The sequence below is a fragment of the Xenopus laevis genome, chromosome 2S, assembly GCF_017654675.1.
Source record: "Xenopus laevis strain J_2021 chromosome 2S, Xenopus_laevis_v10.1, whole genome shotgun sequence".
Taxonomy (NCBI): Eukaryota; Metazoa; Chordata; class Amphibia; order Anura; family Pipidae; genus Xenopus; species Xenopus laevis.
The window spans coordinates 21,185,830-21,330,008 of NC_054374.1; the positions used below are offsets into that span (position 1 = coordinate 21,185,830).

Consider the following 144,179-nt stretch of genomic DNA (forward strand, 5'->3'; position numbering starts at 1 on the left):
GGGTCACCATCTTGGAAAGTGTCTGTGACACTCACATGCTCAGTGGGCTCTGAGCAGCTGTTGAGAAGCTAAGCTTAGGGCTCGTCACTAATTATCCAGCAGAAAATGAGGTTGGTCTGTAATATAAACTGATGCTACAGGACTGATTATTAAATTCTAATGCTAATTGCACTGGTTTCTGTGCTGCCATGGAGTAATTATCTGTATTAATTACTAATCAGCCTTATATTGTGACATTTCTATTCTACATGTACTGTATATTGTGAGTGGGTCCCTAAGCTCAGTAAGTGACAGCAGCACAGAGCATGTGCAATGAATCAGCAGAAAAGAAGATGGGGAGCTACTGGGGCATCTTTGGAGACACAGATCTTTAGTGTAATCAGTACTCTACACTAGGAAAGTTAGTTCTTGGCTGGAGAAAGGGTTATATATACATTAAATGAGGGCATTTGGATGTTATATCTGTAAGCCTGGGGATGTCACATGGCACTAACAGCAGCTAGACAGGCACGCGGGATTTGTTTTATTAAAAACAGGAAGTGAGTTGTCTATAAAGGTTTGTGAGGCTCCACCCAGGATGGTAGTTTGGCTAATCTGAGCTTCTGTGAAGGTTTCTGAACATTACTCGAGAGGATGGCAGTGAATAAGAAAGGTGGGATTCGTCTGAGTGGGGTGAGTGGAAGGGGTTATGGAAGCCTAAAACAGGGAAGATCCAAACGAAAGGCTTTAAGGGGGATGTTACTTTAAGGAGGGATAAGAGCCAGAGCGCTCCTCGCATTTAATGAGAGTGGTGTCCCCCAATTTCTGCTTCTCCTATGGGTTCTATGGGTACTTGCACTGCTGTGGCACCAAACCTGTGTCTTAATAACTGCATGCATGGCAGGAAGTTCTGCAGCAGCTGTGCACAGGGCAAGGAAATGTGGTTACATCTCTAACTGCACTGCCAAATTTATCATTTACTTATGGTTTGTGGGGGTCGCAATTACCCTCTTTGTGCTCTCTCTCTCTGATATACAATATAATATACTGTACTTGATTGCTGAGTGAGTGTGTAGCCACTGCTGAACTACAGCTCCCAGCAGCTACTCTATCAGAATCAGAGGATGCTGGGAGTTGTAGTCAAATGAGTGACTAAATTATATTTACAATGGCTGATACAGGTCAAATACAGTTAATTGTGCTCCTGTGTCACTGGATAGAAAGTTCCCTGTCCCACAGTATTGTATAGCTACTGCTCCTCTTTCTAGTTTCATTTCAGCACTTTTGCGTGTGACTGATCATTGGTTCTGATTCACAGGAGAGGAGGGGCTGGCTCGTTAATTGGCGCCTCTCTTTGCTTTGTCTTCGAGGAAATGCTCAAACTGTCAGCTGCTGTGAGATGTGCTAAATACGGCAGCCGGATGCAACGCACAGTTTCTCTCTTTACGTTGTATAACTTTTTTTTTTATTATTCTTAACATATATGAACATTGCCCAGAACTACACTTTCCCAGGGGGAGAGAGATTATGTAAATAGAGAGAGAGAGAAAGAGATTTTAGATATAGAATAGAATGCCATTAAGAGTATATGTAGCATATGTAGAATGGCATTAAGAGTAGGAATCAGCGTGGCTTTTTCTCTACCTAACGGGGGTCTAGCGGGTTGGGTGGTGGGTCTAATTCTGCCAGGCCGTGCTGGCTGTTGTCCTTCATTAACTTTTGCTTTAACCACTACCTCTAGTGGTGTCAGACATTGGCGGGCTGGGTGTGTGAATATATAACATGTTGGCACAGTGAGTTGATCTAGGTTCAATTTTGACATGGCTGGATCTGGATTGGTGTGGGTTAACAAATTGTTGATCCGCACATCATTACTGTAGTATAATTGTTGGCCCAAATAATCAGATCAGCCTAAACTTGCCTAGTGCATGGGTAGCCAAATGTGCCAAAGATCAGCTTTTAATTATAAAATACACCCTACTTATGTGCTGAATGTTTTCCGGCAAGAAAATTGATCACATCTGTACTCCATTGTGTATCCCATTAACGTCAACAGGAACTGCAGGCGTCATGGGAGGAAAAGTGCTGTGTGTGCCATTGGCCTACGGATATGAGATGTCTCCCAGGAATTCTGTAATCCTATAGAGGCATAGGGCCAAATGCTGGAAATACATGGGTGTCAAAAAACACCTACAATTGCACCATTTGGCATTTCCCAAAAGCTTTCTGTACAGAACCACTTGTTTGCCAAGAGAACAAAACAAACAATAAACTCACAAAACTGAAGTAAAAGTTGTAACCCATGGGAAAGCTGCAACCCATTGGAATTTTGATTTCAATATTGGCTGCTGATTCTGCCTCTCTTCTTAATTGCCAGACCACTGACCTATAAAATTATGTCTGACCAGTGGCATTGAGATAATGATTGGGCAGGATGGTTGGTTAAGACCTCAGGCCATGTATATGGTCCACAGCTGCCTAAATTCAATGGCCATCCTGTATGATCTAGGTGACCCCAAGGTCAAAGCTTGGGATCAGTCTGTGGTGACATTGGTGGTTAAAGGGATACTGTCATGAAAGAAAAAATGTTTTTTTTCAAAACTATAACAGTACTGCTCCAGCAGATTTTTTATATTTAGTTTTGAAATCTGACATATTGTCAGTTTCCCAGGTGCCCCCAGTCATGTGCTCTGATAAACTTCAGTCACTCTTTACTGCTGTACTGCAAGTTGGAGTGATATCACCCCTCCCCCCCAGCAGCCTAACAACAGAACAATGGGAAGGTAACCAGATAACAGCTCCCTAACACAAGATAACAGCTGCCTGGTAGATCTAAGAACAGCACTCAATAGTAAAATCCAGGTCCCATTGAGACACATTCAGTTACTTTTCGTAGGAGAAACAACAGCCTGTCAGAAAACAGTTTAATCCTAAAGTGCGGACTCTCTCTGAAAGCACATGACCAGGCAAAATGACCTGAGATGCACCTACACACCAATATTACAACTAAAATAAATACACTTGCTGGTTCAGGAAAGACATTTTATATTGTAGAATGAATTATTTGCAGTGTAATTTAGAAATAAAAACTACATCGTAAAAATCATGACAGAATCTGTTTAAATTTGACAATGATACACTTGTTTGGCTTATGTGTGTGCACGGCTTGTTGCATTTGACCACTCAGAGCTAATTGCTGGTTTGTTGCTACAGGTTACTTTATTATTATGTATCCAGTTAAGTAAATTTGGCTGACATTTGGCTGACATCCTATGTGTTTCCTCTATGTGTGCTTTTTACTAAATACCAAATTATTCCGTGCTAATTACTCTGTATCTGACTGAATATCTGTTGATTGTGTCTTTCAGCTAAGCCCCAAATTCCTGCATACCAACTCCACAAGTCATACGTGGCCTTTCAGCGCATTCGCTGAACTTATTGGTAAGTGCAACTTCCTTCCTGTGCTAACATGGGCTGAATGTTATTTACTAGACCTGTGTATGTGCAGCACAACATACATATTGCATTAACAACACATTATAATGTATAAGCTGCTCTTTGTATGAATAAGGTATAAGGGAAAATCTTGGGAGCAATAGTTTTATTACAGGTATGGGTTATCTGGCTTGACAAAGGGGCGTGACCCCGAAATGTTGCTCACTACCGCAATAAACGTGCAAGGAGACCCTTGCTTACACTAAGCTGTGTGCCGTGGATACTTTGTACTTCAAACAGATTGTGAGGTTGCCGAACCTCTACCACAGAGCACCAGATATCTAATTGAATTGTGGTGTGCGAGAGCTGGATATATTTTATCTGGAAACCTGTTATCCAGAAAGTTCCAAATTATGGAAAGGATGTCTGCCATATACTCCATTTAATCCAAATAATCCAAATTTTTAAAAATGCGCTTTTTCTCGGTCATAATAAAACAATAGCTTGTACTTGATCCCAACTAAGATATAATTAATCTTTATTGGAAGCAAAATCATCCTATTGGATTTGTTTAATTTTTACATAATTTTCTATAGACATTAGGTATGAAGATTCAAATTACAGAAAGATCCTTTATCAATAACAACTCTAGTCCTGAAAATTCTGGATAACAGTTCCCATACCTGTATTATCATCTTTAATATAGCACTATATCAGTTTCTGCCCCAGTGGAGCTTACAATCTAATGTCCCTATCACATTCATACACAATATAGTTGGTTTTATCAGGAGCCATTTAACTTGCCTGTATGCTTTGGGGGTATGGGAGGAAATATTTCATGCAGAACACATGGAAACTCTTTGCAGGTAGTGCCCTGGCTGGAATCAAACCTCTAACACCAGTGCTACAAGGCAGCAATGTTAACTACTAAGCCAATGCAACAGGCATTACATTTGATTTTTCCTCCTATGATATTGTGATAATGTTACACTGTGCCATAATAAAGCTTTAATCCTAAATGTAAATTTTTTTTCCTTTGCTGCCTGTTTTTTCAGATAATGCTTCTGATCCCGATGTTAATGCCAAGCAAATATGGATTGACCAAACGGCCATTGAAAGCAATATGTGTCTGACATTTACAGATAATGGAAATGGCATGACTCAGGATAAGTTGTATAAGATGCTCAGGTTGGTTATTTTTTATTTAAAGGAGAAGGAAAGCTACCAAAGCAGTTTATTGCCAATAGATTGGCCAAAATAGAGCAAGCTATAACACTATATTTATTCTGCAGAGTGCTCTACCGTACCTGAGTAAACAGCTCTAGTAGCTGTCTCTGTTTGTTTAGGTTAGCAGCTGCCATATTAGCTTGGTGTGACATCACTTCCTGCCTGAGTCTTTCCGTGCTCACTCATAGCTCTGGGCTCAGATTACAGCAGGGAGGGGGAAAAGGGAGGGGGGGAGGAGCAAACTGAGCATGCTCAAGCCCTAGCCCTGGAGGTTTATGCTGAAAACAGGAAGTCTGATACAGAAGCCAATGTGTACACAATAGAATGAAAGAAATGCTGTGTTTCTTTTGATAGAGGACTCAGAGCAGCATTACTTTGAGGGTTTACTGGTGTATTTATATAGACCTTTCTTTTTTTTCCATTTGAATTTTTTTTTATTTTTTTTAATATGACAATATACTGCTGACATTTATCTTCATTATACAGCATTATTTACACCGCTTACTATATACCTTCTTATGCATACAATTACATTTATAACCCAATTTTTATTTTTTTTTTATATATAGACCTTTCTGATAAAGCTTACTTAATTTACACTTTCCTTCACCTTTAAGGGCAGAGTCTACAGCAGCCTCATGAGCAGTTCATGGCTCTAAGCCGCCCTCAGAGGCTCCGGTGCCACCGCTCTTACCTTAGTTTGCGTTTCAGTGGGCCCAGGGGAAACACATCGGTAGTGCGCTAATAGAGCCAGATTTCCTTTTAAAACATGGAAATTTGGCTCTTAAAGTTACCAGGAGCAGCTTTTTTCCTCTTATGGTAACTTGCAGGGCAATGCCATCTGAGGCCTCATGGCAGGAGCACCCTGGGCAGCCTGTATGATTACTATGGGCAGTGACCCCTATAGCAAAGAATTTGCGTAAGGACCTGGCTAATAAATACTAAATAAATATAATGACTTAGCTCTGCCAAACATTGGTTTTAATCATTACTGGCCTAACTTCTTTTCTGCATATAGTTTTATGCAGAGTAGCCCAGACAAGGAATGTAGGTTAATAGAGGGTTTGCTGTATCCATGTGTATGTGGCAGTAGGTGCAGATTCTATACAATAAACTGCAAAAATGACGCCCATTGACTCCAATGGTTTAAAAAAATTATCGCTCATAGAATTCAAGGCATTTTGGCATATTTTTGCTGTTTCGAGAATTTTTGGCAAAATGGGTCAGATTCACAAATCATACTGCCCTCACCTGCTGACAGCTACATTTTGTTTTCTATCACATTTAGTACCTGTCATGCTTTGCCCCATACAGAAGGGCAGTATTAGCGAACCCAATGTTCTCATAGCATTGTTTAGTACACGCATACCCCACATTTACTGACAGAAACTACTACTACTGTTAAGACACATGAGAGATTGAGAAAAGAAGAAGCGGCAATGATGTTAGATAATTAATCTGGCCATACACATATCAATGATATCATACAAAATCAAATTGTGTATTATTGGTATGTATATAATGTCTCACCACTTCCACCTATATCCGTGTATTATGAATATTGCTTTCATTGGAGAATTTCATCAGATATACCATGTTGACCAGTTTAAGGTGCATCTGCAGGTGCGGATGTGGGAGGGAAGGCAGACAAAATGATGGGGAGGAAGGCTTCAATAAAGTGTTCATATCTAATATATGATTTATGCAGGAGAACTTTGCTGAGACACTGAGATTATAAGTATTTTCTAATTCTCTTTGCAATCCTTTCCCTTCAGCTTTGGTTTCAGTGATAAAGTTGCAATAAAGGGCAATCTTCCCATCGGACTTTATGGAAATGGGTTTAAATCAGGATCCATGCGGCTGGGAAAAGACGCCATTGTGTTCACCAAAAATAAATTTGGCATGCATGTGGGCATGTTATCCCAGTCCTACTTGGAGAAAATCAACGCAGAGCATGTCCTGGTCCCGATCATATCATTCAATAACAAAAATATCCTTCCATGGCAATGTAAATTGATTTTCTAAGGTAAAACTTATCACATAAAGGGCCCAAATTTCATTCACTTAGAAAAAGTCACGGGTTATCATGTGAAAACTCATGGACAAGATTCAATCCAAGGAGAAAAAACTTTTCCTAATTTTTTTCTCATAGACTTCAATAGAGTTTTCACTTGATAAACGGTGAGATAAGTGTAATAGTAATGTGCGGGCCGGCCCGATACCCGAAGGACACGTGGGTCGGTTGGGTTCGGGCCGACCTCGCACCCCCATTTGCGGATGGACCCGCCTGCCACCTCACACTGCCGGCTTCCGACTTTCCATTTTATAGCCGCACACCTGCTTTTTTTTATAAGAAACCTGACTGTATGCAGTGAAATTCCCCCTACATTTACTGCTGTGGATAGGAATTATCATACGGTCCCTAACTGCTCTGCAGGGAAACAATCATACTTATGAACAGCAGGGAGAGCCCCTGCCTTACTTCCCAGCCAGGCAGAACTCAAGCAGCTTTGTTTGTTTCCCTGTAGAGCAGTCGGCGACTGTGTAGAGATTTGTATTGGATTTTATTTTTGCCTTTACATCCCCTTTACTGTTTCCAACCCCAGTTGCAGGGACAAAGAGCATGGAGCCAGATTTAAACAGATAAACCGGGGTTCTATTTGGAGGATTATTTTGCTGCAGCCACTGGTTCTGAAGAGTTGGAGAAAGTTTGTATTAAACAATACAAAAACTATAAAATCCAAATTAGATTACATGACAACACAGACCCAGTGCAGTCTTCATATTCTGATTATTAATCAGTCTTGCTGTATCGGCTTCTGGCAGATATTATTTGACTTGTGCTGTTTTGATAATTTATGACGACCCCTAAGCAGCCCAGACCACACTGAGCATGTGCACAGTCTTGGTCTTGCAAAGATATTTAACAAAGTTACAAGATGGTGACCCCTGTGGCCAACTTTAAAAACATAAATCATTTGTAGGGATGGGTGAATTTTTTGTGCCTTGTATCGTTGCGGAAATGACGTGCATCAAAAAAATTTTGACACCCATAGACTTTAATGGGTGTCGGTGACATTTTACCGGCGGTGAATTTTTGGTGAAACGAAACGGGTCAAATTCACCCAAACCTGTTAGGCTTGTGGTGCAGTAAGTTCATGTTTATGTTTAGTATACAAAATACAGCATTTCTATCATTATTCTATTTTAGACTTTACTTCCCCTTTAAATAACAATTCACTCAATCAAAGATTGAAGGGAGTTACTGCTAATTGCAGGCAGGCCACACCATAGTGCGAAAGAAATATTATGATTTTACGTTAGACAAGGGTGGGAGGCTCCTGCTTGTCACTCACAGTTATGACCCCTTCCTGAGGGAGAATGAAAGAACATGCTCAGCTCTCATATTAGCCTGGACACTGAGCAGAGATCTTTCTGTAGCGCTGATATAATGATATTTTTAAGATGTAAAATGCTAGAGGATAAGGTTGAAGTCTCCTTTAACTACAGTAAGAGGCAGTGGAATTAAAATCTCCCATGAGGAGCACAGGATCGGGCCCAAAGACCTGAGTTAGTTACCTACACACCATTATTATACAGGTATGCGACCTGTTATGCTCGGGACCTGGGGTTTTCTGGATAATAGATATTTCTGTAATTTGGATCTTCATAGCTTAAGTCTACAAGAAAACCATGTAAACATTTAATAAACCGAATAGGCTGGTTTTTCCTCTTATAAGGATTAATTATGGCTTAGTTGGGATCAAATACAAGCTACTGTTTTATTATTACAGAGAAAAAGGAAATCATTTTTACAAATTTGAATTATTTGGATAAAATGGACTCTATGGGACACAGTCTTTCCGTAATTCAAAGCTTTATGGTAACAGGTTTCCAGATAACGGGTCCCATACCAATAACTAAAGTAAAAAATACATTTTAAATGGTAAAATTAATTATTTGCTATGTACACAATATAATATAGTATTCAAAACGACATCACAAAATGTATTATTTCTGTAACCGTTCTGTAACTATCTTACAACATACATTCTATTTAATGTTACTGGTTTAGCATAGTTCCTCGCATCCCAGCAATGTTGAGCCATGTTTAGGCTAGTACTTCATCACACCACAGGGTTTATAAAACACAAAATTAATATTGAAACTGATAAACTAGAACATTTGTGCACCCAGGGTTTTGATCAAACACATTAAAATAATCAAGTGCACTTCGGTGTGCTTATGGTTTTGGTATCAGTTGCATTCTGCTGCTAGGGTTTCCACCTAGCCAGTAAAACACCTGCCAAGGCCAGGGCGTAGTTGCCGGTAAATTTGTAATACCCTTAAAGGAACAGTAACACCAAAAAATGAAAGTGTTTTAAAGTAATGAGAATATAATGTAGTGTTGCCCTGCACTGGTAAAACTGATCTGTTTGCTTCAAAAACACTACTATAGTTCATATAAACTAGCTGCTGAGTAGCAATGGTGGAAATTGAAAAAAGGCTACATGGCACAGGATAATTAGTGGATAACAGATAGCATTATGTTCTACAGAGCTTATCTGCTGTGTAACTTGAGCCTTTTCTCCTTTGAATGGCTGCCCCCATGGCTACACAGCAGCTTATTTATATAAACAATAGTAGTGTTTCTGAAGCAAACAAAGCAGTTTTACTAGTACAGGGCAACACTGCATTATTTTTTTTATTACTTTAAAACTTTTTCATTTTTTGATGTTACTGGTCCTTTAACAAAAGCCCTTGGCCCGCCCCTTAAAACCCGCCCCTTTTACATCACAGCTGTTCCTGCCCCCACCACCGGCCAGTAGAAATTTTATCAAAAGGTGGCAACCATATCTATTGCTATTAGATTTCCATTGCAATGTTTTGTGTTAGTCCTTAACTGATTTCTAACAGCAGCTTGTACAGACGCCGGACTCAGAGGCAAATTTAGGGGCAATAACCACTTACTCTCTGCTGAACAGTGTGACAGAGCTCTTAGCTGAACTGGATGCAATTATTGGCTCGAAGGGAACAAGGATCATTATCTGGAGCCTGAGATGGTGGGTATGGTTACTATATGCCGTCTTGCACTAATGGAAGAAGGAAACAGCTTGGTGATTTTACATTTTTTGAAGGCATCCCTGCAGTGCCTCTAATGAACTCATGCAGATATGTGGAAGCCTGCTTAGAAGTCCTACTAACTTATTGTATTTGATTCCCTATGGTAGAAACAGTATTCAGTGCTATAATGGCTAAACTCTTACTCACCTCTCTGTATTAACATCTGGCAGTGTGGCAGTGTTGGTCCATATGCAGTGCTGAGTTAAAATTTGGTGTGTCCCTAGGCTGCTCAAACTCCTGACTCGCAGACCCCAACCTGCTTAAACTCACCCCACTTGAACAAATCCCGACCAACTTTCACGTGTCCCGTATGCTTGCATAGCCCACACACTGTCACCACCCTACCTATTACCTGCTGCTGAGACTGTAGTTCCCCCAGGAAGGTTGTCCTAGGCCCAAGACTTTGTGGCTTGCTCATATGACAGATAGTTAGATATAGACAGAGAGATGAATAGATAGACAAAGAGAAAGGATAGATAGATAGATAGATAGATAGATAGATAGATAGATAGATAGATAGATAGATAGATAGATAGATAGATAGATAGATAGATGATAGACATGGAGAGATGATAGATAGATAGATAGATAGATAGATAGATAGATAGATAGATAGATAGATAGATAGATAGATAGATAGATAGATAGATAGATAGATGATAGACATGGAGAGATGATAGATAGATAGATAGATAGATAGATAGATAGATAGATAGATAGATAGATAGATAGATAGATAGATAGACAGACAGACAGACAGACAGACAGACAGACAGACAGATAGATAGACAGACAGATAGATGATAGACATGGAGAGATGATAGACGGGGAGTTCATGTGCAGAGACAGACAGACAGATAGATGATAGACATGGAGAGATGATAGATAGATAGATAGATAGACAGACAGACAGACAGACAGACAGACAGATAGATGATAGACATGGAGAGATGATAGACGGGGAGTTCATGTGCAGAGCTTCAAAGACCTGGCTGGATCATACTGTTATGGGGATGCTAAATCTTTAGCCTGGTGTAGTAATACTATTTATTTCTTTTCACCTTAGTGACAACAGTGGAAACCCTGAATTTGACTTTGATTATGATAAATATGACATCCGGATTCCTGCAGAGATTGATGGGAAAAAGACAGATTATAAACAGCAGGAAAGAGTAGACCAGGCTACCCCTGACTGCGACTATTCTTTGAGAGTACGTATGATTCAGACTGTCTTAAATGAAACTAATATAGAATAATATGGAAATGCAAGAAGAAAAGGGATACTAGAGCATGCAGCCATTCTATGCACACATCTGTGCATAGGATTCTGCAAAGAACAAGCAAAAGGTTAAACTTGGTGCATGTGCATGATGAAAACTATACAACACATGCTCTGAACCTAGCCGAGCTAAATGCACATACAACAATCTGCCTGTAGCCGTGAGGCAGAATTGTCTCCTGGACCTAGAGGAAGCAGCCAGGAAAAATGGATTGAAAAGCAACTCTAAAAAGACCAAGTACATGATTAACTGTTAAAACAAGAATGTGATAGGCTTGTATAACCTTGAACAGGTACAGCAGTTTTAATACAGAAAAGGCATTATTATTGAAGACAACAAAGTGCCTCACTGCTGGAAACCAGTGCTACGTCTGTTCCCAAAAGCTGCTGGGATGCTCCATTGTGACATGACAGCTGAAACGACATCTCCCGAACTGTAATTCAAGCTATGATGACAAACGGTGCTGAGTCATGGATGCTCACACACATTAGGCTATAGTCACACAGGATGAAGGGTCCGGCTGTTGTCAGCCTGGATATATTTTCAGGTTGAAGAGAAGAGAAGACTGACAGAGCAGATCTGCTTCTGTCAGTCTGCAAAACGATGCAGGCTAAGAATAGCTGGAACCTTCAGCCTGATTAAAAAGGTTGATCACCTTTAAATTAATATTCTGAGACAATTTGCAATTGGTTTTCTTTTTTTATTACTCGTGTTTTTTACGTTATTAACTTTTTATTCAGCAACTCTCCAGTTTGCAATTTCAACCATCTGGTTGCTAGGGGCCAAATTACCCTAGCAACCATGCACTGATTCCAATAAGAGACAGGAGAGGGCCTGAATAGAAAGATGAGTAATAAAACGTAGAAATAACAATACATTTGTAGCCTTACAGAGCATTTAGCATTTTTTAGGTGGGGTCTGTGACCCCCATTTGAAAGCTGGAAAGAGTCAGAAGAAGAAGGCAAATAATTCAACTATAAAGAAAAATTTATGGTCAATTGAAAAGTTGCTTAGAATTAGCCATTCTGTAACATACTTAAATTTAACATAATGGTGAACCACCCCTATAACACCTAGGGCAAATGTGCAGCTGGAGGTGCTCTACAAGGGGCCAATAATGATGCCCCAGGAAAAGGAGGCTGGATGATGTCTAGGAAGATGTGGAAGCTCAGAATATGGAACTAGAGCCACATGGTGGGTGTCTGTTGGACCTGGGTAGTGGACTAGGCCAAGGTCGCTAGTGCCAGGAGAAAGAGAGTATTGCTTATGTCCCAAGCCAGTAGTAGAGGGACACCACATCCCCAGAGTCAGACTGGGGGTCTTTCCTTTTATTTTCTGGGCTCCCCAAAAGGTTTACCCTTTCGACCTTCACTGCCCTCTATACCTGTTTAGTCAAAAAATCCAGTGCATATCCTCTGTCCTCAAATCTCTGTAGCATCTCCGTCATTCTTTTATAACACAAATGATCATCTGAAACAATTCTCCTCACCCTTAGAAATTGACTATAAGGAAGACCTTTCCTCACACTTCTAGGGTGAAAGCTTGAGTTTCACATTTTAGCATATTATATACCTTATTTACAGTTTTATCACAAAGGGATAACATGATTATATGGACTATGAGCACCAAGGGACTTTTTATAGTATTGAATAATCACCATGTTAAGGTACTATGGGGCAAATTCACTAAGAGCCGAAGCTCCGAACGCTAGCATTAATTCGCTAGCTTTTGGCATTTTCGTTACTGCGCAAATTCACTAACGAACGCTGGCGTAGTTTCACTAGTGTTACTTCGCACCCTTACGCCAGGCGAATTTTCGCTAGCGACGTAACTACGCAAATTCACTAACTTGCGCAGTGTACTGAACGCTACCTTTTACGCTAGACTTCCTTCGCCACCTCAGACCTGACGAAGCGCAATAGAGTAGATAGGGATTGCTTCAAAAAAAGTCGAAATTTTTTTTAAGTCCCAAAAAACGCTGGCGTGTTTTCTACATTATGGGTGATAGGCTGAAAAAGATCTAAATTTTTTTTGGGGCTCCCCTCCTTCCCCCCTACATTTCCTGACTCATGGCAACTTACCTATAGAGTGGGCACATGTGTAGGGCAAAATAAAAATGTTATTTGATGATTTGAAGGTTTTCTTGGCATTTGTAGTGCTGATACGTATTCCTCCATTGAAATTTGAATTTAGCGCCGTATGCAAATTAGCCTTCGCTAGCGTAACTTCGCTTTACATAGCGAATCAACGCTAGCGCAACTTCGCAACCTAACGCTACCCCTGAGCGCAACTTTGGATTTTAGTGAATTTGCGGAGCGCTGGCGAAACTACGCCTGGCGAAGTGCGGCGAAGCGCAGCGAAGTTGCGCCTGGCGAAACTACGAATGTTAGTGAATTTGCCCCTATGTATCCTTTGTTTCCTAGTTTTATGCTAATGTCAGCCAATTTGATGATGTCACTTTTTTAATTACGGAAGGTATGGCTTGTAATTGACCCTCCTTTAAATAATCTCCTTTTGCACATTTTGTAAGAAACGTTTGCTGGGATCTCACTAAAATAAAGAAGCACTTTTCAATTTTTGCAGAAGCATTGAGTGGAGTGTGCCTGTTTCATTTGAATTTGAGTACTACGTTACTATGTATTTTTATTCTGAAAACGCAAATAAATAAAGAATTTTTAAAAAAAAAACTTTTGACCAGTATCTTGGAAAAAATACTAGTGTTAAAGCAAGGAGGATACAAAAATTTGCATGTAGAATATCCTACATCGTGTAAATTTCCCCATTCATTTCAGATCAACTGTTTCACCTTGACATTTGCCTTTTACTAAATCCCGAGCTGGTTGGCTGGAGAGAACTAATGGTGTTTGTTTTCTTTCGCAGGCTTACTGTAGCATTTTGTATCTAAAACCAAGAATGCAGATTATTTTGAGAGGACAAAAGGTTCAGACACAACTGGTTGCTAAAAGCCTCGCACTCATAGAAAAAGATGTCTACAAGCCCCGGACTATCGCAGTATCCTTTTCTTACAGTAATTCTTTTTTTTTGGGGGGGGGGGTAGCCTGAATTTAGGACATTAAAGAACCCTAAAAAGCCTAAGGAAGAAAATACAATGGTCTTTATACAAAAGTCATTCCTATAATTTCATTCTCTGTGTTACATTTTTTTCTCTTTTTTGGGATAAGCGGCAGTGAGTTCAGGGCCACATTTCTAATTTGGTTGCTCCTAGGCCTGAGATCCTCTCTCCTGCCACCCCCCCCCCACACCCTGTGATCGCTCATGCATAGATTCTGACCAGAGCACTGGGCTTAGGTGTGCAGGAGATTTAAAGAGCGGTGCATGACGCCCCTAAAATCTTGGAGCCCTAGGCCCCTGGCCTTTTTGTCTTTCCCCCAAATCCGGCACTTTGTTCTCTACAGTTTCAGGGTTTTTTTATGTTATCCTTAATGCAATCAGTCTGGATCCATAAAATTTACATTTGGATATAACTGCGTGAACAAGGAGCATTATGGAATAATGATGTACCATAAAAACAGGCTCATCAAGGCTTACATAAAAGTTGCCTGCCAATTAAAGGTACATTTAAGAACAACAGGGTTTCTGTATAACCTCAAGGCAACCACAGCCCTTTAGCAGTAAAGATCTGTGTCTGCAAAGATGCCCCAGTAGCTCCCCATCTTCTTTTCTGCTGATTCACTGCACATGCTCTGTGCTGCTGTCACTTACTGAGCTTAGCGACCCACTCACAATATTAAATACATGTAATATACATTTTACAGTAAAGGTAAATTATCAGTTATTTCAGATTCTGCATTAGAATCAGCCCTGTAGCATCAGCCACTATGACAGATGTATCCTTTAATTCTATGAACGTTTAGATGATTTCTGATGAGCCCTTAGCTTAGCGTCTCAACAGCAGCCCAAAGCCCACTGAGCATGTGCAGTGCCACTGACGCTAAAAGGATCAGCTAGCTTTTTAAGATGGGAAGCTCCTGTTATAGGGCTGTTGGACTTCTGGGATGGTGCAGCAAAGTTTGGTATATAATATTAAGCATATTTATATTTTATTTTAATCTTTCCATTCATATTTCTGTAGAGACTTTTAATATATCCATTCAGTAATTTTTTTTCCTCACTTATTTCCTAGAATAAGGGAGTTGGGGTTGTTGGAGTGGTTGAGTGCAACTTTCTAAAGCCCACACACAATAAGCAGGATTTTGATTATACAGATGAGTATAGGTAAGTTATACGTTTGCTGTGACTATGATTGTTTCCCAAATGCACAAGCAGAGGGCAGCCAGGTTGGTACAAACAAACCGTTCAAATTGGGCAACCTTATCTGCCCATGTGTATCATCATGTTGGAACTGAAGACATAACAAAATGAGTTCAACATATAAATCAGTGGAAGTTGTGCATGTTCCTGAATGTGCTGAACTCGTTGGAGAGTGGTACTGCAAATGACAAAGCTATCAAAACAATGCGTCTCCCAGAAATGACTATGTCAATGAGCTATGTCTCATTGTTTCAACCTTTTTCACCAAAACATAAATCCAGTGAGATAATTCCTTTTGTGACCAAAAATTGTTTATGAATTTTGTTTTAAGAAACAATTTTGATAACTATTTTTAATTATAATGTATTCATGTGATTCATGGTGAGCCAAACAGCTCAGGAAATTATTGTAGGATCCAAGGAATCTCAGAGCTGAAGGAGAAATGTTATACATTATATATTGAATAAAGGACCCCCTCTTGTAAAATATAAGGATATTATAAGTTACCGAGGAGTTTCATGACCATATAAAAACACGAGGCCAAAGGCCGAGTGTTTTTATACAGGTCAGGAAACTCCGAGGTAACTTCTAATATCCTCATATTTTACAACTGGGGGTACTTTATTTATTATAATACACAAGTTTCAGTGAGTCATGTGACAGAAATGACATCAGAACTCACCGTTTATAACTGATGACATCAGAACTCACCGTTTATAAGGATATAATTTACAAGATATGTAATCATGGCTTTTGTGTATTATATATATATATATATATATATAGTTTAATATTCACCCATTTATGTGAATATATATATATATATATATATATATATATATATAGATACCAATATATATATATATATATATATATATATATATATATATATATATATATATGTAATCTCAAATGATATAAGGTCTGTGCAATCCAATGGGCCCTGCTTCCTCAAACATGTATTAAACATGTCAACAGTTAATGTACTTGAAAATGTTATTTTGTAGGCGTACCCTGAATGCATTAGACAATAAACTGAGTGAATACTGGAATGAAATGAAGCTAAAAAAGAATTCTCACTACTCAAGTGTTCCTGTAGAAGATATACAGTAAGTAAAAACTCTCTGTCTCTGCTTATGGATTTCTGAATTTGAATACCTGCTCTGTGTTTTTGCATCCTAACAGCAGAAGGCCAGGGTCTGTGTTGTAACTACAGAGGAAGCAGACTTCCGGGACCTAGGGAACAGAGGGGGCCAAACCTCAGGGTCTGCTTCATCTACAGTTACGTGGACGTCTCCTCCCCCCAGCCACTATCCTAATTGAGAGCTGGCAGTAAGCAACAAAAGCCTGCAGTTATCCTGAAAGACATATCCAGAAAGCCCCAAATTACGGAAAGGCCGTGTCCCATAGACTCCTTTATAATCCAATAATTCAATTTCAATTTCTCTGTAATAATAAAACAGTGCCTTGTACTTGATCTCAACTAAGATATAATTAATCCTTATTGGAAGCAGAACCAGCCTATTGGGTTTATTTAATATTTACATGATTTTCTAGTAAACTTAAGGTATGAAGGTCCAAATTATGGAAAGATCCATTATCCGGAAAACCCCAGGTCCTGAGCATTCTGAATAACAGGTCCCATACCTGTAGTATAATATCATAAAAACCCAGTTTATCTTTCTCTCAATGTAATTTCTAATATTTTAAGCAAATGCTGTTTTTAATAAGGCTTTCCTCTAAGTAGTTTTTCTTAGAGGAATGAAAATGGGTGAACTTCTTCCACCCTTTTATTAAAATGTTTTACAATTTTATTTGATATTATTTAAACAGCAATGCAGAATACAAGGTAAGGAGAAAAAAATTAGTGAGAAAAGGAAAGGCAGAGAAGACTGATGAGCTGAGTAATCTAGAAACATCTAGGGGGTTATTCATTCAAGTCATGGGCGCCATCTTCAGCCGCTTCGGTAATCTTCAGAATGAGACCGGCGCTTTGGCAATTCTCGTGAGTTTTGGCGCATCTGTAGTTGTAGCGAAACAGAAAATTGCTCCAACTGCGCATGCGCCACCACAACAGTCTCATTCCAAAGATTTCTGAAGAGAAGAAGTTGGCGCCTGTGAACTCTGATGCCTTAATCTGCACCGAAGGGTAAGTAAAATGTTAGAGGCATTTGCCCGGGGTAACACTTAGGCTGGGGGGAGGAGGGAGGATGGTCTATATAGGGTAGGGTTTTTAAACTTTAGGGTTGAATTCTCCTTTAAGCATTTCTTGACAAAAATAACTCATGCCATTCAAGGTTATCAAACTGTGAGATTAGTGTTTACCACTGAAAAATGCACCCACTTTCTATTCACTCCTATGGGATTTTTAGATGTGTATTTCTTAAATGGGGAACTCTAACTTTCACCCATTGATAAATACACTTTTAAAAATCCCTCAGGAATGAATAGAAAGTGGGTGCATTTTTCAGTGGTAAACTCTAATATAAACTGCCCCAAACTGTATAGAGAACCACATCTGAATATCTCCTCTTCTGCAAAACCCATTGTATTTCTAACCATCTTATGTGCTGTGCAAGTGTATAAATGATATTAGACTAATGGCACACAGTGATCAGACTACCTCTGCCATCCAGTGGAAAACAGCGTCAGTCAGAATGTCCACGTCCGTCTGTCTCTGCATCTAATGTCAAGTCTATGTTTGAATCACATGGAGCAGTGACAAATTGATCTACACTTGAGCTCAATGCACCCATACGCTCTTCCAAGCAGCTATTGCATACCTCCCAACTGTCCCATTTTCTGCAGGACAGTCCTGATTTTGACAGCCCAGCCTAGAGTCCCGCGTTTCTTACTGAATTGTCCCAAGCTTCTTTTTTTATCTCCTGCACTGACTCCAGACAAAGATACAAAGTTGCTGAAACTCTGAATATAAGAGGGTTTTTGGCAGAGAGCCCAGAACACTGAGCAGCTGCACTTCGATACATTTGTAACAACAGGCCCGGACTTGCGGCAAGGCCGCATAGGCCCGGGCCTAGGGCGGCAAAAAAATAGGGGCGGCATGTTACAAATGTATCGAAGTGCAGCTGCTCAGTGTTCTGGACCGCGCGGCCTAGGGGCGCCCGTCATTGAAATCCGGCACTGTGTAACAATTTAAGATACAAAGATACCATTGTAGCTATTAAAGATAAGCAGGTCTCTTGGGAGACTCGCAGCTAAAAGGGCAATTTCAGCTTCATTAACAAAACTGTTATAACACATTAATGGACCTAAAACTCCCAGAAATGTGTTCAAGTTTTAATGAATATGGTAATTAGGAGGTGTGACCATAAGTGGGTGTGTGGTCAAAATTCCCACACTGCGGGGTGGGGGGGTTGTCTCTCTTTCTGCTTTTCAAATTCTGGGAGGTATGTATTGTTTCATGAACATCGTTTTTCAGGTGATTTCCATTCATATTTATTGGGGACTGCTTAAGGCACTTAGCACCACCTATTCAGCCTCCTCAGGGGTGCTGCTACCATGAGACAAGGTGAGAATCTTGTCATAGGTGGCAACACCCTACAAGGTACTAGAAACAGCAAAAAGTCATCTTTGAGAGACAAAATTTCGGGATTTACTGTAAATAGGAATGTCGGCACTTCTACTGCAGTGACTCAGTTGTGACTAGCAACTCAAACTGTAAACATGGAAGGAGCATAATTGAAAAGATTAGAATCACCCCTGAGCCTAATTTAAAAAAATAAATGATGAAACTGCTATTGGGGAATATAAACAATACTTTTGCTTCTGTTACTCCTACTTTAAAGTAAAAGAGTTGCCTTGTGGATGCTAATTGTTGATTGGTTGCTATGGATTATTACTCAAAATTATAACCCATTTTACGATGAATTCATTTACCAAAGCTTTTTGTGTGGCCAGGAAAATTCCAGACCAGAATTGGGTTCAGTGTGATCTGTGTCTTAAATGGAGGAAAGTGGCGGATGCAATGGGGAAATTACCAAATAAGTGGAAATGCAGTATGAACACAGACCCACAATTCAGGTAAGTGCAATTTGAACTGTAACCATCACGCATCATTCTAAGGGGCACCCGTTGGGCAAAAATATCATCCCTAACCAAAGGTGCGGGCTAATAGAGCTCACACTCTGGCTGGGGGTAACAGTAGTAGTTTTTATTTAAAAAAAATTGCCAGGAGGGAGCTCTCGTTGTTGTTGAGCGACTATGTTGGGGCACACATATGTGCATAGTGAGTGAGTGCGCATGACGTCAGAAGCTCATTTGCTAATTTTACCCCCCAACTGGACTGTGGGCTCTGTTAGCGCACACCTTTGGTTGGGGATAATATTTTTGCCCAACAGGTGCCCTTAAAGAGGTGTCTTTAGGAGGTTTTTATTGTTTATGTAGGGGACTGAAAAATGTATTTCCATTTATAGTACATTCACCTAAAGTTTGGCCACTAAAGGGTCCCTTAGTTATACAGGAGCTAGACTCCATTTCCTGGGTCAAAGCATGTCCCCTAATTATCCCAGGTTTAGCCACTAAATGGCCCTGTGTTCTAATATAAAAGTTGAGCTGAGTTCAGAGCTATTTTAGCTGGAAAGCTGAGGCTCCATCGAGGAGAGTTGAGTGGGATTAGAACCCCGTGTACTCATTGTCCAGAAAGAGGGACTATGGGGCAGATTTACTAAAGGACGAATTTATTTACCTTGGAAGGCTTCGCCACACTTCGCACAAATGCATCAGGTGTTAATTTGCAGCACATACACTTATTTATCGAAATGCAAAGTTAAGTCTCTGCAGACGAACGCTGGTGAAAATCTTCAGCACGGGTGAAAGTGAACTTTCACTAGTGTTACTTTCGTCCTAGCGAAACTTCGTTAACACACGTACGCTTCAGGCACTTTAAATAGGGCGGGTACACACACACATATATATATATATATATATATATATATATATATATATATATATATATATATATATATATATATATATATATATATATATATATAGAAAATTATACAATGGGTGCCCCAGCACTCTTAGAAGTATACTTGCTGTGTTGGTCGGTGCTCGCTCCAATAGGAGACGCCGTCACATCCCCACATCAAATAGAGTATGTAAAGAAGAAGCAGCACTCGTCAATTGCAAAAAAGTGTATTAAAGATCAGAGCATCACTCAAGGCAACGTTTCGGACAACATATGTGCCCTTTGTCAAGCCCAAAAAGAGTTCTCTCAGCTTATCACAGGTATCACATTATATAGGCAAAAAACAGGAAATGACCTCAAAATTTGCATATACACAGGTACAGAGCATTATCATATACATGTATCTATAGAAACAAAAACAGGTCATAATCACGATTTAAACCCCGAGGATATAAAGATTTGAGCATATTAATCCACCATACCTCTCTTCTTTTAAGTTTCAATTCTCGATCCCCCCCTCTTTTCATGGGCGGTACTACTTCCAAAACCATAAATTTAAGCTGATCTGCCGTGTGTCCCAAATCAACAAAATGCTTTGAGACAGGTAATGTGGTATTGCCCAAATTAATGCTAGACCGATGTTGCGATATACGTGATTTGACCATCTGGGTGGTCTCACCCACATAGATGAGACCACACGGACATGTCAACACGTAAATCGCAAATTTTGAAATACACGTGAAGTGTCCTCTTAGCTGTATCCGTTGGCCAGTCTGGGGGTGAATAAACTCTCTACCTTTCAATACGAAGGGACATTGTACGCAGCTAAGGCAAGGATACATACCCTTAGATCTACCTCCCCAAAATGTATGAGTCTCCTTAGGTTTAGTTCTCACTAAAGTGGAAGTGACATGTGCCCCAATAGTTTTGCCTCTCCTATAGGAGATAAGCGGAGGTGCTCTAAATTCTGGTATGGTAGGATAGGCATTTCGTAAAATATACCAATGCTTGCGTAGTAATTTACCAATAGCTTCGCTATTGTTATGAAACTGGGTGACAAATGGCACACGTTGCGTCTGTTTAATTTTCCCCTTAGGATGTCTGACCCTTTGCTGGGCTTGTTGAATCACCTTTTCTGGGTATCCCCTCTCTCTAAACTTGTGGCACATAATTTGTTCCTGCTTCTCTTTTTCCTTCCCTTCACTCACTAACCTCTGTACCCTTGAGAGTTGGCTAATGGGGATTGATTTCTTCGTATGTGGGGGGTGCTGACTGGTAAAATGAAGAATTTGATTCCTATCAGTAGGCTTTGTGAATAAAGAAGTACATATAGAACCTTCTAAATCTTTGTATACTATAACATCAAGAAAGTGGATTTTTTGGAGATCATAGACCAGCGTAAATGAGATTGAGGGATGTACCCCATTAATCCTACCATGGAACCGCTGTAGGGAGTCAACGTCACCCCGCCATAACACAAATACATCATCGATGTATCTCCACCAGGCCAAACAATGTCTGGAGAAGTCTACATCAAGGTAAATGTGTAGCTGTTCAAGCCTTGCCATTATCCAGTGATCCCCTGTTGGGCATTATACGAAAGATTAAAACTTTACTGGATTATATGGTTGATAGGGGAGTGATCACTGACAAATTGAGGAATTATTTGATGGTCAGGAACCCAGTCACGCCGACCATATATGTTCTCCCTAAAATTCATAAGGACCCAGTGTGTCCACCAGGGAGACCTATAGTGGCCGGCATTGACTCGGTTTTTTGCCCATTAGCGATAATGCTCGATAAAGTACTAAGTCCCTTGATTCAAGAGGTACCTTCCTATATAAGGGATACTGGACATTTTCTTCATAAATTACAATCACTAGGAAATGTGGGGGAGGGTGTAATTCTGGCCACATTGGATGTGGCCAGTCTTTACACGTCTATACCACATAGTGATGGGTTAGAAGCAAGTCAGTGGATACTGAGGGAAGGAGCGCAGTACTCTGTACATCAGATTGATTTCTTCCTACAGGCTTTGGAGATCATATTATGTTGTAACTATTTCACTTTTCGGGAACAGTACTACCTCCAACTACGTGGAACCGCGATGGGATCCAACGTCGCCCCGTCATATGCCAATGCCTTCATGGCAAGGCTTGAACAGCTACACATTTACCTTGATGTAGACTTCTCCAGACATTGTTTGGCCTGGTGGAGATACATCGATGATGTATTTGTGTTATGGCGGGGTGACGTTGACTCCCTACAGCGGTTCCATGGTAGGATTAATGGGGTACATCCCTCAATCTCATTTACGCTGGTCTATGATCTCCAAAAAATCCACTTTCTTGATGTTATAGTATACAAAGATTTAGAAGGTTCTATATGTACTTCTTTATTCACAAAGCCTACTGATAGGAATCAAATTCTTCATTTTACCAGTCAGCACCCCCCACATACGAAGAAATCAATCCCCATTAGCCAACTCTCAAGGGTACAGAGGTTAGTGAGTGAAGGGAAGGAAAAAGAGAAGCAGGAACAAATTATGTGCCACAAGTTTAGAGAGAGGGGATACCCAGAAAAGGTGATTCAACAAGCCCAGCAAAGGGTCAGACATCCTAAGGGGAAAATTAAACAGACACAACGTGTGCCATTTGTCACCCAGTTTCATAACAATAGCGAAGCTATTGGTAAATTACTACGCAAGCATTGGTATATTTTACGAAATGCCTATCCTACCATACCAGAATTTAGAGCACCTCCGCTTATCTCCTATAGGAGAGGCAAAACTATTGGGGCACATGTCACTTCCACTTTAGTGAGAACTAAACCTAAGGAGACTCATACATTTTGGGGAGGTAGATCTAAGGGTATGTATCCTTGCCTTAGCTGCGTACAATGTCCCTTCGTATTGAAAGGTAGAGAGTTTATTCACCCCCAGACTGGCCAACGGATACAGCTAAGAGGACACTTCACGTGTATTTCAAAATTTGCGATTTACGTGTTGACATGTCCGTGTGGTCTCATCTATGTGGGTGAGACCACCCAGATGGTCAAATCACGTATATCGCAACATCGGTCTAGCATTAATTTGGGCAATACCACATTACCTGTCTCAAAGCATTTTGTTGATTTGGGACACACGGCAGATCAGCTTAAATTTATGGTTTTGGAAGTAGTACCGCCCATGAAAAGAGGGGGGGATCGAGAATTGAAACTTAAAAGAAGAGAGGTATGGTGGATTAATATGCTCAAATCTTTATATCCTCGGGGTTTAAATCGTTATTATGACCTGTTTTTGTTTCTATAGATACATGTATATGATAATGCTCTGTACCTGTGTATATGCAAATTTTGAGGTCATTTCCTGTTTTTTGCCTATATAATGTGATACCTGTGATAAGCTGAGAGAACTCTTTTTGGGCTTGACAAAGGGCACATATGTTGTCCGAAACGTTGCCTTGAGTGATGCTCTGATCTTTAATACACTTTTTTGCAATTGACGAGTGCTGCTTCTTCTTTACATACTCTATATATATATATATATATATATATATATATAATCTGTGTGAAACGACCACACTCTGTAGACCGGACTTAGTGTAATTCTTGTGGGTGCAGGGTCCAAAAATTCATATAGAGATTTGCTCATAAGGATCCGCACACCAAAATTATTTCATCAAAAATCTGTGCTTTATTCGGTACATAGATCCTATAGATCCCATAGATCTATGTACCGAATAAAGCACTGATTTTTGATGAAATAATTTTGGTGAGCAAATCTCTATATATATATATATATATATATATATATATATATATATATATATATATATATATATATATATATATATATATATATATATCTGTCTTTATTAGAGATGTTGGTGCAAATGCTTGAAGTTCCCACTTATTATTAAAAATGTCCAAGGAAGCAAAATAAAGACAAAAGACATAATCTAATGCCCTAGACATGAGCCCATCCTAAAACAAACGTGGCATGCCACTCAAATAGTTAAAAAAAAAAAACATTTATAACAGTTTACAACTTTTAAACATCATCCAACTTTAAAATATGAAAAATCTGACAGGATATGATGTCATAAGATTATTGAGGATGTAGCTTCAGCTTATCACTCTCTGGTGAAAAAGGGTAATGTAGTGCAAAGTTTATATTCTGATGAATTTACATAGTAACAATCATTCACCTAAACTAAAATTTTCCTGGTGAAAGGGCACGAAACTTTGTTAGCGACGTACTCTTTTGCTAGTGAATTTTCCTCTACTCCTGTTAGTAAATTGACGATGTTCCTGCGGATTGACGTTTTGGTGAATTTTCACTAGTGACAGCCACCCTTTTGTAATCTGCCCCTAAGTGCAGAGTTCTTTCCGCTTAGGGCAAAGGCTGTTTCTCTCTTTAAAGGAGAAGGAAAGGCTAAAAAACTAAGTTCAGAAAGTTCTATATAAATACACCAGTCAACCCTCAAAGTAATGCTGCTCTGAGTCCTCTGTCAAAAGAAAAACCACATTTCTTTTCTTCTATTGTGTACTCATGGGCTTCTGTATCAGACTTCCTGTTTAAAGCATAAACCTCCAGGGCTTGGGCTTGAGCATGCTCAGTTTGCTCCTCTCCCCCCCCTCCCTTTTCACCCTTCCTGCTGTGATCTGAGCCCAGAGCTATAAGTGAGCAGGGAGAGACTCAGGCAGGTAGTGATGCCACACCAAGCTAATATGGCAGCTGCTCAAGTATGGTAAAGCATTCTGCAGAATAAATATAGTGGTATAGCTTGCACTATTGTGGCTAATCTATTGGCAATAAACTGCTTTGGTAGCTTTCCTTCTCCTTGCGGGGTCCACACTGACCATTGGTGCTTGCGAGTATATGTCTATCCACTGCTGTTACATGTTCCTGCTTATCTCTATTGAACTCCTTTATGGATTGTCTTGTTCTTTAATAAATCACTTCTATGGTTAAGTGTTCGAGAACAGCTGGTGCCTATTCTTTGACTGTTACAATGATATAACACCCTGCCTTTACATCATGGCGAGGGCTCACCCCTGAGGATAAAAGGTGTCATCCGGAGCACATTTTGGGATCCGTTATCCAGAAAACCATTATCCAGAAAGAAAGCTCCGAATTATGGAAAGCCCATCTCTAATAGACTCCATTTTATCCAACTAATCTACATTTTTAAAAATGATTTCCTTTTTCTCTGTAGTAATATATATATATATATATATAATGTATATAATTAATCCTTACTGGAAGCAGAACCAGCCTATTGGGTTTATTTACATGATTTTCTAGTAGACTTAAGGTGTGAAGATCCAAATTATGTAAAGATCCCTTATCCAGAAAAGCCCAGGTCCAGAGCATTCTGGATAACCGGCCCCATACCTGTATAAGCTTACATTTTTTAACAAGTGTTCCTCTTCACTCATTTTCCTTTTTAAGATAGTGGTGTATTTCGTTAAACTCCATTCCATAGAAATATTTTGTAGGGAAAGGATTGCTGGTCAATAAATTTCTGATTAATCCCATGCTCAGCAAAAGCCCAAAGCATCCTGGAAGTACATTGTGCCGCGTCCAATTCCTTACACTGTATAAGGACACATCACATTGTGTGTATTACGGAGCATGGTACAAAATTCTCCCTCATTTAGAAACCATTCATTTTTTGCATTTATCATTTTCCGCATTTATCATTTTAATTTTCTTTAAACAGAGAATGTGTTGTGCCTGAGGAGCCTGAAGATGATGATGATACTACCCACTGCACATATGAGAAGACCCATAAGAAAAGGTAAGTCATACCTGTGCTGTTAAACACACATGGGAGAGTTTATATGCTATATGATTGTGTACTGAAGTTGTGCTGTACCTGGAAGCGCCATCAACATGAAGATATGTTCTTTACAGAATTGTTAAAGGGGTTGTTCACCTTTAAATGAACTTTGAGTATGAGGTAGAGAGTGATATTATGAGACAATTTGCAATTAGTTTTCATTTTTTATTATTTGTGGTTTTTTAGTTATTTAGCTTTTTATTCAGCAGCTCTCCAGATTGATCCTGTGTGATACAGAATGTTGCGGAAGCAACAAGCTACACTTAGCTCCTTCCCACTATGGGGCAAATTCACTAAGCAGCGAAAATGCGCTAGCGACGCCTTTGCCGCACTTCGCCAGGGCGCCGCTAATTCACTAAAATCCGAAGTTGCGCTCAGGGAGGTGAACGGTAGCGAATTTGCGCTAGCGTTAATTTGTCAAGCAAAGCGAAGTTACACTAGCGATGCCTAATTTGCATACGGCCCAAGTTAAAGTACAATGGACGTAGATGTAGCAGCAAATACATTACACTACACAAGCCCGGGAAACCTTCATAAAATAAAATAGAGTTGTTATTTTACCCAATACATGTGCCCACTGTATAGTTTAGGTGCCATATGTTAGGAAATGTAGGGGGGAAGGAGGGTACCCCCAAAAAAATGTACGATCTTTTTCAGCCTATCACCCTTAAAAAAGGAAAAGACGCCAGCGTTTTGTGGGACTTAGAAAAAATTTTAACTTTTTTTGAAGCAAGCCCTATCTACTCTACAGCACTTTGCCTGGTCTCAGTTGGCGAAGGCAAGTCTGGCGCAAGAGTTAACGATCATGAAAATCCGCAAGTTAGTGAATTAGCGTAGTTACGTCCCTTCGCCATAGTGCAACTTCGCCTGGCATAAGGGTGCTAGAGCTAGTAGCGCTAGAGTAGCGAATTTACGCCAGCGACCGTTAGTAAATCAGCGAAGTAACGAAATGACTTCACGCTGGCGAATTTGCGCTAGAGTTAGCCACTTCGCGCTTTAGTGAATTTGCCCCATGTCTCTTGCCACATAGCACTTAAGCTCTTTGTCCTATGATTCTGTATACATTTATTATGTGATTTGTCTCCCCCATGTATACTTATATATATATTGTACTTTTATGCACTGTACATCGCTGCGGCTCCTTAACAGCGCTTTACAAATAAAGTTATACATACATACATACATAGAACCTGCTGAGTAGATGACAGCACTGGTTTCAGAGGATTAGGGAAGGAGAATTTTGAAAAAGTGTGAGAATGTTTCACATGGCAAGTTTTTCAAAGCTTTAACCAATATTTTTTATATTGCAGGAAATCTGTACAGACCCTGCAGGTGAGTTAATTCTCAATACTGTACATAGGAATCAGCAGTGTTGCTGACGCAGTAGTTCCTCAGAGAGAATATATTATATATATATATATCTCTATCTATACACAGTCATATTAAAAAGTTTAGGAACCCCTTTTAATTCTTTGGAGTTTTGTTTATAATTGGCTGAGCTTTCAAAGTAGCAGCTTCCTTTTAATATATAACATGCCTTATGGGAACAGTAGTATTTCAGCACTGACATAAAGTTTATTGGCTTAACAGAAAATATGCAATATGCATCATAACAAAATTAGACAGGTGCATAAATGTGGGCACCCCAACAGAGATATTACATCAATACTTTTGCAAATGTAACAGCCTCTAGACACCTCCTAGAGCCTTTGATGAATGTCTGGATTCTGGATGTGGTTATTTTTGACCATTCGTCCATACAAAATCTCTCCAGTACAGTTAAATTTGATGGCTGCCGAGCATGGACAGTCTGCTTCAAATCATTCCATAGATTTTTGATGATATTCAGGTCGGGGGACTGTGATGCCCATTCCAGAATATTGTACTTCTCCCTCTGCAAAAATGTCTTTGTAGATTTCACAGTGTGTTTAGGGTCATTGTCTTGTTGGAATATCCAACCCCTGTGTAACTTCAACTTTGTGACTGATGTTTGAACATTATCCTAAAGAATTTGTTGATATTGGGTTGAATTCATCCGACCCTTGACTTTAACAAGGGCCCCAGTCCCTGAACTAGTCACACAGCCCCACAGCTTGATGGGACCTCCTCCAAATTTGACAATAGGTAGCAGGTGGTTTTCTTGGAATGCGGTGCTCTTCTTCTACAATGCAAATAACACATTTTTTTGTTTCATCAGTCCAATGCACTTTGTTCCAAAATGACTGTGGCTTGTCTAAATGAGCTTTTGCATACAAGTCACTCTGTTTGTGGTGTGAGTGCAGAAACGGTTTCTTTCTCATCACCCTGCCATACAGATGTTAGGGATGTCGCGGACTGTTCGCCCGCGAACTAATTCGCGCGAACATCGACTGTTCGCGTCCGCCGAATGTTCGCGAACGTCACGCGACGTTCGCCAATTTGGGTTCGCCTTAGCTGGCGCTTATTTTTGACCTCTCACCCCAGACCAGCAGATACATGGCAGCCAATCAGGAAGCTCTCCCTCCTGGACCACCCCCACACCCCCTGGACCACTCCCCTTCCATATATAAACTGAAGCCCTGCAGCGTTTTTTCATTCTGCCTGTGTGTGCTTGGAAGAGCTAGTGTAGGGAGAGAGCTGTTGAGTGATTTGAGGGACAGTTGATAGTAACTTTGCTGGCTAGTAATCTACTTGATACTGCTCTGTATTGTAGGGACAGAACTCTGCAGGGATTTGAGGGACATTTTATGTTAGGTAGCTTTGCTGGCTAGTAATCTACCTTCTACTGCAGTGCTCTGTATGTAGCTGCTGTGGGCAGCTGTCCTGCTGCTGATCTCTCATCTGCTGACTGCTGCCTGTAACCCAATAGTCCTTGTAAGGACTGCTTTTATTTTCTTTTTTGTTTTTTTTACTTTGCTACTGTAAGAGCCCAGTGCTATTAGTCTAGCTGTGTTGAGGAGTGGGACTGGTGTGCTGCTCCTCCTAGTAGTTCACCACTACCAGCACCAACCAGAGTCAAACTTGTTACAAAGTATCTTATTTGCACCTGTTAGCTGTTCTGAGGTCTCTGCCAAAAGCTAATTAAGTTAGAAACTGTTTTTTTTCTGGCTGTTCAGTTCAGAGAAAAGAGGGACTGGTGTGCTGCTCCTCCTAGTAGTTCACCACTACCAGCACCAACCAGAGTCAAAATTGTTACAAAGTATCTTATTTGCACCTGTTAGCTGTTCTGAGCTCTCTGCCAAAAGCTAATTAAGTTAGAAACTGTTTTTTTTCTGGCTGTTCAGTTCAGAGAAAAGAGGGACTTTCCAGTATAAAAGAGGGACAGGGGGTTGAGTGGTCAAAAGAGGGACAGTTGGGAGGTATGCAAGTGCCACCTAGCTGTGTGAGCTTTTTCACATTCTGTCTAAATAACAATAATAATTCCGTGTCCGTAAACATCACCTGAGTGATGTTTTTACAGCAGCAATAATATATTCCGTATCCATTACTGTATACGTTGCCCTTGCAGGCATTGTTTGCCCAGTCTTTAACCAAGTGCCACCTAGCTGTGTGAGCTTTTTCACATTCCGTGTCCAGAAACATCACCTGAGTGACGTAGTGTGATTTCTGCCCTTTACAGCACAAAACGCAGCGCTGTGTCAACAATGTATTTTTCAGATACATTTTTGCCCTTGATCCCCCTCTGGCATGCCACTGTCCAGGTCGTTGCACCCTTTAAACAACTTTAAAATAATTTTTCTGGCCAGAAATGTCTTTTCTAGCTTTTAAAATTCGCCTTCCCATTGAAGTCTATGGGGTTCGCGACGTTCGCGAACCGTTCGCATTTTTGACGCAAGTTCGCGAATATGTTCGCGAACATTTTTTCCGCCGTTCGCTACATCCCTAGTACAGATACACCATCTGCAGCAAGATGCTCTTGCAGGTCTATGGAGGTGATCTTTGGGTTGTCTGTAACCGTTCTCACAATCCTCCGCATATGCCGCTCCTGTATTTTTCTTGGCCTGCCAGACATGGGTATTACAGCAACTGTGCCTGTGGCCTTTCATTTCCTGATTACATTCCTTACAGTTGAAACTGACAGTTTAAACTTCTGAGATAGCTTTTTGTAGCCTTCCCCTAAACCATGATACTGAACAATCTTTGTTTTCACATCTTTTGAGAGTTGCTTTGAGGATCCCATGCTGTCACTCTTCAGAGAAGAGTCAAACAGAAGCACAACTTGCAATTGGCCACCTTAAATACCTTTTCTCATGATTGGACACACCTGCCTATGAAGTTCAAGGCTTAACAGGCTAATCCAACCAATTTGGGGTTGCCAGTAATCAGTATTGAGCAGTTACATGCATTCAAATTAGCAAAATTACAAGAGTACCCAAATTTTTTCACAGCCAGTTTTTCACATTTGATTTAATTTCATACAACTGAATACTGCTTCACTAGAAATCTTTGTTCATTAAACACCCCAGTACTCAGATGTTCCTGGCAAATGAAAGACATGCCACTGTTATCTTTTTTGTTGAAAGTGGAGTAAATTATTATGCAGGCTGAGAGGGTTCCCAAACTTTTTCATATGACTGTAAAAAAAATATAATGATATATATATATATATATATATATATATATATATATATATATATATATATATATATATATATATATATATATATATATATAATTAACCCATTAACCCAATTGACTATTCTGCAGATGACACCGGACAAAAAGTCAACTCCTGGCACACCACAGAATAAGACTTTGCAACTATCTCTGAGTTCAGGTCAGAGGGATTTGGAACAGAATCAGGAGACCGTGAGCAAATCCAGGTGCTTTTGTGGCTACAAATTTTAGGTTGAAACATCCTTAAAGCCACACATCCAGTAAAAGGAAACAAAAATGGCTTTATTCTTCAGTATTCTTTACATCCAGGTTATCACATACAAAACATTCACTGAAAGTCCAAGGTATCACAGTTTTTATGCAGACCAGTTATGCAACTACCCTTTTCCGGGCCTGGGTGCAGGATGTGCTCCTGGTAACCCCCCCATAACTCCAGAAGTGTGATTTCCTTACCACATTTGCTGCTGAGTGGTCTCCAGCAGGCCCAGGGAGAACAGGCGCAGGTGCAATCTACACCCCACTGCCCTACACCGGACAGGAATTTCCAAATGTGCCACCTCCCGGTCCTAGGAGTCCAGAGTGTGCTCTATGCTCCTCTGCCCTACTCCGGGTAGGAATTTCCTTGTATCTCTTTCAGGATGTACCCACTGGCCCTACAACTTTCACCTCCATCCTATCTCTAGACCACTACCTCCTCATTGGGGGCTGGGCTACCCATACCAGCTATTATGTCTAACTGAAGTACCTATTACTTCTTACTTAGGAGACACTCTCTCTACCTATACCTGCTGAGCAAGAAGAAGAACCCCTCTCTGTACCCTCCCCTAAAATACCCTTTGCACTCTATCCCTTTTAGTGGCTGGGGGCTAAACTACAATTGCACTTACTTTCACTCAGTTCAGTCTTACACATTACAACGTTCCATTATACGTTCCAATTATTCAACATTCAACAAAACATACATGAAATCAAAATTTCACTTTACACCATTTTCACACATCATTTCACAAGCACGTCTGCATCAATTCTTGGTCTACCCCCTTCCAAGGAGAGATCATCCCACATAGATGCTAATAGAGCAGATTATGTTTATTCCAATCAAGTGCAGTTCTGAAATAGTATAGTTGATTTTTATTTCTAATTAATTTGGCCAAACTAACCATCGATGATCAGATCATTCATAATGTGACCCATGCAGACACAGATTTCAATTTCAGATATCATGGGCCTGTCAGGAGCAGCTGATGGTGATCCCGTCTCCGTCGGCGCCCCTTCCAAGATGGCAGCTCCCAAGGCCGCCACGTGGGTAATCTCGTCGCGATGATGTCACTAGTCCAGCGCAAAAATTCTAAATAAAAAGATGCAGAGGTCACGGGTTCAGTGAATGAAAATACTGTCAGGGGGCCTATCAGCTCCCAGCGAAAGAAGTCCGGACCGAGGCGGAAGCTTCAAAGTTTGTGGTAAACGTATAGTAAACGTAGTCAATATCCAGGCAAAAGTTCAATAGGAAGGCAGAATAGAAGCAAAGTCACAGGTTCAGGCAAGGTCAAAAGGTTAATATAAATTTAGGAACACCCAGGAAAACTCTCAGTAAATCTCTCAGTAAATCCTATATTCGGGGCATTGAAACCGTGACCAATGCGTCTTTTTATTTAGAATTTTCACGCCGAATGGGTGACGTCATTGCGCCGGCAACAAAACGCCAATCTGATGAATCCACTGTAACTCAATAATGAACATCATTGGTCACCTGCAAAATCCTATTCCAGCCGCCCCCAAAAAGACATGGCATAACTTGATGATACTGGGCCCACAGCAAATTCAGTAAGGATGCACCAAATCCACTATTTTGGATTCAGCCGAACCCTGAATCCTTCGCGTAAGATTCGGCCGAATACCGAACCAAATCCTAATTTGCATATGCAAATTAGGGGTGGGAAGGGGAAAACATTGTTTACTTCCTTGTTTTGTAACAAAAAGTCACATGATTTCCCTCCCTGCCCCTAATTTTATTTTTTTGCATATGCAAATTAGGATTCCTATTTGGTTCAGCTGGGTAGAAGGATTTTGCCGAATCCAAACCCTGCTGAAAAAGGCAGAATCCTGGCTGAATCCCAAACCAAATCCTGGATTTGTGCATCCCTAAAATTCAGTTTATTAAGTTAATACTTACCTCAACAGTATTTGAAACATTACAGTAAACATTAAACTCTTCGCAAAGTCACAGACATACAGGAACACAGCTCAGCGTCCACCTGGGTTTCTCACAATACAGGTTGGTTTCCACATGTTTTAATTGTGGTTCTATGAGTCTCTCGGAAGTAATTCAAACACACCGGCTAGTATAAGCAAAGGTTTATTACATACATAGAATGAAGAAGATATACATTACCGAATGAGTAAAAGAGCGAAGCAAACAATCTACAACCAAGACTGGGAGATCCCGGAACAGTCAGCAGATTGAATCCCTTAAACGGAGCACGGAAGGTCCTGTGGTGGCACACGTCAACCCCACATGTGAGATCTCAACTGACCAAATGTAGACCCCCAGTTTATATAGGCTTAGCAAACAATGAGCTCATATAGTAGTTTAATCAGTAGCTCATATTACTCATATAATGGTTTGGTTAATAACAGATCTTGCTTCCCATGCGCTCATCAGGATCTGGCCAGACTCCCAACAAGCACATCCGAAGCAGAGATCTTATCTTAGCTAACTGGTAGCTGAATAGCATATTGTGCCCCTATCTATAATAAAAAAGAGTCTGATAAGGGCTTCAGAAATCATAAGACATAATACATATGAGAATAATGAACAAGTATTAGGTCATCGAGTTGATTCCTTCCCATGATTTCTCTTGCACAACGCTTCATTATACAGGATTATAAGGCCGCCTTGTATACTATAATACAAAGCTTTGTTATACACAATTATAAGTCATCAAGCTGTCTTTTTACACTATATTGGGCTCCACATACGACATTGGGTTCAACAGTAGAACAGTTCTTTGTGTTATATTTTATACAGTTCTTTATCAAAGTATTGCGATGAGCTATTGGGTTTAATCAGAGTATTACCATGAGCCATTATTGAAAAAACTCCTATTAATACACCACACTATGGAATTATATATAGGCTTCTCACTAAGCCCTGCCGACTCTCCCCTCCAGGGACACAAATTCACCAGCTTCAGGCCTGGCTCACCTTCTGACTCTCAGACTCAGATTCACTTTAGACTCTCAGACATTTGGTCACATCTCCTCTGCTCCTTGCAGTGACAGGCAGTACACCCAACCCCTCTGGGAGTCCTTAACACAGACAGGTAACCTCTCCTGTTATGTGCCCACTCTCACTACAATTAAATACCTTTCCACAGGACAGCCTTCCTTGCAACATACTAATTCCTTGCACATAGTAACCTGGTCGCAATTTATCCCAGCTCTGCAATCCTCCTAATCACTGTGCTATCTGCTGAGCAGATGATGGGTTGCCTGCTGACAGTGTTGGTCCTATGGGATCAGGAATTTATTTTTTACTTTTTTTCAAAGCTTTCTTTTAACCCTTTTTTTTTTAATTTCAGAAAATCTGAACAGCTTCAGCAGGTGAGTTACTTTAATTTGCAGTTGTTTGATACTGAGAAATTAACTGTGTTGCTGATACAGTAGTTCTAGGAGAGAAAGAGCTGCTTAGCCCAAAGTCTGGTATTAGCAGAATAAAGTGGTCATTAACTTACTGCACTGTAGTTGCCTGTAGCTGCAACCATTTGTGTCCTATTCTCATCAAGGTGCAAATGCAAGTTTAATGCATTGGCTGCAGTTTTCATCAGACGCATGTCCCCTGGCAACCACAATAATGCAGGAATCTGCAATTTGATGCAATGTATGCATTTGTGTCTCCCCATTGCTATTGCTACTATGCTGCAATTATGGGAAAAACTGCTGCAATGTGAGGAAAAAATTGCAATTGTATCTGCACGTGGCACACTGCTTTTGGGAAAGTAAATGACCCAATACCTAGAAGTATATATATATATATAGAGAGAGAGAGAGAGAGAGAGAGAGAGAGAGAGAGAGAGAGAGAGAGTCTGAAGGGCAGCACACTTGCCCCACCCCCCAAAAAAGCCCAGCCATTATTATCCAAAAAGCTCCAAATTATGGGAAGGCCATCTCCCTGTCAGGGGGCCTAATGGCTCAAGGAGGAAGCCCTGGAGTTAAAGTCCAAGTTTGCAGTACAATTGTGGATCAGGAGTGGTTATAGTCGATTTCCAGGCAATAGTTCAATAGCAGGCAGATTAGAAACAAAGTCAAGGTTCAGGCAGGGTCAAAAGTACAGTAATCAATATAGCATGAATTATAAAGCACCCAGGAATGTTCCAAACAAAATCTATAATTGGGCATTGAACCCTTGACCTGGAAGAGCTTTTATCTTTGAATTTTGCGTCAGGCACGTGACATCATCGCACCAGCGTCAGGACGCCGGCGTCGCCGTGCCGACGCTGCTGCCCACGTGTTGGCTGTGGGCCCTGCCATCTTGGATGCGATGCTGGAGAGACAGAATCCTGTTCCTGACACTCCCATAGACTCAAATAATTAAAATTTTTAGAAATGTTTTTTTTTCTTCAAAATTTGTACTTGACACCAACTAAGATATAATTAATACTTATTGGACCCAAAAAGAAACCTATTGGGTTTAAATTATGTTTAAATTATGTTTTTTTGAACACTTCAAATATAGAGAAATTATGGAAAGGTCCCTTATCCGGGAAACCCCCGAATCCCATACCGGTCCCATACCTCTATACACATTGTTAAGTGACATATTTCAGTTCCCACATAGAACCCAAAAGAATATAAAGTAATTATTAACCCACAGACATTAAAATTCTAAATTCTAATTTGCAGAAGACATCAGACAAGCCTACAATTCTATTAATACTTCAGAATAAGAGAATGAAGCCATCTGTGCGTTCAAATCAAAGGGATTTTGAGCCAAATCAGAGCCAGGGGATGGATATCAGTGAAAGGTATGTCTCTGGGGGTGGGATGGGAGGCTTGGGGTTGGCACATGGGGGTGCATCCAGGTGCTTTGGTGCTCATAATTTATAGTAGCTCAGGAGATGACGTAAAAACCACTCCCCAAATTATTATGGTCTAAAGGTGGCCATACATTCTACAATTACGATCTTTCCCATGACCATTAGTCGTACGAAAGATCTTTCGTCTACTCTACTAACGTTAAAGGAGAATTCAACCCTTTAGCAAAATAAACCCTACCCGCACCTCATGTAGACCCTCCTCCCCCAGCCTAACTGCTCCCCCGGAGAAATGCCCCTAACTTTTTACTTTCCTCTCAGCACAGATTCAGGCATCTGAGTTTACCGCAACCTTCTTTTGGGTCTTCCGGCGCTTCAGCAATTTATGTCCATTTCGGCGCATGTGCAGTTGTTGCAAACCGGTAAATTGCTCGCCGGTCTCCGTCTCTGTTTACTGAAGACCCGTAAGATGGCTGCGTGGAACTCTGATGCCTGTATCTGTGCCAAGTGGTAAGTAAAAAATTTAGGGGCAATTCCCTAGGGGGGCAGTTAGGCTGGGGGGAGGAGGGGGGGGGTCTATGTGGGGTGAGGGTAGGGGTTTTTTTGCTAAAAGGTTGAATTCTCCTTTAAGAGCTGAATCGTCAGATATGCAGGTAAAAACTAAAAAAATTCTTTAGCTCTATTTGATGATTCAGTATTAACGTTACAATGTTCGGGAACCTTCAAAGGTGTCCAATCAAAATTTTCAGTTCTGCCTTGTCGTTGAGATGACCAATATCCAAGCCTTTTTACCGATATCGGGCGCCTTGTCTCCCACTACACGCAACGATTTTCATACAAAATATATTTTGCATGGCCCTTAGAACACTATTTTTTGTTAATAAGGATGCTTTTATAGTGGTTCAGTAGGTTAAAGTCCAATGTAGCTCTTACAGGACACTGCACTGAACAAAAAAATGATATAACTCATTTTGTTGTAACCTATTATAGGATAGGTTGACTGGCTTTTTTGGTTCAAGTAGCACTGGAGGGCTTAAAGGAAAACTCAACAAAAGAAATTTACTTTAAATGTTATACAGTATCTATCATTTTCGGGTTCTGTACCAGCCCAAGGCAACCACAGGCCTTTGGCAGGGAAGATCTGTGTCTCCAAAGATGCCTCAGTAGCTCCCCATCTTCTTTTCTGCTGATTCACTGCATCAGTGCTTTCTGCACCAGGATTGATTATTAAAGGGTGCCTGTCAACTGTACATAAAAAGCTGTATAACAAAATTATTTTTCAAATTAAGTATGAAACATAAATTCTCTTCGATTAAAACATCAATGCCTGTTATAAAGGTATTTAAAAATCTCAGCTGTCAATCATATATTGCCTGCCCCGCCTCTATGCCTCAGGCATAGGGATGGGGCAGGCAATTACTTTCACTTTCCATTCTGCACTTCCTAGATTTAATTGCACTCCTCACATTACCCCTCCCTCCTTACCATCTAATTTTGTAGCAGGGCATGGGCAAGGACATCAGGTCCCCCACTCTGGCGCATAAAGAAGATTTTGGCATGATGCAAAGCTTCCCTTAATAACAGTGTTTACAAAATGGCACCTGCCTGCTTGCTGTGATTGTGAATTCCAAGACTGAAATAAACAAGATTTAACTAATTTATATAGTTTAAATAAAGTTTATTTTGCCAGACAAACCAAAAAGAAAACAATTTGGAGTTATTTTATATGGTGGCAGGTCCCCTTTAAAATGTCCCTGTAGTGTTGGCTTTTGTTATGAATTTAACCTCACTTTTTCCTAATGTTTTGAAAATTGCTGACAACTCCTTATTATATATATATATTATATATCTTAGCAGCAGGGGTGATCCTGGCCCCTCCACCGCCTGAGGCAGCTTGCTGCTGCTGCCATACTCACCTTTTTGCACCGGAGGGGGTCCACCCAAGGGCCCACCTCCCCAGTCGCAGGGCCCCCTCTGTCCCTCTTCCACCCCCGCCAGCGCATACCTGCTTTGCGACTTCTTTATGTGATTGGGCGGGGGTAGGGGAGGTCAGGACCAAGACCAGATAAATCTGTGGTACTAACCTCCAGAATATGGAATATATTATCCGATCCTTCCAAGAGAACATCACTTTCAAATTGCCACAGCCGGCAGATAAAGGAGGCAATGTTGTTATGTGGCCAAAAAACGATTTATTTAGCCGAATGACATATGTTACTATTTATCAGAAACGACATCATGATCCCACTAATATCTTTTTAAAACAATATCATTATTTACTGAAGGATGCTAAAGATTTAGGATTACTGTCTACCCAAGAATATAATGCATTACTCAATACCGATCCAAGAATACATTATGACATTTTGTAACCTGCCAAAGATCCATAAAAATAAGGATAAACCACTGACTGACCAATTATAGCTGGTAATGGCAACTTATGCGAGATTGCAGGACAATACATAGATATGACCCCTTTGTGGTCTCTTTGCCATCATATGTGAAAGATACAGGGGATGTTTTGCCAAAAATTACAAGATATCAAAGTTCAACAAGACACTCTATTGGGGGGGGGTTTCCCTTCGCCCCCACATATGCCAATTTATTTCTGGGATGGTGGGAACAATTCTTTGTATTTTCTGAAAAAAAAATAGATCAATGGACTTGTCATATTAACCGCCTGCTAATTATTTGGGAAGGTTCTGCTGAATCTTTACATCAATTTTTCAGTTTTCTGAATGATAATAATCTTAATTTGAAATGAACATGTGTTCAGTACACATTAAGTGTTTTTTTTTAGAGATTACGATAAGAGAGGATAGTGATGGCTCTTTACAAACAGATCTTTTCAGAAAAGAAACTGCCACCAATTCTATATTGCACTTTTCAAGTCATCATGTACCCAATGTTAAGAGTGCCGCCCCAGTGGGTGAATTTCTAAGAGTTTGGAGGACCTGTTCTAAAGATGAAACCTTTAGTCAAAGGGCACAAGAACGGTCTGAAAGATTGGAAAAATGTGGTTACAGTAATAAGAGCATTAGAACAGGGTGGAAAAGGGCACTCAAAACTCTAAGATCAGATACTTTGAAACCAAGAGTTATAAAAACTATGAACAGTGTTAGATTTATCACTACATATTGCCATTAATGGGATGCTATTAGAGATATCCTAAAAAAAACATTGGCATTTATTACAAACAGAGTCAGCACAGCAAAGCTCATGGGCGTCATCAAAGCCAGTGCTCTTCAGTATTCTTCGTGTCCTCTTCCTTCACTTCAGCAATTTCCGTCACTCCAGTTGCCATGAACTGGAAGACTGTTCCAACTGTGCATATGCCAATACGGCCAGGCCCAGATTTGTGGCGAGACCACATAGGCTCGGGCCTAGGGCGGCACATTTTTGGGGGCGGCATGCCGCCCAGCTGCTCTGTGGGGAGCCTGTGCTCCCCAGTGCTCCAGCGCTCACACGCTGGCGAGTGGTAGTGCAGGCGGGCGCTAGGACTGCGTGGAGCACGCGGCCTAGGGGCGCGCAGCCTAGGGGCACCCGCCCAGCGAATCCGGCGCTGAATACAGCGCTCACTTGCCGAAGAATACTGAAGAGCCGAAGATGGAGCCCATGAGCTCCGCTGAGCTGACTCTGCAATGAGAGGCAAGTAAACGATTAGGGCCACAGTTATCACCTGTGCGAGGGGAGCAGCGGGACTATGTAGGATAGGGGGTAAGGATTTTTTATTAGTGGGGGGATTGAATTCTCCTTTAAAGAAGTTGTCACGTTCGGCACCTTATATCCAGAACCCAATCTAAGCTCCCTGGTCATGGCTCTCACTTCTGCCTTTAACTGCCGCCTTTCACCTCGGGAGGAGCCATCGGCTAATCGGATGCCGCCAGGTCTTAATAGAGAGAGGAGCAAAGCTAAACAGTTCTGGACGAGCAAGGGGGCACGATCGTCTCATCAGGATACTGGAAGGAAGAAAACCACCAGGAACAGGCAGGCCGGGCCAGCACAAGCAGAGAATCGTCAGACAGGCCGGAATCAGGATTGGAGAATGTAGAATAGTCCGTGAACAGGCAAGGAATCAGGATTGGAGAGGTCAGAGTAGTTAATCAGGCAGACAAGGGTCAATACACTAAAGAGCAATAGGATTCACAAAGAATATAACACCCAGGAACAAGCTAACTGAACCTAACAACGGGCAATCATTTCCACACTGAAATCCCCTTTTATACTTTTGAATTTCGCGCCATAGCGCGTGACGTCATCACGCCATAGGGGAACCGGCATTCGAAGGATCTGCGCAGTGGGCGATCAACGCCGAAGGAGTGATGGTGGACCCCGCTGCCCACTAGACCACCAGGGCAAGTCCAGACAGAAGTACAGTAACTGATAGATTTGTTATCCTACATCGTATCAAACAACGCAATAATTGCAATACAGTTGGTGTAATCTATATGATCCGGTGTCCATGCACTTTGAGCTATATTGGTAAAACCAAAAGAATTTAGGAAACGGACTTCTGAACCCATATCAAGTATCAAATCCACGTATGTTATCATGAGCAACAGGCCTGGATTTCAGGCTGAGGCACCCCTAGGCCGCTGGGTCCTGGTGCCCTGATGCCGTACTCACGTACTCCCCCTCCCTCCATGCGTGCATGCGTTGGAGCGCTGGGGATTACAGAAATACGCATCCCCAGTAATCTGTAGGTTGCGGCATGGTGGCATGCTGCCACTAAAATCTTTATGCCCTAGGCCTGGGCCTTTGTGGTCTCGCCACAAATCCAGGCCTAAGTGGGAAATGGAATAAAAATACAAGTCAGCCCACTTGGGAAACACTTTTATTTGTATCGCAATGGCAATCCAGATGGATTAGCAATAGCCACATGTTCCCTTTCACAATATATTCCCCTTCCAAAGTGATTGAAATAATAAAGATGGTGGTCAGTCTGATGTATGATCTGTATGGGAGCTACATGGTCGATTAGTTGTTTGTAGTGAGAGGATCTAGTAAATTTGCATCGAATTTCCATGTTTTGCCGCCGGCGAATAAATTAGCGAAACTGCTGCAAAAATTCGCCAGCCTCAAAAAAAAAAAGTCAACGTGTGTCAGAAAAGTCACGCACATAAAAACTGTTGTGCATCAAAATTATTCAGACGTCCTTTGACTTTAATGCATTTGAACAATTGGGATCAAGTACAAGGTACTGTTTTATTATTAGAGAGAAAAAATAAATCATTTTTTAACATTTGGATTATGTGGATAAAATGGAGTCTGTGGGAGACGGCCTTTCTGTGAAAGTGAAAGTTACTGTTGTATAATGGCTACATGAGTCTCTTCTAATAAAGCACTGTTATACTCTACTCATCCTCGGACCTCGGCTACCCAAAACATAACACTTTCCATAATTCAGAGCTTTTTGGATAATGGGTTCCCCCCAATAACGGATCCCATACCTGTATTAAGACATTTTGTATGTTTAACTACCAAATAATGCCTTACCCTTTAAACAAAACAGGGATTGTTTGTCCATATATTGCAATATATTTAAGTTGACCAACTACGTCAAAGTCATCCCATATCTGGTCAGTCCTACACTAGACTTTCGTCTGATTCATTAAGAATTCTATTGCTTCATTATACATTTTGCTCAGTGACTTGTGGTGGGCGAGTTTATTCGCAAGGCGCGAATTCACTTGTTTCGCCGCAGCGTATAAATTCGCAAATTTGCTGCTAAATTCACTGGCGAAAATTCGCAGGCGTGGGGAAAAAGGTTTTTTCGACGCCAGCGACGATGCCGGCGCCAATTTTGACGACAGCAACGATTAATGGACGACCATTCACTTTAATGGGCATCAGCCTCAACTTTGACGCCGGCGCACATTTTGTTCGCCGGTGTAAAAATCGATGTTTCTCTATTTTTCCGCCATTTTCACGATTTTTTCGGGAAAATCTCGAAATTCGTGGCGAAACGGGACAAATTCACCCATCACTATCAGTGACTAAATATATGAATGTTTTATGTGATAGATTTCCCAAAGCTGTTTCTTTGACCAATATTTTTTTATTGCAGGAAATCTAAGCAAATTCAGCAGGTGAGTTACCTTACTGTGCAATTACTTTATACTGTGGAATTAGCTGTGTTATTGACACTGTATATCTGAGAGGGAAATAGCTGCTTAGTCCATAGCCTGGTATTAGCAGAATAAAATTTTAACTCAACATAGATAATACAGGTATGGGACCAGAATGCTCGAGACCTGGGGCTTTCTGGATAAGGGATCTTTCTGTAATTTGGATCTTCATAACTTAAATCTACTAGAAAATCATATAAACATTAAATAAACCCAATAGACTGGTTTTGCTTCCAATAAGGATTAATTATACCTTAGTTTGAATCAAGTACAAGCTACTGTTTAATTATTACAGCGAAAAAGAAAATAATTTAAAAAAAATTGGATTATTTGGATAAAATGGAGTCTATGGGAGATGGCCTTTCTGTAATTTGGATCTTTCTGGATAATGGGTTTTCGGATAACGGATCCCATACCCGTATATGTGAATTGCAAAACTGGTCAGAGTTGCACTCTAACTTTACATTCTCTCTTTGGATGTAGATCATCTTTAACAGTTAAAAAAATAACAAACGTATATACCAGTCACCGTTTCACTGAAATTAATTTACAGTGATTATATATATTTATATAGATTTTAGATTGATATATAAAACCCAAAAGTATATTGTCATTACTAATCCACAGACTGACATTTAGTGGATCATTTATTAAAGTTCGAATGCCGAAAACTCAAAAAATGCGTGTTTTTTTTTTTTGCTATAAAATCCAAATTTTTAGTGGAATAAAAACTAAAATTTTTGGAGATTTATTATACCCCAAGGATGGAAAAAGGATGGAAAAAGATACACAGAGAAGCACAAGAGAGCAGTTTAGCTTCTCTCCGACTGACTACAAAACGCAGGCTGAGAACAAGGCCTAACAGAGCAATAGTTTTTTGACTGCCAGTGTCAGAGACCCCCATTTGAAAACTGAAAAGAGACAGAAGAGGCAGGAAAATGATTCCAAAACTATATTAAAAAAAGGTGAAAACCAGTTAAACATTTGCTAAGAATAGGACCTATTATAACATACACAGGGGGTTATTTATTCAAGTCCGAATGCAAAATACTCAAAAAATTCAAAGTCTTTTTACTATAAAATCTGAATTTTTAGTGGGGAAAAAAAACGTTAATTTTTCGAGATTTGTTATACCCCAAGGAAAAAGTCTGAATCTGAAAATCCCGCATCTCAGACCTACTGAGGTTGTATATAAGTCAATGGGAGAGGTCCCTATCCTTTTTCAAAGTTTCTGTGGTGTGCGCCTTAATTAGCCCAAAAATCCAACTATTTCTGACTTTTTGGGCAAAAATCCGAAATTTTCGGGCTTTTCAGGAAAAAGCCCAAAAAAATCGAGAGATTCGGGTTTTCGCACAATCTTTTCATGTTTGAACCTTATTTATTAATAAAAATCATGATTTAATCGGATCAGGGACAATCATGGATTCTAGTTTGGTCTGACTTTTTTAATTAAAATTGTAAATAAATAAGGCCCTAAAATCCTATTCTGCAGATGACAGCAGACCAACCCACAGTTCAATCCACACAACAAACAGAGGATATGCAGCCATCTGTAAGTTCAGCTCAGAGGGATTTTGAGCCAAATCAGGGTCAGGGGACTGATATCAACAAACGGTAAGTCACAGGTTTGATATGTTTGATATGACAGATTTTCCAAAGCTTTTCCTTACAAAAATATTTTTATTATTGCAGGACATCTGAAGGCATTCAGCAGGTAAGTTACCTTACTGTGCAACTGCTTGATACAGAGGATTTAGCTGCCTTGTTAAGAAATATACAGTATTTGGGTTCTCTGATGAAATCTTTTGTATGTTCACCTTAAAGGATAAGTAAATCTTTCAAATAAGTAAATGTAAAACTGACTAAGCACTTTTGTAATTTACATTCATTATTTATTTGGTTTTTATTCCAAGATATTAAAGGATACATGTACTGTTAATATGAATACGTTTTATTCCAACAGCGCCACCTGCTGGTCAGTTTCCCACCAGTCTGACCACCAAGTAGTCAAGGAAGTTGTCAGGAGAAAGAAAGAGGCTGCTCTGATGTTCTTCTGCTTAGAAAAAACAATAGAAACCTCTCTCACATCTTTCCTAAGCAGAAGAACATCAGAGCAGCCTCTTTCTTTCTCCTGACAACTTCCTTGACTACTTGGTGGTCAGACTGGTGGGAAACTGACCAGCAGGTGGCGCTGAAAATTCATTCATGTTAACAGTACATGTATCCCTTAATATCTTGGAATTAAAGAAAAAAAAATAATGAACGTAATAACATTTCTTAGAATAGCACCCTCATCAATTTCACATTCACTTATTTTAAAGGTTTACTTATCCTTTTACAGTATCTATTGGTATGATCCAGACAGTGATATTCTGAGCCAATTTTCAATAGTTCATTTTTTATTTAATCATTTTATTTTGTTTTGCATTTTCAATTAACCCGGAAAGCAACAGGGCTAAGCAACAGTATTTTGACTGGCAGTTGCAGAGACCCCCATTTAAAAACTGAAAAGAGACAGAAGAGGCAGGGAAATCATTTCAAAACTATATTAAAAAAAAAGGTGAAAACCAGTTAAAAATTTTCTTAGAATAGGACCTGTTCTAACATACTAAAAGTTAACTTGAGGTTGAATTATCCTTTTAGTAATTACTAACTCACAGACTGACATTAAAATTATATTGTGCAGATGACAGCAGACCAAACTGCCGTCCAATTCACACCACAGAATGAAGAAATACAGCCATCTGTAAGTTCAGCTCCGATGGATTTGGAGCCAAATCAGAGACAGGGGACCAATATCAACAAAAGGTATGTCCCTTTGGGGCCGGGGTTATGGCACATAGGTGTAAATGATTTGGTTCCTGTTATTTTTAGTAGCTCAGAAGAAGGCATCAGATAACCCACCAAATTATAATAGTCCAAGACAATAATAAAAGCAGGCAGCCTCAGGCTCTTGATAAAGGCTCAATAGGTTAAAGGTGAACTAAACCCTTACAATTAATGTGGCTAAAAATTCCATATTTTATATGCTGAACTTATTGCACCAGCCTAAAGTTTCAGCTTGTCAATAGCAGAAATGATCCAGGACTTGAAACTTGTCACAGGGGGTCACCATCTTGGAAAGTGTCTGTGACACTCACATGCTCAGTGGGCTCTGAGCAGCTGTTGAGAAGCTAAGGTTAGGGGTCGTCACTAATTATCCAGTAGAAAATGAAGTTTGTCTGTAATAAAAGATGATGCTACAGGGCTGATTATTAAATTCTGATGCTAATTGCACTGGTTTCTGTGCTGCCATGTAGTAATTATCTGTATTAATCAATAAATCAGCCTTATATTGTGACATTTCTATTCTATGTGTACTGTATATTGTGAGTGGGTCCCTAAGCTCAGTAAGTGACAGCAGCACAGAGCATGTGCAGTGAATCAGCAGAAAAGAAGATGGGGAGCTACTGGGGCATCTTTGGAGACACAGATCTTTACTGCTAAAGGGTTGTGGTTGCCTTGGGCTGGTACAAAAGCACAAAACATAATATACAACATTTCTAACTTGTTTTTTTTAGTTGGATTTAGTTCTCTTTTAAGGTCCAAACAGATGCAACAAAATCTTCTTGGAAATCTTGTAAGTCTGACAATGGAATCCAAGATTCTGATCAGCTTTTACAGGACACACTGTCTGCACAGAATTTATTTAAGTGATAATTCAGGGCTCAAAGGGAAGTAAACACCTTTGTTAAAAAATTAGCACAAAATTAGACTTGTGTTGAAATGCATTTTGCCTATTCTTTAAAATCCAAATTTTCCTATTTTTGTTGCCATATTAACTCTCTAATTTGAAATAAGTTTGACTGAGCTCCACCCCCTTTATAAATAGGACAATTTGTTCAGAGATCCCTGTCTACCTTTTGGCAGAAACTTGTAGAACACACAGAGCCAGGGGCGCTTCACCAATGAGCCGACTTGAGACTGTCGCCACAGGCAGCAGTGCCCCACTAGGTACCAGGGGCGTCAAAAATGCCACTCCTGGTACTTTAAGAGCCGCTCCTAGTACTTTAAGAGCCGAATGGGGCATTTCCCCAGGGGCGCAGTTAGGCTGGGGGAAGGAGGGCGGGGGGTCTATGTGTGGTGGGGGTACGGTTTATTACAAAAGGGTTGAATTCTCCTTTAATAGTGGGGTGTAGAGACTGCTGTTTCCATAAAGTCTGATGTTTTCCTTTAAAGGGGAAGGAAACCTAGGTGGCGACACACGGGAGGGGGGGAGGGTTTTTGCGCCACCTAGGTTTCCTTCCCCTTTAAGTAGTTTGTTTTAGAGCAGGGCTGTCCAAATGATGGCCCGTGGGTGCCATTCTCTGCTTGCCCAGTGCTGCTTGTGTGTGCCATTCTCAGCTTGCCCTATGCTACCTGTGGGATGTAAGCCTGTTAGGGGTTTGATCTTGAGGTTTGTTAGCATTTGGAAATTGTTGTTACAGGCCCCTAAGGTGTTTAATCATGTGTTCAGGGGGGAGGGGTTGTTGTATTATCCACATGGGAGGATGAGGCATATGGATTTAAGGGTGTGTTTTTAACATGACTTCAATTTTTCACATATGAGTGATGAGGGATTTCCCTGCAGTGAGCACCAACCATTTGGTTTTTTGGTGTGTTACCACCGTTAATGTGGAAATTATCTTAAAAGTTATTGTTGTAATATGGGTGTAGTTTACAGTGGGTTTGGTTTAAAAGGGGCGTGGCCAACACTGACTTCCATTATCGGCCCTTCACCACATAGGCCAGTAAAATGTTGGCCCTCGGTACTACAGAAATTGGACAGCACTTTTTTTAGAGGAAAGATAATGGGGGAATTTCCCAGGCAATGAATTAAAAATGATTTTCTTTAACAATCAGAGAATCAGCACGTGCACATAAAGACTTTCCTGGCAGCAAAAATTATGAAAAAGGAATTCATCCTATAGGTGTGAAGAGAACCACAAATGCCTCCTGACCCTGTATATCTCCTGCTTTGTGCTGAAACCATTTTATTTCTAACTTGCTTATCTGCTGTGAAAGTGTAGAATGCTGACACTTGAATGTCATCCCACTGCTTCCAAACACCTCTATATTTATATGAATGATATTAGACTATTGACACACAGGGTGTTGAACAACTCTGCCATTTAGTGGAAAATAGGGGCAGTCAAAATGGTCTTGTCTGTCAGTCTCTGCATTTAATTTTTTAAAGGAGAAGTAAAGCCTGTATTTACTTGGGGTTGCCAAAAGTTAGGCACCCCCAAGCGATTGTATTTACTTACCTCACACCCCAGGCCAGTGCTCCTATCAGGAGAAAACTGCACCGGCCCGGGGTTATTCCAGCACCGCAGAGCAATGGCTTCCGGCTTCTTCTTTCTTCACGTGGGTGCACATGCACAATAGCGTGAAAAGCCGAACTTAACTATTCAGCTATTTCGTTCTACTGCGCATGCATCTGCCCTAATTTGAAGAAAGAAGAAGGAAGACAATCGCTCCGTGGTGCTCGCTGGAAGAACTCCCAGACCAGTGCAGATTTCTCCTGATAGGAGCACCGGCCCGGCATCAGCATGTCAATAAAAGTGACACCAGTCTTGCTCCTCCAGTCCCCAGAATCCTGCAATTTACACCTATCTTTTGCTCTGCTAATCCTCCATACACAGATTTAAATTTTAGATATCATGTGTGGTGCCTGAATTTAAGGAGAACTAAATTTGAATATGATTAGATATGCTGAATTTCAAATACTATATTTAGTGTAACAGCCCAGAGGTTCAGCCGCACTATAACAGAAATGGTCAAGGCCTTCCAAGTTGTCCCCAGCAGCTCCCCATCATAAATTTTCTTAGGAATCTTGTGAGTGTGTTAATGGCACTGCACATGCTAATATTGTTTTAAATTGTCTCCCCTCTAGTTGTAAACATCTGCTATCTTATGGGAATACATCTGCCAAGAAGCAAAAGCTCATTGGAACAGAAACAGCCAATCTCCTTCAAGAGAGCAATGATGATGTTATTATAATAGAAGATAGTGGTACCAGTTCAGATCCTGTTGCCTCAGAAAACATGAATTATGAGTTATATGTCAAAAAAGAAGGTGAAAGCAATGATTGCAGCAGTCAAGAAAACCAGCAGATGCCTGGTTCCAAGCTTTACTATAATGGAATAACCCAACATGATATGGGCACCACACACCAAGCTGATCATCCGGAAAGTTCCAAGGACACAACGGACCAAGAAAAAGAAAGACTGAAAAAGTACTGCGGAGAGCTGTTTGTCAAGGTGAAAGAATTGGAAGATCAGATCTCAGGTCTGAGTAACAAGTATGAAAAGTCTCTTAAAGAAATAAAAAATCTCAAAGCAGAGTGCGAGGTACTGCGGAACCTTAAGACTGAGCCAGACACAGGGCCTCAGGAACCAGCTGAGGACAGCAGTGAACTGGATCATATGGCTTTGCAGATGGACAGCTTATTCAGACAGCTGGATGCGTGTTCCACTGAACGAGATCAGTATAAAATTGAGGTATGCCTGAACCTTTCACCTTTCACAATAACAATTTATATTGCAGTGTCTGTGGAACACAGGGGCATTGGGGGCGCAGCATACACCACCAGGAGGCAGGATACTAGGGAATTTGAAGAAGATTTTCTGCCGTCCTATCACTCTGTAGAGGGTTTCAGTTTTTTGTTCCCTGACTTGCTCCTGCAATGGGAGCTGCTGGGGTGGATTCTCCTGTTCTTGACACAGTACCACCAGTACTCTTCTACCTGGTCATGTACAATCTACCATTATCCCTGGCCATTCCTCTTGCTCTTTGCCCCCTCCCTTCCCATTCTGTAGTGGTTACATTGCTCTTACTAGAATGTGAGCAATAGATTTTTATTTTTTTGTTATCAATTCAGCACTGACTGCTTCTGTTCAAGGTGGGACTTCTGGTTGTGTGCAATTTCTGGTTCCTTCATTCAGTGCAACACCACTCTCCATCCTTTGTGGCATTCCTCTCTGCTAGCCAACTTAAGCGCACCTTCCAAAAGGCTCTACATTCTGACTCTGTAGAGCCTTTTGACTCTGTGACACCAGGGTTTCTCCACAACTTATCCAACTGTCAAATACCTTGCATACAGAAGTACCACAAGGCCCCATCATGTTCCACATCATGTCCCACTCTTTTTTGTTCCCTGATATGCTCCTGCTATGGGAGCTGCTGGGAATGGAATCTGCTGTTCATGACCTGTTCTTGTACCATTATGCCTGGCCACCCCCTCTTGCTGTTTGCCAATCTATTTCTCACCACTGAAGGGGATTCTTCACTGGTTACATTGCGCTTACTAGTATGTGAGAAATACATTGTTTCTTTTTTATCAATTCAGCACTGACTGCTTCTATTCAAGGTGGGACTTCGAGTTGTGTGCAGTTTCCAGTTCCTTCATCCAGTGCAACGCCACTCTCCATCCTGCTAGCCGACATGAACACACCTTCCGCAAGGTTCTACATCCTGATTCTGTGACACCAGTGTTTCTCCACAACTTGCCATCTAACGGTCGAATACCTTGCATACACAAATACTACATGGGCCCGTCATATTCATCATGTTTTACATCATGTCCCACTCTTACAGAGGCAGTGTCGGACTGGGACACCAGGTGCCCACCAAAAAACCTTATACCAGGGACCTCTCCTCATTCAACTTCTATTCCCCTAGTCTCTTTTCTTTACATACTATAATCTATTATTCCATCTATTTAGCCTCATAGAAATAGGGAATGGCCATGAAATAGGCCAAAAGTTTAGCATCATGAGGGCCCACTGACACCTGGGTCCACCTGGAGTTTTCCTGGTGTCCAGGTGGGCCAGTCCGACACTGTACAGAGGTATCTTCCGCAGCTCAGAATCTCTTGGTGACCCTACCTACAGACAATCAAGGGGATAACCTTTCTTTTCCAGCTCCTCAGGTTCCTGTGCCACAGCCATCCTCCTCTTCCCAGGAACCTCTAGGCTGGGCCCAACAGCAGGCATCCCTAAATTAGCAACATGTCTGGACAAGCTGTTTGATAAACTTGACCAAGGGTCCACTGAAAATTGGATAAAGGTCTACAAGCACCCCCACTGACGAGAGACATGGCATTGATTCCCCAAAAGCATCTCAGCTATGGGACAATAAACCATCAGAGAGCATGATTTCTCCTCTGAGGTTACAACCTAGCATGGTCTTCTTCTGATGAAGATGACACTGTCATTTCATCTGTGCTCAAATGCCTGGAATCCCTTGGGCATGGTTTTCATCACACAGACTTAACGTAACACATCTTTCTTTCTCCCAATAGGATTAAGAAGATTCAGACTTTGGTGCTACAAGTACTACAAACCCCATGGTCCTCTGCCAGGTTTTCCATAAGAATCCTTGGGTCCATGGATTTGCATAGAGGCAAATTTTACCTTTGGAATAGAGAGGAAACAAGATTACTCATGGCCCTCCCCCGCTGGAAAAAATGTGGATGGGCTCAGTGTACATTACCTCTGCTCTGCTGGATTTTAATACTATAGAGAAAGGTAACCAGGCCCACCTGTTCCCTGCCCCCCAGCAACCATGGAGTCTGCTTCCTCTATAGTCACGCCACTGCTTTTGGATATCCAGTGGAACATCCAAGACCAATGGAACCCAATAACTAAATAATGAGCAATATTAATATATCTTGGTAGAATGGATCAATTTAGGAAAATGTTTTGGGGGCCCTAAATTGAATTGCTGTGGAGCCCAGTAAAAGCTAGCTGACTGCACCAATCTTTGATGGATCCCACTGGCTGGTTCTCTTGACTGACGTCAGCCTTTAGGAACCAGGTAGCATAAGGAACATGGACTATGACGGCATTTCGGTTTCCAATCAATGTTCTGGAGCTCGGGGCACTTCTAGCGCTTTTGTATTGTGAGGATTAACTCAGCACCCAGGCAATCAAGGTGCATATCTTAGCCTTCAAGTGGGCACCAAAACTCACCAGGCCCTAGGCGGAACACAGCTAAATTCTTCCACTTTAAGGAATATTCAGTTTCCTCATTACTTTTTACAGGCAGGTCTTATTACAGGTCTTTCTCTCAGTTCTCTTGAAAGATTAGGGGGCCGATTCACTAAATTCGAGTGAAGGATTCGAAGTAAAAAAACTTCCAATTTCGAAGTATTTTTTGGGCTACTTCGACCATCGAATGGGCTACTTCGACCTTCGACTACGACTTCGAATCGAAGGATTCGAAGTAAAAATCGTTCGATTATTCGACCATTCGATAGTCGAAGTACTGTCTCTTTAAAATAAACTTCGACCCCCTAGTTCGGCAGATAAAAGCTACCGAAGTCAATGTTAGCCTATGGGGAAGGTCCCCATAGGCTTGCCTAATATTTTTTGATCGAAGGATATTCCTTCGATCGTTGGATTTAAATCCTTCGAATCGTTCGATTCAAAGGATTTAATCGTTCGATCGAAGGAATAATCCTTCGATCGTACGATCGCAGAATTTGCGCTAAATCCTTCGACTTCGATATTCGAAGTCGAAGGATTTAAATTCCTAGTCGGATATCGAGGGTTAATTAACCCTCGATATTCGACCCATAGTGAATCAGCCCCTAGGTCTTGGCTCAGAGATTTTTAATTAACAACATTTTACATAAAACAGTCATTAAAAAAATGTGAAAATGCCATGGCTAACGAAGATTGTCTCCATTGCAACAGTACGCCAGGTGTCTGAATTAGATACCCTGTCCTGCCAACCACTGGTCTGATTTTTCACTCAGACCAGGTGGTGTTCCCCCCCCCCCCCCCCGAAAGTTGTGACTGATTTTTGTATAAATCAGGATATCCCAAAATCTTAACTCTTAGTTCTACGTGGACAACACCAAGGAGTTTTGCTTTTCCACAACTCTGTTTGTCCTACTGTACCTTCTGGTACGCTCTACTTCATAAATTTGAGGTTTTCGCTTTTTAAATTTTTTTGTTTTGTTTGTGTGGTGATGGATGCTATACCTCCACTGTCCCTTTGTCCATCATATGCCTGAAAATAAAAGGAATTAATGACACGTTGAAAAAAATCCCCTTTTTATCCATATTTTTGTACAAAATACAGACCACAGTTATTTGTATATACAGTATATATATTATAGGTAAAACTGGAAATGACACGTAGCCCATCTGTGGGTGTGTTATATAGTATGATAGTAATGGTGAGATACAGGCGTATGCTGCTGCAGTGTGCCCAGGCACTCTTGGACTATTGGCAACTCCCAATGAGGTGTAATATTACCTTGAGTACTTCTTGCTCTGATTAATCATTGGTTGTTTTCTAATCACAGTTCAATCAGGTTGTAAATAAACTGAAATCTGAGGGATTCTCCAACATCTTTAACTTCTTTATTGAAACACAGGCAGTCTGTTAGTATCACAGACAGACAGTGACGGCTCTATACACATTCCCTTTAATCAATGGAAAGCCTCCACACTTTGAGATAATTCACATAGGTCCCTCTCAGTGGGTAGTACAACCTGTCATGTGATCCTTTCCCCAGCACTTGAAATCCTAAGGGCTATCTTGGTGAATTACCCTGCTCCTTAGCTCACCCACTCATGTCCCTAGCTGACGGCTTTATCACAGCAAGGGTGCTAACCCCAACTAACCTCCACATTGAAGTTTATAGCTGCTCACTAAATAATCTGTCACTGCCACTTGCTCCTAGAGCTACTGTAACAAGAAACTACCACCACCAACTATCCCTCATTAGGCCTGACACCTTCTCAGACCCAATCCTGTACCTACCTCCCGGCTAGGTGGGATCCAGGAAAAGATCCCTGAGCACACATGTTCTCTCCCTTTTATATTATTAAACCTGACACCTACATCAAACTTTACCTAGGAAAAGGAAATAATTACTAAGGGCACACTGAGGACCACCTAAACTAAAGGGGAAACATGCATATTAAATGGTTAGTTCACCTTTAGATAAGTTAGTTCACTTTAAGATAACTTTTTTTTTTATTTAACAAATAACTGTTTTTCCAGGTAAAACAATTAAAAGAGTTGGTCTGTAAACTGAGAAGTAGTCAGGTTAAGAAAGTCTCTCACCAGGAGACACAGAGAGATTTCAACTCACCAAACACTGCTGAACATCCTTTGGGACAGTTGGCAGTCCAGCATGAAGGGACCCTTAAAGAAATCAACAGTTTGAAAGCAGAATGTGAGGTGCTGCAGAGCCTAGAGTCTGAACCAGGCACCGGGACCCAGAAACCAGCAGAGGAGAACAGCAAAGTGGATGATTTGGTTTTGCAGCTGGATGTGGGTTCCACGGAACAGGAGGAGTATAAAAGAAAGGTATACAGCATGCTCTGTTGTTTTATACAAAGTGAAAGTATCTCACAATATCAATTTTTCCCCGAATTTAGTAAAAAATGTTGGCCTTAACTATATGGCTTACTTGTGTATCTTTGCTTCCACAGGGGTAACAGATGACTATATGATATGCAATATTTGTGCAGTTGCCAAATTTAAGATACATTTTAGTATCTTATAGAATGTCCTTTGGTTTTTATCCATAGTTTTTTAATTTTGTGCCTTCTCCTGTGGGCTTTCAAATGGGGGTTGCTGACCCTGGCAGCCAATAGACTATCAAAGTTTCTTGGTATAGGAACAATGCAGAGACTGTGCTGCAGTTTTTTATTCAACACGACATGTTTCGAGCTGTGGGCTCTTTCTCAAGTGTTACAATTAACACATGGGTAAGACACAGGTCTAGATTGGCAGCATTGTTTTCTGTTGTAATATATGTATTGTATTGATATCTGTGGTTTTGCATCATGGGCCAAACAACCCCACTAATAATATTATTCGTCATGCTTTGTTCATGACTTTATTGTGTATATGTATGGACTATGGACTCTAGTAGGCAGAATTGCAATACTGGGGACAAGTGTAATCGTTAAAAGCACTTTATGGACACAAAATTGGAATGAACTTCTGCACAACTACAAGAGGCAAGGCTGAACAAATTTTCCCCACAGCAGTTGCCTCCCACAACACTGGACTGCACCTATGCACCTATGGAATTAAGGGGGTGGGGTTAACACACCTTTAATAGATCTGTGTAATTGATTTGTAATTGTAACACTTGAGAAAGAGCCCACAGCTCGAAACATGTCGTGTTGAATAAAAAACTGCAGCACAGTCTCTGCATTGGAGTATCTGTTCCTATACCAAGAAACTTTGAGACTATACAATTTAAGAAGGACATAAAGTTGGGGACAAGATACTAAAAAATTTCTCTGGCGCAAGCTGAGCCCTCATACTAAGAAAACATTGAAGCCAATAGACTATTGCCTAGTTGGTAGGGTACAATCATTATGGTTCCTCTGTACGTGGTCTCCAAATGCAGAAGTAGACATTGAGGTCTATCTATAGTATATATAGTATATATATATATACTGTATATACTGACTATATAATATATATATATATATATATATATATATATTGAATGCATCAATCCTCTTAGGGTTACCGCTTTACCAGTGGATAATCATCAAATAGAGAATGAGAATGAGGAGAGCACTCAGAAGAGCAGGTGCTGCTGTGATCAAAGTTTTAATGCCAGACTACATGATTTATACACAATATGTTTCGGGCCTTGCGTGCCCTTTCTCAAATGTCTTGAGAAAGGGCACGCAAGGCCCAAAACATATTGTGTGTAAATCATGTACTCTGGCATTAAAACTTTGATCACAGCAGCACCTGCTCTTCTCAAGTGAAGTCAAGAGTGAGTTTATTGTCATTTCATCCATATACGTTTGTACAGTACACAGTGAAATGAAACAACTTTCCTCTAGGACCATGGTGCTACACAACACAACATAGATGTACCAGACAATAGACAAAAAGTGCAAAAATATGCAACTCCTGCAAAACAGGACAGTATAGTGCAGGGACAGGACAAGACACACTCAGCAGATGTAATTTGTTAAGTAAATAATGCTAAACAACAGATATGATGGGTGTATCATTGTGATATGATAGTAGCAAGAACATGATAAAGAACATGATAAAGTGCAGATGTGCTCATAGAGAACAATTGTATCCAATTGAGAGCACTGAGTGCTCTCCTCATTCTCCATTTGATGGAAATTGGCACTTCACATGGTCCCCCACATCAATGTGTTTGGTTCTCTATGAACTTTCATCAGGGCATATTCTCAGAATGAGAGGAAACCATTTTAGTCTACCTGACTATTTTCCCTTTAAATTTCTAATAGTGGTCTTTAAAGATGAACTAAACCTCTAAAAATGCCATAAAGTTTCAGCTTGTCAATAGCAGCAATGATCCAGGACTTCAAACTTGTCACAGGGGGTCACCATCTTGGAAAGTGTCTGTGACACTCACATGCTCAGTGGGCTCTGAGCAGCTGTTGAGAAGCTAAACTTAGGGGTCGTCACTAATTATCCAGCAGAAAATGAGGTTTGTCTGGTATATAAGCTGATGCTACAGGGCTGATTATTTAATTCTGATGCTAATTGCACTGGTTTCTGTGCTGCCATGTAGTAATTATCTGTATTAATTACTAATCAGCCTTATATTGTGACATTTCTATTCTATGTGTACTGTATATTGTGAGTGCGTCCCTAAGCTCAGTAAGTGACAGCAGCACAGAGCATGTGCAGTGAATCAGCAGAAAAGAAGATGGGGAGCTACTGGGGCATCTTTGGAGACACAGATCTTTACTGCTAAAGGGCTGTGGTTGTCTTGGGCTGGTACAGAAGCCAAAAACATAATATACAAGATTTCTAGCCTACTTCTATAGCTAAGCTTAAGCAGCGCGGATTCTGGGGCTGCTGCTGCCCCCCTCCTCTCCCGCATTAGCATCGGAGTGGGTCTAAGGGGGCAGTATCGTTAGTGCATTAAGCGCAATGTCGCTCTTTGCACTAGCGGAGCCGAATTTCTGGGTTAAAACCCGGAAGTTTGGCTCTTAAAGTTACAAGAGGCAGCTTTTTGCCGCCCCTTGTAACTGGCCGCTCGCTGCCGTCTGAAGCAAGGGTCTCACCTTGCCTCATGGCAGAAGCGGCCCTGAGCTTTAGTTCTCCTTTAATTCTACTTAACTACTGTAAATGCAAATGTCAGTATAGATTGGGCATCCATATTTATTAGAGATGCAGTTAATTCTGGATTTGGTTCAGGATTCTGCGGAATCTGAATCCTTTTCAGCAGAATTCGAATTACTGTAGGTTGATTCCAAACACCTGACCAAACCAAATCAGAAACCTTAACATTAGTGATGTGTGTGGGTCAACCTGATACCGCCTGACGCCGCCCCCTCACCCCCTCTGCGCTTAAAGGTTTAGCTCCAGAGCGGGTCAAAAGAGGCTGTATTGCTAGAGCATTGAGCGTTACAGTGCTCTCTGCACTAGTAGAGCTGAATTTCCAGTTTAAAAACTAAAGCTTTTTTCCGCCCCTTGTAACTGGCCACTCACTGCCGCCTGAGGCAAGGTTCTCACCATCGCATCCGACGTGACACCTACGTTTTTGCGCAGCGCGTCGGATTGCGGCTTTTGTGATCCTACCTCGCCAGTTTGTAGTGTTAACCAGGCTGGGGGTTCTATAGAATCATTTATTATAACATCACTATTTTCATTAATAATTTCAGATTTAATTGTAGCCATTTTTCCTTTGCAGCCTTAGGTTACAATCTGCAAAAACGTGGCACAGCTGCTGACAACATCGGTGCATGACCTTCCATTGTGATTGCCTAAATAATCAGCAAAGATTTAACTTCATACAAGATTTCAAAAAACGGGGGAAAAAGTGTTGTTTTTTTAAAATGTTAATTGAATTTATTATGGTATTGGTTTATTTGTTTTATTTCTTCATTAAAAAAGGAACATGCCAAAAAAAGAAAAGAAAATGTTTTGGAGAAAATTAACAGTTTTCTAAAGAGGATCTGAAGAAATAGCAAGTTTGTTTGAGAGATGCTTCATCCAGCGCTAACATGAAAGTTAGAAGCAAGGATAGGACTAGCTGAGCGTTTTCTGTGCAATCCGCTGCTCAAAAACACAGGCGTCAAGCCATCCGACATTTTTATATCTTACCTTACTTCCATGGCATCTGACTTGACGCCTGCGTTTTTGCACAGAAAATGCTCATTTAGTCCTACCCTAAGACAGGTGTAGGAGATAGATGCACTGACGGGTACATTTTTTGTTGACTAGGCTGTACTTGTTGATGTTTTTATTTTCTTTTATGGGATAAATGGGATGAAGTCAGAAGTACTGTATAGGCACTCAGTTGTCAGTTTTTTAATACATTAGCCATGTTCAGTGTCGGAAAGGGGTCTCCTTAGGCCACCTGAGTACCTGATTAAATGTAGCCATTGCTAAATGTATTGGGGCCACAGTTGCCCCAACTTCGCCAGGCGAAAATTCACTACCAACAAGCTAATTCACTAAAAAGTGAAATTGCGTCTCGGCACCCGAACGCTGGCGACATTTTGCTAGCGTTAATTCATTAGCGCGAGCATTTCATAGCAAACTATCGCTAACGTTCATTTCTGCCTATCGCAAACTTCATTAGTACATATACATCCCTCTCTTGTTACATGGTATGATGTCAGTAAAAAAGACATTGCATGCTATGCAGTCAACACACATATTGCTCTCTGTTCCATTCCAGTGTCCATCTAGCAACCCCACCTTGCACTCCAACCAAAGCCCCTACCATGCTGTAAGTATTTTGTTGTTTAATTATGTTGTTGTTTAATCATTTCCATGATCCCCAGGAATTGTGATTCCACTGAAATGGACGCATTACAAGGGCTAAACCTGTATATATAATAACAAGCTATCACATTATTATTAGAAAGACCCATAGGCGGAGGGTGATTTTTTTGTTTTGGTAGGCTAAGTCTAATCAACAGTTTGTTCACCAGAGATTTTCCACTGGCAGATAAACAGATGATTTCATAAATACTATATCATAAGCATTAGCAAAAGTTGTAATTCACTTGTCTGAGCACACAGGGTGGATTTGTGTCTATAAATGCACTACAGTCTGACATCTGTGGACTGACCTAAGAGCAACTAACTGATGGGCCAACAGACTACCTTTTTAAATACTAAGGGGCCGATTCACTAACTTCGAGTGAAGGATTCGAAGGTAAAAAACTTCGAATTTCGAAGGTTTTTTTGGGCTACTTCGACCATCGAATGGGCTACTTCGACCTTCGACTACGACTTTGAATCGAAGTAAAAATCGTTCGACTATTCGACCATAGTCGAAGTACTGTCTTTTTAAAAAAAACTTTGACCCCCTAGTTCGCCATCTAAAAGCTACCGAAGTCAATGTTAGCCTATGGGGAAGGTCCCCATAGGCTTGCCTAAGTTTTTTTGATCGAAGGATATTCCTTCGATCGTTGGATTTAAATCCTTCGAATCGTTCGATTCGAAGGATTTAATCGTTCGATCGAAGGAATTATCCTTCGATCGTTCGATCGAACTATCTGCGCTAAATCCTTCGACTTCGGTATTCAAAGTCGAAGGATTTTAATTCCTAGTCGAATATCGAGGGTTAATTAACCCTCGATATTTGACCCTTACTGAATCGGCCCATTAGTATTTTTCCACTTGCCATGGATGAAGCCCAGACTATTTTGAAAATAATATTCATAGCACTCTTTTATTATCAAAATTATAGAAAAAGTTCAGTTCATCCGCATCACTGGAAATCAGGGCTAATGATTGGGTTGTTTAACATTAAATTATGTTTATTGGTCTACTTGCACATAAAACACAAGTGATATGCTATCTGTGACATCTGACATGCAGAAAGTATATTGCAGATATATTTTGTTCCCCTTGCAAAAAACAGTAGCTGTTTTTTTACTGCAGTTTCAAAGTAATACAGTATAATAGTATATGAGATTGAAAAAAATAAATCAAGTAGTTTAACTGACCTGCTAGTTGACCCAGATGAAGGGGGAAATACAGTAAAGGCATGTATGCTGCAGTCTAAACGCCAAACGAGCGGATCTCTCCCCGATATGCCCACCTTGAGGTGGGCAATATTCGGGCTGATCCGATCGTGGGCCCTAGGGCCCACGATCGGATCCTAACGAATGGGAATGGGGGTCGGATCGCGGGACCGCATCAACGAACAGATGCGGCCTCAATCCGACGGGATTTTTTGTCCCATCCGATCGAGATCTGGCCGACTTTCCGCCAGATCTCGATCGGGGAAGCCCGTCGGGGGCCCCCATACATGGGCCAATAAGATGCCGACTCGGTCTGTCAGCAGCTTTTATCGGCCCTTGTATGGCCACCTTAAAATGTAATACAAATGAAGGCAGCACTCCAGTAAGAAGGAATGGCATATTTATTTTGTAGGCAGTTAAGGCCTTTAACCCCTTAACTGTCACCAATATCCAATCACAATAGTTCCATTGAAGCATTCAGGTAGGTGATGGCTGAAACTCACAGATGTGTGAAAGAGTTATCTGGTCACAATGGCACCATAACGCCTGTATCACATCTTCACAGTTTCAGCTAACACCTACCTGAATTGTTCAATGGAACTACATTTGTTCATTATGTTTTGTGCCAATAACCCCTTGCAATAACTCCCTCTAAAACCACTTATCTAGGATGAGTTCAGATGTAATGTAAATTGCACATACCAAACAAGCAGGTGGGGGATTAGCTGGATCCCCATCACAAACAGCCATCCTGGGTAAAGCTCAGTCTCTCCTATTCCCTAACCATGTTCAAAACGTTCCCATCCAAAATCTCACAAGAATTTCAATGCAAGATCTCATGAAGACATCACTGGAGTCACCAAGTAGGGATTTTTTTCTAGACGATTATCATTAAGGCATTATTGACCTTACCTAATTACCATGCCCATTTTACACAATTTTGCAGGTTATGAAAGTTTAAACACATTTCTGTTGTTTTTTTACAGTATGTGTTAGTTATTACAGTTTTGAGGGTGAATTGCCCTTTAAAATGTGAGTCTAAGTTCTCCCAATAGACCTGCTTATCTTAAATTGTTACAATGATTTCTTATCTTAAATTGTGACAAAAGTATCTACGTATCTATTCTGGGCTATCTGCCTAAAGCCAATTAAGTTAGAAACTTTGTATCTTTTTCTGGCTGTTCAGAGCAGGAGATCAAAGAGAAAGTTGGGACATTTCAGTAACAAGTTCAGTGTCAAAATCGGGACTGTGTGCGAAAAATGGGACAGTTGGGAGGTATGCATATGTGATGTTTGTGATAGCAGGAATGAAAATGGCTGGTGTACAGAATAAAGTCCACTGCGCCAATTTGTACTGGTTTTTATTAAATGCGATAAAAAGTTATCAGTGCAGTTCATTGCATGATAGAAAAGAATATCACTTACCTACCTCTCACTTCTGTTTATTGCTGATAGATTTGAGTCTCTGGCCAAATAAACACCATGTCCAACTATGAGGCTCGCCAAATAAAAGACCATGTGGGCATTGGGCCAATCATGGCTGCTCTAACACATCACTCCACCTCCAATTATGCCCCCCCCCAATGAACCATACATATCTCTTCTGCCTACCTCTAGTTCCTACCTTGGGAAGATGAATTTAAAATAATTCAAGTTTCAAAATATTAATTTCCTGGTATTTATATAGCATTTGCACAGAAATTATACACCTTTCATATAGTGCAGATAATGCCAAATACAAAAGGGGGGTTGTGGGGGCACTCACATTGCTAAGTAGAAATGTATATAAGTATAAGGGAAGTGCTACTGACATAACCAAATGGGATAGTGCACATTCCCTGGGCCCCTGTCTAAGGGCTCTTACAGGCAACGTTTTTACCTGCGCTCCCCTGCGTTCCGTTTTTCTGCGTTCAGCCGCAGGGGAGCGCAGGGATAGACGCATTACTTTTTTCCAATGGGGCTGTACTCACACAGGTGCATGTAGGCGCCAAACGCAGGAAAAATGTAGCATGTTGCGTAGAGCCCCATTGGAAAAAATGTAATGCAAAATCCAAATATAGTTCGATTCCGAGGAAACTTAGATCACTCCCAAAGTCCAGCGTCAACTCAGGTTCTCCTCCACCTGTTAGAAAATTCTTCCAAATGAAAAGTCGCTGTATTCCTCCAAATAAATTTGGGGAGGGAGAATAACAGAAATAAATTTTATATAGTGTAGTATTTTTGAACACTTTCTCACTGACCCCCTTAGTGTCTTTAAAACAACCGTGCTTCGCAATTCACACTATATTGTGTCATCAAATATCACGTGCCAAACTTAAATTCAAACAAAAGTAAGAAATAAAAATAGAAAAAAAGAAAAAAAAATTTTGTGAAATATTGCGTTAAAGGGTAACTTGTGACCACGTGATAAGTACGTGCAGCCCCTACTGCTAATTTGTCACCCTGTGCACATACAATGTGCATAAGGGGTGATATCACTCTAACTTGCAGTACAGCAGTAAAGAGTGATTGAAGTTTATCAGAGCACAAGTCACATGACTCGGGGCAGCTGGGAAATTGACAAAATGTCTAGCCCCATGTCAGATTTCAAAATTGAATATAAAAAAAGTCTGTTTGCTCTTTTGATTAATGGATTTCAGTGCAGAATTAACTGATTCATTTTGAACGATTTTTTTCCCCATGACAGTATCCCTTTAAGAGAGTCAGACGAAGAAGGCAAATAATTAAAACAAAAAAAAAAATGAAGACCAGTTGAAAAGTTGCTTAGAATTGCCCATTTTATAACCTACTAAAAGTTAACTAAATGGTAAAACAATTTAAAGAAACTAGAAGAGAATGTTGGACGTCATAGAAAAACTGGGAAGCAAATGCTGTTCCATTATCTTTGTACACAACTTGGATTGGATGCAGCATTACTTATTGCTGTGCCAGATATTAGTGAACTTAGTTGTAAGATAGCTGCAGAATGTAACTACTGGCCTTTAAAATCTTGCATCACTAGTGATGGGCGAATTTATTCGCCTGGTGCGAATTTGCGGCGAATTTGCGCGATAAATTCGCAAAACGCCCGTGAAAATTCGCCCGAAAAAATTCGCCGGCTTCAAAAACGAGACGCCGGCGCAAATTCGCCCATCACTATGCATCACCCAAAACAGTGGAAAAGTGTTTTAGATCTGGTGCGATCAGGAGATGTCAGTGCCCCTGAGGATTCCTTATCCGTTAAACGTAACAAAGAAATCCCTCTCTGAATTCTTCTGTCTTTCAAACATGAATGCAAGCAAATGAAATGTAATATGTGTATACATTTATATTTCCAAGTTGCATGTAAGATTTCCCTTCTGCAGTAACATGTTTTCAGATGAAGCAGATCCTGCTCCCTCCACCACCTCGGGGTCTGCTTCCTCTATAGTTCCTCAACTCTGCTGCAGAGCAATAAATGTTCATTGCACATTGTATTGCTGCTTCAACTCATCATTTCCTTCATAAAGCCACTCGGGTGGCCTGTTTCTGTTAATCTACTTCCAAAAGTTAAGATCTGAAAACTTAGTGCAGACACACAACACATCCACGCCAGGCCCAGTTATGATGAGACACACAGCTGTAATCTACTCACTACATATGAAAGCTGTCTGAACAACTATTTCAAACTGGGTTAAAGGAACAGTAACAACACAAACTGAAAGTGGAGTGACAATATAATGTAGTGTTGCCTTTTAATAGTAAAACTGGTGTGTTTGCTACTATAGTTTATATAAACAAGCTGCTGCGTAGCCATGGGGCAGCCATTCAAGCACAGGATACACAGTAGATAATAGATAAGTACTACTATAGTTTATATAAACAAGCTGCTGTGTAGCCATGGGGGCAGCCATTCAAGCATAGGATATAAAGTAGATAATAGATAAGTACTACTATAGTTTATATGAACAAGCTGCTGTGTAGCCATGGGAGCAGCCATTCAAGCACAGCACACACAGTAAATAACAGATAAGTACTACTATAGTTTATATAAACAAGCTGATGTGTAGCCATGGGGGCAGCCATTCAAGCACAGGATACACAGTAGATAATAGATAAGTACTACTATAGTTTATATGAACAAGCTGCTGTGTAGCCATGGGAGCAGCCATTCAAGCACAGCACACACAGTAAATAACAGATAAGTACTACTATAGTTTATATAAACAAGCTGATGTGTAGCCATGGGGGCAGCCATTCAAGCACAGGATACACAGTAGATAATAGATAAGTACTACTATAGTTTATATAAACAAGCTGATGTGTAGCCATGGGGGCAGCCATTCAAGCACAGGATACACAGTAGATAACAGATAAGTACTACTATAGTTTATATGAACAAGCTGCTGTGTAGCCATGGGAGCAGCCATTCAAGCACAGCATACACAGTAAATAACAGATAAGTACTACTATAGTTTATATAAACAAGCTGATGTGTAGCCATGGGGGCAGCCATTCAAGCACATGATACACAGTAGATAATAGATAAGTACTACTATAGTTTATATAAACTATATAAACCATAGTAGTTTATATAAACTAGCTGATGTGTAGCCATGGGGGCAGTCATTCAAGCACAGGATACACAGTAGATAACAGATAAGTACTACTATAGTTTATATAAACAAGCTGCTGTGTAGCCATGGGGGCAGCCATTCAAGCATAGGATATAAAGTAGATAATAGATAAGTACTACTATAGTTTATATGAACAAGCTGCTGTGTAGCCATGGGAGCAGCCATTCAAGCACAGCACACACAGTAAATAACAGATAAGTACTACTATAGTTTATATAAACAAGCTGATGTGTAGCCATGGGGGCAGCCATTCAAGCACAGGATACACAGTAGATAATAGATAAGTACTACTATAGTTTATATAAACAAGCTGATGTGTAGCCATGGGGGCAGCCATTCAAGCACAGGATACACAGTAGATAATAGATAAGTACTACTATAGTTTATATAAACAAGCTGATGTGTAGCCATGGGGGCAGCCATTCAAGCACAGGATACACAGTAGATAACAGATAAGTACTACTATAGTTTATATGAACAAGCTGCTGTGTAGCCATGGGAGCAGCCATTCAAGCACAGCATACACAGTAAATAACAGATAAGTACTACTATAGTTTATATAAACAAGCTGATGTGTAGCCATGGGGGCAGCCATTCAAGCACATGATACACAGTAGATAATAGATAAGTACTACTATAGTTTATATAAACTATATAAACCATAGTAGTTTATATAAACTAGCTGATGTGTAGCCATGGGGGCAGTCATTCAAGCACAGGATACACAGTAGATAACAGATAAGTACTACTATAGTTTATATAAACAAGCTGCTGTGTAGCCATGGGGGCAGTCATTCAAGCACAGGATACACAGTAGATAACAGATAAGTACTACTATAGTTTATATAAACAAGCTGCTGTGTAGCCATGGGGGCAGCCATTCAAGCACAGGATACACAGTAGATAACAGATAAGTACTACTAGTTTATATAAACAAGCTGCAGTGTAGCCATGGGGGCAGCCATTCAAGCACAGGATACACAGTAGATAACAGATAAGTACTACTATAGTTTATATAAACAAGCTGCTGTGTAGCCATGGGGGCAGCCATTCAAGCACAGGATACACAGTAGATAATAGATAAGTACTACTAGTTTATATAAACAAGCTGCAGTGTAGCCATGGGGGCAGCCATTCAAAGCTGAAAAACTGAGAAAAGACACAGGATACACAGCAGATAACAGATAAGCTCTGTAGTATGCAGTGGGATTCTTCAGAACTTATCTTTTATCTACTACTCAGGATCCTGTTTTTTAAAATGGCTGCTCCCATGGCTACACAGCAGCTTGTTTGTAGCCATGGGAGCACTGTGTGATACAATAAAGCCAGATTGATATTACCCAGCGTCTTCCTTACAGAACGGTCAGCGCTGCAAACTGATGTGAATCAGTCTAAATATATCCACAATAAGAATAATAAACCATGGCCCCTCAAGCTGGAATAAATCAACTTTGGCTCCCGCACACCCTCTGGTAAATACCTGGTGCACAAAGGTAGCGGATCGGCCGTCTCACAAGCAGTATAGCAGAAAGAATCCCAAGGCACGCAGGGTCAATGTAAGCAAGCTGCCTTGCGTGTTTATTGCAACTTTTCGGGGTCAGGAAGGGGCGTAAGGCAGCTTGCTTGCATTGACCCTGTGTGCCTTGGGATTCTTTCTGCTATACTCCCTCAAGCTGGAATGCATACCTCCCAACTGTCTTGTTTTCGGAGGGACAGTCCCTCTTTTAACAGCTCAACCCGCAGTCCCTCGGTTGTATTGGAAAGTCCCAAATTTCTCTGCACTGAACAGCCAGAAAAAGAAACAAAGTTTCTCACTTAATTGGCTTTTGGCAGAGAGCCCAGAACAGCCACAGGCAGGAGATAAGATACTCTTGTAACAATTTAAAGATAAGCAAATAAGTAATTGTAACAATATAAGATAACAGGTCCCTTGGGAAAAGTTAGACTCGCAGCTTAAAGGGCAATTCACCCTCATTAGCAAAACTGTAATTTGAAAAAAAACCCACAGAAATATGTTGAAACTTTCATAACCTGCCAAATTTTGTGAAATGAACATGGTAATTAGGGGGTGTGGTCAAAACAACTTCGCTGCGCAACTTGCGTCAACTTTTTTGACCCTTTTTTTATTTCCAAAATGTTGGGAGGTATGGGAATGACAGGATTTTTGAGTCAGAGAACATTTATCCCCCAAGCACCGCCTCTAAACAGAAGACAGTCAGGGCTAGTCACATGGCGCTAACAACATTAATGAAGGAGGGGTTGTTCTGTCACGTGGGTAAACAATGAGCGGAAATACAGGAAGTAGTGGCGATTCGGGATTGGTTTTTAGAGGAGACGAGGCTCCGCCCCGGAAAGGGGGAGACGAGGGCGGGGTTAGCTCAGCTGTTGTGGGATTTGTAGGTTCCTGGGTGTTTTAAGGAAGATGGCGGTGCAGGCGACAGACGGGATTCGTTTGAGCGCGGTGAGTGAGAACTTGCGGCTGCCTAGAATAAGGGAACGGAGAAGAGTTACACCAAATGGGCTTTTACTGAGTGTCAGCCGGAGCGCTCCTCACAGCTAATGAGAGTGACATTCCCCAGTGTCTGCTTTCCCTGTGGCTCCTATTTACTGCTGCTAAACCTCATGAGGCGACAGTAGCACCCAGTCTGGCTAATTAATGTGCTCAGGCGGTTTAGCAAGAAACGTGGATGCAAGAAGTTCTGCAGGAGCTGCTGTGCACAATCCATTGAGTCAACCATTAACTATGAGTTTATTTAACCTGCTTCTTTAAGGCAATCCCTCCCTTTTGCAGTATATATTTATATATAAACCCTGGGAAATGGGGTCACGACTCCAGATTTATCAATGGATGATGGGGGGGGGGGTGTACAACTTGCCCATTTGATCTCAAATATATGCCATTTACTGTACTAGTTACACTAGAGTGAGTGTAATCTCTACTGAACTGCAACTCTCTGCTTTCCACTGACTCAGAGTTTGCTGCCTGGTTCATTGATGATAACAATCACTGCAATGTTTATATAATAAATTCTAATCTCTTTTTATCCAGACTTGTAGTTGTGGAGAATTTTCATTCATTTCATGTTACACTGTGGGGTTATGGTTTAGCCCATGGCGGCAGGGGCATCATTACAATACACATTAGTAGGGGAAGGCATTCCAAGATAGTAATATGTTCAGTGGCGCTGCTGCAGGCACACCTATCATTGAGGATGCTGGGAGTTATAGTTATACTGGGCTGAAGGTGCTTGTGCCTGATCTAAGGGATAAACAATAAAGTGTTAAAGGGATGGCTCACCTTTCAGTTAACATTTAGTATATTATAGAATGGCTAGTTCTAAGCAACTTTTCATTTGGTCTTCATTATTTATATTTTATAGTTATTCAATGATTTACCTTTCCAACTATCAAATGGGGGTCACTGACCCTATCTATGTACAAATGCTGTTTAAGGCTTCAAATGTATTGTTATTGCTACTTTGTATTAATCATCTTTCTATTCAGGCCTCTCCTATTCATAGTCTAGTCTCTTAATTCAAATCAATTCATGGTTGCTAGGGTAAGTTGGATCCTAGCGACCAGACTGCTGAAACTGCAAGCTAGAGAGCTGCTGAATAAAAAGCTAAAGAACTCAAAAAACGCTAAGGGCTCTTACTGACGAGCGCTTTTACCTGCGCTCCCCAGCGCTCCGTTTTTCTGCGTTCAGCCACAGGGGAGTGCAGGAATAGACGCATTACATTTTTTCCAATGGGGCTGTACTCACACAGGCGCGTGTAGGCGCAGGAAAAATGCAGCATGTTGCATTCTCAACCTGCGTTCCGTGCCTACACACGCCTGTGTGAGTACAGCTCCATTGGAAAAAATGTAATGCGTCTATTCCTGCGCTCCCCTGCGGCTGAACGCAGAAAAACGGAGCGCAGGTAAAAACGCTCGTCCGTAAGAGCCCTAATAAAAATTGAAAACCAATTGCAAATTGTCTCAGAATATCACTCTCTACATCATACTAAAAGTTAACTCAAAGGTGAACAACCCCTTTAACATTTAGTATGTTATAGAATGGCTAATTCTAAGCAACTTTTCAATTGGCTTTTCATTTATTCTTGGTTTTTTAATCATGTGCCTTCTTCTTCTGACTCTTTCCAGCTTTCAGCTGGGGGTCACTGACCCCATCTAAGAACAAATGCTCTGTAAAGTTACAAATGTATTGTTATTGCTACTTTTTATTACTCATCTTTCTATTCAGGCCTCTCCTATTCATATTCCAGTCTCTTATGCAAAGCAATGCATGGTTGCTAGGGTAATTTGGACCCTAGCAACCAGCTCAAATTGCAATCTGGAGAGCTGCTGAATAAAAAGCTAAATAACTCTAAAACCACAAATAAAAAAAAAAAATGAAAGCCAATTTAAAGATGTCTCAGAATATCCCTCTCTACATCATACTAAAAGTTAATTTAAAGGTGAACGACCCCCTTTTACCTGACTGTGGCTCTGTGTCACTGGTTAGAAAGTTCCCTGTCAGGCAGTATTATATCGCAGCTGATCTTTCAGTTTAATTTCCGTGTTTGTGAGTTCACTTGAGTGTTAGTCCTTGACGGGCAGGGGCTGCTCATCTTTACCCCTCACTTTACACTGGTTTCTTGTATTTACCTTCTGGGCACTGCTTGAAACTGGCAGCTGCTGGAACGTTATTGTGCTGGTGATGCCAGTCTGATGTGACTCACAGTCTTGTGTTCGTTTTTCAGCAATTTCCTTATTTTGCTCAAAACTTTTTTCTTTAATAGATATTTTTGACATTAACTATACACTTAATTTAAACCAGTTATGTGCAATGGTCATGCCCCTGATATTTATATTTATTGATATCTTATTGTTAAATTATTTGAATAGGTTTGATGTAGTAGGTAGGTTATGTAGTGTCTGGCCGCTGCAGAGTCTGTGGTATAATGTGAACATGGCATATTGGCAGTGCTCCATAAAGGCTTTTTTCACTGATTAGCGTTAATTCAAAACAATTCTTGTGGTGATTCCTTGGGTGCTCCGCCTCTGGCACCCCTTATACATTCGATTTATAGTAGCAGTTGGAAACACTCACAAACGCAGCATAACTGCAATTAGGCTTTTTATTCCATTACCACACAACATGTTTCGGGCACCTGGCCCTTTCTCAAGTGTGAGATGCTGCGTTTGTGAGTGTTTCCAACTGCTACTATAAATCGAATATTGGCAGTGCTGCTTTTGGGGTTCACAAAACCAGTCCCCTCAATACATTGCCCCCCATTCAGTTGCTTTTTGTATTGCTGTGTGTTGCCCAGTACCCATGATTTGTGTTTGAACCTAACTCCTGGCATACACATTGTGTGTATGTTTTATAGACCTAAATCTTTGCAACTGTTATTGGCTTGATTAGGTCTCTTAAAGGAACAGTTAACACCAAAAAATGAAAGTGTATAATGTACTGTTGCCTGCACTGGTAAAACTGGTGTTTTTGCTTCAGAAACTCTACTATAGTTTATATAAACACGCTGCTGTGTAGCCATGGGGGCAGTCATTCAAGCACAGGATACACAGTAGATAACAGATAAGTACTACTATAGTTTATATAAACAAGCTGCTGTGTAGCCATGGGGGCAGCCATTCAAGCACAGGATACACAGTAGATAACAGATAAGTACTACTATAGTTTATATAAACAAGCTGCTGTGTAGCCATGGGGGCAGCCATTCAAGCACAGGATACACAGTAGATAACAGATAAGCACTACTATAGTTTATATAAACAAGCTGCTGTGTAGCCATGGGGGCAGCCATTCAAGCAAAGGATACACAGTAGATAACAGATAAGTACTACTATAGTTTATATAAACAAGCTGCTGTGTAGCCATGGGGGCAGCCATTCAAGCACAGGATACACAGTAGATAACAGATAAGTACTACTATAGTTTATATAAACAAGCTGCTGTGTAGCCATGGGGGCAGCCATTCAAGCACAGGATACACAGTAGATAACAGATAAGTACTACTATAGTTTATATAAACAAGCTGCTGTGTAGCCATGGGGGCAGCCATTCAAGCACAGGATACACAGTAGATAACAGATAAGCACTACTATAGTTTATATAAACAAGCTGCTGTGTAGCCATGGGGGCAGCCATTCAAGCAAAGGATGCACAGTAGATAGTACTTTTCTGTTATCTACTGTGTATCCTGTGCTTGATTGGCGTTAGCCTGCAGGGGAGCGCAGGAGTAGACGAATGTAAGCACCGAACGCAGGTAAGATGCAACATACTGTGTCCCAACCTGCGTTTGGCGCTTACATGCGTCTGTGTGAGTACAGTCACATTGAAAAGAATTCAGTGCGTCTAATCATGCTACTGAATGCATGAAACCTGAATGCAGGGGAGCGCAGGTAAAAACGCTCGTCTGTAAAGGTGACCATAGACGTAACAATTACAAACTTTCTTGGCAAGAAAGATCATTCGTTTCAATACACACGAGTAGAACTGAATCATCAGATATACAGATAGAAACAATAGAATTCTACCTGTATCTGACGATTCAGCACTAACAATGGGCGATGTTTGGTGGCTTCAAAGGCACCTGATCAAAATTTTCCGTCCAGCCCAATCGACGAGCTGACAGATATCCAAGTCTTCCGTCGGCTCTTTTTCCACCATACACGCACCGAATATCGTGCAAAAATTCGTTTTGTATGATATCTGTGCGTCTATGGCCACCTTTATCCTGAAAAAGATAAAGTTAAAGACAAATTCAGAAAAAAAATGACAAAGTCTGAAAAACTGTCTGTTCTCATGTTTTATCTCCACCTTTATTTTGTCTCAATATCACCACTTTTGGGAACTTCCCCCTGGTGTTTTCTTGTGTTTCCCAGTGAAACCAGTGAGAGTCCTGGGGGCATATAAATCAGCCACCTGAGAAGCTCCCCTTTTGACATCAAACTTATTTTTTGATATAAATTTAAATATTTATGCATAGAAAACTGCAGAATGAGTATCAATAAAATTATAATAAAAGCTGCTTCTACTCGTTACTAAATGTTCTCTGTACTGGCGTGTAGATAGAGATATATCTATATCTATATATATATCTCTATCTCAGGTGGTACTGAAACGTTGGACAATGCTGTGTTACAAATAAAAACATTTTAATTCACCTTTACTAGTGTGCTGATCCCTGCATCGATTTTATATATATCTATATATATATTCAGCCGACCACAATGATTTACACTGGAAATATTTTAGTACAAACAATAATACTAATTGGCCTAGACACCTGTGCAGTTATCCGTTTGGGGATTATTTGTAATTGAAAAGATAATTTCACTTGGGCAATTAGTTCCTTCCATAGCTCTGCATCAGCTGTAACTAATTGCCCCCTATGGAGGACACCTATTAAAGCTGTAACAAGTATTGTGGGGAAATTTAGAAACCTTGTTTATGAAGCTTGTTAGTCTATAATTGCAGTAATAACCAGTCATATATTACATCCACACTCTGCATTACTAGTAATTGGGTTGGATACATGTTGCAGACTGCACTGGTGTGTCAAATCAAGGTACAAGTATAGATCACTGCCACAGGCTATGGAAAAAAACAAATAGAACCTAGTGCAATATTGTTAATATTCAGTGCAGTCACCAAAGTGTTACAACACTAATCTGTGTGTGTCTTGAACCATAGAAAGTCTATGCACAGATTTTTCCTGTGTGTTCTAAAGTGCTATAGTGCTATCTCCAAAATAAAATGATAATTAAGTCAAACAAGGTGCTTGTAGTGCTTGCTTCAAAGGGTAAAATGAATTAAAATTAGGTGCAATGGTGTTTTCTGCAATGAGTAAAACTCAGCTTGTGGCTTCTCCGCTCTCTGGTGGGATTGGCAATTTACAAGATTCCTGATTTCAAAACAACATATCAATAACAACTCCAGGGTATTCGTTTTTCTGTAAAGACATTAAAAAGCAGAGACAGCGCCCATAGTGTAATTTGCCTTTATTTTTTAAAAAAGGTTTTAAAACTTATTGCACTTACATAAGTCACACTTCTGAGCGCATATCAAACAATCCAGTTTTATAGTGCAGATTATGGAGGTGAACCTTTGCAATAACAAGAGATGGGTTCTGCCAGCATCTCCCTCTCCCAAAAAAGAGCGACAAAGGGAAAAAAAAAAAATCTGAGGGTTTACTTTTCCTTTAAATCTTGCAAATTTTGTTTGTTTTTGCAATTTTAACTAAGGGCTCTTACACACGGCCGTTCCGACCTGCGCTCCCCTGCGTTCCGTTTTTTGGCGTTCAGCCGCAGGGGAGCGCAGGAATAGACGCAAGTCATTATTTGAAATGGGGCTGTACTCACTCAGGCGCGTGTAGGCGCCGAACGCAGGAAAAATGCAGCATGTTGCGTCTGAACCTGCGTTCGGCGCCTACACGCGCCTGAGTGAGTACAGCCCCATTTCAAATAATGACTTGCGTCTATTCCTGCGCTCCCCTGTGGCTGAACGCCAAAAAACGGAACGCAGGGGAGCGCAGGTCGGAACGGCCGTGTGTAAGAGCCCTTATATGCACTGGTGTGTGTTTGTAACCATGCAATATGAATCTAGAATAATTTTTCTGAAAAGCTCTGCTTTACTGAGCCAGATATCATTACATGTTTGTAAGGTTTTGTTTGACAGGCTATTAATAATCTATAATATCTTTAGAAATTACAGTTTGATAAATTATCCCCTAGTAACTCCAAATTCACTGTATAATTCAGCCTGCTGCCTTGTTCCTTATAATACATGAGTGATATTCAGAGTTCCCTGTATAACTCAGCCTTGTGCCTTTATATGGTCACAGAACCCCTCAGTGACTTCTAATATCCTTATCATTTACAGTAGGGGGTACATTATCCCTTATAATACATGAGTGATACTCCGAGTTCCCTGTATAACTCAGCCTGCAGCCTTGTGCCTTTATATGGTCACGGATACCCTCAGTGACTTCTAATATCCTTATTTACAGTAGGGGGTACATTATCCCTTATAATACATGAGTGATACTCGGAGTTCCCTGTATAATTCAGCCTGCAGCCTTATGCCTTTATATGGTCACATGACTTCCATTACATCTAATATCCTTAAAGTATAATGTAACCCCAACTGGAAATAATAATTGTACAGAAATGGATTTCCTGGTTGTTTTATTTAAAAAAAAAAAAAAAAAAGGAATTAGTACTGGAAACACACACTTGAAAATAATGTTTTATGATTTCATTTTCTCTGTAATAATAACACAATACTTTGTACTTGATGGTAACGAAGCTGCATAAATCCATATTGGTGGCAAACCAATCCTATTGGTGTTATTTAATGTTTAAATGTTTTTAGTAGCCTTAAGGTATGGAGATCCAAATTATGCAAAAACGAGAAAAAAAACCTTATCTGGAAAACCCCAGGTCCCAAGCATTATGGGTAATAGACCCCATATCTGAGAATAGAAAAATAATTATTTAGCTGTAGAAAGTTTGCTCTTCTCTTAGATAGAGTTAGATTTGTTGCTTTGATTTATTTCCATAGAGGCCGGACTGTAGAGCTGGGCTGGCAAAAGAGGTGGTGTAATGGAAATCATGGGGGTGGTAAAACACTCATCATTGACCTGTGTGCCATTGTTCTAATGCTAAAGACTTCAGTATACAGGTGTGGGATCCGTTATCCGGAAACCTCTTCTCCAGAAAGTTACGGAAAGTCCGTCTCCCATAGACTCCAATATAATCAAATAATCCAAAAATTTTAAAATTATTTCCCTTTTCTCTGTAATAATAAAACAGTAGCTTGTACTTGATCCCAACTAAGATATAATGAATCCTTATTGGAAGCAAAACCAGCCTATTGGGTTTATTTAATGTTTACATGATTTTCTAGTAGACTTAAGGAATGAAGATCCCATACCTGTACCTTACCATACCTTACTATCCCAATATAATTTTTCACAATAAATCAGTATTTTGTTTATCTATATCTGCCTGAATTACTCTTGATTTTCTGCATTGTGTCTTTCAGCTAAGCCCCAAATTCCTGCATACCAACTCCACAAGTCATACGTGGCCTTTCAGTGCAGTGGCTGAACTTATTGGTAAGTGCAACTTCCTTCCTGTGGTAACATGGCCTCTGTGTTATTTACTTGAAAAGAGAGAAGGAAAGAAAAGAACCTTGTTTTGTAAGGGTATCAATTACTACACCTCTATAATTCGAACACTTCCCTCAAAATAATAATTTAGTTTCAATTCGTTGTGTGGTTTAGAAAAGGATACCCTTATCTTATTGCAGTAGTCCGAATTGAAACTATGTTTGCAGTCTTTAAGATAAGATTATAACACCAGGTTAGCATATTACAATGTTGCTTATTATTGTAGTTTGTTAGATTTAACTCCGCTCTACTGGATATAACAAGCCATGTGCAGCATTCACCTTCAAAGACCTCACAATAAATATTTCTAATAGAGAAAAACGTATCAATTGGTATCGTTTGTTATTTTATTCCGGTTTAACCCACAAAGTCGATAACCACTAGAATTAAAATTCGGAGTTAATTACTCCCTATTCAATCACTTTAATTTAAGGTGCCAGTGTTTTTTAAGGATTCCAATTCATTCATAAATTAATTAAATTCGCTCTCAACGTTCTAATCAATTAAACCAATAAGAGGTTTACTATTGCAATTCATTAAAATATACAATATAAAGTGACCTGTGCAATCGATTCGATTTTGGATAATTCTGATGTGCTCTGATTAATAAAGTGCCATGTGCAGGCAATTAATTCACCAATTCATTTAGTGGCTTATGCATAAATTAATTAAGATCTAAAAGTTAATTACTATGGTCACAATTAAAAAAAAAAACCCTGGTTATCAACCTCTTGATTAAAAGTTGAGGAAAAGTGAAAATTGTATAGAGGGTGGAGTTGCTCCCAAGAATATAACTAATAGTTTTTTCTAAGTCCCTAGGAGCACCACAAAGATGTAGAACGACAGGACCTGTAGGGCTGCGGTCTCAATTGTACCTTCCTATCTGTTTGGAAGAGGCTAGCTTAACCTACAAAACCGCAAACCTCACAGTCCTTAGAATAGAAAATAGATAAGTAAAAAGAGTCTAAGAATGTTATTAAAAAGGTTTTCCAATAGTTTCAATCCCGCCCCACCATCCGGTGATTTAAAGCTAAAATCAAGGAGACCGTCAGTTGGCAGTGGGGTTTGCGGTTTTGTAGGTGAATTAATTGACTGCACATGGCACTTTATTAATCAGAGCACATCAGAATTATCCAAAATCGAATCGATTGCACAGGTCACTTTATATTGTATATTTTAATGAAGTGCAATAGTAAACCTCTTATTGGTTTAATTGATTAGAACGTTGAGAGCGAATTTAATTAATTTATGAATGAATTGGAATCCTTATAAAACACTGGCACCTTAAATTAAAGTGATTGAATAGGGAGTAATTAACTCCGAATTTTAATTCTAGTGGTTATCGACTTTGTGGGTTAAACCGGAATAAAATAACAAATGATACCAATTGATAAGTTTTTCTCTATTAGAAATATTTATTGTGAGGTCTTTGAAGGTGAATGCTGCACATGGCTTGTTATATCCAGTAGAGAGGAGTTATATCTACCAAACTACAATAATAAGCAACATTGTAATTTGCTAACCCGGTGTTATCAGCTTATCTTAAAGACTGCAAACATAGTTTCAATTCAGACTACTGCAATAAGATAAGGTATCCTTTTCTAAACCACACAATGAATTGAAACTAAATTATTATTTTGAGGGAAGTGTTCGAATTATAGAGGTGTAGTAATTGATACAGTTACAAAACAAGGTTCTTTTCTTTCCTTCTCTCTTTTCATTATAATTGACTTATACCTTGTGTGGCTGTAGAGTCTGAGCATTTATTTACTCATTGTAAGAGTTAACCTTTTCCTTCTAATAAAATCTGTGTTATTTACTGTCAGCTTTTATCTTAAAACTAACATTCTCTTCTTTTTTTATTTCCATTTTCAGATAATGCCTATGATCCCGATGTTAATGCCAAGCAAATATGGATTGATAAAACTGTAATTAAGAGCAATATATGTCTGACATGTACAGACAGTGGGAACGGTATGACTCTGGACAAGCTGCACAAGATGCTCAGGTAGGTTATTCTGTACTTTGCCTGAGTAGTCTGCCGCAACGTGACTGGTTGCTAGGGTCTCCAAGCCACATAGAAAGCAATTACATAGATTCCTGGCTGCCAAATTCAGGGCTTGGTTTTGGACAATACTGTCAGCTGTGCAGCCAACTAGGCAATGGGTTAGCAGTATAGGGAGAGTAGAAGGGATTAAATAAAATAAAGAGAATAAAAACATTAGAACATAAAAGAAATGGGGAGAGAGCGGAGATGGGAGAGTTCGAGGGATTAAAGGAGAAGGAAAGCTACGGAGGCATTTTATTGCCAATAGATTAGCTGCAATAGTGCAAGCTAGAATGCTATATTTATTCTATAGAATGTTTTAGCATACCTGAGTAAAAAGCTCTAGAAACTCTCTGTTTGTTTAGAATAGGAGCTGCAGTATTAATGTGGTGTGACATCACTTCCTGTCTTAGTCTCTCCCTGCTCTGGGCTCAGATTACAGCAGAGAAGGGAGGGGTGGGGGAAGAGGAGCAAACTGAGCATGCTCTTGCCCAGGGCAATGAGGTTTAAGCTGAAAACAGGAAGTCTGATACAGAAGCCCATGAGTACACAATAGAAGGAAGAAATGTGGTGTTTCTTTTGACTGGGGACTCAGAGCAGCATTACTTTGAGGGTTTACTGGTATATTTAGGTGGACCTTTCTGATAAGGCTTACTTACTTTTAACCTTTCCTTCTCCTTTAAAGGAATAGTTCAGTGTGAAAATAAAAATTGGGTAAACAGGCTGTGCAAAATAAAAACATTTCTAATATAATATGTTATTTAGCAAAACATGTAATGTATAAAGGCTGGAGTGACTTCCTGTCCAGTCACTCCAGCCTTTATATATTAAATTTTTTGCTAAATAAATATGTCAGAAACATTTTTTATTTTGTACATGCTTTCTATGTACCCAGTTTTTAGGAGAAGGTGGAAGGAAAGGTCAGAGCGGAAGGAAGCAGTTGAGGGGTGAAGCTTGCTAAGGAAATGGGTAGGTAAGATTTGGAGGGGACAGAAGTAGACACAGAAGATCGGAGTACAGAGAAAGAGAAATGAAAGTCTTTACCTTTACAGTGTCCATAACTAATATATGCATTATTACAGTAACGGTTAGAATAGATTTTTTCTCTTATTTCCCTCAGCTTTGGCTTCAGTGATAAAGTTGCTGTGCATGGCCATGTTCCTGTCGGACTTTATGGAAATGGGTTTAAATCAGGATCCATGCGGCTGGGAAAAGACGCCATCGTGTTCACCAAAAATGAATCTGGCATGCATGTAGGCATGTTATCCCAGTCCTACTTGGAGAAAATCAACGCAGAGCATGTCCTGGTCCCAATCATATCATTCAACAAGCACAATATCCTTACATGCCAATGTAAAGACTGACTGTCTGGAAGTGTTATTAATACTGTTTAGGGTTGATAAAAATAAAAAACCTATGTTAATCCACGATAAGAGGGGAACAAGTCCAGGTTTATTGTGTATAATAAGTATCACTGGGCAGGCCTAACAAATTGGCATTTCCCCCTTCCTGAGTAATTTGGATTTAATTGTCCTTAAAGTGATTCTGTCATGATTTTATGGTGTAGTTTTTATTTCTAAAATTAAGTTTACACTGAAAATCATTGTCTACAATATAAAATTGTATTTTTTTGTAGTTGTAATTAAGGATGCACCGAATCCACTTTTTTGGATTCGGCTGAGCCCCCGAATCCTTCACGAAAGATTCGGCCGAATACCGAACCGAATCCGAACCCTAATTTGCATTTTGTTTTCTGACAAAAAGTCACGCAATTTCCATCCCCGCCCTAATTTACATATGCAAATTAGTATTCAGATTCGGTTCGGCCGGGCAGAAGGGTTCGGCCGAATCCGAATCCTGCTGAAAATGGCCGAATCCCGAACCGAATCCTGGATTCGGTGCATCCCTAGTTGTAATATTGGTGTGTAGGTGCATCTCAGGTTATTTTGCCTGGCCATGTGCTTTCAAAAAGAGCCAGCACTTTAGGATGGAACTGTTTTCTGACAGGCTGTTGTTTCTCCTACTCAATGTAACTGAATGTGTCTCAGTGGGACCTGGATTTTACTATTGAGTGCTGTTCTTAGATCTACCAGGCAGCTGTTATCTTGTGTAAAGGAGCTGCTATCTGTTTACCTTCCCATTGTTCTGTTGTTAGGCTGCTGGGGGGTAAAGGGAAGGGGTGATATCACTCCAACTTGCAGTAAAGAGTGACTCAAGTTTATCAGAGTGCAAGTCACATGACTGGGGGCAGCTGGGAAACTGTCAATCTGTCCAGCCCCATGTCATGTCAGATTTAAAAAACATCTGTTTTCTCTTTTGAGAAATGGATTTTACTGCAGAATTCTGCTGGAGCAGCACTGTTAACTGATGTGTTTGGGGAAAAAAACACCTTTTCTCATGACCGTATCCCTTTAAAGTAAAAGTGTGCTGTGTTTAGCCATCATTTATCTGTCGTCTAAAATATTCACCCAACTTTGTAATAGCTCAGCCTAAGCTGCCAACAACAGTTTTAATCACACACATGTAAATAATTCTATTACTTCAGTTTGTATTTGTTTTAGTTGAATTCTTCTGCCGCTAGATTTTCAGTGCACTATAATGTCAGAGTCCTTAACTGATATCTAACAGCAGCTTGAACAGACGCCTGACTCGGAGGCAAATTTAAGGGCAATAACCACTTACTCTCTGCTGAACAATATGAAAGAGCTCTTAGCTGAACTGGATGCAATTACCGGCCGGAAGGGAACACGGATCATTATCTGGAACCTGCGGAGGTACATATTTTAAATTATGGGGCAGATTTATCAAGGGTCGAGTTGAAAATTGGAGTTTTTTTTTTTTTGGAGAAAAAACTCAAATCAAGTTTTTAAAATTCAAATCGAATCTTATTCAAATTCAATTCGAGTTTTCGGTTAATGCCATTCATCCGAGTTTAAAAAAAAAAAAAAAACAATTTTTTTAAATACATTTCGATTGGTCAAACTTCGAGTCTAGGAAGTTTTTAAAAGCTCACATGAATTTGAAAATCGACCTTTGATAAATGTGCGTATGTGTGCTAATGGCAGAATGAGGCAGTCTTGCAGTGCCACCCACTCTTACATTTTATGCAGGCACTTTATATAATATTCTTTTTGTGGGTGTACCCATTTAAACTTTATTCACTTTACTTAAAAAGAAGCAGAATATGTATGTATATTGAGTTCTGTACACAGAATAAACCGTGCATGTTTTAGCCTTGGTACAAATGAAATAGATCTACTTATTCAGAAAAAACTTCGATACATTGTGCAGTAAAAATGTCAGTGGGAGTAGATAAGGCCTCTACTAGTGATGTGCAGGTTGGGATTTCCCCGACCCTAACCCATCCTCCCTTAGCCCGCGCCTGATTGCATCCACGCTTCCGGGTTGCTTTTATAGACCCGCGCAGGCGCAGCGTCTATTAAAGACTAAGTCGGAAGCCGGCACTTGACGGTGGCGGGCGAATAAGCGTGCAAGGTCGATCCAAACCCAGCCCAAATTGCAGGTCCCGCGGGTACACATGTCCCTTCCTCAGTGATAGTAAAATTGTGCTGCAATGTAGAGTCCTGCAGCATGTCAGGTACCTGCGGGTTACCCGCAAAAACCTGCGGTACCCTGCGGGTTGCAGGAAGAAGTTCCGGGTGCGGGTATAGACGTGGTTTTGTGGGTCAGGCTGCGGGGTTTACGACAGCACTTCCTGTTTTACTCCTTATGGATAAGGTACTTGCGGGTCGGGCAGTGGGTCTAAGTGGGTAAGAATGCGGGTTGCGCATACGTGTCAGGTACGGGTTCCAAAAAATTGATCGGCGCAGGACTTTACTGCAATGCAGCCTTTATAGGAAGTAAAATAGTGACACCTACTGGTGATAAAGTGTACATGTACAAAATAAATAGATAATACCAAACAGCTATGTAGCTATGTAGTCTTAATGTCCTGAGTGAGTGTCCATATGTAAAGTCCTTGATTAATTCATTTGTTTGTCTACCATAATCCAGAAGAAATCCCAAGGCACACGGTGTACAGTTGGCACACGTTTTGTTGTTAAAAAATAATTATTACAAAAAATGAGTGTACTACACTTTCAGCCAGCTGTGGAAAGTGGGTTTATATGCACTCTCATCCGTTTCCATATGGATACTATATTTTAAATAAAGAGACAAAAAGGTCAATGTTTTCAATTCATATATGCTTTCACCTTTTTTTTTTATACATTTATAAAATCTCCCCGTATCCATTGTGTTCTCTGTACCCCACATTGATTTACCCTTTGTATGAATGGTATAATGGAAAATCTTTACAGGCACTATTAGTCTTTAACCCCTTTTTTTTTTGTGTTTTTTTTTAGTGTTATTAATTAAACGCATTTCCTTTTAGGGACAAACGTGGGTTCCCGGAATTTGACTTTGATTATGATAAATATGACATTCTGATACCTGCAGAGATAGACGGTACAAAGAGAGGCTATAAAAAGCAGGAACGAGTGGACCAGGTTGCCCCCGACAGCGACTATTCTTTGAGAGTATGTATGATTCACTGTCTGTTATTAAAGAAATAGTAACACAAAAAATAGAAGTGGTTAGAAGGAATGATAATATAATGTACGGTTGCCCTGTAGTGGCAAAACGTGTGGGTTTGCTTTAGGAATGCAACTCATAAACAAGCTGCTGTGTAGCCATGGGGGCAGCCATTCAAGCACAGGATACACAGTAGATAACAGATAAGTACTACTATAGTTTATATAAACAAGCTGCTGTCTAGCCATGGGGGCAGCCATTCAAGCACATGATACACAGTAGATAACAGATAAGTACTACTATAGTTTATATAAACAAGCTGCTGTGTAGCCATGGGGGCAACCATTCAAGCACATGATACACAGTAGATAACAGATAACTTCTGAAGAATCATTTTGTATGCTATAGAGCTTGTCTGCCATCTGCTGTGTATCCTGTGCCTTTTCTCCTTTTCAGCTGTGAATGGCTGCCCCCACGGCTACACGGCAGTTTGTTTATATAAGCTATAGTAGTACTTATCTGTTATCTACTGTGTATCCTGTGCTTGAACTATAGTAGTACTTGTCTGTTATCTACTGTGTATCCTGTGCTTGAATGGCTGCCCCCATGACTACACAGCAGCTTGTTTATATAAACTATAGTAGTACTTATCTGTTATCTACTGTGTATCCTGTGCTTGAATGGCTGCCCCCATGGCTACACAGCAGCTTGTTTATATAAACTATAGTAGTACTTGTCTGTTATCTACTGTGTATCCTGTGCTGACCCTAGTGGGGTAAAAAAGGGTTCTCTGAATATAGAATTAGAAAACCGAACCTGGTTAGGTAGAGATGGGCTAAATGCAGACAAAAAGGCCTTCACAAGCAATTGCGTGTAAAGTGAAGCCTTCTGAAAAAATAAGTATTTACTTGTCTCATGCCATACACATAGCACTGCTGAAATACCAAAAATGCTTTTTTTTTTTTTCCCCCCGCAGGCTTACTGTAGCATTTTGTATCTAAAGCCAAGAATGCAGATTATTTTGAGAGGACAAAAGGTTCAAACACAGCTGGTCTCTAAAAGCCTTGCACTCATAGAAAAAGATGTCTACAGGCCGCAGTTTTTGCAAGTATCCTTCTATTGCATTCAACTTTATTTATGGAAATATTAAAAGACAAAAAACACCATTTTAGGGTAATTCTTAGTTTTAATATTACTGATATTTTAATTCTGTGTTAACTGTCCCTTAAAGGAGAACTAAACCTTAAAATGAGCATGTCTAGAAATACCCTATTTAATGTACTGAACTTTCTGCACTATAAAGGTTCACCATCTCTATAACGGTAATAATCCAAGTCTTGAAAGTTCTCAAAGGAGCTCCCCATTTTGAAACTTGTTAGGAGAGTCAGTGGCACTGCACATGCTCAATGGGCTCTTGGAAACTGTTGAGAAGCTAAGCTTAGAAATCATCACAAATCATCAAGCAGAAAATGAGGGTTGTCTGTCATAGAAGGCTTAATATTCAGTTCTGATGCTAATTGCACTAGCTGTGGAACTGCCATGTCAAATTAACCTAATTGTATTTCTATTGCATTATATTCTGTAAATAAAGTATATTGTGAGTCAGACTTCTCAGCTCAGTGACAGAAGCCCAGAGCAAGGTCAGTGGATCATCAGAACAGAAGATCAGGAGCTACTGGGGCATCTTCCCTGCTAAAGGGCAGTAAGTCGTCTTGGGCTGGTATAGGACTTGATAAAATTTGCATTATTTGTACTCTACTTCTTTAAGATTTAGTTCTCTTTTAAGAAAGGTGTATCAGGATAAGCAATTTGACTTTCAGCCTCTCTCTCCCAGGTAATTTCCAGTCTGGTTGCCAGTTAGTCTACAGTCATATGAAAAAGTTTGGGAACCCCTCTCAGCCTGCATAATAATTTACTCCACTTTCAACAAAAAAGATAACAGTGGTATGTCTTTCATTTCCCAGGAACATCTGAGTACCGGGGTGCTTTCTGAAGATTTTTAACGAAGCAGTGTCCAGTTGTATGAAATGAAATCACATGTGAAAAATAGGATGTGCATATTTCCGTAATGTGCAAATTAATTTTGCTAATTTGAATGCATGCAACTGCTCAATACTGATTACTGGCAACACCAAATTGGTTTGATTAGCTTGTTAAGCCTTGAACTTCATAGGCAGGTGTGTCCAATCATAAGAAAAGGTATTTAAGGTGGCCAATTGCAAGTTGTGCTTCTGTTTGACTCTCCTGACAGCATGGGATCCTCAAAGCAACTTTTAGCAAAGATTGTTCAGTATCATGGTTTAGGGGAAAGCTACAAAAAGCTATCTCAGAGGTTTAAACTGTAAGGAATGTAATCTGAAAAAGGAAGGCCACAGGCACAGTTGCTGTAAAACCCAGGTCTGACAGGCAAAGAAAAATACAGGAGCAGCATATGCGGAGGATTGTGAGAATGGTTACAGACAACCCAAAGATCACCTCCAAAGAGCTGCAAGAACATGATCTTACTTCAGATGGTGTATCTGTACATCGTTCTACAATTCAGCGCAATTTGCACAAAGAATATCTGTATGGCAGGGGGATGAGAGAGAAGCCCTTTGTGCACTCACTTCACAAACAGAGTCTCTTGTTGTAGCTCATTTAGACAAGCCAAAGTCATTTGGTTACACTATTTGGTTATAACAAAAAGTACTTTGCATAGTGGAAGAAGAGCGCCGCATTCCAAGAAAAACACCTGCTACCTACTGTCAAATTTGGAGGAGGTCCCATCATGCTGTGGGGCTGTGTGGCTAGTTCAGGGACTGGGACCCTTGTTAAAGTTGAGGGTCAGATAAATTCAACCCAATATCAACAAATTCTTCAGGATAATGTTCAAGCATCAGTCACAAAGTTGAAGTTACACAGGGGTTGGATATTCCAACAAGACAAGGACCCTAAACACACTTCGAAAATCACTTTGAAAATCTATGGGATGATTTGAAGCAGACTTGAGGCAGCCATCAAATTTAACTGAAGTGGAGAGATTTTGTATGGACGAATGGTCAAAAATACCCGCATCCAGAATCCAGTCAAAGTCTATAGGAGGCGTCTAGAGGCTGTTACATTTTTGAAAGGAGGCTCAACTAAGTATTGATGTAATATCTCTGTTGGGGTGCCCACATTTATGCACCTGATGAATTTTGTTATGATGCATATTGCATATTTTCTGTTAATCCCATAAACTGTCACTGCTGAAATACTATTGTTAGTATTGGCATGTTGGGTATTAAAATGAAGTTGCTACTTTCAAAGCTCATCCAATGATAAACAAATTAAGTGGGGTTCCCAAACTTTTTCATATGACTGTATTTGCAGCCTGGGTACCTGTGTATATGCATAACTTGTATTTCAGCTGCCTGATAACTTCCATCCTGCTTATGATAATTTTAAGGATTATACAATGGAAAAATTAAGTACAACAATTTTAGCAGTTCAGTTTGGGATGGTATATAATTTATCCTGATAGTTCTTTAATTTACATGAAATACATTTTTTCTCTTTTGAGAAGGTGTTATTAATTTGAATAAAGCCTCCATTATTCTCAGGCTTGCTCCCCACAACCTCCATTATCTATTCCCAGGGTCCATCTCTTTATAAGGAGCAAAAAGAGGTTGGGCATTGGTGTACTTCAGGCATCCAAGAGAAATAACTTCTACTTCCATAACAAATAAGGAGTGATACCATGTAAATGTTGACATAAAACGTATCCCATTGTTATGAACATGATTTTTCAGGAAAAAATTTGTTATAGTGACCCAAGTACTTTTCACAGATCTGTTGCATAATAGTGGTCAAAAGGGTTAACTCTTCCCCTTGTACAGGTATGGGATCCGTTATCTGGAAACCTGTTATCCAGAAAGCTCAGAATTATGGAAAGGCTTTTTCACATAGACTCCATTTTATCCAAATAATCAAAATTTTTCAAATTGATTGCCTTTTTTTCTCTGTAATAATAAAACAGTACATTGTACATGATCCAAGCTAAGATATAATTAATCCTTATTGGTGGCAAAACCAGCTTATTGGGATTTTCTAGTAGACCTAAGCTATGAAGATCCAAAGTGTGGAAAGATCTGTTATTCAGAAAGCCCCAGGTCCCGAGCATTCTGGATTACAGGTACCATACAAGTAGGGATGCACCGAATCTAGGATTCGGTTCGTTCGGGATTCGGCCTTTTTCAGCAGGATTTGGGTTCAGCCGAATCCTTCTGCCTGGTTGAACTGAATCCTAATTTGCATATGCAAATTAGGGGTGGGGAGGGAAATTGCGTGACGTTTTCTCACAAAACAAAAAAAAGTAAAAAATGTTTTCCCCTTCCCACCCTTAATTTCCCACCCTTAAATTAGGGTTCGGTATTCGACTGAATCTTTCGTTAAGGATTCGGCCAGATACAAAATAGTGGATTCGATGCATCCCTACATACAATTCCAACTTAATCCACTTTGCTTTTAATTCTTCCAGTGTTTCTAGTCTCAACTTTCCCTTTAATGTAATATTTACAGAAAACACCCTGAAAAAGTTCTGATATTCTGAATAAAAATTCTGGTTCATAGTCTTCAATACAGGTATGGGATTCATTATCCGGAAACCCATTATCCAGAATGCTACGAATTACGGAAAGACCGTCTCTCATAGACTCCATTATAATAAAATAATCTTTTTTTTTTTTTAAATTATTTCTTTTTTTTTTCTGTAATAATAAAACAGTAGCTTGTACTTGATCCCAACTAAGATATAATTAATCCTTATTGGAATGAGACCCAGCAAATTGGGTCTATTTAATGATTTTCTAGTAGATTTAAGTTATGAACATCCAAGTTATGAAAAGATCCGTTATCCGGAAAACCCAAGGTCCTAAGAATTCTGGATAATAGGTCCCATACCTCTACTAATGTTTACTATTGATGAATGGGGCCATAGCAGTGCATAATGTATACTTGTGGTCAATTACTTTGTGTGCTTTCCTTAATAAAATCAGCCTAAAACCATAAAAATCATATTTGGATATAACTGCCGGAACAAGGAGCATTATGGAGTGATGATGTACCATAAAAACAGGCTCATTAAGGCGTATGTAAAAGTTGGCTGCCAATTAAAGGTAAGTTAATGCTCAATTGAGAATATTTTTAATGTTCTTTTGTCTACATGGGTCTCAAAGGAGAAGGAAACCCCCTGGGCGCAAAAATCTGTCCCCCCGGGCAAATGCCCCTAACTTGTTACTCACCCCTCTGCGCAGGTCCTGTCCACGGAGCTCATAGACGCCATCTTCTCCCAAGCGGTCTTCTTCCTGGATTGATCGACATCTTCTGGCGCATGCGCAGTAGGAGCATTTACCGGTACTTATCTACCGCACATGCGGCGAATGTAACGAAAATTCGGAAAAATTAGTGACTTTCGGCGCATGCGCAGTAGATCCGTACCGGTATATGCTCCTACTGCGCATGCGCCAAAAACGATCAAAGCAGGAAGAAGACTGCTTGGGAGAAGATGACGCCTGTGAGCTCCGTGGACAGGACCTTCGCAGAGGGGTGAGTAACAAGTTAGGGGCATTTGGCCGGCGGGACAGGTAGGCAAGGGGGGAGGGTTTTTGCGCCCAGGGAATTTCCTTCTCCTTTAAGGCAGGGGGCCCAACCTTTTTTGGCCCAGGGACCAAAAAAGAGCCATTTTTTTCCATGGACCGGGGGGGCTGTCGGAGGGGTCGGTGTCCAATTCGGGTGCGCTGATGTCAAAGTCGGTGCACCCCGTTCATTGTTCGGCGGCCCAGTGCTGGACTGTCCGCGGCCTGGTGGTTGGGGACCCCTGTCTTAATGGATACATCATTGAAAATATGTAAGAATGGGACCGGTTATCCAAAATGCTCAGGACCTGGGGTTTTCTGGATAACGGATCTATCCATAATTTAGACTACAGCACATTGAGCATGTGCAGTGCCACTGACTAAATAAACCTAAACCGTATTTCTAGTCATATGTTTCCTGGGCTTTTATTCTCTTATTAAGGCAGTTCAGTTTAGGTGAAGACTGAACAAGCGTTATATGTAGTGATCTGTCATTTTATTTATTTTTTTGTCTTTTTTTTTTTTTAACTTTTTTTTTTTTTTAATCTTTTTTTTTTTTTTTACTAATTTTCTAGGCTAATAACATGGGAGTTGGGGTTGTCGGAGTCGTTGAGTGTAACTTTCTAAAGCCAACACACAATAAGCAGGATTTTGATTATACAAATGAGTATAGGTAAGTTATGATTGTGCTATGAGTAAAGAATTTTTGTTGTTTAAAAATATAGTTGGCTTCAATTAAAGGGGATATTTACCCTATTTGTAAGCAAGACTTATGTTCTGTATATTTTCCAAGAGAGTAGCGTAGTAGATTGTCACTGGGGGTCACCATCTTTGAAAGTGTCTGTGACACTCACATGCTCAGTGGGCTCTGAGCAGCTGTTGAGAAGCTAAGCTTAGGGCTCGTCACTAATTATCCAGCAGAAAATGAGCTTCCCCTGTAATATAAGCTGATGCTACAGGGCTGATTATTAAATTCTGATGCTAATTACACTGGTTTCTGTGCTGCCATGTAGTAATTATCTGTATTAATTACTAATCAGCCTTATATTGTGACATTTCTATTCTATGTGTACTGTATATTGTGAGTGGGTCCCTAAGCTCAGTAAGTGACAGCAGCACAGAGCATGTGCAGTGAATCAGCAGAAAAGAAGATGGGGAGCTACTGGGGCATCTTTGGAGACACAGATCTTTACTGCTAAAGGGCTGTGGTTGCCTTGGGCTGGTACAGAAGCACAAAACATAATGTACAACATTTCTAGCTACTTCTTTAGTTTGGCTTTTTCTATGGAGAATGTCTTGTCATGAAATATGGCAGTTTCCCCTTAGTAGACCTAAAAGCAAAAATATGTGCACATAGCAAGCTATTTTTTAAGAGAATAAAAGCATTGATTATAACTATTCTACTATATCTGACCATGCACAGGGTCAGACTGGGGGCCCCCCGAATGCCAGGAGAGTGGTCTGGCCCGGAGGGGGACCATGAGGGTCGGGGTCCACGGGGTTTTTTCACAGTGTCCCGGTGGGCCAGTCCGACCCTGACCATGCATATTCAGCTGAAGTGTCTGTAGATGAATAAAAGTCTATGTATGCAAAATGCTTTAAAATTGTGATTTTTGCAGGCTTACCTTGTCTGCGTTGGGCTTTAAGCTGAATGATTACTGGAATGAAATGAAAGTAAAAAAGAATTCTCACCCTCTAAGTCTTCCTGTAGAAGATATACAGTAAGTAAAAAGGGGAAGAACGTAGAAAGTGATATGTCTTCTTTTTATTTGTGTGTGTCTTATGGGTGAGTAAAGTCGTGACAGAAAATACCAGCATGTTTTAAGGAAATGTAAACCAAATGCGAATTCATTTTACATTAATTCTCTGCTGAGCATTTTTGTAATGTACATTTTTTTTTTTCTGGTTTGTACCTTACTAATATGCTTGGGGCGCCCCAGGGTCTGATTTTAATGCTGAATCCAGCATGAGGAGCAGAGCACAAGTCAGGAGGCATTGCCAAACCCTATCCTTATGGTCTAACTTGGTGTGGGGTCGGTGGTGGAGTCTGCACCTCCTGTTGCTCCTTAACGTGTGCATCTAAATTAGGTGCAAGTTAGGGAACAAGTTGTGGGATGACTATGTGCCTTACTTCTCCCACCTCTCACAAATATATCGCTGACTAATGCAGTCAATGCTGTATTCTAGGGGCAAGCGCAGGCCAATGGAAACAACAGTGCCGACAGCTGTTCATTTCGGCTGACTGCCCTCAGTTGGCAGGAGATGAAATTAGTGAGTAGAGAAAAGTCCTGTGATGCTCAGAAAAGTTATGAGCAGATGACTCATCTGATGTTTCACTGGTCTGTATAAACAGAGCAACACCAAGGGGCAGATTTATTAGGGGGCCCATTTACTTAACTCGAGTGAAGTAATAGAGGAAATAAAACTTCGAATTTCGAATGTTTTTTTTGGCTACTTCGACCATCGAATGGGCTACTTCGACCTCCGACTACGACTTCGAACCGAACTATTCGAACTAAAAATCGTTCGACTATTCAACCATTCGATAGTCTAAGTACTGTCTCTTTAAGAAAAAACTTCGACCCCCTAGTTTGCCACCTAAAATCTACCGAAGTCAATGTTAGCCTCTGGGGAAGGTCCCCATAGGCTTTCTAAAGTTTTTTTTGGTCGAACAAAAATAGTTCGATCGATGGATTAAAATCCCTCGAATCGAAGGATTTAATCGTTCGATCAAACGATTTTTCGATTCGAACGAATAGTGCTAAATCCTTCGACTTCGATATTCAAAGTCAAAGGATTTAACTTCGACAGTTGAATATCGAGGGTTAATTAACCCTCGATATTCGACCTTGAGTAAATTTGCCCCTAAGTGTCGAATAGTAAATTTGAATCCGAATTTTTGGGGTTTTTTTGTGTGTCAAAATTCACACATTCGAATTTTAATCCCCCAATTCGAATGTGATATTTATCACAACGCGACCATGGAAACTGTTCTAATTAGGACATTCACCACCTAAAACCTGCTGAATTCATTTACAAGTCAATGGCAGACGTCAGTTGATTTGCATGCAAGAATAAAGGACTGTTTAGTCGCCATTTGGGCTGCATAATTTAGTTGTATGGTTGCTATTGATTTATATTGAATACTAAACCAATTGTAGGGTGGATCATTTTACCAAATCTTTTTTGTGCGTGCAGGAAAAAGCCCGACCAGTTGTGGGTTCAGTGTGATTCATGTCTTAAATGGAGGAAAGTGCCAGATGCAATGGGAAAGTTAGCTGATAAATGGTACTGCAGTATGAACACAGACCCACAATTCAGGTAAAGTGGCAAGCTAATGCCAAGAAAATAACTTACTTTAGCAGATTCTTGTACTGTATATATTATGTAATACAGGTATGGGATCTGTTATCCAGAATGCTCGGGCCTGTGGTTTTCTAGATAACACATGTTTCCGTAATTTGGATCTTCATACCTTGTCTACTAGAAAATCATGTAAACATGAAATAAACCCAATAGACTTGGTTTGCTGCCAATAAGGATTAATTATATCTTCGCTTGGATCAAGTACAAGCTACTGTTTTATCGAGAAAAAGCAAATCATTTTTAAAAATTTGGATTATTTGATTATAATGGAGGATATGGGAGACGGCCCTTCTGTAATTTGAATAACGGGTTTCCGGATAATGGGTCCCATACCCGTACATGTGCCCACATTTTTTTTTTACCATTTGTTAATACTGCATATACATTTATTATAAAGACTAAATTTATAAGCACAACATTATATCTATTGAAGTATCCTCAATGATCACTGTGCAGTCCCCATTATTCTGCTGTTTACTTGCCATCACTAGCTCCCCTAATCCTATGAAGGGATTTCAGGGATCTGCAGTGTTCTGGGTCAGGCTTCAAATGTGATTATTGTGTACCAGTGCCTGTTTCCCAATGTTGGTTTATAATAGGACTTCTCCTTTTGTCTACCCCTCATAGATCAGAAGATGTTAGCTCTTGACCGAGTGATAGCCTACGGAACCTCAGGTCACCTACTCTTTCACTTAGAAATTTTCTGAATTTGTCATAACTTCAATTTTCTTAACAGAGATTGTACGGTGGCTGAAGAGCCTGAAGATGATGATGACATTACTCACTCCACGTATGAAAAGACCTATAAGAGAAGGTAAGTCATACAAGTACTGGTAAACAGACATGCGAGTTCTTATTATGTTGTTTTGCTGTCAATTCAAGGTGTGTTTAAATAAGGGATGCATGGAATTCGGGATTCGGCCAGGATTCGGATTTTGCCAAATCCTTCTGCCAGGCCAATCCGAATACTAATTTGCATATGCAAATTAGGGGCAGGTCGAAATTGCATGACTTTTTGTCACAAAACAAGTAAAAAATGTTTCCCCCTTCCCAATTCGGTATTTGGCCAAATCTTTCGTGAAAGTTCGGCTGAATCCAAAATAGTGGATTCGGTGCATCCCTAGTTTAAGTGCACCTTGAACATTTACCCAAGCAACATCTATTCTTTACAGAGGGGCATGCATGGCAAATATACTTAGCCACACTGTGATATAGTGCATAAGGTACAACCTTAGTAAAGGCAAGGGGTTTAAAGTAAAGTATAAACCACCTATGTGTAACTCACTTTAAAGGAGAAGGAAAGGTCTTCTGAAAATATATGATTAAAATTTTTAATTTTGGAATCCTCAGTGCACTTATTAAATTACATGGAAAATTCCAAAGTGGAAACTAGGAAATTCATTAACATTTAGAGGAGAAGGAAAGGTCCTCTAACTTGAGCCAAAAGTTAGGCACCACAAGTGATTATATATTCTTACCTGAAGCCCCAGGACAGTGCTCCCATCAGCAGAAAACTCTACCAGCCGGGGATTCTTCTAGCAAGCAACACAGAGCAATCGTCTTCCGGCTTCTTCTATCTTCAAATTTCCCGGGACAGACACGTGCTGTAGAACAAAATAGTTGAGTTCGGATTTTCGCATTACTGAGCATGCACAACCGCAAGAAAAAGAAGAAGGCGGCAGACAATCATTGTGGTGCTCGCTAGAAGAATCCTGGGCTGTTACAGTTTTCTGCTGATGGGAGCACCGGCCCAGGGCTTCAGGTAAGTAAAAACAATCACTTGGGGGCCTAACTTTTGGCACCCCCAAGTTAGAAGACATTTCCTTCTCCTCGAAATGTTAATGCATTTCCAAGTTTCCACTATGGAATTTGGATAATTTCTTTAAGTGCTCTGAGGATTCCAAAATTAAATTGTAATCCTATATTTTTAAAGGGATCCTGTCATCGGAAAACATGTTTTTTTTCAAAACGCAACAGTTAATAGTGCTACTCCAGCAGAATTCTTCACTGAAATCCATTTCTCAAAAGAACAAACAGATTTTTTTATATTCAATTTTGAAATCCGACATGGGGCTAGACATTTTGTCAATTTCCCAGCTGCCCCTGGTCATGTGACTTGTGCCTGCACTTTAGGAGAGAAATGCTTTCTGGCAGGCTGCTGTTTTTCCTTCTCAATGTAACTGAATGTGTCTCAGTGGGACATGGGTTTTTACTATTGAGTGTTGTTCTTAGATCTACCAGGCAGCTGTTATCTTGTGTTAGGGAGCTGTTATCTGGTTACTGTCCCATTGTTCTTTTGTTTGGCTGCTGGGGGGGAAAAGGGAGGGGTGATATCACTCCAACTTGCAGTACAGCAGTAAAGAGTGATTGAAGTTTATCGGAGCATAAGTCACATGACTTGGGACAGCTGAAAATTGACAATATGTCTAGCCCCATGTCAGATTTCAAAATTGAATATAAAAAAATCTGTTTACTCTTTTGAGAAATGGATTTCAGTGCAGAATTCTGCTGGAGCAGCACTATTAACGGATTCATTTTGAAAAAAATCTTTTTCCCATGACTGTATCCCTTTAACACCTCATCATTTTACACTGCTTGCATAAGATATGGCAGTTTGCTTAGGTTATAAAAAACCAACTCTCTGATCCCTTGGGGACTGCTGTATTATAGAAGCAGTATACATTTTTAGTGCACTTTCAGAAAAATATATTACTTTACAGATTGTCTAAATATATGGGCCATTCAGACATTAATCGCATGATGTAGGATCCTGAAAGCAACAAGCTGCACGTGTAAACCGCTAGGCAGATGATAGATTGGTAGTTGACAGTGCTGGTTGTAGGGCTTTAAGATTATATTTGTTTATAGCTGTCATTTACCCAAAGCCTCTTGTCCAGTTAGAATGGACCAATGCCATATTTCTGTAGGCATTATTAAAGAAATCAAACAGCTGGCAGTGTGGGAATCTTTCATGTGACCAATGTTGCAAAGCTTTTCCTTTGACTGACATTTTTTATCTTTATTGCAGGAAATCTGAACAACTTCAACAGGTGAGTTATCTTGCTGTGCAGTTTGAAACATTCCACAGGAGAACCCTTACATTTGCATTCATTCTGTATTAGGGTTTAGCCTTTAACAAGACTCATATTCCAATGTGTTCCTGAAAGGGACTTCTAGCAACTGGAAATATTTGAGCATATTTATCAAATTTTTGCACTTTAAAGTGCACTTTACTAAGGGGACATTCTTAAGGTTCCCTTAAAATACAGCTATGGGATCTGTTATGCAGAAAGCTCAGAATTACAGAAAGGCTGTCTACCATATACTCCATTTTATCCAAATAATCCAATTTTTTTTTTAAATATTTTTTTTCTATAATAATAAAACAGTATTTGTACATGATCCAAACTAAGATATAATTAATCCTTATTGGAAGCAAAACCAGCCTATTGAGTTTATTTATTGTTTAAATTGTTTTCTGATATACTTTTTTTTTTTTTTTCTTTAACTCTTTTTTCCGTTATTTTATTATTTTTCACAAATAATTTTCAGAACAGAATAGAAAACGAAAGCAAAACAAAATGAGAAACAAAAACAAGCAAAATTGTGAAAATAGTTATCCAGGTGAAGTAAAATTTCACAGTATTACAAAGTTTCACAAGGTGCATTCAAACTTCATTTCACATCGTGGAATGGGGATAAAAGGTGACTTTACCCGTTATTTATTGTCAATTTAGTGTGTTTATGGCTTAGGTGGCTTAGAGTAGGTAAAATAGGGCCCTGGCCAGGGAGCATCTTGTGTATTCTTCCATTCTTTTTCCCTCAAAAACTACGTATTAAGAACAAATTTTAATGACATGAAGACTTTGCATCATTCACGTGGATGTGTGAGTGTTAGGTAAATGGTACATCCAATTCACCCATATCTTATCATAAGCCAGCATGCTGTTATTATGTATAGCTGACATGTATTCCATTCTCCTTATTTCTTCCACTTTATCTTGGACTTCGTTCATCGTAGGGGCCATTCTCTGTTTCCACTTTAAGCATATAAGTCTCCTAGCTGCTGTAAGTATGTGGTTCATTAACCTTTGCTCTGCTTTGGTATTACCAGTGAGGGGTTTTGCCCAGAACATACACCCAGGGATCCAGTGGTATGTCCCGAAAGAGTACTCCACTCAGGAGTGCGGACATGTTCTCCCAGTAAGGGACGATTTTTGGGCAGTACCACATCAGGTGTGGCTAGCTGTTTATAGCCTCTCCAACATCTGTCTGTTGTGTTTGGGAATATGGCATGAGGTTTATCTGGGGTGTAGTACCAGTTAAAGGAACAGTTCAGTGTGAAAATAAAAACTGGGTAAATAAATAGGCTTTGCAAAATAAAAAATGTTTCTAATATAGTTAGTTAGCCAAAAATGTAATGTATAAAGGCTGGAGTGACTAGTTGTGTAACATAATAGCCAGAACACTACTTCCTGCTTTTCAGCTCTATAACTGCAATTGATCCTCAGCATTCAGATTCAAAAGCAACAGATATGACCCATGTGCCCCCCCCTCAAGTCTCTGATTGGTTACTGCCTGGTAACCAATCAGTGTAAACCAAGAGAGCTGAAAAGCAGGAAGTAGTGTTCTGGCTATTATGTCAGACATCCAGTCACTCCAGCCTTTATACATTACATTTTTGCCTAACTAACTATATTAGAAACATTTTTTATTTTGCACAGCCTATTTATTTACCCTGTTTTTATTTGTACACTGAACAATTCCTTTAAGTAGGATTTTATACATGTTTTCACTGTATCGAACACATGTGGAAGAATTTTTGGCGTTCTCCCATATTTCTTCCCATTCTTCATATAGTTAGTAATGCATATATGGGTATTTCGGGAAGGGGTCTGTGGGTAAAGTGACCAATATATGGTAGATGTTATTGATCAGTTTTATTTGTGTGGTCTCCTCTTTGGCAATTTTTCAAAGGGTTGAAGTGCTAAGTTAGCTTGTCCTTTAATTTGAGATTTGTATATACTGGTAGTATGGTATCGTTTTAGTATCCATCTTCTCCTGTATTTGCGACAGTGGTTTACTTTTGCCTGTTACAGCGCTTATAATGTCCCAAATGTGAAAACCTTTTGGATTATGCCATATACGTTGGAGAGACATGGATTTTCCTGGTGGAAATTGTGGGTTGCCAGTGATGGACTGTAGCAGGCTTGATCCGGTGCGGTAGCTCTTTTCCAAAGCGATAGGGTAAACTTAATTGAATGTAAGGGGCATTTGCTAGGTATTGATGGGTATCTCTGGGTGTGCCACTAACGTTTCAAGCATTGCCCATTTGCTGTATGGATTACAGGTCGTCCAATAAGTGATGTGTCTTAGGTGGGCTGCTAGTAGTGATGTGCGGGCCGACTCGATAACCGCTGGTTCGGGTTGACCTCGCACTGCTCCTCGCGGGTGCGGGTTGAGTACTCCCTGCCCGCCACCTTCAAATGCCGGCATCCGACTTCTGGGTTCCTGTTTTATTGTCTCGCATCTGCTCGCCCCGCCCCTTTTGTGACATCATCGGTGGGGCGGAAGCGCGGGCTGCAGCACGGCGGGTTAGGGTCGGGTGCAGGTCAGGAAAACCCTTACCCACACATCACTAGCTGCTATGTATTATTTTTTGATGTCTGGTATGGATAAACCCCCTTGCATCAGTTTTCTCATAAGTATCCCTTTTGCTACACGTGTTTTTTTGTTTTCTAATATACTTAAAGGAGAACTTAACCCCCCAAGATATACGAGCAGATTTATTAATTTAGTGATAGTTTTTTTTTTTTCTTTTACCTCAAATGAACTCGAAATTCGAATGGTATCTTATTTAAGAAAAAAACTTGAACGTCTAAAATATATCACCGACCCAAAAGCTCAAATCGAATTCAAATGCAATTCGAACACAATTTGAAACGAGTTTTTTTCTGAGAAAAAAAAAAACTCGTGCTAGAAAGGCTTATTAACATCATCATTCAATCTGCCATTGACTTCTACATGAACTCGGCAGGTTTTAGGCGGCAATCTATTGAATTCGAGTTACTTCCAGGGTCGAGGTATGATGAATCTTAAATTTGAGTTTAGATTTTTCCCAACTCCAATTTGTGAGTTTTGACCAAAAAGCCTCAACTGCGCAGGTTTCTGCAGACTCCATGTTGGTGAACAGACCTGAAGATGATATGAATGGACAGAAAATGGAGTCAAGTTAAAGGGTGCAGATTGAGGGCAGTTGAGGAGGCTATTATATCTCAAGGGGGCTAATTCTTCTTTAAGGTGTGAAAATCCAAATTACAGAAAGATCCGTTATCCAGAAAACCCCAGGTCCCAAGCATTCTGGATAACCAGTCCTGTACCTATATATTGGCAAAATTATTACCACCACAGACTGACATTAAAATTTTGTTCTGCAGATGGCAGCAGAAAAACCTACATTTCTATTCACACCACAGAATAAGGAAATGCTGCCAAGTTCTGGTCAGAGGTTTTTAACACCAAATCAAAGCCAGGGGACAGATCTCAACAAAAGGTATGTCACCATGGCATGTACCATGACAACTATTCAGTACAGGTATCTGATTAGAACCGTAAGCATTATTGCTCATTAAAAAGGAACGAGGTTTGGAGCTTTACTATTCGGATCAGCGGTTTCAGTCTGGCAACTCCGTAATCCAGGTGCAGATTCTGAACGGTTACAATTTGCTATATTTAATTGATACGTTTAACAGCAACATCTGTAGAATATTGGCAGCTATTCAATTAAAGAGGTTGTTCACCTTTAAATTAACTTTTAGTATGATGTAGAGAGGGGTATACGAGACAATTTGCAATTGGTTTTCATTTTTTATTATTTGTGGTTTTTGAGTTATTAAGCTTTTATTCAGCAGCTCTCCAGTTTGCATTTTCAGCAATGTGGTTACTAGGGTCCACATAACCTTAACAACCATGCATTACTTTATATAAGAGACTAAAATTTGAATAGGAGAGGCCTGAACAGAAAATGGAGAATTAAAAAGTAGCGATAACAATACATGTGTAGCCTTACAGAGCATTTGTTTTTTAGATGGGGTCAGTGACCCCCATTTGAAAGCTGGAAAGAGTCAGAAGAAGAAGGCAAATCATTCAAAAACTATAAAAGAGAAATAACGAAAACAAATCAAAAAGTTACTTAAGGTGGCCATAGACGTAACAATTACGATCTTTCTTGGAAAAGATCTTTCCAAGAAAGATTGTTTGTTTCAATTCACACGTGTAGAGCTGAATCGTCACAGATAGAAACAATAGAATTCTACCTGTATCTGACGATTCAGCACTAACAATGGTCAATGTTTGGGTTCCTTCAAAGGCACCTGATCAAAATTTTCCGTCCAGCCGACCAATATCCAAGTCTTCTGCCGATATCGGTCGGCTCTTTTCCCACCATACACGTACCGAATATCGTACGAAAATTAGTTTTGTACGATATTATCTGTGCGTCTATGGCCACCTTTAGATTTAGCCATTCTACAACATACTAAAAGTTAACTTAAAGGTGAACCACCCCTTTAAATCAATTATACCAGCTGCCTTTATTGAAACTTGGAGATTGTGCAAAGATAACAAATGTATCAACTAATGTATCAACTAATGTATCACTTTAGAACAGTTTGCAGAGTCTGGGACCGCCCCCCCTTGAAAAACTTAAAACCAATATTAGAAAAATTATCACAAATAGAAAGTAATTGAAAAGTATATATATATTAAACTAAACTGAAAAAGGTGTTAATATTTTAAATTGTGCTGTATGTTGCCAGTTATACATGGATCAGCATGCTATTTTGATGGTGCCCTTTAAAGGAATTGTTCAGTGTAAAAATGAATACTGGGTAAATAGTTAGGCTGTGCAAAATAAATAATGTTTCCAATATAGTTAATTAGCAAAAAATGTAATGTATAAAGGCTGTAGTGACTGGATTTTTTAACATAATAGCCAGAACACTACTTTCTGGTTCTCAGCTCTATTGGTTTCCACTGATTGGTTACCAGGCAGTAACCAATAAGAGACTTGAGGGGGGCCACATGGGTCATAACTGTTGCTTTTGAATCTGAGCTGAATGCTGAGGATCGATTGCAAACTCACTGAACAGTTATGTCCCATGTGGGCACCCTTGGTGACTAACTCAGACCTAGAGAGCTCTCTCTCCAGTTTTTATTTTTACAATGAACTGTTCCTTTAAAGCAAATAAGTATGGTTCTGTACATTCCAAATGTTCCAACTAATCTCCCTCCATTTATTTAGACAAACTAACCAGCCAAAATAACCATCTATAATCAGGTTGGATGACACTAAAAATTTTACATTGAGAGAAATTTGAGTAAAACTATCTTCGTAAATGTTCTAATCCGTTGCACTCTTTACTGATATTTTCTCTTGCATACATTTTAGGGATGCACTGAATCCAGGATTCAGTTCGGGATTCAGCCAGGATTCGGCCTTTTTCAGAAGGATTCAGATGTGGCGTAATCCTTCTGCCTGGCCGAACCAAATCCTAATTTGCATATGCAAATTAGGGGCGGGAGGGAAATCACATAACTTTTTGTCACAAAACAAGGAAGTAAAAAATGTTTTCCCCTTCCCACACCTAATTTGCATATGCAAATTAGGGTTCGGGTTCGGTATTGATTAGGGGGTTTGGCAGAATCCAAAATAGTGGATTCGGTGCATCCCTTATACATTGCCTTACTCATCAGCATTTAGATCAGAGTAAACTTTGCTAGCTGTAAGGCAATTCACTTAATGACATTTTACACCATCTGAAATGCTGTTTTTTTTTCCTTTTCTAGTTGTAAACGTCCACTATCTAATGAGAATGCATCTGCTAAGAAGCAAAAGCTCAACGGCTCAGATACTATTGATCTACTTCAATGGAGTGATGAAGATGAAGGCGATGTTATTATAATAGAAGATAACAGCACCGCAAAGCCAAAAAATGATAATTTGAAATCCAATTCACATCCGATCGCCACTGAAAAGCTAAATCATAGGTCACATGGTGCTGAGAACTTGAAAGGAAATGATCCCATCCTAACTTCTGAATCCATTCCTAGAGGTGAGACTTCAGCAGTGGCAACCCAGACGGAAAGGAAAACTTTGGACTTTAAAAAAGAAGAAGGAAGCAATGATTACAGCTGTCAAGAAAACCAACCGATGCCAGACTCCAACCTTTACATCAACTGTAATGGAATTGCCCAATATGAAATGGACCAAACCCATCATCAGGACAATTCTGTGGATGCAACAGACTGTGAAAAAGAAAGTCTGAATAGGTACTGTGAAGAGCTGCTTCTCAGGGTGAAGGGATTAGAAGGAGAGGTCACAGAACTGAGACGCAATCAGTTTAAGAAAGAAGGTTCTCATCAGGTGACACAGACTGATGTCAGCCCACCGAACCCTACTGATGTTCCTTCCAAACAGTTGGTAGCGCAGTATGAAGAGGCCCTTAAAGAAATAAACAGGCTGAAAGTGCAGTGTGAAATGCTGCAGAACATGAAGGCTGCGCCAGGCACAAAGCCTACAAAACCAACAGAGGACAGCAGTGACATGGATGATATGGCTTTGCAGATGGACAGTTTATTCAGACAGCTGGATACGTGTTCCACTGAAAGGGATCAGTATAAAAGTGAGGTATGCAGCATGCTCTGGTTTTCATACAGAGTGGAAGTATATCCTATTTATATGTTGGGCTAAATAACAATTTTGTCCGTAATAGTCCTTGGTTATTCAGCTCAAGTGTGTAAATTTACTTCTACAGAGGTAACAGAGGACAATATGCTGGAAACAGTGCAGTTGCCTAATACAGTAGAACCCCATTTTATGTATTTCCGTGGACCAGAAAAAAAATGATGTAAAATCAGGGAAATGTATTATGCATAATATATAGGTTTGAACAAAAAACAGCAGCGAGAACACAGAAGAAGCAGGAAGAGGATCGCTCCATGGTGCTTGCTGGTATAACCTCAGGCTCGTACAGTTTTCTGCTGATAGCAGCCCTGACCTAACATTTGACACCCCCAAGCGGGATACGATTTTCCTTCTCCTTTAAGCCAGCATGGTCTTGGCTTCTGATACACATGCTTCAGCTCAGTGGGTACTAGCTTGATTCCTAGGACCAGATGTGATCTGGCCAAACATGGATGCCATAACCTCCCTCTCTCCATTTCTGTTTTTGAAGAGAAGGTACGGTGGACCTTTACTTTTGGCTCCTCAGGTTGATGTGCTTTGAATGAGAGGGGCTTGTGGTTAAGTGGGAAGGAGCTGGCCTAGAGGTTGTAATCAGCTTTTGATGTGGGATCTCGTGCTAGAGACCCTGGTTCGATTCCCAGTGGCAACTCCTTGTGATCCTGGACCAAGTTCTAGTGTCCCGGCTACATAGCGCACCTATAATTGCTGCCTTGCTTGCTGTAAAAAGTGCTTTGAGTCCCATGGGAGAAAATCACTATATAAAAAGTATTCCCTTAATGGGATACTGTCATGGGAAATCCAATTCTCAAAAGAGAAAACAGATTGAAATCTGACATGGGGCTGGACATATTGTCAGTTTCCCAGCTGCCCCATTCATGTGACTTGTGCCTGCACTTTAGGATGGAACTACTTTCTGACAGGCTATTTCTCCTACTTTATGTAACTGAATCAGTCTCAGTGGGACTTGGCTTTTCACATGACTGGGGACAGCTGGGAAACTCACAATATGTCTAGCCCCATGCCATATTTCAAAATTGAATATAGTATTCCTTTAAATATCCATGAAGGGTTAGTTTTGAATCCATGTATCTACTGGCAAAGACAACATTAAGATATTTGGACTGCGAAATTGGAGTAATGATCTTCTCATTTGGGGCAGCTTGTGAATAGTCTAGTCAGATCGCTTGGTTAAGGAGTATTGGCCAAATACTTATTTTTGACATGAATTTCTTGTGTGTGCAAACAGGCTGAACAGTTAAAGCATCAGTCCGCGCAGATAGAATGTCAAACCCAGCAGCTCGAAACCCAAATTGAACAGCTGAAGCATATGGTCCAAGACATGGCGAAGAAAGAAAGTGCTTCAACCAGTGCAGCAAAGGTGGACGAGCCTAGGTATGATACTAATCCCAAAATATGCATCGTGTTTTGTGACATCCACGTAATAATTTGGTTATTAAGTCGCCAGGCCATTTATCCAATTTATCCTATTTTCTTTTCCTTTACAGCCTTAAGTTACGATCTCTGCGGATAAACGTGGCTCAGCTGCTGACCACCTTGATGCCCGACCTGCAGTTACAAGCTCTAAACTATGACGTCGACGTGATTGACGAGATTTTGACCCAAGTGTTAGAGCAAACCGAGAATCAAGTGAATGAACATGAATAAAACCGGATGCAACACAGGGCGCACCCCCCCCCCCCCCCAATTTGCTGCTAAATGTGACTGGAACTTCTCAGGCCCCTTGGTACAAAAGTGCAAAAAATAGAAGAAAAAAAAAATAGAACTTTTTAAAACAAAATTTTTATGCACAGTTATTACCTCATTTTTTTACGATATTACGGATATGAAGTTTTTATTTAGTTTATTTTTTCATTAAATAAAAAAAAAAATAACATGCCAATTAAAGAGAAAATATTTTAGAGAAAATGTAATAATTTTTTTTTTTTTTTTTTTACAGCAATAGATTGTCCTGTAATTGTACTGCGGCAACATTTTTTTATTATTTTCTGTTGGCACCACTTGTAGTTGGCTCATTGGCATGTCCAATGGCTGAAAGGTCCCATCAGAACACATAATGTAGAGTCCTAGTGCTGCAATCTGTATTTGTTGCTGCTTTTAACCCCTTTTTAAATAGGGGAATTTGGAAAGAAGTAAAAGTTGCGAGTTTGTCATTGAAGTTATTTTTCCTTTAGCCATTTCAGTCTCAATGTAACATTTCTCTGCGGTTTTCTGAGAATATACAGTTATGTGATCCGTTATCTGGAAACCCATTATCCAGAAAGCTCTGAATTAAGGAATGGCCTTCTCCCATGGACTCCATTTTATCCAAATAATCCTTTTTCTCTGTAATAATAAAACAGTAGCTTTTACTTGATCCAAACTAAGATATAATTAATCCTTATTGGAAGCAAAACCAGCCTATTGGGTTTATTTAATATTTACATGATTTTCTGGCAGACTTAATGTATGAAGATTCAAATTATGGAACAGTCCATTATCTGGAAAACCTTAGGTCCCGAGCATTCTGGATAACAGGTCTGATACCTGTATAAACTACACGCGATTACATGCGACTTGTCACCTGCATTTTATTGCGTCGACACCATCTGCCAAAATATGTTTATAGAGTTCAGCCCTTATTTAATAGTCCAAAGCTAACACTCCTTTCTGTTTTTCCCCTTGACGCTGCATGTGAGCAGGGTATGTCTGACATTATCATATACAGTTTTCTGTAAGAAATAGAATTTATTATGAAGAAGATCTTGAAACGTTGGACACGTCATCCATTGTTTATAGTCATTACTAAGGCTTTTTTAATGCCGTGTATATTTCCACAAACATATTTATATTTGTCTTTTTTTTTTAACAGTCGTTCTCTTTTATACATTTTATTCTAAATAGACCGTATGACACAGGCAAGATATATGGAAGATGATGCTGCGTTACAAAGAGGATGTATGTAATTTTTATGTCACTATGCAAACAATGGAGATTTTATTGTGGTTTTTTTAAGCTCTGTTTGTACTAAAACCAATATGATAACACATAAATGCTGTAATGTCATTTGGGGAATTAAAAAAGGGAAAAACCACAGCACAAAGCAGTTGAACTAATAATCAGATAGCATCCCATCCCCCTCTATTTATACAGGTATGGGATCTGTTATCCAGAATGCTCAAGACCTGGAGCTTTCCGGATAATGGATCTTTCCGTAATTTGGATCTTCATACCATAAGTCTAATAGAAAATCATGTAAACATTAAATAAACCCAATAGGCTGGTTTTGCTTCCAATAAGGATTAATTATATCTTAGTTGGGATCAAGTACAAACTAGTGTTTCAAGTACAAACTAGTGTTTTATTATTATTACAGAGAAAAAGGAAATAATGTTTAAAATTTGGTTTATTTGGATAAAATGAAGTCTATGGAAGGCGGGTTTCCAGTTAACGGATTCCGCACCTGTACAGGTTTTTTTTTTGTTTTAGTAACATGTAGCAAGTCTTTTCAGGTCTCAAAGTGAAAAACACTCACCAGTTTAAGGAAGGGGTCCAGGTGCACCGCCCTGAACCTTCAGCTGAGGGAGCGGATAACCGTATGTAGAAATTGAGCAGGCACTTCTAGGAAACAATCTTCCAGGCAGACTTTTCAATTAAAAAGTATTTATTTATTGGAGTGCACTAGGACACAGCCTAATGCCTTAAAACGAAACGCGTTAGGCTGTGTCCTAGTGCACGCCAATAAATACTTTTTAATTGAAAAGTCTGCCTGGAAGATTGGTTCCTAGAAGTGCCTGCTCAATTTCTACATATGTTGTTTTTTTTGTTGTTGTTTTAAACTCTAAACTTAAGATGGCCATACACTGCTGATAAAAGCAGCTGACAGACAGTCGGCAGCTTATTGGCCTGTGTGTGGGGCCCTCCGACAGGCTTCCCCGATCGATATCTGGCCAGATGTCAATGGGATGGGACTAAAAATCCCGTTGGAACGCGGACCACATCTGTTCGTTGATGCAGTCCCGCAATCCAACCGCCCGTTTACCCATTGTTATGATCCAATAGTTGGGCCCTAGGGCCCACGATCGGATCAGCCTTATATATCCCGCCTCAAGGTGGGCCTATTGGGGAGAAATCCACTCGTTTATCGACATCGCCAAACGAGCGGATCTCTCCGTTTATGGCCACCTTTACTCTTGTTCACTAACCTTGGAGGTCTAAATTGGGGGAACTGCCAGGATCTCTTATATCCAGTTTAAGGCAGGAAGAAACTATAGTCGGGTAAGATGGTTAGAATAGGACAAGATGGCCCCCTGTCTGTCCAGCAGTCCCACAGTTGTTGTTTAGATCAACCGCCCAGGTTGCGAGACACTATATCAGAAGTGCCCATACTTTAGTAATGCGGGATCTAGAGAATTTATGTTACTGTATTTAAAAAACAACTATTTCTTATGGAGCTTTAACAGAATAAATATCTGAATGAAAAGAATAAAACAGGAGGATAATTTAGACAAGCTTTTTGTTGTCAGTGTCTTCAAATCTACTATTCACCAGCTAAATGTCTACTATTAGATCCCCCATCAGCCTTTTGGGTACCTCTGCTTTATATGTTCCATTCCTGCTATAGAGGAATGAATGGACCAGCAAAGTCTCCTCTGCTTTGTGTCCCACAATGACTAGAAGGTAGAGATTTTTTTTATCCACCAATACATTTTGCATTGCAGTCTATGGAGGATGCGTTGTTTGAGGCAAGAAATATGGCAGCTCTCATGTCTGTTCTGTGAATGCCTTATACTTCTACTTGGTATTTAAAGGGGATATAAAGGCAAAAAAATTAAATCCCATTTTTACTTTCTTTAATAAAAAAGAACATATCTCCAATATACTTTAATTAAAAAATGTGTACTGTTTTTATAACAAACCTGACTGTATGCAGTGAAATTCTCCCTTTTTGTTTTACTTGCTCTGTCTGCTGCAGATTGGAAACTTCAGACAGTCCCTAACTGCTCTGCAGGGAAACTGATCATGCTTTCAAACAGCAGGGGGGAGCCCCCCACCTTACTTCCCAGAACTCAAGCAGCTTTGATTGTTTCCCTGTAGAGCAGGCAGCGACTGTGCAGGGACAAAGATCATGCAGCCAGATTTAAACCGAGAAACTGGGATTATATTTGGAGGATTATTTTGCTGCAGCCACTGGCTGTGGAGAGTTGGAGAAAGTTTATATTTCACGTGCTAGGGACTGCGAGTGTGCTATATACCTGGATGCCTTCTCTGCATGCTTCCTAATATACAGATGGAGCAAACATTCATTCATCTGGAAATGGGCGTGGTCAGGTGTATCACTTAGGTCTGCTCCATCTGTATTTTGAGCCTAGAAGGTTTGGCAGGGGCCTGTTATTGGTGTAGCTTTTAACCCTAACATGGCAAAACTGTAGGCAATGCAAACTGATGTGTATAGTGTATTTGTTCCCCTGTCCTTTGTTAACGGGGAACATGAAATTGATGTAGTGTACATTGTTTACTATTTATCCATTTTTTGTTTTCCTCCTCCCTGAATTCTCAGGCTGTGCAGGGGGGCTGGCTGCTCTCAGCTCACTGCACTGTAGGACAGGAACCAATCAGCTGCTTGCAGGACCTGATAGGGAACAGAAGCCTGTCTGTGCTTGTGTGCAGGGCTGTGATTGGCTGTCCCCCTCCTACTTTGCGTCTGGCAGGGACACGCCCACCCCTCATTTGAAACACAGACAGGGACCAGAGAACATTTATAGGGAGCTCCAATAAAGAGGCTATTTTTAAAGATAATATGAATTTTTAGCACCATATAAAAGCAACACCATATATTACTTATAATTGCCTACAATTTTTTTTTTTATCCTATAAAGGGGTTGTTCATCTTTGAGTTAACTTTTAATATTAAAACAGGGATGGGCGAATTTGACCCGTTTCGCTTCGCCAAAAATTAGCCGCCGGCGAAATGTCGCAGACGCCCATTAAAGTCTATGGGCGTCAAAAAAAATTTGTCGCGCGGCGAAATTATTTTGTTGCGCGTCTTTTTTTTTGACGCACGTCTCCATACAAGTCTATGGGCGTCATTTTTTCGGCGAAACAAGGCGAAAAAATTCGCCCATCCCTATTTGAAAATGTTTTTTATTATTTGTGGTATTTGAGTTATTCAGCTTTTTATTCAGCAGCTCTCCAGTTTGCAATTTCAGCAATCTGGTTGCTATGATCCAAGTTACCCTAGTGCAACCATGCATTGATATATATTGAATAAAAAACTGGGATATGAATAGGAAAGGGTCTGAATAGAAAGATGAGTAATAAAAAGTAGCAATAACAATAGATTTGTAGCCTTACAGAGCATTTGTTTTTTTAGATGGGGTCAGTGACTCCCATTTCAAAGCTGGAAAGAGTCAGAAGAAGAAGGCAAATACGTTCAAAAACAAACAAAAAATAAATAATAAAGACCAATTGAAAAGTTGCTTAGAATTGGCCATTCTATAACATTTACTAAGGGTCGAATATCGAGGGTTAATTAACTCGAGTTAACACTCATATGCTCAGTGGGCTCTGAGCAGCTGTTGAGAAGCTAAGCTTAGGGGTCGTCACTAATTATCCAGCAGAAAACGAGGTTGGCCTGTAATATAAGATGATGCTACAGGGCTGATTATTAAATCCTGATGCTAATTGCACTGGTTTCTGTGCTGCCATGTAGTAATTATCTGTATTAATTACTAATCAGCCTTATATTGTGCCATTTCTATTCTATGTGTACTGTATATTGTGAGTGGGTCCCTAAGCTCAGTAAGTGCCAGCAGCACAGAGCATGTGCAGTGAATCAGCAGAAAAGAAGATGGGGAGCTACTGGGGCATCTTTGGAGACACAGATCTTTACTGCTAAAGGGCTGTGGTTGCCTTGGGCTGGTACAGAAGCACAAAACATCATGTACAACATTTCTAGCTACTTCTTTAGTTAAGCTTTAGTTCTCCTTTAATATTACTCATTCATACTTATGACTTTTCCAGGTCATGCTGTCTGTGAGAACATTAGTGTTTGTGAAACCCTGTGTGCAGGTTTGGTTTGAGCCAATAGGAAAGTACTTTTTTTTAATTGTTTTGGCTTTCCGGGATAAGACAAGTTGGGTTGCTGGTTTGTAACCTGTTCCCCTTGTATTATACTTTGGATAAGAAAACCAATCGGAGACCTGACAGTTCTGGATGGTTTTTGTATGCCAGTTTTAATGTGTTTATTGTAATACTGAAATGCATCAGAAATATAACTGGGGATTTATGTTTGTATTGATCTGTTTATCGTATGAACTATTTCACCTGCAGTTTCTACCCCAGTTAAATCCCATTGCTGATTGCTGGTACCAGTTTCTGTTCAAAGAAAAGGATGTTCTAAAATAAAGGTTTAGTTCCCTCCAGTCTTCTGTAACTTGTACATCATGATTTAATGAAAAAAATGTTTTTGTTACTCTTTTTTTTTCTTACTGCTAGAAGAATCATACAGGTAGGATGCAGAGGTGGGTGGAGCTTAATGATTGACTGCTGGAACACTGGGGTCACCCTGCTAAAGTTCCAGGGGTACCCAGGGCACAAATATACACTCACCCCAAATCTCCCCCTAACTGACCTTCAGACTGGGCCCCCTTAGCTTATAACAAGGTTACAGATATATAGAAACATTGGAACTGTCAGTGATATAAGTTGGATTCATTACTCTCTGGCCCTTGATTTACAACGTATCAATACTTTTGACTCTTCTCACTGGAGTTTGGGGCTGGACAGACAGTGCTTGGGCATATGGCATGTGTTGGCCTGTCTGGGAGAATTGCAGCCATCAATAAACTACTTGCCAACAGCTGCTTCCTGCTTAAGTCAATGGGAGCTTATGTTGCTCCATTCACGTGGCATCAAGTGAGTCAATCATTATAGTAATGGGGTGAAAAAGTCACCCCATTGAATTGTTCATCTAAATGGCACCATACACAGAATGCACTGATTGTTCCCCATGTTCTGGGGATGGGGTTTTGTTTAGCGAGCCGGTAACTTCTACAACACAGGTGGCACAAATGGCCCGTTGCGTCTGCGTGGAATACCTGCATAATGGTGGGAAATGGCCTAGGGCTGAACAATTAAATGCAAATGAAATGGGTAACCTGATCCAACTTTCCTAATATCCCAGGGTCTCTGAGGCAAACATTTATATGTGAGAGATGTTCCCTTGCACTTGGGTACCTGAAGTTAAAGTAACCATTGGGATAATAGTCTCTGGGAAGGGAGTGTGACTGTGGGATAGCAGGTATAGTAGGTAGAGATGGTGCCTATAGTAACAGTGGATAATAGTCTCTGGGAAGGGAGTGTGACTGTGGGATAGCAGGTATAGTAGGGAGAGATGGTGTCTATATTAACAGTGGATAATAGACTCTGGGAAGGGAGTGTGACTGTGGGATAGCAGGTATAGTAGGGAGAGATGGTGTCTATAGTAACAGTGGATAATAGACTCTGGGAAGGGAGTGTGACTGTGGGATAGCAGGTATAGTAGGGAGAGATGGTGCCTATAGTAACAGTGGATAATAGTCTCTGGGAAGGGAGTGTGACTGGGATAGCAGGTATAGTAGGAAGAGATGGTGCCTATAGTAACAGTGGATAATAGTCTCTGGGAAGGGAGTGTGACTGTGGGATAGCAGGTATAGTAGGGAGAGATGGTGCCTATAGTAACAGTGGATAATAGTCTCTGGGAAGGGAGTGTGACTGTGGGATAGCAGGTATAGTAGGGAGAGATGATGTCTATAGTAACAGTGGGATAATAGTCTCTGGGAAGGGAGTGTGACTGTGGGATAGCAGGTATAGTAGGGAGAGATGGTGCCTATAGTAACAGTGGGATAATAGTCTCTGGGAAGGGAGTGTGACTGTGGGATAGCAGGTATAGTAGGGAGAGATGGTGCCTATAGTAACAGTGGGATAATAGTCTCTGGGAAGGGAGTGTGACTGTGGGATAGCAGGTATAGTAGGGAGAGATGGTGCCTATAGTAACAGTGGATAATAGTCTCTGGGAAGGGAGTGTGACTGTGGGATATCAGGTATAGTAGGGAGAGATGGTGCCTATAGTAACAGTGGGATAATAGTCTCTGGGAAGGGAGTGTGACTGTGGGATAGCAGGTATAGTAGGGAGAGATGGTGCCTATAGTAACAGTGGATAATAGTCTCTGGGAAGGGAGTGTGACTGGGATAGCAGGTATAGTAGGAAGAGATGGTGCCTATAGTAACAGTGGATAATAGTCTCTGGGAAGGGAGTGTGACTGTGGGATAGCAGGTATAGTAGGGAGAGATGGTGCCTATAGTAACAGTGGATAATAGTCTCTGGGAAGGGAGTGTGACTGTGGGATAGCAGGTATAGTAGGGAGAGATGGTGCCTATAGTAACAGTGGGATAATAGTCTCTGGGAAGGGAGTGTGACTGTGGGATAGCAGGTATAGTAGGGAGAGATGGTGTCTATAGTAACAGTGGGATAATAGTCTCTGGGAAGGGAGTGTGACTGTGGGATAGCAGGTATAGTAGGGAGAGATGGTGCCTATAGTAACAGTGGGATAATAGACTCTGGGAAGGGAGTGTGACTGTGGGATAGCAGGTATAGTAGGGAGAGATGGTGTCTATAGTAACAGTGGGATAATAGTCTCTGGGAAGGGAGTGTGACTGTGGGATAGCAGGTATAGTAGGGAGAGATGGTGCCTATAGTAACAGTGGGATAATAGTCTCTGGGAAGGGAGTGTGACTGTGGGATAGCAGGTATAGTAGGGAGAGATGGTGCCTATAGTAACAGTGGGATAATACTCTCTGGGAAGGGAGTGTGACTGTGGATAGCAGGTATAGTAGGGAGAGATGGTGCAGTGGGATAATAGTAGCAGTGGGGGCAGCACCCCTCTCAGTTATAGTAATACCTTTAAGCCTCTGGTTGGAATCTGAAGTCATAAGCAGTTGGGGCAGAAAGGACAAAGCCATTAAACACTTCTGCTCTGTGTCTCTGCCACCTGAAATAAAGTCCTGTACTAATGCCAGTGCAGTTAAACTAAATAGGGGCATTAGCTGATTTACAGCAGAGCTGTGCCAAGCTACCTGAAGAACAGGACATTAAAGCTTTCCTGTACAAGGGATACACATAAAGCGGCTGAGCCTCTCCCCAGTGTTCTGGGTCTGTTTAGCTTGGCGGCCATGACTAGCAGGCACCAGATGGGAGCGCAGCTTTACAGTCACAGGCTGCATGAGAACAGCACAATATTCCCCCCTCTCTCTCTCTCTACATTCTGTTTTCTTTGAGAGCCGAGAAGCTGACAGACACAGGACGTCGTTAATACCCAGTTCAGGCTCAGGTTTTTAAGCAGGAAAGTGGGATGTGAAACCGGGGAAGTCAGCAGGGATCATATAATTAGCCGGCTGGAAAAGTTATGATTTGGCCAATAATACAATGAAATTTTGTCGCCATTTGATCCTTGGGAAGCCGCCCGGGGATTTCATGGAGCCTTGGTGTCTTAGAATGTGGCGCATTTGTCCCCAGTGCTGGGAGTGAGTTCAATTGTGACGTCACTTGAGTTGCAATGATACAAGTGCATTGGGCTTAACTCTCCAAAATCCAAGGCGGACACACAGTACTCGGAACAAGCTACCAGGGCTCCCCTACTTCAGCGTGTGACATTGGGGTCCCAGTAATCGGACACTAAAGGGTGTGATGGAGTTGTGGCCTTTTACTTGGAAATTATCCAATCATCTGGCTCTTTTGTTATTCTTTTGTCTCTATAGAGACAAAGTGAGATTCATGACCAAACTTGATATAGGTCAGACTGTTCCTCTAAAAATGGGCTGCTCCAGCATGTGTAATGGATATGAAAACGTATTTCAATCTCTGCAGTGAAGCCCTACACTGCCCTCCTGTTGTGTTATAATTACACAATATGCAACAACACAGTGTTTTTTGGGTTCACTAAGAATAACAAGCAATTGTCTAATGAGCCCAGCCCTTGTGGGCCCTGCCACCCAAGACCAGCTGGCTGTCTGTGCTTGGGGGGTGGGCAATTGGTTGCTGTGGTGGCCACAAGGGTTTGGGGCAGGGAGTCCTCAACTGGGGTAGTGGGTTCTTGGATAACAGTTCCCATGGCTAATTTAGAGGACAGCTCACAGGTACATATAAGTGTTAGAATTAAAAGAAACCCCAACCAGATGGGAGGTACCACCTCTACTGCAATCAACCCTTTCTCCAGGCAATTGGCACATGTGCAGAAGCTTCAGCTGGTGCCAGTGTCTGGAACAATGATGTGGGCAGAGGTCCATTGGCTAGGGAAGCATGAAACCAAAAAACAGCCCTGTCCCTTTTGTATTCTTCACAACTTTTCTGTAATTTGCTACATCAACAACTGTCTTATAGCCCTATTTCATCTGAAGAGCTTTCTTAATAACCCATCTTTCTTTAATTCCTTATTGCCTGTTTTTAGATTATTGTTAAGCAACATACATTACATTAAACATGATCTTGTGTAGATATTACATTAGCCTTTACTTGTAATACAAGAAATATGATTGGGGAATTGCCCCCTGTACAAAATATTACAATATTGCCCCCCTGACAGTTATAAAAATAGTTTATAAAGCCTTACAGGAGACATAATAATAATAATATATGGTCCACTTTATTGTACATAGGGACAGGGGATGTGCCCTTTCAAGCCACAAATTATAAAGTAACACCCCAAAATGACCACAATAAAATAACAGTAATGAATAATAATACTATTTAAAATGATTGGGCATTGAATGATGGCAGACAAGAGTAGTTTACCCACAGTTATTTATCTTTATAGAGTCTGAAGCCCAAATAGGCACAACTGGGTTTTGCTTCCCTCTGCAAAGTAAACATTGAAATAAGGAAAACATTGGTATAAATAACGTTTCGTGGAACTAGGGGAAATCCCGAAATAGTCAGTGTCATAGCGGTGTCCTCATACAAAGTCATTAAGGTGATAACCATGGCGAGAAGCAGATGACCATGACGGTACACGGTTGCTTTTGTTGACGGGCTGAGATCTGCTCGTTGGAGCCTTTCTTGGGTAGCGTCTATGAGGAGTGTAAGGAAGAGGAGTGTTGTCCCTTTGACATGATGTGGAAAGTATTATGATACCTCCGATCACTGATAGCCCTCCTGAGATGAAGCCAACGTAGAGAGCCTGCCCAATCTCATACTTCATTCCATAAGGTAGTCCTGGGTTGTAAAAGTCTTGAACCACATCATTAGTAGACCATGCGACTGGAATCAAGCACATGAGGCCGGCCAGTGCAAAGAAGACTCCTCCAAAAGCAGCTATCATCCTCTTGGATGAGGACCCCTTGGCACACTGGGTGCACTTCATGCCACAGACCGACACAACAGAAGCAAGAACCGACAAAACACAGGCCACAACCATCATGGCTCGAGCAACCTGAAGGTCTCTTGGGAGTGCCAACTGCGACTGGTGGACCTGGCATTGGTAAATACCTGTACTGTGCCACACACACTCCATCCACAGTCCCTTCATGTATGCCACAGCAGTGATGATATTGGTGCCAACATGAGCCGTCCTCCACCAGTGGGGCAGCACCGTTGCAACAATGGTCCCTATGAAACCAATAAGGGCCACAGAAAACCCCAGGAGCTGTAGAATCATGCTTGCCATTTTCACTGCTGTGAAGCTTCTGAGACTTCTCACCTCTCAACACCTTCTCATTTCTCTCCTGCACTAATGAACAAGCTTAGGAAGAAGTTAAATATTATTGGAATGTGTTATTTTTGCAACCAGTAAGAGCCTGACAACAAGGTATTAGCTTGGCCATTAGCATAGTTATTGCACATTCTGCTGGGCAGCCTGATTTATGGCTTTACTAAATCATACTTCACTCTAAAGAAAAAGACTCCAACAGAAAGTCACACTATTCTAAAAAAAACAATTCAATATAAACAGCAACCTGGTGTTGTACAATATGTTGCTTCTCACATGTCTCTTAATTACTGGCTACTGTTGCTATTAATATGCTGTGTGGTTGAAGGGGATAGTAGCAACGCTTTCATGGTTGGTGTTTAGAGTAGGCTGTCAAATAGGTTCCCTATAGAAAATAATACATAAAAGGCATGTTATATTATAATAATCTGTTATATGATAATAACCTGTGTGACTCATTAACTCATTGAACAGTGTCTTCTCCAATGAAGGGGGGACCATGTGGTCACTAAAGAAGAGCAGTCCAATCAGTCCCTTAGGCCCTGCTCGGTTCAGCCATTTTGGTTATCTAAACAAAGCCTCACCCAGCCTAATACTTATTTGTGATCTGCCCCCAAAAGGACAGCAGAGTGAAACTAATGAAAAAGTTTCCCAATTGTAATGTAATGGGGGCAGCTACTAATGTAGGCTTCCTTTCCTATCAGGTGTAACAGGTGAAGAGGCATAGCCACCAGCATTTGCTGAAGGTGTGAAGACCAAGGGAATCAAATTGGACTCAGAAGACCTCACCAGTAAATAATAAATCTAGGCTGGAGTGAATCTCTGCCTCTGGTGCCCAGTTAGTGTAGAGGGAGGATCCATGTAGAGCCTGGAACGAAATAGGCCTCATAAGAACTTCAAGCCAGGAAGGAGACCATGTATGGTTCTACAGGTGATATAATGTGTTCTAGCTGCTTGTAGGAAATACCAGGTGTAATGACGTTTGTGCATTACATGTAATGGGAGCAACTACTAATGTAGGCTTCCTTTCCTATCAGGTGTAACATCAAAGAAGCACACCCATCAGCAATTGGACTCAGAAGACCTCCCCAGTACATAATAAGTCTAGGCTAGAGAGATCCTGGAATGAAATAGGCCCCAGAAGCCAGGAAGGAGATCATGTAAGGTTCTACAGGTAATAATAAAAGTTCTAAAGATTATATTGGTGATAAAAATGCTTGTGTAAGTGGGAGCTAGCAACCATAACCCTAATGAGTCATGTTAGTGGGACTTGAGCTTGGTTATGGCAAGGAAGTTCCCATAAGTGGTCCAGGTGAACCCAGGAAATCCAGCCCTCTTGACATGAGTCTCTGTAGGTATCTGTTGTTAGACTGTTTAACTTGTGTTACTTGTATTTATTTGTTCTTCCTTAATGTACAGGGGGAAATGGAGAGCCCTATAAAGGTTGTGGGTTGTGTTGGAGGCTCAGTCATGCCACTCTTCACCATCCTGGGGTGGATTACCCATAGACACACGGGCAAGTAGCGAATCTATCAGTTAGGTGTACATTATGTTATGCACATCATAGATTGGCTGAATTGTATAAGGTGGATGGATTCATAGGCCTCTCATTGGGTAAAATAATATTTGGTCCTGAACCAATGACAGGCTTTTTCCAAATAGAAAAAGGAATAATCAAGTCTATCTGAGGAGGACATCATCAGGGAGATATATCCTTATATTTTGTCACTGGCTTAGAGCCATATGAGGATGCCTAATGTACCTCTTATGTAGCATATACAGTATATGATTGTATGCACAGTACATATTTTTATTATATTAAATTCTTCAATTGCAAAAGCCTATTTTTTACTGTTTACTTTTCTTCTGTATCTCCATGTAACAGGTCCTACATAAAAACCCCTCTTAAACATCCCCAAAACACATAATTAATGGCTTCTCAATGGTCACAGAATGATATTCAAGGTCATTTATTAACCCAGAATGAGGTGGGGAGAGATCTAAAGTGAGACGCTACATGATTTAAAGGTGCAGCCATAGGAAATGCAGGGCTGTTTTGGTCAGAGTTAAATATTCATTTTCCTAAAGGCTGTAGATATATTTAGAAACAAGGCCCATTAAGGTGCTATTTTTATACCTCATTTGCAAATGAAGTTGCTAAATATAGAAAGCAAGTGTGGAACAAGCTGCTGCGCTAATTGCTCTTCATGTCTCATCATTGATTGCTAATGGAACATATTTGTTTCCATGCAGTTTATTTAGTGCAAAAGTAGGGAACAGGGGCCAGAGTGAGTGTGGAGACAAATCATATTATTTACATTACGCAGATGGGGAGATTAATGTAACTGTGCCAGGAAACCTCTCCATAAAAATAATGTTAAAATGTGGAAGGGACAGAGCAGAAGCCAATGGCAGGAGAAAGGTAGGAACTCTGGGAAAGGCTCATAAAACTTTATTATATTATGCGGTTAGGGCAGGTGTATATGTAACTGCTCCTGGGGGCAAATCCAAAGGCAAATTAAGTGCAGTACTGGGGGGACTGGAATATTGTGCAACTCCTGTTGCTTTGTGCATTGTCTGCACCTTTATAGTTATGGGCTATTTACCCTTTGTCACTGTATCTAGTGTAACTGGGCTGTGATCTGCCACAGGGGTTCCATTCATTATAATAATCATCATCATCATCATAATTAAGCATGGGATGTGAAACCCAAATCCAGAGCCCATTGGGCAGAGTGGCTACAACTGATTTTTGGGATTGAGTTTCTAGGAAAAACAAAGCTTAGCCGGTTACCCCTTCTGCTGAATTTAGTTTATAAAATGATCAATTAGTAATGCAGTGAGAACATGAATATTGCTACAATGATGGCTGCCACTACAAGCAGGGAATACTTACACAAGTAGCGAGCAACCTTTTAGGTAGAATTGTGGAGCACTTCTAGGGATGGTTGCTCAGTAAATTGGATACATGGAACTTATCAGACAGGATAGAAACCACTTGGAAAGGAGGAACATGTTCAAGTCCAGGTCCGGATTTGTGGTGAGGTCACAAAGGCCCGGGGCCAAGGGTGGCAGTCATAGGGATGGGCAATTTTTTTCACCTTGTTTCGCTGCAGAATTGATGCCCATAGACTTGTATGGCGTTGTGCAACAAAAAAAAGACGTGCGTAAAAATTTTTTTGACGCCCATAGACTTAAATGGGTGTCAGCGACATTTCGCCAGCTGCGATTTTTTGGTGAAACGAAATGGGTCAAATTCGCCCATCCGGCAGAATATTAGGGGCGGCATTGCTGCCCAGTGGCTTTCTGCGGAGCACTGGGGAGTGCAGCTCCAATGCATGGGTATGTGGACGGGCACTAGGACCGCACAGCCGGGTGCCAGGACCGCGTGGCCTTGGGGCGTCCAGTAATGGCACAACAGGGGTAGAAGTCGGGTAAGAGATAACATTGGCATCAAGCAACATTTTTACTGGCCAGGCTGGTAAAATACCAGCCAGGTGGCAACCCTACTGGAGTCCAGAAATGCAGAGATATTAACTATTCATTTTTTAGCGCTCACTTGAGCACCACCGGGGCATAAAAGGGCTGGGTAGGAGTTGGGTTCAGTTCTCCTTAGAGGTCTGAAAATGTGTGAGGTTTCTAGGCCCCATTTTATGGTCCAGAAGTTGGTGAAGCCAGTGAGGGGACCAAAGAAAGAGGTGTAGCAAGTACCTGGCCAGTTTGTGTCATAGGCACACTAGGAGCAGAAGATAGAGAAGGTTATTGAGCTGTACCGTCTTGAGCAGGTCCGGACTGGCAATCTGTGGGTTTTGGCAAATGCCAGAGGAGCTACCATAAGATGCCATAGAAAGTCAACATTTAGTGGGCTGGTGGGGAGCTGATTGGGCCTCTCTGTACTTGTAATGACAGGGCCTATATTGACTCCCAGTCCAGACCTGGTCTTGAGCCCAAGTGAAGTGTAATAGAAGGGTCAGTGACCCAGTGTCCAAGAGAAGAAGGGACTATGCATTATAACTGAGGGCTAAAGTAAAAGGTGGTGTTTGGATAAGAGCCTAGTCAACCTTCTGGTTATGTCCCAGAGACAGGTCTCTTTTCATGCAGGAAAATCACCATCTTTAAAGAGGTTGTTCACCTTCCAAATACTTTTTTAGGTTCAGTTGTTTTCAAATTGTTCCCCAGAAATAAAGACTTTTTTCAGTTACTTTCCATTATTTATTTTTTACTGTTTTTCCAAAATCTAAATTTGAATGTTCCTTTTCTGATATTTCAGTCTGGCGGGATCAGTAATTCAGGCGCAAACTCTAAGCGGTTACAATTTTGCAACATTTAGTTGATCCATTTCTCAGCAGCATCTCTGGAGTATTAGCAACTATTGTATCAATTCTAACAGCTGCCTGTAATGAAACCCAGGGATTCTGCTCAGCAGGGACAAAGTTAATAAATGTATCAACTAAATGTATCAACTACATGTATCAATTTAGAACAGTTTGCAGGGTCGGTGACCCCCCCTCCCAGAGCTGCTTTAAAAGGTGAAAAATGACAATTTTAGATAAACGGTGACACAGAAGATAGAAAGTCATTGGAAAAAGTCGTTATTTCTGGTGATCTGTCTGAAAACAACTAGTTGTTTGAAGGTAAACAAGCCCTTTAAGGTAAAGGAAATGGAAACCTCACAAACAGATTTATGTAAAATTTGCTCAGGGTTCCCTTTTGAGCACTTTTGCAATTAACAAAAACATCCAACAGCCATTCCTTGATAGTATATAATTTGCACCCTGGAGAACATTTGGTCCTAGGGCCCATGGGACTCTAATTATACCATGCAAAAAAAAAAGACTTAGGCTCTATGTTTTCGGAACTTTTGGTGTACTCACAGTGCATCTAATAATTAATGACTTTATGGTTTAAAAGCAGAGAAAACATTCCAACAAAATCTCTTTATTTGTGACCTATACTTATAAAGCACCCACTCACCCACTCATTATTTGTTTCTTAATAGAGACCGGGGTAAAGCAATCCAAACATCTTGTTCACTGCTGATTATCCGGTGCTTCTAGCATTAGCCAAAGGTGCGTTCCATAGTCTGGGGGCACCACATTAGGAGAGTCAAGACCCCAAAATAAGTCTGCCCTTGCTACGTGTACTGTAGGTTCCTGCTCCAGAGTTCTTTTAGTCCCACAGGCACAAATGGTGCAATTCTCTGCAGTTCCTCTAGATGTCGCCTCAAACTGCACTAAAACTAGAATTCTGTGCCCTTCACTTTATTACTGTTATTATTAATATTGTTATGATCATAATACATATTCATAGAGCTCCTACATATTCCTACATAAAATGAAGCATTTTGTCTCTTTGTGTAAACAATTTGTTGTGCTCATTATCTGGAACATTAATGGGGCGGTCAGTGTTAGTGATATCATTCAATATTCTGCAGCATCATATTCTGTGGCATTGTGCGATGACGTTTGGCACAATCTGAAATATGACATATCCTTATAGCCAATGTAATTCTCCTACTGCACACCTCTAGTTCACCAATCCTGCAAGCTGGTGGTGCGTTCCTTCCGTTGACCCGGCCGGGTCCCTTAGCAACCAACGTGTAAAAGAAACGGATCCGCACACACACCGATTAGTGCAGTCGGGGATTATCCCCTTTTATTCAGCTACCAAACATCAATGTTTCGGGGGGGAAACACCCACCCTTATATCCTTATAGAGACACTGCGGGGCACTCTTTGGCCAATGGACTACACATGTGCCATTGGTTTGTAATAGTCTAGTGCACAAGACTTAAGCTGGTCATAGATGTAAAGATTTTTAAAAGATCCGATCCTCATTGTGAGACCACGATTATCTCGAAACGATCGTACGAATTGTTCATCAACTAAAAAGACCAATTTGCCAGGAAAACAAAGGGGAGCTGCCTGCTTGGCCCTGCAAACATAGATAGATTGCACTGGGACCAATTGACTGAGATGTGCGATCGTTTGAATCCCACTAACCGCACGATAATTTCGATGGATTGTCGGACTTCGGTAGAATTGGTCGTTCGGTAAGAAAAATCTTTGTGTCTATGGGGAGCTTAAAGCTATTGGGATCATTTGGCTCGGGCAAGATTTGCCAAACAGTGAAAAAGTTGAACTGGTGATTTCTTGTTTGCAGTAGCGTAACTACAAGGGGACAGGGGCAGATCCACACCTCCTCAGGGCCCATTGGAGACCACATCACTACAGAAAACAAAATGATTGTTGCATCAGTACTTTCAATTAGGAAATGCTTGTATTAATGGAAGGAATGTGCATCCACCTGGGAACATCAAAGGATAGTTACATTATAGAATGTTTCTTTAATTATTAGTTCTGTGGCACAAGGCTGCAGGCTTGGTTATACAGGGAACTGTGAGTATTACTTGTGTATTATAAGGCCTAATGTACCCCCTGCTGTAAATGATAAGGATATTAGAAGTCACTGAGGGGTTCTGTGATCATATAAAGACACAAGGCTGCAGGCTGAATTATACAGGGAACTCAGAGTGTCACTCATGTATTATAAGGGATCATGTACCCCCTACTGTAAATGATAAGGATATTAGAGTATTAGGCTGCAGTCTGAGTTATACAGGGAACTCTGAGTATCACTCATGTATTATAAGGGATAATGTACCCCCTACTGTAAATGATAAGGATATTAGACGTCACTGAGGGGTTCTGTGACCAAATAAAGGCACAAGGCTGCAGGCTGAGTTATACAGGGATCTCTGAGTATCACTCATGTTTTATAAGGGATAATGTACCCCCTACTGTAAATGATAAGGATATTAGAGTATTAGGCTGCAGGCTGAGTTATACAGGGAACTGCATAACTCATGTATTATAAGGGATAATGTACCCCCTACTGTAAATGATAAGGATATTAGAAGTCACTGAGGGGTTCTGTGACCATATAAAGGCACAAGGCTGCAGGCTGAGTTATACAGGGAACTCTGAGTATCACTCATGTATTATAAGGGATAATGTACCCCCTACTGTAAATGATAAGGATATTAGAGTATTAGGCTGCAGGCTGAGTTATACAGGGAACTCTGAGTATCACTCATGTATTGTAAGGGATAAAATGCATATTTTGTTTCTGTCTTGCAGGTTTGTTTAGAACCTTATATTCATATAAAGTGAATTGCATGTGACAGAGGAAAAGAGAATTAAGTGTATACAACAGGGCTCACTGATTGAAATGATAATAAAGGAAACACTGCAATGATTATATGGGAATATTATTTCTCTCTTGATTAGCAACAATAAATATATGTATTGAACATAAAATGGAAAGACTCATTTGCTGATAGGAAATGGAAATGTGCTTCACAGAAACCCAACAACGAAATCCAAACGAATCAGTTGAGTTCATAAACACATTTAGGGGAAGACAAGAGGGTCTGACAGTTAAGACTTGCGTTTCTTTGGTTCAGAATGGAAACATGGGACCACCCTGACAGCAAGTCTGCCTTAAAGAGGCAGTTCACCTTTATGTTAACTTTCAGTATGTTATAGCATGGTCAATTCTAAGCAACTTTTCAGATGGTCTTCATTATTTATTAGTTTATAGTTTTTAAATTATTTGCCTTCTTCTAAAAAACAAATGTTCTGTAAGGCTACAAATGTATTGTTATTGCTACTTTAAATACTCATATTTCTATTCAGTCCCTCTCCTATTCATATTTCAGTCTCTTATTCAAATCAATGGATGGTTGCTAGGGTAATATGGACCCTAGCAACCAGATGACTGAACTTGCAAACTGTAGAGTTGCTGAATAAAAAGCTAAATAACTGAAAAATCACAAATAATAAAAAATGAAAACCAATTGCAAATTGTCTCAGAATATGACTCCCTACATCATGCTTAAAGTTACATCAAAGGTGAACCACCCCTTTAATCCTATACATGTGCTCTGAGCCTGCATTTGCTTTGTGCTTGTTTGCTCCGTTTCTAGTAACCAATAGCAACCAATGAGCAGAATCTACTGACCTGCTTCTGTCTGAATCATGAAAGCTCATAGCTACCAATTACAATTAAGAAACTTGCGCCTAAGAGGGAAGGGGCAGTGAGTGGGTGGGTCGTGGGTGGGCAGCTGTGGGTGATTGTCATGGTTATAATACAATTTTGAATCAATAACCAAAAATCAGTTAGCAATGGCTGGTCCACTGCAGTCTACATGCTAAAAGCAAACATCTGGTTGGTTGTTATGAGTTACTAGACCTGAATATTTTGCTTTATCCTAATCCAAGGGTTCAGAGGTAACACAGCTACAGCAGTGCCCGGGGTTGCCCAGTAAATAACCTGTTTCAATACAATGTATCCCATGGGGGTTCTCGTATGTTGTTTTATGGGCAACAGGTGAAATGTGCTGCAGCGGGGCAGGTGCGCTCAGGGAACAGGCCACACAAACGCTCTTTGGTGCTTCACACCAACTCTAATTGCTACCAGACCCCCTGCCCCTACTCTCAATTCCAAATTAAAAACTCATCCCCTCCAGGCAACATTTCAGGAAACTTTCCCTCTGTTTGGAGCAAGTGAACTGGTTTTAATTACCCCTTCGGGGATGCAGGTTTCCAGGACCTCCCAGGCACCTCTGGCCCATAAATAATGCACTGCCCAATCTCAGTCTGACTGTCATCTCATCCCACGTTCCACAAGCACAGTCACTGGGACTCACAGCAACGCAGGCAGCAGAACTTTCTACAGCATCAAACAACTCTCAGTGTGGGTCACACACCCTGACTATGAGCATAAGCAAATCCAATAGTACAGCATGCACCTAGAAATATGGTATATGTATCTGTTTGTCTATTTGTCTATCTATCTGTCATCTATCTATTTATCTAACTGTCATCAATTTAGTTATCATCTATCTGTCTATTTATCATATATCTATTTATCTGTCATCTATCTATTTATCATCTATCTATCTAACTGCCATCTGTCACCTATCTATCTATCATCTACTGTATCTATTTATCATCTATCCGTCATCTATTTATCTAACTGTCATCAATTTAGTTATCATCTATCTGTCATCTATCTATTTATCATATATCTATTTGTCTGTCATCTATCTATTTATCATCTATCTATCTAACTGCCATCTATCTATCTATCTATCTATCTATCTATCTATCTATTATCTAGCATCTGTCATCTATCTATTTATCATCTATCTGTCATCTATCTATATATTTATCACCTATCTATTAATCTGTTATCTATCTATCTATCTATCTATCTATCTATCTATCTATCTATCTATCTATCTATCTATTATCTATCTATCTATCTATCTATCTATCTATCTATCTATCTATCTATCTATCTATCTATCTATCTATCTATCTATCTATCTATCTATCATCTATCTATATTATCTGACTATCATCTCTCTATGTGTGGTGCAGTGGTTAATATAGTAGCTGAGGTCTATTCTGACCTGACCAATTTCTGCAACAAGTGTGTGAGTGCTGTCTGTGTCTCTGTGTGTTTCTCCACTGGGTAGTGTTGCAGTTTCCCCCCATCAGCCGGCCCTTCTTCCCCTTACTCAGGCTCCTATGATCAGGGCAGCTGTGCCTATAAAAGAATTAAATAACATTCCGCTGTGTGTCCACCACCGACTCTCTCGTTCTGGGATCACTTACTGAGTACATTGGAAGTAGAGAAGCCCTGAGTGTTTGGACGGCAATTGCCCCAATAGCAGCTATTCTGAATAATGCGCTAATCCGCTGCAATAATGGGAGAAAGGATAATTGGGTGCTGAGAGCTGGGTTGGTGGGAGAGAAAGTATGTGCTGTGCCGAATATAAATGAGCGACACAGTTGCCCGGTGCTATTTGCCCGCACATGTACTCACCACTCCCAGCTAGGGTCGCCACCTTTTCTGGAAAAAAATTCAGACCTACCTATATTTTCATGGTTTTTCCCTATAAATAACATTGGCATCAAGCAACATTTTTACCGGCTGGGCTACTAAAATACGGGCCAGGTGGCAACCCTACTACCAGCAGCGTGCCTGCCTCTCCCGCAACAACGCTCATTATTATTACTGCTGCCCATACACACATATATATATATCCTTATATCATCTGATCGGCCACTAGCTCTCCACTTCATAACGTGCGGGACAATCTATCACTTACGGGGAACAAAGGGGCTCCTTGTGCGTCCGCTCCTAATCACTGCTCAGTCTGTGCGACTTCGTCTGCCCCACTCACTGGAGTCTAAAGCCACATCCATCATCATCATTCTGCAACGTCAGTTACCCACTAACCCCACAGAGGACTTTGCCACCTCCCTTCTTTAAAGAAGCGGTTCACCTCTAAGTTAACTTTTAGTATGTTATAGAATGGCTAATTCTAGGCAACTTCTCAATTGGCCTTCATTTTTTTCCTTTTTTTTTTTTCTAGTTTTTGAATTATTTGCCTTTTTCTGACTCTTTCCAGCTTTTAAATGGGAGTCACTGACTATTCTAATATTAGGAAATATATTCTTATATAGAAAAGAATAGTCTAATATTAGAAAATATGTTCCTATATGGAAGAACACATTGAAATATTAGGAAATGTAGTCTTATATGGAAGGAAATCCACATACATGTCAAATATTCTAACACAAGGGAGGATATTGTAATGTAAAGAAGTGATAACTTCAAAGAGGATAGTAATATAAGGGTATATGTAATGTAGTTCCATATAAGAACATATTTCCTAACATTAGACTATTCTTTTCCATATAGAAGCATATTTCCAAATATTCGAGTGATCCCTTAATATGGGAACACATTTCCTAATATTAGCGTATTCTTTTCCATATAAGAACATATTTCTTAATACCAGAGTATTCCCTTTCATATAGAAGCATATTTCCTAATATTAGAATATTGTTTTCCTCATAAGAACATATTTCCTAACATTAGCGGATTCCCTTCCACATAGAGGCATACTGTATTTCCTAATGTTAGACTATTCTTTTCCATATAAGAACATATTTCCAAATATTAGAGTATTCCCTTTCATATAGAAGCATGTTTCCTAATATTAGAATATTGTTTTCCTTATAAGAACATATTTCCTAACATTAGACTGTTCTTTTCCATATAGAAGCATATTTTCAAATATTGGAGTATTCCCTTAATATGGGAACACATTTCCTAATATGAGAGTATTCTTTTCCGTATAAAAACATATTTCTTAATACCAGAGTATTCCCTTTCATATAGAAGCATATTTCCTAATACTAGAATATTGTTTTCCATATAAAGAACACATTTCCTAATATTAGAATCTTCCTTTCCATATTAGAACATTTTCCCTAATATTAGACTATTCATTTTCACATAAGAGCATTAATGTTGTTAACTCAGCGTTTTTCCAAAAAAGTCAGGAAGAGGAAGGCTGGGAAAGCTGCAACAAGTGATACCGTGGAATTAGTAAATTCATCAGTCATACACTCGGCAACATTTGCAGTTGATTATAGGGCTGAGCTTTGGCTCAGAGGGTTTCTAAGGTCCTTTTTTCGGTTTGCAATAGGCTATTATGTGCCAAGCATGGGGGGATAGAGACTATAAAGAAATGATAAAATAAAGTTGTTGCCATTATCTAATGATATGTATAAGGAATATCTTCCTGGCGTGAGGCTACTCTTGTCTCTGTGACAGCGGCAGGGCAATGATATTACTCTGGGTACAAGAATGAGGGATGAAGAATATGTGTTGGATACAGTGTTACTATCAGACCTTTATACATCTACCCACTCACGTCTGTGCTGCCAATACAAACTCCGCAGCCTGAAAGCCTCCTGCTTATTCCACACACTCCTCTCTAGAGAAATCATTTCATCTTTCTTCCCCAGTTAAAAAACAACGCCACCCAAAAACTGCTTCATTTTGGCTCAACAACAACAATATATAATTCTTAGTAATTTTGTAATACGCATCCATTACACATTTGTAGTTGTTTGCAATTGTAACTGCTAGTGAAAGTAACGTCTGTCTGTGTGTTTATAATATCTGCACTGCTGCCTCTGACTCCTGAAACAGAGTAGCAGAAGCTGATTAAAAGAACCGGAGGAGAACAGAATTTGCTCCTTTAGAACTTGACACCAATTGAAAATGTTTAATGAATGTATATTGGAAAGTAGTGATGGGTGTATTTGCGCCGTTTCGCTTTGCGGAAAAATTAGTTTTTTTGATGCCGGCGTCTGTTTTTGACGCCGGCGGCCATTTTTTTCGACGCCGGCGACAATTTTTTTTCAGCGAATTTTCGCGAATTTATTCGCTGGCGGCGAATAGTGCAAATTCGCTGCAAATTTGCACTTGGCGAATAAATTCGCCCATCCCTATTGGAAAGTCTTTGGGCTGAGATACCCTTTTGTTATGTTTAAAAAAGTGTTTATGCCTGTTAAATCCCCACTTAAATTTAATTTTAAATTTAAATTTAATTGAGATTAAATCCCCACTTAAATCTCCCATAGATGCAATCTTAATAAAATCATTCAAATTTTTACAAACAATTTCCTTTTTCTCTGTAATAATAAAACAGTAGCTTGTACTTGATCCCAACTAAGATATAATGAAAGGGGTTGTATACTTTTAAATTAACTTTTAGTATGATGTAGAGAGTGATATTCTGAGGCAATTTGCAATTGGCTTTCTTTCTTTTTTTATTTGTAGTTTTGAGTTATTTGGCCAGTTTGTAATTTCTGCAATCTGGTTGCTAGGGTCAAAATGATCCTAGTAACCAGGAATTGATTTGAATAAGAGACTGGAATATGAATAGGAGAGGCCTGAATAGAAAGATGAGTAATAAACAGCAATAACAATATATTTGTAGTTTACTGAGCATTTGTTTTTTTGCAGGGTGTCAGTGACCCCCTATTTGAAAGCTGGAAAGAGTCAAAAGAGGAAGGCAAATAATTAAAAAATTATAAAAATAAATATATAATGAAGACCAATTGAAAAGCTACTTAGCATAGGTCATTCTAAGACAAACTAAAAGTTAACTTAAAGGTGAAACACCCCTTTAATCCTTATTGGAGGCGAAACAATCCTGCTGGGTTTCATTAATGTTTAAATTATTTTCAAGTAGACTTAAGGTATAACGATCCAAATTACAGAAAGATCCCTTATCCGGAAAACCCCATGTCCTAATCATTCTGGATAACAGGCCCCAGAAATTACAGCTTGAGAGAAAATCTTTGCTTTTGGGTGAATGAAATTGGGCAAAAATTAATTGTAATCTCCTAATCCTTTTTGACAGACAAATGAAGTGCAATATTAATTATATCTGACTCTGTATCTAAGGCACAAATCACCTTGTTGCTCATATCCTTGTTACAGCACGTTAAGCCTGTTGTCTAAGCAAGTTTTTTCAAGTGTTTTTTGGAAGGTCCCAAACGAGCATCAATATTTGCCCAAATGCCTTTAATCCATTGTGTCACATTTGGATCCCTGATTTGTGCAAATTGCTCGGGTCCCCAGGGGTATAATTGTGGCTGAATTTCCTTGCATTTTCTGCTGCAACTGTCACCCTCTAATCACATACAAGTGCCTGGTGCCCCAAGAGGCGTCCACATGGCCTTTTTTTTATATCTGCTGCCCTGTGATTGGCTGCACAATAACCCTCTGTCAATATGTTTTTACATAATATTAAAGAACTGTGAATGCTGAAGTATTTGAGCTTGAAAATTCATATTTCATCTGTTAAACTCGCTGTCCAGTAAATTTCACATTAGGTATGGGACCTGTTATCAAAATGCTCAGCACCTGGAGTTTTCTGGATAATGGATCTTTCAGTAATTTAGATCTACATATCTTTTAAATAAATATTTTTGTAAACATTAAGTAAACCCATAAGGCTGGTTTTGCTTCCAATAAGAATTAATTTTACTGGTATGGGATCTGTTATCTAGAATGCTCTAGACCTGAGGCTTTCCAGATAACAGATCTTTCTGTAATTTGGATCACCATATTTTAATCTACTAGAAAATCAGATAAACATTAAGCATTAATAAAAGGAAATCATTTTTAAAAGTTTATATCATTTGGATAAAATTGAGCCTGGGGGAGATGGCCAATTTTTAATTCAGAGCTTTCTGAATAATGAGTTCCCGGATAATGGATCCCATTCCTGTATTTTACATTGGATCAAGAACAAACGGTATTGAGAAAAATAATGCAGTCTATAGGAGACAGGTTTTCTGTAATTTGGAACTTTCTGGATAACTAATTGTTTTTCAACATTCATGGACCTAAATTTGCAAAAAAAAAAAAAAAATTCTCCTTTTCAGTGAAATGTGTCGGCTGTTCTAAAGACAAGCGAAAAGAAGTTCCGAACAGGAAAAAAAATCAGTTTAAATCTCCGTTTTGCACATGAATTTTTAAAATTTGGTTATAGGGACTGGGTGAATGTTTTGTATTTCAATGAAAAAAAAAAATCAGCAGTGAGTTCTTTATCTTGCTTGTGTTTTTTTTTCCTATTAATTTCTTTATTCTCGCTATTTTGTTTAATGATCACATTTTTAAACAAAAATTGTTCTTTAGGTTTTAGTGAGCATTTTTTTATTTTCTTGAAAAGACAAAAGAAATGTTGAAGAAACGTTAGAGAGATTAAAAGAAACCCTCATTTTTACTTTGAAAAATACGATCCCAACACATGACTATAAATCATCATCATTTACTTATCTGCCTCCAGCAACATAAGCAGCACATTACATTCATAACAAACAAGGATCTTACAAATATTTAACATACAAGGGTATACAGAGAAGAATGGGATTACAGGACTCTACTCACAAGAGCTTACAATCTAAATCAGCCCCAATGTATACACAGGGAGTGAATACTTATATACACTTCCCTCCATTTTTTTATTCCAGCCAAAATTTTTTTTTCACCAAAAAACATCAAACTAAAATGTATGTGTAAATTGATCACTTATAATCATCAACTGCTTTGGGATCTTTTATCCAGATAATAAATAACCTCATCTTAGAACAGTCATGGGATCTATTATCTAGAAACCAATTGACCAGAAAGTTCCAACATAAGGGAATGTCATAGACATATATTCTAAAAGGGATGGTTCCTCTTTAAGTTAACTTTTAGTATGTTACAGAATTACCAATTCTAAGCAACTTTTTTTTCCATTGGTCTTCTTTATTTTTTTTTTATAGTTTTTGAATTATTTGCCTTTTTCTTCTTCTGACTCTTATTAGCTTTCCAATGGGGGTCACTGACCCCTTTTAAAAAAACAAATGCTCTGTAAGGCTACAAATGCGTTGTTATTGCTAACTTTTATTACTCATCTTTCTTATTTATATTGCAGACTCATATCAATGCATGGTTGCTAGGGTCATTTGGACCCTAGTAACCACATTGCTGAAACTGCAAACTGGAGAGCTGCTGAATAAAAAGCAAAATAATGCAAAAACCACAAATAATAAAAAATGAAAACCAATTACAAATTGTCTCAGAATATCACTATCTACCTCATACTGTTTAAATGTCCATCATGGGGCTCTACATTACAGAAAGACACCTTATCTGGAAAGCCAAAGGTCCTAAGCATTCTGGATAATAGATCCTATACCTGCTGTGTATAGAAAGATATTCTCATTGTGTCATACATTCAGATGACAGTGATAGTCAGGGGCACAAGTTTGTGCAGCAGTGAGTGAGTGACTGATGTCAGACTGAGCAATGCTCTTTCCTTCCAGCTCACAATTCCCCACGGGGCGACCAGGGTAACCGAATCCTGGGGCCACTAATAAGAAAATCACTGCCAAATGCAAATTTATGCAAAAAATGTCAAAATCCATCATGCCTCAGGGTCTTTAAGGAGGCAAATAGCGAGGATGAAACGTGGAGGCAGGTTTGGGCATGAGGCTGATTGAACGAGACGTTTCGTAGCTTTGGTCTGATGCCGTGTGAGATCCTGCGGCTTCTCAGCGCTGTTTGTTCACAATGAGCCAATTCATCAGCAAAACGATGTTCTCTAAATAACCTGTTGGCCGTATAAATTCCATATCCCACTTGCAGAACTCCATTTACATACATAAGAGAGGGCAACCTGTCACTTCCAATCAAATAAGGGAATACAAGCAGTAGCTGGAAGGTTTTTTTTTTACCCTTAAAAAGCCATATTTTAGGCATCAGACTGTAGATTAAGGACATGCCGTGTCTCAAGGCCTTGTAGCACCATGTGTGGTAGTGGGGAATAAGGGAAAAATGGACCAATCAACTTGCCCAGACAGCGAGTAGTAACATAAACAGCTTGTACGTCCTGCTTGATAGTACGTCTTATGTACTGAGTAAAGTTATTGCTGCAGCCCTGTTATAAGTACATTCAGCAGAGAACTCCACAGAGACAGAACGAGGGGTAGACAGGGGCCGAGGGAGCAACTTGAATAGTTTATATAGTGAATAAAGTACCCCCTCTTGTAAAATATAAGGATATTATACGTTACAGAGGAGTTTCAAAACCATATAAAAGCACCAGGCCAAATGCCAAGTGTTTTTATACAGGTCATGAAATTCCAAGGTGACTTCTAATATCCTTATATTTTACACTTGGGGGTACTTTATTTATTATAATGCACACGTTTCAGTGAGTCATGTGACAGAAATTACATCACTAAGCTCCAATTATAACCGATGATTAAATTACAAAGATTATAAGGATATCATTCATGTCTCTTGTGTATTATATAGTTTGTTTCAGGGCAGAGACACACGGGAAGATTCGGGGAGAATTAGTTGCCCAGCGACTAACCGCCTCTTCTTCGGTTGACTAATGACCCCGAAAAGTCTTTCCCGATGGCTAGAATCTAAATCGCCGGCGGGATGGAGTTCTTCGATTTCCGAAGTCACCCGAAGTTGCTGATGAGGAAACTTTGGGCAACTTCGGAAATGATTTAGATTCTAGCCGACGAAAAGGCTTTTCGGCGAGATTAGTCGCCTGCAAAGAGGCGATTAGTCACCGGGCAACTAAATCTCCCAGAATTTTCCCGTGTGTAGAAATAAAGATATACAGACTTTTTCCAATCACTTATTTACTTTTTCTATTTGTGATTGTTTTTCTAATATTGAAGTGTAAAGTGTAATTTCTCACCTTCTAAAGCAGCCCTGGGAGGCGCTTACTCTTAAGGGTCTGGCCACACGGGCAAATTCGGGGAAATTAGTCGCCAGGCGACAAATCTCCTCTTCTTCGCGGCGACTAATCTCCCCGATCTGCCTTCCCCTGACTTTCACTGGCTAAAATGAAAATCGCCTGGGGGCAGGCACACGGAGCGCTTCGTTATTTGAAGTCGCCTGAAGTTTCCTCCTCGGGCAATTACGAAAATGAAGCGTTCCTTGTGCCTGCCCCCAGGAGATTTTAATTTTAGCCGGCGGAAGGCAGGGGAAGGCAGATCGGGCAGATTAGTTGCCGCGAAGAAGAGGAGATTTGTTGCCTGGCAACTAATCTCCCCGAATCTGCCCGTGTGGCCAGACCGTTAACTGTTCTAAATTGATACATTTAGTTGATACATTTAGTTGATACATTTAGTTGATACATTTAGTTGATACATTTGTTATCTTTGTCCCTACTGAGCAGAATCTCTGAGTCTCATTAAAGGCAGCTGTTGGAATTGATACAATAGTTGCTAATACTCCAGAGATGCTGCTGAGAAATGTATCAACTAAATGTATCAACTAAATGGAGCAAATTGGAACAGTTCAGATGTTTCTGGACCACTGAGCTGCCAGACTGAAACCCCATAGACAGAAACATTCAACTTTAAACTTCAATTTTGGGAACGGTAAAAAATAAAAAATGGCAATTGAAATTGTGAACAAGCTGAAACCAACTCAACTGAAAAAAAGTGTTCGGAAGGTGAACAACCCCTTTAAAGGACATGTAAAACCTACATGTTCCTACCATGTATATAAGTTGGACATATTATAAATTATAAGGATATTAGAAGTCACTGAGGGGTTCTGTGACCATATAAAGACACAAGGCTGCAGGCTGAGTTATACAGGGAACTCTGAGTATCACTCATGTACTATAAGGGATAATGTACCCCCTACTGTAAATGATAAGGATATTAGAAGTCACCAAGGGGGTCTGTGACCATATAAAGGCACAAGGCTGCAGGCTGAGTTATACAGGGAACTCTGAGTATCACTCATGTATTATAATGGATAATGTACCCCCTACTGTAAATGATAAGGATATTAGAAGTCACTGAGGGGTTCTGTGACCATATAAAGGCACAAGGCTGCAGGCTGAGTTATACAGGGAACTCTGAGTATCACCCATTTATTATAAGGGATAATGTACCCCCTACTGTAAATAATCTCTGATGAAGTGCCAGAAGGGGGCATGAAACGCGTCAGGTGATTCTACATGTCATAGGGTAGGAGTACAACTGCTCAAGATGCCTGTCTGTTGTTTTAATTTTTTCAATAAAGCTGGACAGTGATTTTTATCCAAAGTGTGTGGATTGGCTTTCTCAACTACCTAACCCCCCACATATAAGTTGGAAATATCTTCCCTACCCAAACCACATCATTTGTACTGCATAGACCCCTCCATTTGCCAGCACCATCCCATTTTCCTTAAACAAATAGCGCTTTCACCAGACGGCCATTTTCCCTCTGACACTGACACATCATCAGTAACATTGAGACATGTCTGCTGTAAAGTCCATACAATGCAGAATGTAGGATTACACAGCTACAACATACTTTAATAAAAGTTCTGCTGGGGTTGAGCACTGTAATGGTTAAGCTGAGCTCAGGAGAGGTGGTTAAGAGAAAAAAATAGGATCATACAGCTAGAGTTTCTATGGGAACCAGTGATGCTATCTCTTCATTGGCTGTTAGACTGCAGGGTGAGTTTAGTAATCAGAACTGAGCATGCTCATAAATCAACAGCCAAAGCAAATCCCTGAGGGAGGGGGCAGAGTGGGTTAGAGGAGGAGAAGGATTTCTAAGTGATTAAAGGGACGCTGCAGCCTTACTGTTAACCTTTTAACAACCAGGTATCTAAAGATTTCAAAGAGGCGGTTCACTGATTACATTTTAGTGGAGGGGGTTTACATGTCCTTTAATAAACACAATAACATGTATGCAGTAAATCTGCCTGGGAGCAGAATAGCTGAGAAAAGCCCATAAGTCATGAGTGGTGTAAAGACCGGGGTGCAAGGCCTATGTGCTGCCCCCCCATGCAACGTGACAAGGTACTAGCAGCGCTGCATGTAAATGCATTCCAGGAGTCCTCACAATTGTACTCGTTGAATCTGCACTTACCTTATTTATCCCACTCTCTGCTCATTGCTTGGTGCAAAGCCATTCTCTGCCCTTTCATGTTAGAGTTTGGGTGGCATGGGTGCAGGGGCCCAGCCCTTTGGCACTCACAGTGCAGGTGTGTTTGAAGAGGGTTTGAAGTTTTCTTTTAAGTCAACAAGTTCATTTAATCTCTAAGTATCTGTTGCCTTAGTATGTGTTTAAGTCTTTGTTGCTTTATTTCACTTTAAATTGTGCTACAATATTAAAATATATATATATAAAATAAAAAAAATGAATGTATTCATTGCAGAAATAAAAAAGATATTATAAGTCACGGAGGGGTTCTGTGACCATATAAAGGCACAAGGCTGCAGGCTGAGTTATACAGGGAACTCTGAGTATCATTCATGTATTATAAGGGATAATGTACCCCTACTGTAAATTATAAGGATATTAGAAGTCACTGAGGGGTTCTGTGACCATATAAAGGCACAAGGCTGCAGGCTGAGTTATACAGGGAACTCTGAGTATCACTCATGTATTATAAGGGATAATGTACCCCCTACTGTAAATGATAAGGATATTAGAAGTCACTGAGGGGTTCTGTGACCATTTAAAGGCACAAGGCTGCAGGCTGAGTTATACAGGGAACTCTGAGTATTAGCAATTAGTATGTTGAAATCTTATATTTTGACCTGCGTCACTGTATTTCTGGGAGGATATTACCAGGCTGATCTGTTTTCTTTATTATAAAATTAATCTGACATCAAACAAGACACAGGAGTCTCCTCTGAAAATATTTCTGGCCCATTTAAATAAGTGATGTAATGTAAATATATCCTGTAGGAATTTAATGTCATTGTAAGAGTTATCTTAAGTGCTTTCAGCTATACAAACAGCCTGAAGAAGGGCTTGTTTTCTCACTGGTTTAATTAGAGGACGTACATATCTCCTAATTATGTGGTGAATGCTCAATTCTGTTTTGATAATGGGGGAAGGCGCTGGGCTAAATGTCCTTAGAAGAAGATTTAAACCTGATCACTTTTATAAAAAAAAAAATATTGAGAAATACTTTTCTCTATGCATGAAACCTAGATGAGCGTTTTCCAGTTTTAGTTGAATCCAGCGGTTTTCGGCGAAGACCAACATTTACATATGAAGTATTTTGCCATCAAGTTGTAGTGATGGGGATATCCAATTGAGCAAAAAGGCATTTACCTGAGATCTTAATTTGATTGGCCGTCAGACTTGACACTCCAAAGACCAGTTGGGTTGTGCCTACCAGAGAAACAAATTCCATGGGCCCACCAACTATTTTTATTAATCAATCATAGATGGCAGGTCTATTAAATTCCTCCTCTGCTGTCTCATTCTATCCTCCTTCTTCATTTTCTTGTCTTCATTTTCTTAAATGTCCTTTTTCCTTCTCTCACCAACCTCAAAATGTAGTCCTCCTCCTTTTTCTCAGAATCAGTCTATTGCAGAAAATCTGCAAGATTCAACTGTTACTGAACTAGAACTCTCAGAATCTCCTGACAAAGGAAAAGTCAAGTCAATGATAGATGGAGTCAAGGGCAGAACTACAGAGAAAGTAGACCCTGCGGCTGCAGGGGGCCCAGGAGGTATAAGGGGCCCAATAAGGCCTTAATTAATGAGCCATTTAAATATATATTGATAGAAGAGGGCAACTGTTGGATATTTAGGGGGCCCTAAATTAATTACTGTGGGGGCCAATAACATCTAGTTATGCCACTGGCTGGAGGCCTGTAGGTTGCCTATTGTCTGTTGTGTACTGTAAAAATGTTGTTCACAAATAGGTATTAATATATAAAATACATTATTCAACCTAACTTTTTTTCCCCAGCTGCAAACAACTCACTCTTGCTGTGAGTCACTGACATTTTTCACATTCTCTAATTGGCTGATCCCAGTCTGAGTCAGCAATTTGCAATGCACTGCTGACACATAGTATGTTTTAATTGTTCAACAAGAACTAATCAATCTCCACTGTTGTTCAGGTGTACATTAATGGAAATGAAGTTCCCCTTTAACCATTTAAGTGCTGTGGATTATAGTATCTATGGTGCTGGCTTTAATAAAAGACAAGGTTCTTTGTTGAATGCTGTGAGGTTTCCATGGGGTGTGGAAGGTCAAAGAGCATGCACACACATTGTTACACAGTATGGTATATCCCTTGCCCTTTTATCTATAATTCTCTACCTAAGGGAACACTTTAGCCCTGGGGGTACCTCAGGTCAAATGCCATTTCATCTTCACCCTCCGTCCAGTATTGGGTGAATTTAATGAGATTTAGGCATTTCCTCCTAATGTTTGTTTAAGCTCTTGTATCCACTGGCAGGTGGTCAGTTGGAACGTCTCTCCCCATAGCTCTGAGATGTCATCACTTGTTCTTGTCTTGCACAGACCCTGCATTGGGAATTCTTCTCATTTATTCAGGCTGAATGCTGTGGCCGCTACTGTTAATGAACTCTCTTAATAGTTCCTTTGCCTGTAATTTGCTTCAAAATAATTTCAGGAGTTGCTCGGCCTATATTGCTTATAAGGGAACGTGTGCATTTATTCTTTATTCTCTATATGTAGTTTTATCCAGTAGAACATTCTTATGCTGGTTCTGTTAAATGCAATAAATTTCAGAGTTATAATAATCGACATTAATTAATTAATATTGGGCAATGACCTAAGCACCCCTCTTGTCTGGTCCCCTTTCCTAGCTGTTGGGTGCAATACAGTTCACATGTATGTGCCAGTCAATAAGGAGAGGTGTACCCCACTCCCCTAAGCCTCATTTGTGGCAAAGTGGGATAGTGTGTTATACAAATTGGCCATTACACAGGATCAATAAATGTACACAGTAACGGAACTAGGTGTGAGTGGGCCCTGGTGCGGGCCGTGCTGCCGGGCCCCCCCCCCACCCTCGTCCATGCGCGTTTACTTTGCGGCTGTGGCTGCAGCGCGTGCGATCAGCCGGGTGGCCCTGCGAGGGTGCGGGCCCTGGCCCAGTTGCACACCCTGCTCCCCCGGTAGTTGCGCAACTGAATGTACACACCGTTTAAGAACTGTGACCCGGGTGCTCAAGTCCCTCACGCTCCAACTGGACAAAAAGCAAAACACACAGTATCTAGTAGAATGAATTCAATGACATTTAGAGTTTTTTCTTGAAAACTTTCACCACTCTTCCAGGCCGCTTCTTCAGTTCCACTGAAGAACTTAAGAACAACTCTAAGGTGGTTATTTATTAAAGTCTGAATGATTAAAAAACTCAAAAAAATAAATCGTTTTTTTACTTTAAAAATCTGAGTTTTTAGTGGAATAAAAACTTGAATTTTTGAGGATGCAAAAAGTCAGAATCTGAAAAGGTCCTATTGAAGATAATCCGAACATAATCGGAACATTTCGGGTTTTTCTGTCAATTTCATGAAAATTTTTGACTTTCCGGGTGTCAGATCCTAAAAATTAGGATTTTTTGTGCGGCAATCTGAAAAAAAGTTGCGGTTTTCGTGCGACCATCCGAAAAAGTCACAGTTTTTCCCTGTTGTGTGTTGTTAATGATAAGTAAGGGTATATCGTGGATTCTATATTGGTCAAGACAGACATACAGCAGTTAATTCAAATCTACCAGACAAGCTGGAACTCACCAAACAACGTCGGTGGCCCAGGTGCAGCTGCCCTGAGCCGGTACCAAGGGGAGAAATCCAGTATATGAAATGTTGGTCTAGCTCTGTCAGACCATCGATCCTAATTAACGATTTAGTAAACAAATGTTTATTGGAACATTCAATTATATATAAATGCTTGATGTGTTTTGTGTCCATGCACTTATTTCTAAGCATAGTAGTAAGCATAGCAAAGTGGGCTAGGGGTTAAAAAATGACATTTCTTCACCTTCTGGAATCTTAATTCCTGCCACATACTCACCCAGTGTTTAAGATAATGGTCACTAATAACATCAAGTGCAATTTCGATAGCTCTTCTCCTTTATATCTACCCAGGCAAACTGATTTTGGTAGCACTTTGGCACATGGGATATTTATTAGTATAGTAGGTGGTGCCCAATTGGTGGAAATGACACCCCATTGCCTAGACTGCAAAGTTTGGTTGGTCCCAGCCCCACAACAACAAGAGAAAACTGAACTGATCAAATAAGATGACAATCTAGAAACAGGAATTATTTTGCCTAAATCGAGTGTAAACCTTGCTCCAAGGTACAAACCCATAGCAACTAAACAGGCACTTTCCCGAAGAACGTTCAACGCTCCCTGCTGACTTGTTCTTTTGCATTTCTTTTATGGGATATAAATGGTTTTGTTTTGGAAATGAGCCTGCAAATTGTTTTGATTTGAACAATATTATCTATAGATTATATTTTCCCTTTAATTATTGTCATTCCTGTGAGTGTTGAATACAATCTTCCCATTGCCCAGTTCCCTTTCACAATCCACTAGATGGCACTGTGCCGTCTGCAGTCTCTCCCCTCACTGCACCCAATGTTTGGTCATAGTTGGACTTTTTTTGAGGGGAGCATTGATGATAAGGTCAGTGACACAAAGAGAGAGGCCACCAGTCTCTATAAATACTTTGGCAACCAGAACGTTCCCCTATTGGTGAAATAAAACTCTATTATCTAGAAAGAGGCCGCAGATTGCTCTGCTGAGCACTGAGTGTGATTGCTGTGCAACTAGCTCAGTCGTAGGGGTGGGCAGCAGTGCTTGGCATGTCATGAATATGCCAGTGTCACAGGGCACAGAAAGGGTCATTACCCAAGTGGCAGCTGCCAAATCTAAAGGACAAATTCTCGGCATTCTTGACTTTTTCTTGCCTGGGAACAAACTCAAGTTTTAGGGTTTTATTTACCATTAACGGGATCAATCCACATAGGAAAAGGTATTGAGCATACGTTGGGCCTTTTTGCTTGGGTAAACTGCCTTTTTCACCATCTCACACCCGTTGAAAATTTGTGTTGAAAATGTTGCTGAAATTTGAAAAATCTTACCTTATTTGTAGTTATAATTGAGCAAAAAAACTATTTACTCAAGATTTTTCACATTTCCTTGCCTTGGAAACTAACTCCACTAACTTCCAGGTGAATTTTTCTTGTAGGGCATTTACCATGAATGGGAATAATCTTCATAAGAGAAGGTATTAAGCTCACCTTGGGTCCCTGGTTTCAGACTTTCTGAAAATATATGTTGCAAAAATTTTTGGTGAAATTTGAGACAAACATCTTCCCAAAAAGACATTGTTTGTCGTTATAATTGAGCAAAGAAGTAGATCTTTTGCAACTTGGCATCTAGGATTAAGGGATTATGTCATAAAAGGGGCAACGTTTAAGATAGGGTCTTGTAACCCATAGCAACCAATTCCCATCAGCTGTTTAAAAAACATAAATATACAAGTTGTTGCCCCGGGAGGCAAACTGTGCCTCTCTCTCATGACATTACCTCAATTGTGTGAAGTCTCAGTCGGGGGGGGGGTGATGAATACCTTGAATTGCCTTTCTTATGAACAGTAACCAAAAAAGGAAAATCCATCAGCCGACACGTTGCTGTGAGAAAGGGCCTGTTTGCCAACTCTGAAACTCTCCCAGTATATAGTGGGATTCTGGAGTGCACGGCCCGAGGTAAATTGAGACATTCATTCCCGGGACAGACTTTGAGACTGATTACTGGTCTCCACTAACTGTGTTTGCCCGACAGATTAGTCATTCTCCTCTCGTCTGAGAAGCACTGTTCAAAGTGGGAAGAACACAGCTGCCTCTTTACAGGCTTTAAGCGCGGTTTCAAAGGGACGCAGGTCACGTGACTGCGAGCCGGATTCCTGAAATAGAAAAATCTGAATTAATCTTCGAGGGGGAAAATGGAGACGGTGGGCCCTTTGGAAAAAATGAAAGCACTTGTGGGTGAAAACACAACTGGAGGCCAAAAGAGAAGGAATCCTGTGAAATATTCTGGGCTGGGAGTCACAGTAGGGTTCAGGAAATTGCTTGGATTTATTTCAAATAAAAATCCTTAATTTGCAAAAATAGAAATTGTAGAATGTTGTGTTGGTTGATGACTGCAACCAGGGCGAAGGACACATTGCTGCATATATTTATTTACATGAAATACGGCTGCCCACTGTTACTATAGGCACCATCTCTCCCTACTATACCTGCTATCCCACGGTCACACTCCCTTCCCAGAGACTATTATCCACTGTTACTATAGGCACCATCTTTCCCTACTATACCTGCTATCCCACAGTCACACTCCCTTCCCAGAGACTATTATCCACTGTTACTATAGGCACCATCTCTCCCTACTATACCTGCTATCCCACAGTCACACTCCCTTCCCAGAGACTATTATCCCACTGTTACTATAGGCACCATCTCTCCCTACTATACCTGCTATCCCATAGTCACACTCCCTTCCCAGAGACTATTATCCCACTGTTACTATAGGCACCATCTCTCCCTACTATACCTGCTATCCCACAGTCACACTCCCTTCCCAGAGACTATTATCCACTGTTACTATAGGCACCATCTTTCCCTACTATACCTGCTATCCCACAGTCACACTCCCTTCCCAGAGACTATTATCCACTGTTACTATAGGCACCATCTCTCCCTCCTATACCTGCTATCCCACAGTCACACTCCCTTCTCAGAGACTATTATCCCACTGTTACTATAGGCACCATCTCTCCCTACTATACCTGCTATCCCACAGTCACACTCCCTTCCCAGAGAGTATTATCCACTGTTACTATAGGCACCATCTCTCCCTACTATACCTGCTATCCCACAGTCACACTCCCTTCCCAGAGACTATTATCCACTGTTACTATAGGCACCATCTCTCCCTACTATACCTGCTATCCCACAGTCACACTCCCTTCCCAGAGAGTATTATCCACTGTTACTATAGGCACCATCTCTCCCTACTATACCTGCTATCCAACAGTCACACTCCCTTCCCAGAGACTATTATCCACTGTTACTATAGGCACCATCTCTCCCTACTATACCTGCTATCCCACAGTCACACTCCCTTCCCAGAGACTATTATCCACTGTTACTATAGGCACCATCTCTCCCTACTATACCTGCTATCCCACAGTCACACTCCCTTCCCAGAGACTATTATCCCACTGTTACTATAGGCACCATCTCTCCCTACTATACCTGCTATCCCACAGTCACAATCTCTTCCCAGAGACTATTATCCCACTGTTACTATAGACACCATCTCTCCCTACTATACCTGCTATCCCACAGTCACACTCCCTTCCCAGAGACTATTATCCACTGTTACTATAGGTACCATCTCTCCCTACTATACCTGCTATCCCACAGTCACACTCCCTTCCCAGAGACTATTATCCCACTGTTACTATAGGCACCATCTCTCCCTACTATACCTGCTATCCCACAGTCACACTCCCTTCCCAGAGACTATTATCCCACTGTTACTATAGGCACCATCTCTCCCTACTATACCTGCTATCCCACAGTCACACTCCCTTCCCAGAGACTATTATCCCACTGTTACTATAGGCACCATCTCTCCCTACTATACCTGCTATCCTACAGTCACACTCCCTTCCCAGAGACTATTATCCCACTGTTACTATAGGCACCATCTCTCCCTACTATACCTGCTATCCCACAGTCACACTCCCTTCCCAGAGACTATTATCCCACTGTTACTATAGGCACCATCTCTCCCTACTATACCTGCTATCCCACAGCCACACTCCCTTCCCAGAGACTATTATCCCACTGTTACTATAGGCACCATCTCTCCCTACTATGCCTGCTATCCCACAGTCACACTCCCTTCCCAGAGACTATTATCCCACTGTTACTATAGGCACCATCTCTCCCTACTATACCTGCTATCCACAGCCACACTCCCTTCCCAGAGACTATTATCCACTGTTACTATAGGCACCATCTCTCCCTACTATACCTGCTATCCCACAGTCACACTCCCTTCCCAGAGACTATTATCCACTGTTACTATAGACACCATCTCTCCCTACTATACTTGCTATCACACCACCACACTCCCTTCCCAGATACTATTATCCCACTGTTACTATAGACACCATCTCTCCCTACTATACCTGCTATCCCACAGCCACACTCCCTTCTCAGAGACTATTATCCACTGTTGCTATAGGCACCATCTCTCCCTACTATACCTGCTATCCCACAGTCAAACTCCCTTCCCAGAGACTATTATCCCACTGTTACTATAGGCACCATCTCTCCCTACTATACCTGCTATCCCACAGTCACACTCCCTTCCCAGAGACTATTATCCCCACTGTTACTATAGGCACCATCTCTCCCTACTATACCTGCTATCCCACAGTCACACTCCCTTCCCAGAGACTATTATCCCACTGTTACTATAGACACCATCTCTCCCTACTATACCTGCTATCCCACAGTCACACTCCCTTCCCAGAGACTATTATCCCACTGTTACTATAGACACCATCTCTCCCTACTATACCTGCTATCCCACAGTCACACTCCCTTCCCAGAGACTATTATCCCACTGTTACTATAGACACCATCTCTCCCTACTATACCTGCTATCCCACAGTCACACTCCCTTCCCAGAGACTATTATCCCACTGTTACTATAGACACCATCTCTCCCTACTATACCTGCTATCCCACAGCCACACTCCCTTCTCAGAGACTATTATCCACTGTTACTATAGGCACCATCTCTCCCTACTATACCTGCTATCCCACAGTCACACTCCCTTCCCAGAGACTATTATCCACTGTTACTATAGACACCATCTCTCCCTACTATACTTGCTATCACACCACCACACTCCCTTCCCAGATACTATTATCCCACTGTTACTATAGACACCATCTCTCCCTACTATACCTGCTATCCCACAGCCACACTCCCTTCTCAGAGACTATTATCCACTGTTACTATAGGCACCATCTCTCCCTACTATACCTGCTATCCCACAGTCACACTCCCTTCCCAGAGACTATTATCCCCACTGTTACTATAGGCACCATCTCTCCCTACTATACCTGCTATCCCACAGTCACACTCCCTTCCCAGAGACTATTATCCCACTGTTACTATAGACACCATCTCTCCCTACTATACCTGCTATCCCACAGTCACACTCCCTTCCAGAGACTATTATCCCACTGTTACTATAGACACCATCTCTCCCTACTATACCTGCTATCCCACAGTCACACTCCCTTCCCAGAGACTATTATCCCACTGTTACTATAGACACCATCTCTCCCTACTATACCTGCTATCCCACAGTCACACTCCCTTCCCAGAGACTATTATCCCACTGTTACTATAGACACCATCTCTCCCTACTATACCTGCTATCCCACAGCCACACTCCCTTCTCAGAGACTATTATCCACTGTTACTATAGGCACCATCTCTCCCTACTATACCTGCTATCCCACAGTCACACTCCCTTCCCAGAGACTATTATCCCCACTGTTACTATAGGCACCATCTCTCCCTACTATACCTGCTATCCCACAGTCACACTCCCTTCCCAGAGACTATTATCCCACTGTTACTATAGACACCATCTCTCCCTACTATACCTGCTATCCCACAGTCACACTCCCTTCCCAGAGACTATTATCCCACTGTTACTATAGACACCATCTCTCCCTACTATACCTGCTATCCCACAGCCACACTCCCTTCTCAGAGACTATTATCCACTGTTACTATAGGCACCATCTCTCCCTACTATACCTGCTATCCCACAGTCACACTCCCTTCCCAGAGACTATTATCCACTGTTACTATAGGCACCATCTCTCCCTACTATACCTGCTATCCCACAGTCACACTCCCTTCCCAGAGACTATTATCCCCACTGTTACTATAGGCACCATCTCTCCCTACTATACCTGCTATCCCACAGTCACACTCCCTTCCCAAAGACTATTATCCCCACTGTTACTATAGGCACCATCTCTCCCTACTATACCTGCTATCCCACAGTCACACTCCCTTCCCAGAGACTATTATCCCACTGTTACTATAGACACCATCTCTCCCTACCATACCTGCTATCCCACAGTCACACTCCCTTCCCAGAGGCTTATTGTACCCACTTTCATTTGCACCTTCATAGTTCGCCTTACTTTAATAGGTGCTACAGAAGCTCCTGATTCCCTGTGATTATCATGGCAATTTACAGCTCATATGAGATGCATTTAGTCATTGACTCTCAAATATATTTCTCTGTTAGCAGCAATGCATATTGTTTCAGATTTTCTTTAAGGGCCAGATCCCCCCTTAATCCTTAATCTTAATCATCTGGCCAGCGTCCAACATCTTCTGCCTCTAGAAAGGTCTGTAATGTTTAGTCATCAAATGAAATGCTCTTTCTATATATTATCCCAGCTACAAAAGGATTCCAAGAGCATCAGATCCCTCTTTCCCTTTGAGAGGCTGATGACACACAGCTTTGTTCCCTATAGAGAATGCAGGGTATCTGTTAAGCCTCCCCTTTACTTCTAATTGAAAAGTGTACTGTGCAAACAGAAAGCAGGCAAAGCTGTGCAAGCTGAGCCAAAGTATTGCCTGGGTTTGCCCTGTGTGGATAACAACTCATGCCAATGAATGAGAACTCATTGCAACAACAAGAAATGCCTATTTGGCACAACGGCACAGCCCTACTCTTCTGGGACAGAATCTATTTTTATCCACTTTTATCTTAAGCTATAAACTATATATATTTATATATATATATAAACTATAAACAGAAGCATGTTTCACATGTTCTGATTGGCTAGATTCACTGGGCTCAATTAACAGCACCAGACAGAACTGCCTCCACCAATTTTTAACTGTTATTCCAGTTCTCCCTCCCCATCAGCCCCATGTTTATTATTCCACCAGCTCCCAAACTGTTGTTGTCATGTTTGTCTGAGTCTCTTCTACCCACTAATTAATGACCAAGAACATTTGCATTGGATCAGGACCATGGGTGAACTTCCAGTGCATGCGATTAATGTTGTGGGACTCAATACTGTCATTATACTTCCCCCATAATAAACAACCTTTGTCTCCCATTGTATTTCTCATGGATATCTTAAGATTTGCTTCTGGCCTTTTCTGCCCTAGCTTTTATGGATATGCAGTTTCAGCCCTGAGTAAAACTCCATTGTTTACTGTCTATGTGCTGAAGACGTCCGTTGCCAATGTCATATTTATCCAATAGTTTTATCATTTTCTTGCACGATGCCAACAGTTATTATGGTATATATGCCTAGGGGGTTTCATCTGATTTTAGGGTTTAGCTGATTGTAAATGGAATCGAAATCAAGGACAACTCATAAAACGATGGCAACCTATACTAACCCCCATAATGAGCACAATTTTACATAATACGTTTGAGAATACAACCTTTAAATTGTACTTAAGTCCTTGATTCTAGAATGCATTAATGACACCAGAAGGATTGTATGTAGGCACTACTAGGTATTACAGAAGATAAATGCTACCTCTTCCAGTGGGTATGGGACCCATTGTAAACTCACATTTAAATTAACTTTTAGTATGATGTAGGGCAGGGGTCCCCAACCTTTTTCAACCATGAGCAACATTCAGATGTAAAAAGAGTTGGGGAGCAACACATGCATGAACAATGTTCCTGGGTGGTTCCAAATAAGGGTTGTGATTGGCTATTGGTAGCCCCTATGTGGACTGACAGCCTACAGGAGGCTCTGTTTGGCAGAGCACCTGGTTTTTATGCAACCGAAACTTGCCTGGAATTCAAAAATAAGCTCCTGCTTTGAGGAAACTGAAAGCAACATCCAAGAGGTTGGAGAGCAACATGTTACTCACGAGCTACTGGTTTGGGATCACTGATGTAGGGAGTGATATTTTAAGACAATTTGCAGTTGGTTTTCATTTTTTATTATTTGTGGTTTTTGAGTTATTTAGCTTTTTATTCAACAGCTCTTCAGTTTGCAATTTCAGGGGTCCAAATTCCCCTAGCAACCATGCATTGATTTGCATAAGAAACTGGAATATGAATAGGAGAGGCCTGAATAAAAAGATGAGTAATAAAAAGTAGCAATAACAATACATTTGTAGCCTTACAGAGCAATTGTTTTTTTTTAAAACGGGGTCAGTTTCCAATTTTAAAGTTGGAAAGAGTCAGACGAAGGCAAATAATTCGAAAAGTGTTAAAAAAATAAAAAATGAAGGCCAATTAGCTAAAATTAGCCATTCTAAAAAGTCGGCTTGCCTCTTTAAGATGTTAAAAATAACTTCATGAATAATTTGCCCCTAACCCGACCTTTATTCACCCGCACACAATAAATATACAGGCATATTTATAACAATCTGCTCACCAGCTAAACCCTAGAACTGGTTCCAGTGCCACATTGTGTCTTTGAATTCCCGGCGCTGCTGTCATCATGGCTTAACAGTTACGTTAAAAAGCCGCTGACATATTAATAATCCCAGGCACTTTAGGAGACATTTGTTGTGTTTCTCAAGTGATAAAAGAGGGCTGGGGAGTGTTTTTCCCAGATCTATGGCACAGAGAACAGGCTTAAGCCTTTAAGGGTTTAGTTGGACAATTAGGGGATTGAGACAAGTTATTACAAAATGCTCGGCAGCCTTGAATCTGACTTGGGCAGGTGAGAGAGAAAAAAGAGAACTCGTATCCAAACCCTCAGTTTTATTTCACGTACAATTTGTTTGCAATTGAGAGAAAAGTAACCCATAGGAATCAAGCAAAATAAAGGAAATACGCGGGTATGTGAGGGACAGAGTCTATGGTTAGAGAAAGAGAACTTATCCTTCATATATGATTATCAGGTACAACACGAGGAACAAAATCAAGTTACAGGTTACAGGTTATAATGGGAATAAGGTTCATTTTTATTCCTGCCATTGGCTATGCGTTCAATACAGGGATTCTAACACAGGGTGGGGGTTTTAAATAATTATACAGCCAGTGTATCAGGTCCAATCCAAACAGCCAATCGCAGGCATCGCAATGGACTTTTTTCATTCTTGTGTTGCTCCCCAACTCTTTTTACATTCTAGTGTGGTTTAAGGGTAAAAAAAAGATTGGGGACCCCTGTCTTAGAAGAACAGGAGAAACAAGGATAGTGCAAAGAAACACTGTAGAATATATCTAGAATAGGCGAATGTCCTACAAAGTTCTGATCTCAATGC

General features: G+C 40.4%; 3 protein-coding genes across 4 annotated transcripts; 2 read left to right on the top strand and 1 right to left on the bottom strand.

The window, feature by feature from the left end:
* Window positions 1-547: 547 nt before the first annotated feature.
* Window positions 548-56,751, top strand: LOC108709239 (MORC family CW-type zinc finger protein 3). Of its 2 annotated transcripts, none has more exons than XM_018248902.2 (23): window positions 548-672; window positions 3,348-3,420; window positions 4,470-4,602; window positions 6,417-6,631; window positions 9,557-9,704; window positions 10,832-10,976; window positions 13,926-14,057; window positions 14,499-14,618; window positions 15,190-15,281; window positions 16,325-16,426; window positions 19,236-19,358; window positions 25,974-26,051; window positions 27,404-27,425; window positions 30,780-30,895; window positions 34,271-34,292; window positions 35,592-35,713; window positions 41,790-41,811; window positions 43,343-43,464; window positions 43,543-43,564; window positions 44,537-44,658; window positions 47,765-48,371; window positions 52,891-53,199; window positions 56,546-56,751. In XM_018248902.2, exons 1-23 carry the CDS (start codon window positions 634-636, stop codon window positions 56,549-56,551), a joined length of 2,892 nt encoding a protein of 963 aa, XP_018104391.1. In that variant the 5' UTR covers window positions 548-633; the 3' UTR covers window positions 56,552-56,751. The 2 variants fall into 2 exon arrangements, with proteins under 2 accessions (XP_018104391.1, XP_041439362.1); XM_041583428.1 differs by having other exon boundaries at window positions 574-652.
* Window positions 56,752-65,763: 9,012 nt separating this feature from the next.
* morc3.S (MORC family CW-type zinc finger 3 S homeolog) lies at window positions 65,764-100,793 on the top strand. The gene is given in 17 exon segments (NM_001091434.1): window positions 65,764-65,891; window positions 73,482-73,554; window positions 75,484-75,616; window positions 76,776-76,990; window positions 78,282-78,429; window positions 80,049-80,193; window positions 81,165-81,296; window positions 85,204-85,323; window positions 86,358-86,455; window positions 87,402-87,503; window positions 88,981-89,103; window positions 89,885-89,962; window positions 92,177-92,198; window positions 95,586-95,701; window positions 97,996-98,836; window positions 100,140-100,285; window positions 100,399-100,793. Coding segments are annotated over 17 exon segments (2,691 nt in total). The 5' UTR covers window positions 65,764-65,852; the 3' UTR covers window positions 100,559-100,793.
* A 10,021-nt stretch (window positions 100,794-110,814) lies between these two features.
* Window positions 110,815-111,591, bottom strand: cldn14.S (claudin 14 S homeolog). Its single transcript, XM_041583429.1, has one exon. It carries the CDS (start codon window positions 111,589-111,591, stop codon window positions 110,881-110,883), a length of 711 nt encoding a protein of 236 aa, XP_041439363.1. The 3' UTR covers window positions 110,815-110,880.
* Window positions 111,592-144,179: the final 32,588 nt, after the last annotated feature.

Excerpts from the sequence above, each read along its gene's own strand:
- LOC108709239 (XM_018248902.2), top strand. The coding sequence starts at position 634 with ATGGCAGTGAATAAGAAAGGTGGGATTCGTCTGAGTGGG. Across the intron at positions 16,427-19,235 it reads GTTCCTGTAGAAGATATACA|GAAAATTCCAGACCAGAATT; the intron begins GTAAGTAAAAAC and ends TTGTGTGGCCAG. Across the intron at positions 34,293-35,591 it reads AATCTGAACAGCTTCAGCAG|AAGACATCAGACAAGCCTAC; the intron begins GTGAGTTACTTT and ends TCTAATTTGCAG.
- cldn14.S (XM_041583429.1), bottom strand. The coding sequence starts at position 111,591 with ATGGCAAGCATGATTCTACAGCTCCTGGGGTTTTCTGTGGCCCTTATT.